Here is a 144,179-nt window from a genome sequence, read left to right as displayed (position 1 = left end):
TATGAATGTGGAGGTAATCATTGGGCCGCACAAGAGTGACTGTAGAAAAAATTTTGGGTTCTGTGATGGTTGTGCGATAGATCATCTACTTCCAGACTGTCCCAAAAAATATAACAAAAAGGGTAAAGCGACGATGAACATCATTGGGATTATGCCATGGTCGAGTGGATCGAAAATCAAGCCTAAGATTCCAATGAATGTGGTGACTAGAGCACAAGCTTAAGAAGCTGCAAAAAACACACCGATGATGAAGAAAGCAAACTACCAGTTTAAACGAAATCTGAGAGTTTGTCAGTAATGGAAGGCAAAAAGTGTTGGGGTAAAGGTGTATATGCCTTGCTCGACCGCTTAGGCTATGGGCGCCCGCCCACTACTCACCTTATTCTTGTACATATACCAAAAATAAGGAGTATCTTATTTGAGCCCTACTCCACCCACACATCAGTCTTCTCTCTCCCTCTCCCCCTTCATACACGCACACATCGCACCGCATCTGCACATACGCACTCTTCAACTGGTATCAGAGCGCCTCCATAGCAATCGATGCACACGAAGGCATCCCGGCAAGACACGGAAGCAACGGAGCTCGGTTTGAGCTTGGTGATAGTAGATCCGGCAAGGCAGAACTAGATTGGAGGAGCTACGATGGATCTTGGGACTCGGCTTTCCCACCATGTGTGCAACCCCTCTCACGGAGAGGGAATCTTTGAGAAAATGTAGGTCTAGGCAGATTCTGAAGAGATTGCAGAGCATGAGGAGGAGAATGGAGTCCAAGGAAAATTGAGCAACCCACTATGAGCATTGATTCAAGCAAGGCTTGGGAAGGCATTGAAGCCTTAGTGCATCGAGCAATAGAAGTGAGCTTGAGTGCAAGAGAATCGAGGACTTGTAGGGTAAAAATCAGGCAACCCTATAGTGAGTGCAACAGCAAGTGGGCATGTCGACTGTACAGAATCGAGCTTGGAATCTTGAAAAGCGAGAGCATCTGCAAGTCGTCGAGGGCAGTTTAGCGGGCAAAGACCATGAGGCTCTTCAAGGCAACAAGCAAAAGGGGGGAAACAAGCAGCATATCAAAACTCTGCAAATTTGACTATGGCAACATTGGACAATAAAATTATGAGCAAGAATTGCAACTAGTGTAGAGTCCAAAGCTTGGGGTGCAAAAACTAGCAAAGCAAGGCCAATCAGGAGCAATTGGGTAGCCAAATTTGAGCACTGAAGGGGCGCTCTGTAGTGCAATTACAAGGCTTGCCAAAAGGAGTAGACTAGAGCCAAATTGGGGAAGCATAGCAAAGTCGAGTGCGGATCTGTGGTGTGGGTCAATGCAATTGGGCAATTTGGTGGCATAGAGCAGCAAAGGGGGGATTAAATAGTAGTGCATCAGCAGCTTCTTACGGGCAGGAATCGACTGCAACTGCAAAGAATTGAGTCGAGGCACTGAGAGCTTAGGAGCATGTGTTGCACGCACATACACATCATATATATATATATATGTGTGTGTGTGTGTGTGTGTGTGTGTGTGTGTGTGTGTGTGTGTGTGTGTGTATTGTAGGCGACAATTTTCAAAGAATTGATAGAGAGCAATTTTTTTCTTAAAACTTTGTGTGTAAGGGTGCATTCACACACACCCTCACAAGAGAGAGGGAAAGTGAAAGAGAGAGTTTCAACTCTCTTAATCGCGGAGAGAGGCGAGAGAGCATGCAACTCTCGAACGGCTACACTCCCATCCAATGGAGGGAGGCAACATTGAGTTCTTCTCGATTTGATAGTTTTGGCTTGGCATCGACGAATCACGCAGCTCTCAGCATCAGAGAGCTAGGACATCCTCGGTTGAGAAAGCATCTCTCGCACAATTTCTTCTCGGCATCGGCGATTGGCATCGGTCAATGCACTGGTTTTGACATCAATTAGGAGGTTTTTTGACTTCTACGTTCTTCTCGGCATCGACGATTTGCATTGGCTCGACATTCACGATTTGCATTGGCGGCTGCGAGCAAGCGATTTTGTCCGATGGCGGAAGGCAGCATCGACCTTCTTTTTCTCGGCTTTGACATAGAGAGAGAGAGAGAGAGAGAGAGAGAGAGAGAGAGAGAGAGAGAGAGAGAGAGAGAGAGAGAGAGAGAGAGCGGCTACCCTCCCACGCACCCATTTCGGAGCGGATTTGCTCCAATGGACATCTCCAGCATCCTGACCTCTATCTAGTATTACGGCTTTCACGACTCCCAGTTTCCAACTTCGACGGCACATACCGATGCATAGCGGATCCGACGGTCCATTTCAGAGCCTTTTTTGTGAGCGTGCCTCTCGAATGACGATTTTGACCACACGCAGTTCGTTGATTATGCTTGGTGTCTTGATTGTGTGTCTTGATTGTGTGGGGCATTTTAGAGAGTAGTTTTTAGCACGGTTTTATGCACTCTTATGCTATGTATGCATTTGTAGATACAACTTGAGATAGGTATAGCTTGCAAATAGCAAGTTCATAGATTCATAACTTTTTTGGACATGTACAAGTCCATAGAGCTGCTCATTCTAGAGTTAGCCAGTTTGCCAGGGTTTTGGCAGTGCATGTATACCATTTGTGGATCTATTTATTGAAACACTAAGTGTCTGTCTATGCTTTATGCGGTATTGGTGAGATTTTTTGAGTTTTTACTCAGTTTCAAGGGAAACTCTGACAGATTTTTCCCAAATTCTTGCCATTTTTCATGTGTATCTTTAGTTATACTCTTTGATGGTTTAGTGGTCGAGTTTGATTCCCATTTTGACAGGTTTTGTCAGCTTGGACACAGTTTAGTGTTCGCATATCCACTCTTGCAAGAGTGAGGATTGCATATGCTCGTGTGGCTACAAACTTTGACATGACAGGTTTCACAGGTTTTTTGTAGACTTTTGCATGCAGTTTCTCTTGTGGGATGCATTTTGAGCTAGTTTGCTCACTACTTGCATATATGGTTATGCGCTTTACGCTCAGTTGAGTTATTTGTCCCAGGCGTTTATGCCTTGCCCGATCGCCCAGGCTATGGGTGCCCACCCACTACTCACCTTATTCGTGTACATATACCAAGAATAAGGAGTACCTTATTTGAGCCCTACTCCACCCACATAGCGGTCTTCTCTCTCCCTCTCCCCTTCTCGCATGCACATACCGCGTTGTACACGCACGCATCTCCACACATGTACTCTTCAAAAAGTGGCAAAATGAAAGCAAAGTGACTAAAAGAGAAAACTACCCTGGAAACAAAGCTACAACAAGAAAGGAAGTAGCTTAAACATGAACAAGAAAACAAGCAACGAGTGGAAGAAGCGGTGTCTTCCAAAGTATCATCGGGACATTGAGTCATAGTGGGCCAAGTTCTAAAACCCTTAGAGGCTCTATTATAGACTTACAAGGTGAAATTGAAAACCAAGCAAACGTTGGAACAAAGATGGTTGACATATCCACGTCCTAAAGTTGGAAAACAGAGATTAGAAATGTGCAAACGACTCAGCTCAAGCTCTAATGGAGCCAAAAAAACTAAACATCCCCAGACGAGAATGTTAATCCATAAAAGAGATGAGGAATTTGATCATAAAGGAAACAAAATGACAAGGAATTTGAGCACAAATGAAATAAAATGATTGATCAAAACGAAGCAACACCATTGGACGCAAGGGTAGTGGCTAATACCACGGATGGCGCCAAGTCACAAGTGATGATGCCCATTCTAGAAGTGGAAGAGCCACGATCACAAGCCTTATGGAAAACGATTAGGAACAGAAAAGATGGTAGTGCAACTTTTAAGTCTGCACCTATCACTAAGATTAATATGGATCATGAGTTCTACCATGAAGATATACAATCTCTATACGATGATGCAGGAACAAAAATATCTGCAAAGAGAAAACATGAAACATTGAAGACATTGTTGTCTTTCATAGGAGAGCATGAAACAAAATCGGAGGCCAAGGTAGTGCCTTCTCAATTGAAACCAATTCCAAGGATGATGGATACCAAGAGCCTTCATGAACTGATATCGACTCCTACACAATGCACGATAACTCTCTTAGAGCTAATACAGATTAGACCGCATCTATGGGGAGAAGTGTGTAAAAACTTGGAGAAGACGGGGCTGAAAATTCCTCATCAAGATATTCCCTTAGATGAACACATAGGTAGAACAACACAAGAGAAATCAAAAGCTAAGCCAGTTCCTATAAACAAGGTGGGTAATTATTGTGAAGGTGAAGAGGGAAATACCGCCTTGCCATTGGAACATAAAGGTGTGAAAACCATTGCTATACTTGATAATGGGTCCAGTGTGTCCATTGCCACAAAAGAAATATAAGAAAAATGGAAAAGGTCAGTTCTCCAAAAACCAAGAATGAAACTACAACTTGAAGATGGATACATAGAAAGACCAGGAGGTATGTTGGAACAAATCATAGTGTCCTCATGCAAAATAGAGTACCAGCATACCTTTGCCATAGTGGAATATGGCAAGAGGAAAAACTTTGATGTCATTTTGGGAAGACCATTCATGAATCAACTCAAAATAGTGCAAGATTGAGGCTATGACTATATCTGCTTGCGGCACAAGGAGATTACAACGAGGACTAGCCTGAAGGACCACACCTATAGAGATGTTACTCAAACTCTTATAGAGGAAGTTGACTCAACAAAAATCTACAAGAAGGAAATACCTACATGGTTACAAGCCAAAGCATATCTCTGTATGTGTGGAGCATCTGAGTATGAGAGCCTACTTAGAGAAGATTGCATTTTAGAGAGACCAATGGAAGAAAGGATTATATACCAGAGCCATTTCTAGAAGAGTTGTTTGAACCTTTTGACTGGGATCAGATACTTGCTACTCTAGATATATGCATGAACAAAACAACTCCAATGAAATTTTGTGACGAAGAGGGCTTTGACATAGCACCCTTCCAAATGGTGAGTGTTATCTTGGAATCGGGGTCAGAGATTGAGGATCGAGACGCTCAGGAAACAATTGAGTGCAAATGCATAAATGACAAGATTTCCATCAGAGATCTGAGTGACAAAAGGGACAAAGAATTCCAAGATTCACGAGATGATATTCTCGAGATAGATTTAGAGGATGAGCTATCGAGTAGCTCTGAAAATTAAAAACAAAGCCAAATACAAAAGAGGAGATCTTCTACGATTTCCCTAACCAAAAATCCAGAAGACAAGAAAGATATCGTGCAAAACAAGTGAGAAAACAAAAGCATATACAAGGAAAACTCATGCCTCTTTTAAAGAGCAAAATGCAGTATCTAATGCTTGTAGGAGCAACTAATTGTATCAAAAACAAAGTGACACGAGGGTACACTAAATTTGCTTCAACAACGATGACCAATCCCAAGAAGCGGGGTGAACCAAAAACAAAGGACACAATTGAAACGTCATCTAGGATGACAAAACTGAGCACAAACGGAAATATCAAAAGTTGAAATGAACTCTGAAGGAATTTGGACGATTGAAATGCAGAGTGAAGAGGGATTGTGGATGAACAAATTTGACGCACTCTCTCACTACAAAAAATTACACGATACAAGATCAAAAGATTGTGATTCAGTAACCAATGTGAGAACTTAAAGAACCAAGGACATCTTATGATGGACCTGAGAAGGCCAAGGGTATAAACTTAGGTGAACCTGGAGAAGAACCGAGACTGGCATACATTGTCACTGACCTCATGGAGGAGGAAGAGCATCTATTGTTAGTTACGCTCAAAGAGTATAGAGATGTGTGTGCATGGTCATATAAGACTTAAGCGTGTAGATCCGAGCATCTATCAACATATGTTACCCCTTAAGAGTGATGCAAAGACTCACAAACAACATCCCTATACCTATAATGAAACTTCTGCTAAAAAGATCAAAGAAGAGATATATAAGCTTTAAAAAGCAAGGTTTATCTACAAGATTGAGTACACATTCACCAATTGTAGTAGTGCCTAAGAGAAGCGGCAAATTGCAAGTTTGTGTAAATCTCAAACAGGTAAACGATACTACTATCAGAGACAACTATCCCTTACCAATTACTGACCATGTCATTGAGAGAGTTGCAAGCTAGGAAGCTTATAGCTTTCTTGATGGATTTTCAGGCTATAACCAACTTGCTATACATCCAAAGGATCAGTATAAGACATCCTTTGCCATGGAATGGGGTATATTCGTTTACAGAGTGATGCCTTTTTGCTTAACCGATGCACCTACCACATTCCAGAGGCTAATGAGTTATGCATTCAAAGGATATCAAAGATAATTCTTAGAGATTTATATGGACGTTTCATGCGTGCATTCTCTCTTGAGACATGAGCACATAGAGAACTTGAAGAAGATTTTTGAAAAATGCAGAACCTATCGCATCTGCTTGAATCCAGAGAAATGTGTCTTCATGGTAAGACAAGGAAAAATTCTAGGGCAAATTGTGTCCAAGAGCAGCACTACCATGTGTCTTCATGGTAAGACAAGGCAAAATTCTAGGGCAAATTATGTTCAAGAGCAGCACTACCATGTGTCTTCATGGTAAGACAAGGAAAAATTCTAGGGCAAATTGTGTCCAAGAACGGAATTTTCACTGATCTTGAAAAGATTTAAGTGATTGTTTCTCTACCAAGACCGACAAAAGTTAGGGAGGAACAAGCCTTTATAGTCCATTGTAGATAGAGATTCACCTAGATGTATGCAATCATTGCCAAACCTCTCACACAAAGATAGTGAGGGAATCAAGAGCAAACCAAATGGTGCACTCGGCTCTTTGGGCATATCGAGTTGCTTACAAAACAATGATTGGAATGACACCTTTTAATATGGTGTTTGGACTTAATGTCATCTTGCCCATGGAATTCATGATTCCTACACTTCAAGTAACCAAATACTTAGAATGGATAGGCCACGAGCTATTAAAAAGGATAGATATTATCGAGAAGCTAAACAAAATACGCTTACAAGTTGTTGCAGGTATCTATGCACAAAAACGACGCACAAAGGAGTTCCATGATCAATATGTAATCAAAAAGGGATTTTAAAAGGGTGACTATGTATTGATCCACAGTCCACGCCTTAAAACAACACTCAAAAAAATTAAAAAAGTGAGAAAATGGACCATTTGTGATTACCGACATATCATCGTGGTGCCATAGAACTTGCAACATTAGAGGGAGAAGAGATGTCCAACTAGATTAGTGGCTGCAGGTTGAACAAGTATCACCTACAACTAACCACGAAAATGTTGGACAAGATGCACCTCGTAGAAGAAAGAAAGAAACAAGCCCATGCTAATAAAGCATGGGCCTAGGAGGAAGCAAGCGTAAGGAAAGACAAATCAACATATAATTTAACAACCTACAACGACACCTCCTCATATTGAAGCAATTGAGATAGAGCCAAATTGGCTTGGAGGTATGGATGTACGCATTTAAATCCAACTTCCAAATGGATCGATGGAAGGGGCACTTGTAGTAGACATTGGAGCTAGATCCAATGTCATCAATTATTCCACATACATGAAGATGTTAGATGTACCATTGACACCAATCAAATCAAGCTCAGAGCTGCAACCCAAGGGACGATGGTCAATTTAGGTCAAGCAAATTTGTCAACAACATCGATGGCCATCAATGTCCACATCAATTTCATGTAATGGTAGACATAGATCTTAATGAAGCAATCATCCTAAGCGTACCATGGATGTGAACTTACAAAGCACTTCCAGATTGGCACGAGGATACCTTAAAGTTCACTCCTTTGGCACAAAGTGATCACATCTGGGAAGTACAACCCATTGATACAAAATCGCAGCCAGTGATCAAGCATCCACTTGCATGACAATTCATCAAAAAAGCCACAAGACAGATATGTGTGCAAAAATCCATCATGGCAACCAAACCTAAGAAAACATGAATACCCAAGCCACCCAATCACCCCGTGCCAACCAAAACAGAGAGATAAAATCTACTAGAAAAATCTTGACAACATCGCCACAATTATACTTGGAAATGGAAACCCAAACAACCACCAAAACCTCAAGCCAGTTGACCCAAGTATCAATGGATTCCAAAGCGCAATTAGTCCCACCAACCCCAACCTACAAAGACAACCTGACAATGGAGATCAAAGCAACCAACGCAACAACTAGCTCAATTGTCTTTACAAACAACCACCAAAACCTCAAGCCAGCCAACCCAAGTATCAAGCCCAATGATACTCAACAAAACAACAATTAAAGAAAGAGTGCGCCATCTTCAAATACTTTTGTTCAGACCACGTAGTATAGATGGAGCCTCACCATCAAAAACCACTAAACAATCCATTCAATACCCACATCTTGCACAACATATTGTTACCCCATGCATCTCTTTCATTGGCATAATAGGGTCACTTCGCACGGCCTTGCCTAGACACGATGTTCACGCCGATGCATATTTCACAAACCTTCGAGACGACTCAGAATGGGAAGGGGAGAGTAGCAGCCAATTGCAAGATCATGAGCTGCATGATGATGAGAACCCATGTGTATAGTATATCAAGTGTGTCTTTTTGCTTAAAAGATTTGACCTCTTATTATGCATAATAGTGAGCCATATTGATAGATTTCCAACAAACATGATGCCTAGAGTGAAAGTATGTATATATGAGTGCCGCAAAATAAATTTGGATAAATTTTTGCCAAATGATATTTTAGCTAAATTATGATTAAAAAATAATAAGAATAACTAGGAGAGCCGAAATTGAGTTCTAAAAGCAAACACCGAATCGACAAAGCAAGAACCTCAAGCACGTCAAGTTTGGAAAGATTTGATACAAGTCAAATTTCTTGCCAACTTTTTAAGATGGATTAAAATTGCAAAATTGAGGGCAATCCATGATTGAATGTCCAAATGACAAGCCATTTGAGCCGTAGGTGCTATGCCATGAGCAATCAATGCTCCAGGTAAGTCAAGCACTTATAGGCAAAATAGAGCAAATTAGGCCCGATTTGCACTTGCTCTGTGTGTGTGTGTGTGTGTGTGTGTGTGTGTGTGTGTGTGTGTGTGTGTGTGTGTGTGTGTGTGTGTGTGTGTGTGTGAGAGAGAGAGAGAGAGAGAGAGAGAGCTCTTGTTTTTGTGACCTAGAGTGTGTTGCCACACTTCTACTTGCTACAGACATTCATAGCCACCAGAGGGCACGAGTTCGACATGTATGTTCATCTAACATCCCTCCACCAATGCGTGTGAGCCACACTGCACAAAAAACATCAAATTAACCACATTGATCAAATCAAAGTTGGGATTTGAGTAAACTGTCAAAGGCTAGCAGAGGAGGCAAACCAAGTCAAAACTTAAAAAGTTTTTTCCAATGGACTCTCTAAGCGAAGAACTACCAAATCATGTAATGACAGTCAGATTTGGGGCCACCTTTGAATCAAGAAAGATTTCACCCGGTGAATGCCCTCAACAACGTCTCTACAATGGTGTAATCATAGTTCAGAAATCTTGCCAGACATGGATCACGATCAATGTCCTAATAAAAAATGACTTACTGCTAGATCAAGGTAGAGGAAACTCACCTCTCAAATTTAAGCAAAATTGGACTCTACTAGACCCAAAAACCCTAAATTCTTGAGATTTCAGTCTGCAAATGGTCATTTTGACCCATGCCAAGAAAAAGTGATATAAAACCCAAAAGTTGTTGACCAAGGTCTTAGGGGACCTGTCTAGATGCTTCCCCTCAAGTTTGATAGAATTTGGGCTCCAAACATTGATTGCGATCCATGTACCTCGAGAGCAAAGTTGGCAGATTTAGATGTGTGCAAATGTAATAGTAGTCAAGTAATGAAAGAAATAGTGTAAAATTGTCTAACTTTCAAGAGAGGGGCAACTTCAAACTGTCAAAATTGTAAAGGTTAGGATTTTGAGGGAGCAAAGCTTTAAGGTGGAAAGCAAACATATGGTATGCTTAAAATTTGCAAAGAGAAGCTAAGAAACACTTGCAAAAAATGGAATCTTGTCAGCAAGGCCAATCCGAGTCACATGGCAGTAAAAATTGGTGGACAAATAGACATGGGAGTGATAGCCAGTTTCCAATCATCAAATCAGCAAAAACCAACACCCAGTAATCAAAAGAATCAATCAAAGAGGGATACACGAAACAGATATGGTCAAAGTCGAGAAAATTGTGCCATAAACTAGGAATTTGGATAAACTTAGTAAATATAGATCCAAATTTGAAAAGTTTCCACTAGTGAGCTAGGATAGGCTATAGGAACATGCCCACCAAGTCTCATCCCAAAATGGGACCAAACATGGATCATGATCCATGTAGCTTTTTCAAATCTCAGGACCAGAACAAATCCATCATGTCCCACATGCCAATTAAAGCTTAATCCCAAAGTTTCAAGCCATTTGAACATCAAAACCCTTGTGAGAATCCCAAAATTCTCTAAGTCTGCATAAAATTTACAAAATTTGGCTCAAAATCCAAACCACTGATCCAAATCACAAAAGTTTTCACCCATATAATCCTTTGATCATGTTAAATCAGATGGTGAAGAGATCACTCCAAAATGTGTGTCAACATGGATCACGATCCATGTACCTTTAATGAGCCTCTGATCCATAATTGACATGAACTAGTTTGAGCTAGTGCTTGTATTTGTCCTAGACACACTGATGAAGTTTTGTCAAATTTGGAGTTGTTTTGCTCAAGTTATGCTCCTTTTTCAGTTTATGGTCAAGTTTGCATTATTTTGACAACTTTTGACCAACTTCCGGGCACTAAACAGCTCAAATTTTGGTAGCAAGATGCCTTGCAGACACCCTCAGAAAGAGTGGAAGGTAGCACCTTATGAGATAATCAACATCTCATCAAACGAGAAAGCTCATGTCATGGATGAGGAGCTAGAGAAAACCCTAGCCAATATCTTCATAGGCAAATTTCAAGTGACCGATGGTACGAAAGTCAAAGACACAATCTTTCCGAAAGAGCAATGGACACTTCATCAAAAACCAGAAGTCGTAGATAGTGCCACATGTCTCCAGCTTGATAGCTTCTTCAGATTACCTCCGTGGGGGACCAACTTCTAAAGAGCCCACGAGCTCATGAGCACTATTCAATCTACAAGGAGAAGCTACATCAGTTGACAAAGATGGAGCTGCAATAAGAGTAATTATCACAATGATTTGATATGCCAAGCTCTCCATTTACCAGTAGGAAATCACAACCTTTTGATGAAGACTAAGGCCATAGATAATGATAAAGAGTTCCTCGAGAATTAGGGGTGCAAGTTGATCTACAAGGACCTGATATATTCAAAAATAGAGATGACCTTACGATTGATCTCTTAGCGCTTAAAAGTACAAAAGCCACCATGCTACACAGAGCCCGTACTACATGTGGCAGTAGCCATGGCCATTCAGTTAGCAGAGAGAAGGGTGATCAGATGCGACCTGGGAGGATACATTCTCGACAATGTAGTTGAAGCTAATTTGAAAACCAATGACAGGAACAAAATGTACATGAATGCAGGGCCGATGCTGACCAAAATTGCCCAGCAAGCCCTAAGAATGATAGATGATTTACCTGAAGTTGAATCTCGGCTCAATCTACTCCACAAAGCCAAGCATGCAATGCAGACTATGGGTGACTCTTATATAGTTCTTGCAAAAAGAAGAACACACGGCCATAGCTCAAAAGCACCAGCAACAAGCAGTGAAGCCACTCAGTCTGACTTTGAGCTCCAAGGTGAAATCAGAGGAAAAAAAGATGTGCCATCAGAGTACCAATCAATTGAAGAATAAGAAGAAGAAGTGGAGGTCCCATTGATCTGAAAGAGACCGCAACCACCCAATCAGATTCCAAAATCTCAAGCTCAAAGATCAACGAAGGAAGCACAATGGCTTAGAGAAGAGCACCAAGTGAAGTTAGCCTAAGATACGTCAACTACAAAAGGCACGAGGAAGATGGAGCAGCATGTCTCACCAAAACCGCCATCTCCACCTCCTGCTGATATAGAGAAATAGAAGTTCAAGCAAAAAAGAAGATCAAGACCGCACTGTGGGTGGAGGAGCCAAGACACCTCGAGGATCAAAGCACAAGAACTCCTCTCAAGACTAATTAAGTGGCAAAACCTCTTAGAAAAAAAAGGATCTGGTAAAAAGAGATGTACCACTTCCAACTCAAGAAGATGCAGTGGCAGCTCAAAGATTCCTTAAGCAATTTGATCTTAAAGAGGACCTCAAGATGATTGAACTCCAATTTAGATGCTAGAGGTGATTACACGTCTGTGGATCCAAGATGCCAAAGCCAATATGCAAAAAGACAACCAAGATAGAAAGCATCTACTTAGATCTAGAGAACCAAATTGAGGCCAATACAGAGGTCCATGTGCATCAAAAAGCTTTAGAGGAGGCTCTGGAGGGAGAGAAGACAAAGTATGTCCAAGTTGTGCGAATCTTATGACGTTGTTAAGCACGCCCTCTCACACTCCAAAAGTACATGCACATGCCTCTACATCACACTCATCCATGACAAATGCTGAAGAGATGTGTCATAAAATATAATATCTAACTCTACCAAATGATTTTCTCATATTAAACTGATCATTTAATATGGGAAGATAAAAGGGGAACAAGAGTTAGGATATAGATACGTGCTTCTAGACCTATCTCAACAGGGGACCAAAAGAAGAAATGGTTGCATCTCAATAGGGATCCAAAAGGAGACGGTCTACCAAAGAGCAATGTGTAATAAGTGCGTCTAGATTTACCTCAGCATGGGACCAAGAGGAGAGATGGTTACATCTCAATAGGGGTCCAAAAGAAGGTATTCTATCAAAGAGAAACATGCATCTAATGGAGCTTAAAAGACCTTAGGGTTAGCTTTATTAAAAACCTCCAAAAGTTAGTGTTAAAAAGTCCTTTGACCTTAGGCAAACTAGGGCTGACCTTGAGGTGGGAATCCTAACCAAGCATGAGGTGCTTGTCGGCTTGCTAAGTGTTCGTGAGAACCTTGCCCAAAGCTTGAGGTGATTTTTATGCTTAAATGATGAAGGTTCTTGAAATGTTCAATTGAAAGATAAACTCTCAAGAGGCATAAACGGTTTCCATGCTTAATAGACTAAGTGCTTGAAGTGTTCAATTCAAACCAAATGATTTAAGAAGCATAAAAGACACAATTTAAAATCCTCCACATGTGGCCCTCATGATGTGCTTGAATCCTATTGGATAGGCTTTAAAGGGGTCCAATGAGAATTTAGATCCATAAAAATAAATAATTAAGTTTTTTCTCTCAAAGAGGAAAAAGAGGACACGTGTCCAAATGATATAATTAAATAATATGAGAGAGAGAGAGAGAGGTGGACCAAGCTTGAGAGGGGGTATACTCTCCCACACACACACACATTCTCTCATTGTGTGGAGTGCAAAGTGCAAGAGCTCTATCTCCTTCTCCAAGCTTGTTGAGAAGTTGAGATCCTACACCAACAATCTTGGCTATGGAATGCAAATCCAACCAAGAGCCATGCTTCAATGCTTAAGCTTGCCATCTTCTTCATTTTCATTACTATGCTATTATGCTATGCTAAGCAAGAAGAGTGATGATGAGTGAGAAACTATTTCTTTCTCCTATGAATGGTTCTTCTTCCTCTTCCCTACCCTCATTCCCCGCTATCTCTCTCCACCTTCAAAGGTGTTTGAGGCCTTGGGACTGAGGCTTGGGATAGTTAATGATTTTTGCAAAGTTTATGCTATGCTCGTGATGCATGAAGCTTTCCATCTTCATAGCATCACCAAGGTCACAAGGAACACAAAGATTGTATTGTACCAAGTCTCTCTTGATGGGAGAATCTATAATACAAACGCCTTTTGGAGAGGGGACCGGCTCCAAGTAAATCCAGTCCTCAACTATTGTCATGTTCTCTAATACTCTCTCTCTCTTGCAAAAGTATTGTTCATGCCAAGTTAATTAAGTACTATGTTTATATTGCTACCATCAATTAAGTTCACCCTCTATGTTCTCAAAGTAATCTCACAAAAATGCTCACTCTAATTCTCTTAATTCCGCTATTCTCAAAGTTCATAGGCCGTTTCCATTACATTGGTATCAGAGCATTTGGTTTCTCTTTTCTTGCTTAAGAAGAGAGGTCCTTAAGTAGCCTATTAATGGTTGAATTTTTTAATTATAGTACGATAAGTGGGATTGGGATCTATTATGGGTTTTTTGAGCCCACTATGTGGGATATGGTGCTAGGTTGCATCAAGCTATGGGCAACCCTACTTTGCAAGCTAAATTTACCCAACAACTTCGTGCTTATGGGATTTCCCTTCCTCTCCAAGAGGAGAGGGAGTTTAGGAGGCCTCTTAATGAGACTCCCAAAAGAAGACTCTCTCCCATAAGACAGGAGGAATCCAAAGAACGAGAAAGAAGTGAATCCCTAAGTTCCTCTAAAGATGTGGCTCCATGAAGACGGCGGTCTAAACTATCGCCAACTCCTCTCAAGAGGAAACGGTCAACCCATAGTCCTTCTCCTCGTCACTTCTAAAGGGAAGAGAGGAAACAAAGGAAGAAAAAGTCAAGAAAGAGGTCACTCTCTTCTCCTTCTTCTTCACCTTCCTCCTCTTCCGATGAAAGCTATGGCTATTCTCCTAGAGAATACAAGAGGGGAGGACATCGCAAATCATACCCTGCATGGCGAAGATCACAAAAGCTCAAGAAGTTCAAAGAGGGAGGAAAGAGTATCTCTTTCTCATCTATGATGTCACCTTTGGTGCCACTGACAAAGTATTGGCCTTCATCCAACAAATTGATGTGGCCTTTGAAGACGAGGACTTCAAGGAGTCCTCCAAGCTATGCCATGTAGCTATGCACTTCCAAAAATCTAATCGTCAATGGTGAGCTAGCTTTCGTGGCAACTGCGAGGCCCCAAAGACATGGAAAACTCTGTGAGTTTCCATCATGAAGCAATTCCTTGCAAGCGATGCAAAGGACAAAGTGCTTATCGAATGGTGGAGCTTGAAGCTGCTCTTCAACGAGTCTATCCACAAGTATGTAGACAAGTTTTGCGATTTACATCTCAAAGCTACAGTCTTTCAAAGGATGGAATTCGCCCAACAAAAGCATTAATTTTGTGCGGTATTATCTGAAGAAATGGTCGAGTATGTCAACTCACAATGGCCTAGCACTATCACTGAAGTCATCGACCACACTAGGGTTGCTTCAAGGATCAATTCCCAACAAGGGGTAAGAAGAAATTTCAAGCCCATGGAAAACAAGGATCGAAACGAAGCTAAAGGGAAGAGCAATGCTCAAAACTCTTCCCAAGGCAACGCCAACAACAACAATAACAAGGATAAAGGAGCTTACAAAGGTAAAAGCAAGCTCTCTCTCCCGAAGAATTAGAGGCCGTTCATAAGACCATAAATGTTTTAAGTGTGGGAAGCAAGGACATGGTTATCATTCTTGCCCCAAAAGAAATGTACTCAATGACACTCCTAGAGCTTCCATGGTTGAAGCTCCATGTAGACGGCTTAGACAGTTTCACTAAGTGGGAACGCTCTCTTATGAAACGGGCAGTGAATTAGTCACTAATTACTACGATAAACCCCAAGGCATATAAATAGGGCCCATTACATTGTAATCAGGTTGGCATTTGGGTTAGCATAATCTTAAGCATAGTCGGGATAGCATTTTGGCGGCATTTGTACTTGAGTTGTCAATCATTGGCAGTTGTTGTTGGTTGTACTCTATCTATAAATCACATCATACTCATTGTAATCTTTCATCTGTAATTCCAATCACAGCAGATATTCCAATTACACTTACTCTATATTCAGTACTCTGAATCTGAACTTGAATATTATTCTCAAAACATAGTCTGGTTCTTATTCCAGTAGATAAATTCCAGTTCAGTTTCTGATTCTCTGTCCAGTCTACTGTCTAAACTAATACATCACCAATAGCTAAAACCTTCTAACAGTGGAATTAACTATCTCAAGACATCAGCTCCAATTCCATTTTGGCGATCACGGTGGCTCGAGTTGAAGCTCGTTGACTAAAATACTCTTCTCCCAGTTGGAAGTTTTTAGCAATGGCACCCAAACCCAGTCGTGGCCGGAAATCCACCATCCGTGTTGATCCTATTCCTAAGGAGTCGGGAAGAGAGTCTGACCCTAAGCAAGAGAAGGTGACTGACATTGAGGCTCATGAGGAGCATAGTCAAGCTGATGAGACGCAGGACTCACAGCATTCCAGTCATTCTCGACGCAGACGGGCAGAAAAGAAAGCACGGAAAGCCAAGAGTTCTCGGTCCAGGCAGGGGGATGAGGGTACCAAGGGAAGTAAAGGCAGTCACCGCACTTCTAGCAGACAAGCCAAAGAAGACACTGACACAGAGACAGAAACAAATATTGATTGGGATGGCGATACTGACAATTGTAAGAAAACTCCCAAGCGCCGTTTTGAATCTAAGAAGAGAAGCGGCAGAATCAGTGGTAATCAGAATGATTACACATCTTCCCTGAAAATTTCTTTTCCAATATTAAAGGGAGGTAAAAAGGATGATCAAGACGTTCACATACAGGATTTTGAACAGTATGCTGAACTAAAAAATATTGATGAAGATGATTGGGGGAATACTTTCTGCAAACCTTGAAGGAGGCAGCGAGAAAGTGGTATTACCATTACCCCACCTGTCAGCTCAGATCCTACAACAAATTGCTTAAAGCCTTCAGATTGGAGTATTTCGACAACAGAGGTGATGAAGATATCCTCTTATGAATTGGATAAGATCAAGCAGCGGAATCTGTCAGTCCGAAGTTATGTGGAAAAAATCAAGGAGCTAACCAGGCAGTTACAGGAACCGCCATCCGAGAAGAGGTTGCGTGCATGGTTTCTAAATGGTTTTCAAAGCAAAAAGCTTAGGGAGCAGGAGGTACCAGCTGCAACCAAGAAATTCAATGATGTGGTACAATATGCACTGAAGCTGGAATAGCAGGCCAAGAAGGAAAAGAGCCATAAAAAGAGAAGATCCAGTAGCAGTAGCTCTGCTACTGAGAGTTTTGATTCCAGTGAGGTGTCCAACAGCTCTGAAAGCAGCTCTAATGAACGGTCCAAGGATAAGTCAAAGAAGGGATCTTGGACTAAGAAGATTGAAGAAATGGTTAGACAGATTGCCGAGATTAGCCACACCAGAAAACCAGTTCGGAAGATGGAGACTTGGTGCTCGAAATGCAAATCCAAGGACCATATCTCCAACGAGTGCCCACAATGTACTTATTGTAAGGCTTTTGGTCATTTATCGAACAATTGTGGTATCAGGATTCATCACTTTAAGAAGGGCAAAGACCTATCTGTGGTAGCCTATACTGAACCAGTGGAAGTAGAACCCGCCAAAGCATCTCAAGAGGAGAGACCAGGTACCAGTGGTCAAGGACGCAGCCAATTCCAAATGGGTATGGGCCGAGGCAGAGGACGTGGCAACTTCCAGAGTCGGAGTATGAATTGCTACACTTGTGGGAAGTACGGCCATTTCGCAGCTCAATGCCCAAACGCACCTGCACCTACTGCTACTGAGGCTAAGGCACCAGAGCCAGTCCCAGTACGGGTAGTCACAAGAAGCAAAGGCGTAGTAATTGAAGAAATTCCAGATACTTCAGAAAAACCAGTCACTATTGACAGCAACAAATGGGCTCAACAAAGAGAAATTTGGAAGGCCAAGGGTAAAGAGAAGGTGGTAGATGACTGGCAAGAGCAAAGAGAACTAGCGGCTAAAATCACGGAGGATTTAGCCAAGAAGCTGTCAGAGCAGCCAGAAAGTTCTGAAGCCCGAGTCATTCAGAAGATACCAGCCCAATCAACTGAGAAAGATCAGTCAATACCGGGCGTACCTGAGACCATGTTGGCTGCGGTACAAGGAATGGCTGGTGAACTGAGAGTTGATGGAAGGATTGGAGGCACTGCAAGGAAGGAATGGCAGTGTGAAGATACAACCAGTTCTTCGAGCTCTGACAACCAGTCTGACCAAGGGAAAGAAGAAATCCATATTAAAATTTGTGATAGAATTCAGAAGTTGATTGTGGAGCTGGAAGATATCAAAAAAACCTTGCCTGAAGTGGCAAACTTCATCAGACAGCGTAGGAAAGTTGAAGCGGAGGCCAGAATAGTGGACCTAATGGCCGTCTGAGATGATGAAGTCCCGCTCATTCAGGTGGACTACAAGGTTCGGAAGCAATGGGAACCTCTTTCAAGTGTTATTTTGGATGAAGGAGCAGGAGTCAATATAATGGGAGTCCATCTCCAGCAGAGAATGGGCATCATGAATCTATAGCCAACACCATTTAATGTACGAATGGCAGATCACAGGGTAGTACAAGCTACGGGCATGATTGAAAATATGCAGATAAGAGTAGGCAGGGAAAAATTTAAAGCCAGCTTCTTAGTTCTAGATGTGCAAGGGGCATATGGGATGCTGCTAGGATGCCCATGGTTGAGAACAACACATGTTGTTCATGACTATGCAAATCAAACCTTAACCATAGAAGGGGCCAACGGCAGAATTTAGATCTAGATGAACAATACTAGGAGCTGGAGAAAAGAGCTGAGGCCGAAGGAATTATGCCAGAAGTATAAGGCAAAGAAGATTGAATGGATGTTAGCAGCGCTGAACATATTTCCTTTAGCAGAGATTGACTTGAATGCAGTTTTATTGAATAAAGAGTAGGCCGACAAGCAGAAAAAACAATTCCCATATCAATTTACTGAAATCAACACAGGGGAAAGATCAGTTCAGTTAACTGGGAGGTTGGAGGAATCAGCTGACATTAGCATGGTAGAGGAGCCAGTACATTCTGAAGAACACACAGTGGATCAGAATGCTGATTCAGAACTGAATGGACCATCCTGGGATTATGCTAAGGAATCGACCAAGCGAAAAGGAGACGAGCCTAATTGGTTGCTTCCAGACGACCAAGAAGTGGAAGAATGGAACCTAGGCTTGGAGGATAGTCATAGGATGATCAAGGTCAACAAGCATCTCAACCCTATAATGAAGGAAAAGGCACACAAAATGTTTCAGAACTACAAAGACGTATTTTCCTGGGAACACACAGACCTGAAGGGGGTGGATCCTGAAATATGTCAGCACAGGATACCGTTGAAGCCAGATGCTAGGCCAATACGACTGCAAAGATACCGAATGAACCCCAACTATGCTAAGAAGGTCAAAGAGGAGATTGACAATCTTCTCAAGGCTGGGTTTATCACAGAGGTGGCTAGTAGCGATTGGTTATTTCCCATAGTCGTAGTTCCCAAGAAAAATGGGAAATTGAGAGTTTGTGTTGACTATAGGAAACTCAATGCCCAAACTATTAAAGATCCATTTCCATTGCCTTTTACTGACATGTTGCTTGATGAGATCGCAGGATATGAAATGTATAGCTTTATGGATGGTTACAGTGGCTATAACCAGTTACAAATCGCTCCTGAAGATAGAGCGAAGACCACTTTCATCACCAAGTGGGGAGCTTTCATGTATCTGGCGATGCCTTTCGGCCTGTGCAATGCACCAGCTACCTTTCAGCGGTGTATGATGGAAATGTTTAATGAGTTCCTTCATCGGTTCCTCGCTATCTTTATGGATGACTTTACTGTATATTCAGATGAGGAACAACACCTACTATTCCTAGAAATGGTTTTCAAACACTGTCAGGAAAAGCGGATTTGTTTGAATCCATTTAAATCCGTTTTCCTAGTATGGAAGGGACAGTTACTGGGACATGTGCTTTCCCAAAATGGAATAGAAATGGCCAACAATAAAATCCAGTGTGTTCAACAAGCTAAATCACCCAGAAATGCATCAGAGTTAAGCTCTTTCCTGGGATCTGTTAACTTCTATAGAAGGTTTGTGCATAAGTTTGCTTCTCAAGTAGTACCATTATACGAACTCACAAAGAAGACCAGTAAGTTCAATTAAACTGCTGAATGTGAGGAGATCTTCCAGAATCTAAAAAAGACCATTATCAGTAAACCAGTCCTTAGGCAACCAAACTGGGAAGTTATTTTCCATGTACATGTGGACGCTTCGGGATTGGCAATGGGGGCGATATTGGCTCAACCAGACGGAAGGACTGATTATCCTGTTTATTTTGCCAGTCACAGATTCACTCAGGTTGAACAAGGTTATACAACCACTGAGAGAGAAGCCCTTGGAATGGTTTTCAGTGCTACAAAGTTCATGCATTACTTGTTAGGGAAGTTGTTCCATTTTTATGTGGACCATCAGGCTCTTCTGTTCTTGATTAATAAAGTCATTATTCAAGGCAGGTTGATACGGTGGATGATGTTCCTAATGGAGTTTGAATTCAAAAATTTTCATAAGCCTGGCAAGAATCACTGTGGAGCTGATTTTCTGTCAAGAAGTATGGAAGGTTATTCAGAAGTACCCTTGAGGGATGAACCAGTGGACGCTGACTTATTTCAGCTGGAAGCAGGAGAATCAGTTGATCCTGAATGGTATGATGTTTATCAGTTTCTTTCTCAAGGTGCTTTTCCAGAGGACTGGAAGCAGAACCAGAAGAAAGCTTTGGTCATCAAAAGCTTGAAGTTTACTATCATCGGAGGGTCACTCTATCGATTAGGTGTTGATGGTATACTTTGGTGTTGTGTGCCTATGGAAGGGAGAATGCAAATTATTTCAGAAGCACATAATGGCGAATCTGGTGAACATTTTTCCAATGAAGTTACTTACAAAAAGATTCTCCAAGTTGGTTTGTGGTGGCAAACACTAATTGCTGATGTTAGAAGTTTTTGTAAAACTTGTGACATATGCCAAAGAATGGGTAGACCAACAGCTGCAGATATGACTCTTTTAACGCCAGTACAACCATTGGGTGTGTTCATGAAATGGGGATTAGATTTTATGGGACCTTTTAAGAAGGTTACCCCCAGGAAGAACGAGTACATAGTAATGGCTACTTGTTATGTCACTAAGTGGGTTGAAGCTAAGGCTCTTCCTAACAACACAGCTAAGTCAACTGCATGGTTTCTATTTGAGAATATTGTCTGTTGATATGGATGTCTGGTAGAGATTGTGTCAGACCAAGGAACACATTTTATCAATGACACCATGGAAATTCTATTGGATATGCTTTCAGTCAAGCATCAAAAATCTACTCCTTATTATCCCAGATGCAATGGACACGCTGAAAGTAGTAACAAGACAATCAAGACTATTCTCACTAAGGTTGTGCAGAAGAAGCCAGACCAGTGGGATTTGAAACTACAGACTGCTTTATGGGTGTATAGGACAGCTTACAAGGTAACTACTGGGTTGACACCATTCAGAATGGTGTATGGCACTTAGGCTGTGGTTCCTATGGATTTTGTTATCCCAAGTCTGAGAATGGCTGTGAAATATGGCTTAGACTTCAACCACAATCTGAAAAAGTGCCTAGATGAACTTATGCAGTTAGATGAACTCAAGCAACGGGCTATGCTGGAACAAGAAATTGTTCAGCAATGAAGGAAGCACTGGCATGATCGCCGAATTAAGGTTCGAGAATTTCACAAAGGAGATTTGGTGCTTCTCTATCAGTATAGACTGGGCCCGAAGAAGCCAAACCTGAAGATTGCCTGGGTAGGACCATTTGAGGGAGATTGGGTCTTCTCCAAAGGTATAGTAAGACTGAAAGATCTATCTGGATTATTGTTGCTAGGAGTATATAATGGTGGGAAGATCAAGCTCTACTATGCAGAAGCTAGAGAGTCTGGCCAAGAATAAGGTACTAGGGAATTAGGAACTGAAGATCAAGAGATATCAGAACTAGATATTTTTGGGCTTTTTCATGTGCAACCAGTTCCAGTTTCAGAAATAGTACCAGTAGAACCAAACCAGACTGATCTCAGGATCACTACCAGTGTGATCAAACCAGACTGGGAACCAGTCCAGGATCAGTGGTGGGAACACACTTTTCAATTTTTAAGCACCCAACGATCAGATGGCATGCCAGTAGTAATCATTTCAAGGATGGGTAGAAGACTTGTCCAATGCATGTCTGCGACGACAACAGCAACACACACAAGTCTAGGAGCGGCGAGTGGTGGAGCTTTATGGCACGAACGCGTATAACAGTCAAGAGAGTTGGCATTTTTCCTCACAAATCTCCTGCGCGATGATTTCCTCCCGTTGTTCATTCACCATCGCCAAGCTCTGAGGTATCTTCGCTACAGCCGCAGACTTCGTCTTCTGAGGAGACAATCGATTTTCGACTAGCGTTGCCAGCGACACCTGGGTACGGCTTTGAAGCATCAAGTAAGTCTTCCTCTTCCTCACCTGTTTCGTCGTCTTCACAGTGTATGGGTAGGAAGAAGCATTCAGACAAGATGCAGGAATCTCTTGAGGAAACCCAAGCCACCGTCACTGCTACAAAGGCAAGCCTTCCCATTATTCCTTACAGCAAGATTCAGCGCTATGTATTCACCGACCAAGCTATGGCTTTGTTGCAACTATGGGATCTACGAGTACTTCTGCAAGTTGCTTTCGATGCGGCCATCATAAAGCAGGTCCTTGATTCTTTTGATGCTGAAGATGGCAGTGCCATAGTGTATGGTCAAAAGGTGTTTGCTACACCAGAAGACATAGCTTTTGCATTCCGAATGCCTAATGAGCCCAAGCCATCTGTGGCAACCCCACAGCTGATCAGTATGGTCCTAAAGGAGGATGAAGCTGCTAAGCGCAAGCGAAAAGCAAGTGATCAAGGGATTTCAATGGCAGGACTGGAAGCTTCTACTGCTTAGAGGTTTGTGGCCGAAGCAGTGAGTCTTAAAAATAATCCAACATATGTGTCAGAGAAAGTTTTTGCTATACTGCTCGCCAAAACATTGGATTCAAAGGTCTCTATCAACCTTTGTCAGATTGTGTCACACGACGTGCTTCAACAAACTACCAAGTTGAAATCCCATAATGTTTTTAAAGCTTGGTATGTTTGGAAATTTTTATATTTGGGCTACTACTCCAGATGCCCATGGCCAGGTAAAAATGGCTTGGAGTGAGAAGCCAGTTCCAGAATCCAAGAATATTGATCTGTCTTCAAAAGAAGAAGCCACGGATAGTTAGACCACTCCAACTGGTTTGAAAAGGAAGGCCACTGAAGATCAGGCTGGCAGTTCGAAGAAACCGAAGACTATACTGACGAGGAGCAGTGCTTTTCTAAAGCAGATAGAGAGTCGGGTCAAAACTGTTGAAAAGGCTATAGTTAGCCAACCTGATAAACAACCTGCTCAGAATGCTGAGGTCAACCAGTCAGTAGGACATAGTACAGTCGCTACTGGTACTGGCAAAGATCATGCAAAAGCATCGACTTTTGAGAAGGTAGCAGAACAGTCGGCTGTGGACAAAGAACAACTAGACAAGGGTAAAGGTCAACTGGACAAAGGCAAAGGTCCAGCATTTCCAACTTTACTGGGTGGTGTCTCTATCTCAAATAATGAAGAAGCTTTGCACCTGGTAAAGAAGGACAGGTTGCAGCAGATGCAGATCCATCCACTGAAAGGGCGTCTCTTTCTACAGAAAGCTGATTATGCAACATTACCCTATATGGCTCCAGTTACAGTGTATGAGCCTACTGATTCTGACCCAGCTACAATTAAGGATGGATGTTCAGTCCTCATCCAGTCTTCCTGGAATACTATTGTCCAATGTATGGGACAAATTCTGGATGCTCAAGGGTCGGAAGATGAACTGAATAAGGCTAAAGCTGACTTAAAGGACGCTGAAGACCAGATTCAGAAGCTGAAGACAACACGAGATGAGCAGAATCTGCGCCATAGGCTACTTGAAGCTCATTCAGATAGGGCTATTGAGCTATTAAAAAGCAATTTAGTTAAGGCGGAGTCTGATATGCAGATAGTGAAGGAAGAAAGGAATGAAGCGCTAAGAGCTGCAGCTAGGGCTGAAACGATGCTGAAAATGAAGAGAGTTTACTTCAACTCCTTGCTACTTTGCCATACAGCTATGAAGGCTTCCCTCACTGACAGATATATTTATAATAGCTTGGCTGAAATTTTAAATCCCGCAGGTAACGCTGTCTTTGATCTGGAAAACTTGAAGTCTCTTATGGAGAGGAGACTATGCAGAGTGATTTGCAGGACAAAATGGCTGAATACAATAATGATTTGATGAATCAAGCAATCTTGGATTATATTCAGCAGTAGAATTCCCTGGATGAAGCATAAGAAGATAAGGAAGAAGAAGAGGATAAGGACGAAGGAGCTGATAAGGAGGAGGATGACCAAGAAGAAGGGAATACTAATGATGATGATGATGCCTCACCTCCACCTCCAGGACCTGGTACTGGTGGCATAGGGCCAACTGAAGGAGGTCAGCCACAGCCAAACCAGCCAGGCCAGAATGAAGGGCAGAAGTCGGGCAGTCAGCAATCCGAAGAACAGCAACCTAGTCACACTGGTACTGGTGGCATAGGGCCAACTGAAGGAGGTCAGCCACAACCCAGACAAGTCAAGCTAGAATGAAGGGCAGAAGTAGGGCAGTCAGCAGTCCGAAGAACAGCAACCTAGTCACATTGGGATCAGCCATCAAATCAGTCCCAGCTCAGTAGGGAGGCTAAAGAGAAAAGCAAAGTTCAGGATGAGGGACCAGCAGCAACTGGTGAGTAGCATTCCTTACAGCTTATCACCCTTAACAAGCAATTGAGACATCAGCAGGCTTCCATAACCAAACAATATCTGGAGGATGATGATCTCCTGTCTGATCTGGAACGTTTTCAGAGACTGTATGTTGGGGTCAGGGAAATAGTGGAGCATTGGAAATCAGTGGCTTTTCATGATCAAGAAACTTTTCGTTTACCTGTGCATCCCAGCACAGTCCAATTGCTGGAAAGGGTTCCTGAATGGATAATCACTGCTGAAGAGAGAGTGACCAACCCGCATTTGCAAAGACAGTCCACTGCAGATTGTTGCTCTCTTGCTCTTGATTTAGACTTCTGTTGGGAAATAAACCGACCTATAAATGTCTGAAGGATGTTAGGGAACACTTGAAAGAAGTTTTGATGCAGATGCAAATTGCCAGAGGAGTCTTGGATCAAAGAGTAAGGGCCATTCTTGAGGATCAGACAACCACTAGTAAAGGACCTCACACTAGAATGTCAGTCGGAGAACAGGAAACTGCTCTCTGCAAACTGTTTCAGCTAGTGAGAATCACTAGAAAAATGATACAGTAAGAGAACCAGGCTGTTCTCGATTACTTCAAGATTATTGATGAGCTCCAGGATTGGTATGAGCGATCGACTGTAGAATGGAAAACTTGGCAAACACTGTTCAATGATGCTCTCCAACTCAATGATATTCACGAGCTGAAAGAAGAGATGTAGAGGATCCTATGGGTCAGTGGAAGATTCAGATCAGGGGCCTGACCAAGATCACTAATCAGTTGCTGCAACTTACTGTTGAGTCCTCTAAATGGCCTGAAAAGGATATTGCAGCTAAGGCGGGCCTAGCACCACAGTATAGAGAGATGGCTGAGATTATTTTTGAAGCTCGGGTCAAAACCAATTAGCCTCTTCCAGAAGGATGGATCCATACTGCTTCGCATTGTCACAAGCTGGCCAGAACCAGGATCACCAAAGGCAGACGCACACTTTATGATCCTGACACTAAAACCTATCATTCCCTTATGCCTTATGAAGTAGAGATGACCACAGAAAGGCGGGATCAGCTTGAGTAGGAGGCTATTTACCGACTCATTCAAAAGGAGAATGTTGGCACTGGGACTTCTCAGACGCTATTCAGGCCAAAGGGTAAACGGAAGCTAGTTCAATGGAAGGATACTGGGTAGTTCCATCTTAGAATTCAGTGGCGGCTTTTCTTCCTCAGCTGGAAGGTTGATATCAGTTTGTGTGGACGATGAGAGCTCCACCTTGGCCTTTTCAACTGCCTCTCGCAATCTTTGTATGGCCATTCTGTCATTGGTCAAGTCCAATCCCCAAAATCAGAAGTAGACAGTGGATTTTTCAGCTTCAAATCAGAATCAGACAGGGGAATTTTTCAGAAATTTTGGAATCTTGCCAAAATTCAAGAAAGGAGGGAAGGATGTAGACGGCTAAGATAGTTTCACTAAGTGGGAATGCTCTCTTATGAGGCGGGCAGTGAATTAGTCAGTAATTACTACAGTAATTACCATGGTAAACCCAAGGCATATAAATAGGGCCCATTACATTGTAATCAGGTTGGGATTTGGGTTAGCATAATCTTGAGCATAGTCGAGATAGCATTTTTGCGGCATTTGTACTTGAGTTGTCAATCATTGGCAGTTGTTGTCGGCTGTACTCTATCTGTAAATCACATCATACTCACTGTAATCTTTCATCTGTAATTCCAATCACGACATTCCAGTTACACGACATTCCAGTTACACTTACTCTGTATTCAGTACTCTGAATCTGAACCTGAATATTATTCTCAGAACATAGTCTGGTTCTTATTCTAGTAGATAAATTCTACTTCAGTTTCTGATTCTCTGTCTAGTCTACTATCTGAACTAATACATCACCAGTAGCTGAAATCTTCTAACACTGGAATTAGCTATCTCAAGAGATCAGCTCCAATTCCACTCAAAAAGAGGATATTCATTGCAAATGCTCATCGCTCTCCTATGCTTGGGGAAAAGTAAGGGAGCATGATGCCAACATATTGTTTGACCCTGGCTCTACTCAAACCTTATATCAACGGAGTTGGCCACTAAGTTGGGAATTCAAGCTTTTGAGATGGGAGATATTGTAAGTGCCGATGCAGCTTTCAAGGGACAGCAATCCTCCATTACTCCCTTGATGGAAAGTTGAGGCTTCATGTTCAAAGCTACGTCGACAAAGAAGACTTTTTCATCCCTAGGATGTTATCCTAGGGGCACCATGGTTCGGCCGCATGGCTTCCAACATGAAGTTTTCTAAAAGGAGAATCTATTTCACCTACAGGAAAAAGAGCATGTACATAGATGCTAATGGTTCGGGGAACACCATATGTCTCGTAAATACGCTTGCTTTTGATAAGTCAATGAAAAGCTCTATTTTTGCGTAAATGATTTTTGTTAGAGAATCCATAAATGATTCTAATGTTTTCACAAGTATCAATAAAGGGAATCGAGAGGAATTAGAATTGTCTAATTTCCTAAATGGATTCCAAGACGTTTTCATTGATGATATCCTGCAATAGAGCTTCTACTAGGAAGCTCACCGCCTAATAAACCTCCTTATTGAGTTTCACAAGCTCAACAAGAGGAGATCATGAGGCAAGTGCATGAATTGGTGGAAAAAGGGATGGTGAGGCCTAGTTCTTCTCCATTCTGTTCACCAGTACTTTTAGTGCAAAAGAAAGATGACACATATTACATGTGTGTCGACTATAGAGCACTAAATAGGATCACTATAAAAATGCCCAAGATCTTTTTGGCCTGACAAATTCTCTTGAGGAGTACAAGTGACACCTCTAGGTAATCTTTCAAGTTGTGAGAGCTTTTCATTGATCAACAGAAAAGTGAATTTTTCCTTCAAGAGATTCAATATTTGGGTCACATTATCTCTCAAGATGGTATCTGTATGGATCCATCAAAGTTGGAGGTAATAAAAGCATGGCCTAATCCAAGGAATCTACATGAGCTAAGAAGCTTTATTGGTATGTGTGCATATACTATAGACACTTCATAGCAAAATTCTCTCAAATAGCAAGACCATTGCATGACTTAACAAAGAAGAACGTTAAGTACTCATGGACTGCTAAAGAACAAAATGCTTTTAACAAGCTCAAAGAGAAGCTTACCTCTCAACCAGTCCTTATGCTTCCGGATCTCTCAAAGTCATTTGAGGTCCAATGTGATGTTTGTGGTGATTACCTTGGAGCAATTTTTCTTCAAGAAGGGCATGCCATAGCATATGAGATTCGAAGGCTCAATGCCGATGAACGGGTCTTGGGCATATATGAAAAAGAGCTTTTAGTTGTTTTACATGCCCTAAACACATGGAAGCGCTATTTATTGGAAACTCCATTCATTTTACAAACAAACCACCAAAGTCTTAAGTACTTCATGACACAAACCAAACTTTTCGACAAACAAATGAGGTGGGCAAATTCTTTTTTGCAATTTAAATTTCATATTGCTCACATTGCTGGCAAGCACAATCAAGTGGTCGATGCACTTTCGCAACGGCCAAGGGTAAATGTGGTTTCTATAGCAACTCACAATGATCTATCTTTTATGATAGATGAGTATGCTACTAACCAAAACTTTAAGTAGATAATTACAGCCTTTGCATTAGGGAAGGAAAAAAGAATCATTCACCTTGAAGGATGGTTATCTTCCAAACGGCAATAGACTATGTGTTACTCACCCATACAATAAGAAATTCATGTATGAATCCCATGCTTCTCCTTATGCGGGGCAAAGAGGGATTTCATAATCTACTCTTTGAGGAGTAGAAATGTATTTCTGTTGGTCTACCATGAAAAGTAAACTTACAAGAGTATGTTTCAAAATGCGTGGTATGTCAAAAATTGAAATTTGGTTGAGGGAAGCAACTTGGATTGTTTCAGTTGACATGCTTAGCAAGAAAACACACTCTATGACTGTCAAAAAGAATATTAAGGCACATCAAACGACAACCCTATTTAGATCTCAAATTTCAAGTATCATGGCTTGCCAACATCCATAGTGTCGGACGAAGATCATAGCATGACTACTAATTTCTAGAAGGGTCTCTTTTCTACGAAGTAGATTAAATTTCTCTTTCAGCCTATCATCCAAAAACGGATGACCAAAGTGAAATAACTAGTCTAATGATTCTTGAATCTACTAAAAGCCTATGTCATGGAAGTAGATCAACGTTCTCAATGCGAAAAGTACCTACCTCTTATAGAGTATGTGTACAATGACATTGTACATACTTCTATGGGGAAAGCACCTTTCGAGGTTAAAGAGGGAAGATCCAAAAGTCCCTTACTACTTAAAGTATATGGGAAGATCTTCGTTGTTGATGAATATAGCCGAGGCTTACACGAATCTTTTCCAAAGATTAAAAAGGTTATATCTATCTCACAGAAAAGGCAAAAAGTGTTGCTGCTAATAAGCACAGAAGAGCCTTAGCCTTTAAGAAAAATGATTGGGTCTTGCTAAAGTTTCTCAAGGCTCGTCTAAGGCATACTACAGGCAAGAATCCTACGGGCCACTAAGAGTATTATGCTAAACTAGCAAAAAGATACTATGGTCCTTTTTAAATTCTTAAGCCAATCAATGAGATGGCTTATCAATTAAAGTTGCTCAAACATTGGCTCATGCAAAATGTTTGCTTACTTAAGCCTTACAAAGGAGCACCACCAAAAGCCTATGTCATGGAAGTAGATCAACGTTCTCAATGAGAGAAGTACCTACCTCTTATAGAGTATGTGTACAATGACAGTGTACATACTTCTATGGGGAAAGCATCTTTCGAGGTTAAAGAGGGAAGATCCAAAAGTCCCTTACTACTAAAAAGTATATGGGTAGATCTTCGTTGCTGATGAATATAGTCGAGACTTACACGAATCTTTTCCAAAGATTAAAAAGGTTATATCTTTCTCACAAAAAAGGCAAAAAGGGTTGCTGCTAATAAGCACAGAAGAGCCTTAGCCTTTAAGAAAAATGATTGGGTCCTACTAAAGTTTCTCAAGGCTTGTCTAAGGCATACTACAAGCAAGAATCCTACAAGCCACTAAGACTATTAAGCTAAACTAGCAAAAAGATACTATGGTCCTTTTTAAATTCTTAAGCCAATCAATGAGATGGCTTATCAATTAAAGTTGCCCAACCATTGGCTCATGCAAAATGTTTTTTCATGAGAGCTTACTTAAGCCTTACAAAGGAGCGCCACCACCAAAAGCCTATGTCATGGAAGTAGATCAACGTTCTCAATGAGAGAAGTACCTACCTCTTATAGAGTATGCGTATAATGACAGTGTATATACTTCTATGGGGAAAGCATCTTTCGAGGTTAAAGAGGGAAGATCCAAAAGTCCCTTACTACTTAAAGTATATGGGAAGATCTTTGTTGCTGATGAATGTGGCCGAGACTTACAATAATCTTTTTCAAATATTAAAAAGGTTATATCCATCTCACAAAAAAGGCAAAAAGGGTGCTGCTAATAAGCACAGAAGAGCCTTAGCCTTTAAGAAAAATGATTGGGTCTAGCTAAAGTTTCTCAAGGTTCGTTTAAGGCATACTACGGGCAAGAATCCTACGGCCACCAAGAGTATTATGCTAAACTAGCAAAAAGATACTATGGTCCTTTTTAAATTCTTAAGCCAATCAATGAGATGGATTATCAATTAAAGTTGCCCAACCATTGGCTCATGCAAAATGTTTTCCATGAGAGCTTACTTAAGCCTTATAAAGGAGCGCCACCAAAAGAAGCAATAGTTGCAAAACCGCCAGAGATCGAAGATCAATAAGAGGTGTTACGGCCCGAATCAATTCTTCGACACGAAGACAAGAATAATTATCCTTTTAAATATGCTAGATGGATGCACGGAACTAGTTTAAGGATAATATGAACCTTGTCAATGCTTACAATGCTACACTAGAGTAAGCAAATGAAAATGCATTTTAAATGAACAATGTTTTTGTCTTATAAGACTCATTCTCTTTGTTTTATTGTGCACAAAATTTAAGAAGTATGCATGCTTAGGATCATGTTTGTGGTGGCGAAGTCTCCCAAACACCAAGTAGAAATTGTCACTCTACTTTGGAAGTATGATATGGACTAAAGAGCAGACATGCTTACGGCAGCTAAGTCTCCTAGCACCAAATGGATTAGTCATCCATTATGGAATGATGTCGTAGGTTAAAAAGGATCCTCTACCCGCTAAGAACATGGAATAATGACTAAGCTTTATCTTCTTTACCTCATAGTCAAGGACGACTACGATTTCAAGAGAGAGGTAATGTCATAAAATATAATATTTAGCTTTACCAAATGATTTTCTCATATTTATAAATTGATCATTTAATATGGGAAGATAAAAGAGAAACAAGAGTTATGATATAGATATGTGCTTCTAGACCTGTCTCAACAAGGGACCAAAAGGAGAAATGGTTGCATCTCAATAGGGATCCAAAAGGAGACACTCTACCAAAGAGCAATGTGCAATAAGTGCTTCTAGATTTACCTAAGCATGGGACCAAGAGGAGAAATGGTTACATCTCAATAGTGGTCCAAAAGAAGGTAGTCTATCAAAGAGCAACGTGCATCTAGTGGAGCTTAAAAGACCTTAAGGTCAGCTTCAATAAAGACCTTCAAAAGTTAGTGTTGAAAAGTCATTTGACCTTAGGCAAGCTAGGGCTAACCTTGAGGTGGGAATCCTACCAAAGCACGAGGTGCTAGTCGGCTTGCTAAGTGTTCGTGGGAACCTTGCCGAAAGCGCTTGAGGTGATTTTTATGCTTAAATGACTAAGGTTCTTGAAGTGTTCAATTTAAAAATAAACTCTCAAGAGGCATAAACGGTTTCCATGCTTAATTGACTAAGTGCTTGAAGTGTTCAATTCAAACCAAATGATTTAAGAAGCATAAAAGGCACATGTTAAAATCCTCCACATGTGGCCCTCGTGATGTGCTTGAATCCTATTGGATGGGCTTTGAAGGGGTCCAATGGGAATTTACATGCATAAAAATAAATAATTAAGTTCTTTCTCTAAGAGAGGTAAAAGAGGACACGTGTCCAAATGATATATTTAAATAATAAGAGAGAGAGAGAGAGAGAGAGAGAGAGAGAGGGTGGACCAAGCTTGAGAGGGGGTACATACCCTCCCACACACACATTCTCTCATTGTGTGGAGTGCAAAGTGCAAGAGCTCCATCTCCTTCTCCAAGCTTGTTGAAAAGTTGAGAGCCTACACCAACAATCTTGGCTATGGAATGCAAATCCAACCAAGAGCCATGCTTCAATGCTTAAGCTTGCCATCTTCTTCATTTTCATTACTATGCTATTATGCTATGCTAAGCAAGAAGAGTGATGATGAGTGAGAAACTATTTCTTTCTCCTATGAATGATTCTTCTTCCTCTTCCCTACCCTCCCTGCTAGCTCTCTCCACCGTCGAAGGTATTTGAGGGCTTGGGATAGTTAATGATTTTTGCAAAGTTTATGTTATGCTCGTGATGCATGAAGCTTTCCATCTTCACATCATCACCAAGGTCACAAGGAACATAAAGATTGTATTGTACCAAGTCTCTCTTGATGGGAGAATCTATAATACAAACGCCTTTTGGAGGAGGGACCGGCTTCAAGTAAATCCGGTCCTCAACTATTGTCACGTTCTCTAATACTCTCTCTCTTGCAACAATATTGTTCATGCCAAGTTAATTAAGTACTATTTCTATGTTGCTACCATCAATTAAGTTCACCCTCTATGTTATCAAAGTAATCTCACAAAAATGCTCACTTTAATTCTCTTAATTCCGCTATTCTCAAAGTTCATAGGCCATTTCCATTACCAGATGCCTTGAATATTGAGCTCGAGCAAGAGAAATTGCAGCGGCAACTCCTATGGCCGGGATGCTCGTGAAAAACTCCCAAAGATTACAATAGATCAAAGAGCTTCAAGAGCAATTGGACAAGGCAAAATCAGACCTTACCGCTCAAGCAAAGATGCACACCAAGGAGTTACGTGCCAAAGCATTGGAATTAACTGCTCTCCAGAAAAAGGCCATTGTACCAACCATCCAGACATAGCAGTTGGTAGAGTTTGAAAGTACTGGCATGCCCCTAGTGGATATACCAACTGCTCTCCAAACAAAGACCATTGTACCAACCATCCAGACACAACAGCTGGTAGCCTTTGAAAGTATTGACATGCCCCTAGTGGATCTATTGAGTACATCATCTAAGGGATGAATGTAGGATATTGAAGAAGAGAAAGAGTCGATGGATGCCAAAAATGGATAGAAGATATACTAGAAGGCTGCTTAACTATCCATTTCTCACAAAGAGTGCTCACAATCATAAACCTACACAGGTATACATGGTACACACTCTGAAGGCTGTAATCACAATGATGAGGGATGTCCTAGACCTAACCTGCCAGATGACCTACAAAATTGCTAAGACCATCCTCACATGCATCGAAGCTTTCGAGGACATCGACAAGGCCGAACACTCTTGGGGGAGGTGTTTTTAGAAGGCTTCAATGACATCATCTAAGATAGAAGCCCTCTCAAAGAATATCATTATGGGGATGCATGCCAAGTTGATGTTCCTTCGTTCACACTATATGCAATCTTTTGAAGAAGCTTTCATAACGGGATTTTTTGAGATAGACTCCACCATCTTCAACCCGCTCACTACAAATCTGCAGGCAAGGCATATAGCATATCAGAGTACGCCACTAAACAACCCGTTCACAAATATCTCCATCAAAACAAAGATTATTGCCAGAGCCGCAAGATCACAAAGACATAGGAAAGATGGCAATTTGACTACCAAAAGCTTCCAAGACTTGCACAAGGATGTGCAAAGGCTAGGAAGGGGGGAGTGTTTGACCGATGCAGCTGACATGCACCCTCCTAGCCGATCACACCTTGTCCAACCCTATTTTGATGTAATTTATCCTTTTTTTTTATAGAATCCTTGTAACTAAATTTATGAAGTTTTGATCCGGAAGCTATACACTCTGAGTTGTATTATTTTATCCTAAGCCAAAAGCCATGTCAGCCGGTCATTTGGTCATTTGAAAAGCCCTAGGTATAAAGGTCAATACACCTTAGTTTGAACACAACATTGCAACATTATCTTTTGAGGTTGAAGAGCTCTGTATACGTACGACTGTGAGCGGCTAATCAACTACAACTTGTAATCCATTTTTCTCACGATCTGGTAATCCAAATTCAATTTTGAAAAGTGCATTGTGTTCCTTGTCTCTTGCTCTTTCAATTAAGTATAATCATTTCAAGTCTTGTTGTGGTTCACAACTACACGTCTGTGAGTCTTATCTGTAGATTTGAGTGCTGAAATCACTATTTTTTCATATTTCGACCATATGAGAGCGTTATTAGACCTTAGGGCGACCTGTTTATGCTGCTTTGTTGCAGTTTTTATGACGTGGTACATGATGGATCATGATTTTGGTACCTGACCACCAGACTTGGTAGATGTGTGTCCTTAGACCTAATATAGCTTCTCTGAAAGTTTCGTGACGATCTGAGTTCGTTCAGTCGACAAAATGGCATGAAGACCTAGAGCGGCGAGATAGGACACATGTAGATTTTCAAATGAGAGAGTGATGATTAGCTTGTTGGGTTGATATGTTTACTTGCTAGGTTCACTTTTTGAGGTTGACACCCTCAAAGAGTCTCCGTGTCCCATCCTAGTCACTTTCGTGAGTATTGACATATCATGTTAGTGCCAGATAGCTATGCTACAAACGTCTGTCGCGGTGACCAGCTAACATGCAACTTCTAACTCACACTAGGACTACTCTTATACTAAGAATTTGTTGAGGTGTGCATTTTTTCAGTAGAGTTGTATTTTTCTTGAAATCGCAAACACATGTTAATCATCCACAAGACAACGAAATCTTATTTACTTATATATTTATATAATCAAAGAATTAATCTTTGATGGACTTCTACTAGGCATACACTCCTTTGTGCAGAGTTGCTTTTCAAACACCTTTTCATGAGAGTTCAACTTGCCTATCATTGGGAGGAGCTACAATTTTTTTTTGCCAGGGTTGCAATTTTCAATTCTCTTATGCATTATCTATTGCCATCATGCTAAGCATTTCTCACATGCTTGACCAATCTTTCAAAAAAATTTCTCACATTGCCACATTGGTCAATATAGTTTGACAGTTTGAAATTGTAGCAATCTTGAGCATATCACAGATTTTAATTAATTATTTTGGAATGTCAATGGAACAATTGGGAAGGTGCTCCAAGGGTGGGAATCCATTTTGCTGTTCAAAACCCCGGGAGAGAGGAGTTCAGGTGGGACCGTGGGACCTCAGAGAAAATGCTATGTGAAGAGACTTAACGTTGGGGACAACGAGAGAGAGGGGGTGCGGGAAGCAGCTCGCTTTCCTGCAACACACGTCTCTCTCTCTCTGTCCAGCAAGATGAAGACGACGAAGAAGAAGAAGAAGGGCCCCATAGCTACGTAATGCGGAGCTTCTTGAAGTTCTCCTTCGTTTTTCGACTCGCAGTAAATTTTCTCCTCAATTGCAGGCAAGGCTTGTACAATGCTCTCAAATTTCTGTCGCTTTTGTACAATGCCATGGCTAAGAACTTAAGCTTTACTGAGATCTTTCAGCTGACGTAGCTCGCATCAGTCATGTAGCTTCTTTGTTTGGAACATTTTATCCTACACTCTGTGTCGTAGCGAGATTTACTGCATTTTTAAGAGTGCGTTAAGTGTCGAACTTTTTTTTATCATCAGGCTGCAAATTAGACGGACAATTTCGCTATTTGCAGCACGAGCTCTCTTTCTGCACGCCTCCCTTCAACTTCACGGACGAGTTCAATCTCCATTTTTCTTCTGTTTTGAAAATTATCTCATTTGGCAGCTCTTTGTCTGTGTAGTTTTTCAAAAGGATCCACCCACGTTCCTTTGAACTGGTTCAAGCATTCATAAAAGGCTTGTCTGCGGTGAAGTAGGATCACGGCAAAAATAACGACAAAGATGTCTGCTCCAGTAACTCCTTACGAGCGTACGAGGGGCCGAGGGATGAATCTGGTACTAGTTTCTCTTTATGCGAGTTGCATGGTTGTCATCCAAATTGCCAGTGTGTATAATGCAAACACATGACAGAAATTGTTAATTTATTGTATGCAACAAGTCCAGTAGTGCAAGTCGACATGACTTGGCTACTTTGATGGAAACTTTCAACATAGTTTCACCTCTTTCAAACAGTTTAGACACTTTGAGATAAATCATGGTTGGTCACAATACGCTCAATTCAATGTCTCGTTTTCTTCCAGGTATTCAAAAGTGGGCCTTTGTTTATCTCTTCAAAGGGTAAGCTCTAGCAAGCCTCACTTTATTTTATTTTTTCTCTCCCAACTTTTCCGGGGGCTTGTTTTGTGCTCATGGTTGTGTGCCGTACTCCCTGGGTGTGTTGCAAATGTAAAGGTGGTTTACATGCTAGTAGACATTTTGCAAACAGCAGAATGCAAAACATTGGAATGCCGCAACTTGGATTCTACGGTCATCTCAGTTAGGCAGGGAGAAAAAGGGGTAAACTTTTAGTGTCAATTAAGTTGACCAAGTAGGGCATACCTTTCTTTTGCATTGTTAACCAACGTGCTTACAACATTGTGCAAAAGAGTATAGTCTTGGCATTTTGCCCATCAAGAATCTATCATGACGTATTTAGAGAGTGCTTGCTTTCTCACTATCTAGCTGAGTTAGGCAGGGTGATAAAGGTGTATCTGTCTAAGTGTCATCTATTTGACCAAGTAGAGCATCAACTCAAGCAAAGGTTTTTCATATGATGCAAACACGGCAAAAAAATGGCCTTTTTGAGATAAAGCAACCATGCTCCAAGAGTGGCCCCTCTCAAAACAACAAAGATTTGGAAGTTGGCGCAATAGTAAGCCTGGGGGCACTATGAGCCAAATTCTTTTGAAGTGAACATACAAAAATCCGAGCCACAAGGGCTCAACACCGAAGGCAAAGCGAGCCTACATTGCTGCAAATTCAGCTTTAGGCTGTCCACGCATGAGCTGTAATCCAATCTAGTCCTGAAAGGAGGAAAGGGAGGGGGGGGGGGGGGGGGGGGGGCTTACAAGTGCAAATTTGCTATCCCTCCATATGAGATCCAAGAGGGACCTGAAAGGAAGCAAAGGAAGTACATACTGCTCAGGGTCTACTGCTGAGGGAAGTCTTTAAAGTAGCCAACTCCTCAGGATGCAAGCTAATACGAGGATCGAGTAATTTAGATTTGAGTAGCTGAGAGCTTACTTTCATAACCAACCGAGGCTTCTTCCTTCAAAGCCTCTTCTACATATTATTGCCAATTGTCAAGGCTCAATCATGGTACAGGGATTGCAATATGTTTTTGTTTTAGGGTAGATTCCCGCCTCCCTATTTCAAGCCTAATTTATCCCCACCGCCGGGGGGGGGGGGGGTGGGGTGTGCGTGTAGGCGATGCCGGGCGTTCACTCCCCCTCCTTTAGCATATGAGATCTTGGCTTATATGATTAGTGCCCGTCTACTTCTTTCAACTTTCTACCAAATCTCATTCAGGCTTCGCATACAGGTAGTGTTTAGATGCATTGTAGACAATATTTTCTCCTTGAGTGTGCTACACAGTCTAGACAGCCTACTGCTACTTCTGGACTTTGAGAAGGCCCATGATAGAGTGGACTGGGGTTTCAACTTTCTTGATAGATGGATTGCAAGTTTCTCTGCTTTGTACAGATCAGCTAGCAGTGCTACCACCTTTGGAGATTTTTTGGACAACATTTTGAGCTTTCAAGATTAGTGAGACATGATCACCTTTGGCTTCTTACTCCTATTTGGGTTGTCAGAGCCTGCAGATATGTGAGTTGCAGATGCATGTGTCAGAGGGTCCCAATATCAAAGAATTGGCAAAAACAGGACTAATAGTGTGACTTGCACTTGCAGCATGGCTTAAGAAAAAAGGAAAAATCACCCCTCATCTTAGCAAACATGGCATACCTAGTGATGTCTTGAAACTTGAACAATGTGTAACGTGGAAAAGTAAACTATACTCGCATTGATCTGGGAGCTTTGCCAAACCCTTGTGGTCACTGGTGGTATGAGCGACAACAGCCTCTTTATGATTGACCATATGAGCTTTTGTGATCTTGTGATGTTTTGGACCTAGCAATTGTATGAAGCATGCATGGTAAACAGTGTGGAGACAAGTATCCCATGTTGTGACTTTGTTAGCGTTTGGGCAACATACTGCAAACTCTACGTGGTCTTGGAACTCTATGCAAGGCCTTCAACAACCATAATGGACAGGTTACATTTTCCTTATGCATGAGTAGGGTGGATTAACGCTCTTGAATTCTCTCAGAATTGTTGGTCGGACCTTTTATCAGGTGTTTAATTGTGTGTGGGCTTATCTTGAATTCATCTAGGTGTGTGCGCGCCTCTCTCTCTCTCTATTTTGGATGATGATGTATGGGAGTTTTCCAAAGATGGCGACATTATTATCTTGGGGGATTTCAATGCCAGGATTGCCCATCACCAGACAATATTTTATGATACCTCAGAGGAGTTGATGCGAGAGCTTGATATTACAGAAATGGGCCTGTCTAGATTATCACAGGATGAGGAGCACACTGAGTATGGCAGATACTTGATCGATATGGGGACTGCACATGGATTGGCCATTTTGAATGGCCTATAGAGATTCCTTGCAGCAGGTGGTTTTACATGCTTTCCACATCGGCATGGCGCTAGTACAATGGATTATGTTATGGCTCCGCAAGGACTCATTCCTTCCTTTCAGGATGTCATGTTGGGAACTAGGCTAGTTGGGGTAGCAGTTGATCATGTTATCTTGTCTTTCACTCTATCGTTCCAATTCAACACAGCTCCATTGGGAGAGGCCTCCACACGTACTCGGTATACCTTCACGAGGGAGACGGATCCCGTGTACACCGATGAGATATATAGGAAGCTATGTACTCAGGAGCCAAGACGATCACTAGATGAGCTCTCCTAGATTCTGACAGAGATGCTCCACGATGCAGCATCAGAGTATCCCCACAGCCAGCCTACACGCAGACGATCTGGGAGCATGTCCCATAACAGTTGGTATGATGAGGAATGTAGAGAGACGAGGATCATATTACAGAGAGAGGTGCTCATGGGTACTACTACACATAGACAATCACAGATTATCTTTCGCCGCCCTGTGCGACGAAAGAAGAGGGCTTACCTATCTCAACTACAGCGTGATCTATATCAACTGTTTATGAGTCAGGACTCTAGTGAGGCATGGAGGCTTTTCAATGAGCACTCTCCACCGCAAGCCATCACTTCCACAATGACACGGGGGCAATATGCTACATCTATCTATACAGCATCGGGGCAGCCACCTTTGCCTGACCCTCCAGAGGCATGCCCAGAAACATGTACTTTCTTTACTTATGAGAGGGTAAGGAAAGCCATTGACAAGATGAAGGCAGGAAGAGCACAGGATCATGTTGGTCTGGTAGCAGAGCACTTTATCCATGCCTGAGATATGCTTGCAGAGCCTCTTGCTATGATGTTTAATAGAGCCATGTACGAGGGTTTCTCTTAGACTTGGAGTACGTCCACTATTGTGCCTATCTTCAACTCGAGAGATCCTATGCTTCCCGGGAATTACCGAACCATCATGGTTGGTCATAGGCTATATGCATCAATTCTTGAGCATGAGTTGAGTGGATGGGCAGAGAGAGAGGGCATACGTGCAGCAGGACAGGCAGGGTTCAGGAGAGGTTTCTCCACTCTTGACCAGATTTTGACGTTCAGAGCCATTATTAAGGAGGGTAGAATGGCAGGAGGATATATTGTAGCTTTGTGGATTTCTGCAAAGCCTTTGATACAGTGCCACGAGCCATACTCATACGCAGATTGCAAGACATGGGGGGGGGGTGCCCACAGAGCTAATCTGGGGGATCTTAGCTTTATACAAGACAGTGGTAGGATAGGTACGCACTACTCAGGGCATGTCCGACATGGTTCACTCCACCATTGGGGTGAAGCAAGGTTGCCCCTTATCTTCGACTCTCTATCCCATGTAGAGTTTTCAGATTATGTACAGGCAGAGGGTGATAGAGGTGCTTAGCTTGCAAGGACATGGATTCCGTTGCTATTATATGCTGATGATATTGTGCCGATCTCAGATTCTCCAGAGGGGATGCATCGTCATTTGGATGCATTGCATGTATTTGCACGGGATAGTGGATTGTCTGTGAACCTTGGTAAGACCAAGGTAATGGTGTTTAACACCACGACGCAGTGGGTAAGGAGGTCTGCCCCCACTTTTACATATGGTCGAGAGACTGCGGAGTATGCAGATACATACACTTATCTTCGGGTGGTTTTCAGCGGTCCAGTATTTTCCCTGAAGCATGCAGCAGATACGCGATTGACCAGAGCCTATGTAGCATTGGGGAGACTTGAGAGGATATGTTTGCAGGATCAGTTCCAGGAACCTCGGACAAAGCTTTGGCTCTTCGACACTTTGGTCGCTTCGGCCATGCTGTACGGAATGGAGATATGGGGCCCCTCAATTGATCATCATAGCAGAGCTGGCAGTACTGATGGATGGAAATGTATGGAGAAGCCCTTGGTGTCTATGATTTCTCGGATGATTAGGGCCAAGGCCTCAGTACCACATGACATTATTAGGGCGGAGCTCGCTGCTCCTCCATTGGTAGTGGAGGCACTCACTCGATCAGTTTCATTTATGCATAGCACCTGGGCTCTCCCTACAGATAGATATGCTCGATTAGCACTAGAGTCTTCGCAACAGCTGGCATTGCAGGGAGATTGATTATGTTGGTATGTAGAGATGGCATCTTGGTTTCAGTTACATGGCTTTAGTATGGATTGGCTACCCCCATTTCAGTACTCTCTCGATGCACCCTCCATCTCCCTCACCAGGGCAGAGATTACTAGGCTCATCAGACAGGACTTGATTCAGCTGGATACGAAGAGGACATGGATACAACCTACACATGAGCTAGGTACGAAGATGACTTTCTATAGAGAGCATCTTCTCCAACTCACGGAGGATGGTTTGTGATCAGACCAGGATACATGGACACTCATCTATCCCATGGGATACGATGTGCTATTGGTCAGATACGCACATCCTCACATCAGCTAGAGATCGAGACATGCAGATTTAGAGGGAGTACCTGTTGAGTCCAGGATTTGTCAGGTGTGCCAGATAGAGCCAGAGACAGAGCTACATTACATATGTCACTGCCCAGTATGCTATGAGATAGGAGGCCGCTTTCACTATCTATTCAGAGGGTTTTGGGCCACTTTCTAGAGTCATGAGATACAAGGATCAGAGATGCCTCGGATTATACTTACTGCAGATTCGCAAACACAGAGAGGACCTCGTGAAGAGGGGCACAATGAGAGAGATCTAGCAACAACGGAAGATTACAGATTTCTTTCAGTCTCACAGATAGAGGAGTCCGAGCAGCCCCAACAACATAACAACACCAGAGGCATACTGCTTGATCGTGCGATAGAGTTGGGGCGGTCCCATCGCCCACGAATGAGGGGGCCCTCTCTACATCAACGCAGACTGCGACAGAGGATTCATACCATACTCACGCGACATAGGAGCAGTCCTAACAGAGTGCCTACCTGGAGGACATTGAATCTATATAGCCTTTTGGATACTGATGTATATGTATATGCCTCGACTGTTAAGAGAGCTCCATTGTATCAGCTCACCCTTTGTATTTCCCTTGTATCAGCTTTCACCCCACCCCTACCCACTATTTTCTTTTAAGTTCTTTGTACTATGTACCCACACCTGGTATTAGATTTACCACATGTAACCTTTTGTTCTCATCAGTCATTTTGGCCTTTTGAAGATGTTAATATTACATTTTCATTCTCTCTCTCTCTCTCTCTCTCTCTCTCTCTCTCTCTCTCAGCATCGTCGAAACCTTACTCTAATACCTTGTGCGTCTCCCATGGGCGAGGGCGGCCCTGTGGGGGGCAGTGTTTTTTTTTTGGGCTAAAGATCGCCAATTTGGTGAATCTTGAAGATTTTGAGCCTTTCTCTGGCTCTCATTGGTGTAGACCTAAGATGTTTTTCGCCAGACTTTTCTATAAGGTTTTGTATTTTGGGGTAGCTAGTCACCAAAGATATGCCCACTAAAGAACTTGATGGTAGGGGAGATTGAGGGCCAAGTAGGTTGTTTGGCTAGATTTTATGTAGGGTCTGAGATCTTCACACTTCCTCATTTAGTTTTCATGTAGATTTCAAAGACCTTACCCTACTCAACAAGATGTTGTCTCCTAGCAAAACCCTAGTACATATAAGGTGTGTTGTGACATTGATACTTATTTAAAAAGTCTTGGTGGCACTACTTAATTCACTTCTTTCTATTATATAAAAAGTTGTAAGAGATGTTCCTTTTATCCTTTACATGTGATATTGAAAAAAATGACCAATTAAGGTCTAAATTAAATTTTTTGTTGAAATAATGATAAATTTATTTTAAAGTATTTTTCTCGCCAAATTCATAAATTTAGATTCATTTTCTCGCCAAAAACTTGAGTAATATTTCAAGGTCGGTGTTAAAAAAAAATACACGGGGGGGGGGGGGGAGGGGGGGGGGGGGGGCGTTAACAGACAAGCCCTGCCCATACCCAAGCCGCACACTACGCCCACCTGTTCTGTTGCGCGCCCACGTGCTTTGCCGCGGCCTGCTTTGCTGCTCGTCAGGCTCGAGGCCTATTGCAACGAGTACCCGACCCTGCTACAGCCGAGGCCTGCTACAACGAGCACCTGACCCTGCTACGGCCTGCCCGTCAGCATCACTCTCTCTCTCCCCTTCACTCAGCCCGTCGAAAACCAAGCTTTATCCCGCCTACACAGAGTTTAAAGCTTCCACTTCAAAGTTAAATTAGAATAAGCCCATGTCTCACGCATCATTGTGTGTTTCAACAGGAATCCCCTCTTGTAGCTTGATGTCGTCTTTTGGTACCCCTATTGCGCGCAAGAGCTTTCTTGCGGTGGCAGCAGCACCAAGGAAGGACCCCGCTGCCCGCCAAGAAGCACGAATCACAACCCTTGAGGCTCATATTCAAGAACTCGTCGAGGAGAATGAGAGACTCAAAGAACGTTTATGAAAGCTTCAAGATGCGAAGGAAGTAGAGAGCCAAGCTCTGCTTGAAAAAGCACACGCAGTCGAAGCCTCACTCACCGAAACTGTCATGGCATTGCAGAAAGAATCACATGAAGCAACACATAAGAAGATTGACACCAAGATACAGGCGGCCCTACAAGAATGCCAGCTACAAGAATCTCTTGGCCTCAAGGTCAGGATTGGGGGGCTACACTCAGCGTGGTGTACCACGGAGGACACCCTTGAGGAAGCAATCACCAAGCTCAATGACATTCTTCAACCTGTCTACATCAAGCCAGAACCTGTTGCTTGGATCAATGATACACATAGACATGTGTCACCCGAGCATTGCATACTCACCTTCAAGGACAAAGATGAGCGTATGAAGCTGCTATGTCTATCTCGACTTCTCAAGGGAAAAAAGCTTTGGATTGCTCAAGAGTTGACCATGAATCAACTCAAGAGTAAAGCGGGCGAGCTCAAGCAGATGCATGAAGCACGTAAGCAAGGCAAACGGGCAGTCTACTGAGGCGACAAAGCAATCATCCAGGAGTTTCGAAATCCCAAACCCGTTCTCCCCTCAACCGACCCTTCTTAGGTTTTTTTGTTCTCTCTTTTTCCCTACTCTACCCTCTTGATGGACCCTCAGTCCTTAACTGATATGTATCAGCCCGCACTACGAAGGAATTGTTGTAATGTTGTGTTTTTGGTCCAATAGGTCATATATGACCTCCGTGGACGATAATTCAATCTCTCTCTCTCTCTCTCTCTCTCTCTCTCTCTCTTATATATACCAACAATCATCCGAAGCCACACTTTAATCCCCATAAGAAAGCTTAAATTGTATATTCTATAGGATCTTCGAGGTAGGAAAGTGTGTTGTGGGAACTTTGTTTCTGTGCATCTACTTTTTCATATTGGTCTTGAAATTTATGAGCATCTTTTTTGGTTTTTTTTTTGCTTAGAATGATTTGATATGCTACCAATTTTGATATGCTACCTTTTGCTTCTATGGTGCAAGTTCATTGTAGTATGATCATCTTCGCTGACAGTTGTGCCTTGCAAACACTTGGCAGGTCTAGGATGGAAATCATGGAAAAGACGGTGGTTTATACTTACGCGCACTTCTTTGTTTTTTTACAAAAGTGATCCTGTAAGTATTTTATTTTGAAATGGTTGATATGATCTCGAAGTGCTAATGCAGTTTAAGTTTACTTTGTATCTTATTTCTTCCATGATGAGCAAAACTGTGTTAAAACTCTGTTTTTTTAATTAAAGTAAGTTTCTTTTATGAGCTAGCTCTATACAAACCTGCACCTATTCTTTGGGCACTCATAACTTGAGTAGGGATATCACAGTTGTTGTCCAAGCTATACATTATAAAGGTGATGATTTGGACAAGTTAAAGCTACATTTTGTCAAGTCTCATGATCGTTGTTAAGCATTGGTTGTGTATTGCTTTCTAGTTTTGTTAGTCATAGTATCTCATTTTAATAGTCTATAGCTTCTAAGAACAATTATGAATTTTGTCTTTTGTTTTATGCCCATGTTGCTATATGGAATTTGAAGTCTAGGAGCTATGTTTTTACAATGTCATGTCCAACTTTAAATTTTAGAAAGCTTCGTTTAAATAAACTTCTCTTATTTATCTCTTTTGTCTAAGCCATTTCTAAGCAGCTGTTGTTCTGTTTTGTTTAAAATCATTAAATACTAATACAATTATTATTTAGCTCGTCTTGCTTCATTATTGCATTTCTTTTCACGAAAATGTTTTGGCCCCTCTTATAGTCTGTAACTTAAGATTTTATGAGTCTCTCTCTCTCTCTCTCTCTGATATATATATATATATATATATATATATATATATATATATATATATATATATACACACACACACACACACACACACACACACACACACACACACACGTATGTACGTATGTATGTGTGTAGTTGTATGTGTAAACATCTTCAAGGCAGAAAAGTTTGAACTTGTGAATTAAAAAAAAAGACAGACATTCAAAAAAATACAAAAGCAATGGACACAAAATAAAACCAAGAAAGAAAAAACTAAATCGCTTTATTTATTTTTAAGCGAAAATAGATAAAAACAAACCAATAAAACTTGAAAATGCTCTTGAAAAAGGCATAGGAAAAGTAAGTTAAAGTAGCCTACTTGATTGAAACTTTGAAAACGTTAAACAAACAAGGATAAGACATCGCAAAGACTATCCTAGAATTTGGGCTCCACACAACAACTTCTAAAAGAGCAATTTCTTAAATCTAATGTAAGCTAAAGACTACAATGAAAACTACTAACTACCCAGAAGTGGGAAAAGATAAGCAAGCTAGTACAAAGTTGGTTACTTGACAATATGCAACGTTAACTTCGTTGTGTGCCCAAATTGGACGAATAAGATTATCACTTTTCTCATGCATAGCGTGGACAACAACTATGACATCCCTACTCATGTCACCAATGCCTATGAGTAGATACAAAATTGTATAGAGCCCATTGATGATTAGAACGTACTCTATAAAACCGAAGGATTTCATACTCCGGAGGTGATGGGCACTTCATTGCTTGGTTGATCCCCTCTTCAATCAACACTTGATAGACAAAGGTTTCTCTTGGTTTTAGCAACTGCATTATAGGGTTTGTTTATTCCAATAAGGAATTGAGAGAGAAATAGATTGAAATTTGTATTTACGTCTACAATGGGCTTGAATATCTATGAGACCAAATGATTACAGCTTTGCCATATGATCCAAATGCCTAATACAAAAGAAGAAGGTAAAAACTCTTAAAAAATGTAAACAAATAAATGAATAAATAGAGCCAGTTAGTAGTATATCTACCAAAAGTAGGATGCCATGGTAGGTACCATCACACCCCACAAACCATTTAGACCCTCGTTGGTTGGTATTGAGATAGAAAAATTATCTTGAATTTTGACTCTTGGAATTTGAGATTTTTAGGAGAAAATTGTTTCACTAAAATGGTCTTGACCTTTACATACAAACTCAGATTGCAAAACTTGTTTTTTCTAAATAGACAAGTGGATCTACTTATAGCACGTAGGGTTTTTCATGAATTCTTCATCTACATGGTTGTATTTTTGGCTAAAGTTTGGTGATCTGAGCTTATCCTAGATTCGTCTAGGTATATTTTTTAGTCATATAGCGGACATGCAGACTTTACATTGTGAAGTTTTCGTCCGAGTTACGACTAGTTGATATTGTGCTAATTCTTTCTATCTTTTGTGGTGCGTATGCCCTATCAACTACCTCATTTTTGTGCTAATTTTTCCGATTTAATGCTTCTTTTAGTGCTAGGCTTCATTATGGCTGAGTCTGCCCTTGATCTTCGGAGTCATGACAGAAACTTAGTTCGCTGAACTTTGTGTTGATGTATGCTCATGTGTGTGCGCGTGTGGTGTGTGTTGTGCTGGGGAGCATATGTTAGTACCTAGTTCTACACCCACTATTGGGCACTGATGACGTTAGTGGGGATGTCATGGTATTTAGTCAATACTATGCATGATGGAGCTGATGGTTATATTGTCTTGTGGGTGACTGCCATGGGTCTATACCTTGCACTTTCCTTCAAGGGTGAATCTGGGCTTATCCTGGATTTGTCTAGGTATATAAAGTTTGGTGATCTGAAGCTGTTTTGGGTGGTGTATAGGAAATTAAGATGGTTTTCGACATAGTTTTGACTTAGCCACATCTAAAACATCCAAGGCTTAGCAACTAGGTTGCAAGGAATTATTTCAAGTCTTACTCAAGAAAATCTACAATATTTGACTAGACCATTCCTACAGCTTAAACTAGAAAAAAGTTGCAACCCCGACAACTAGGGTGAGATGTCTAATCACTGATCACGTGAGTTTCAAGCTCAACCATGCCACAAAATGGTGACATGTGATTATCATAGTGGGCCGGGAAGGAGTAGAGCCCATTGGAGTTGAAAAGGATTGGAATCTTGACGTCCAAGTGTGAGTGCGACAACTGATGAATCACGACAGGGTTTGCGGTGTGTTTCAAGCTCAACCATGCCACAAAATGGTGACATGTGATTATCATAGTGGGTCGGGAAGGAGTAGAGCCCATTGGACTTGAAAAGGATTGGAATCTTGACGTCCAAGTGCGAATGCGACAGTTGATGAATCACGGCAGGGTTTGCGGTGTGATTCTTGGGATTGTATATAGACACAGACGTGGCCGCATACAGACATGTTGATGTGGCACTACGTATGAATGGTGCTTATGTGACACTTTTTATGCTGAATATGTGACACTCTTCTATTAGCAAATGATTTTTGTGTGCTTTTAGGCACTCTTGTAAAAAGAACTGAAACGCGCGTTCCTTTTGGGGCCAAGTGGCTAGAAATTAGAGGCCAAAGTGCCATTAGCACTCAAGATTGTTGTGAGTGGGTCCACACAACTCTTGGACCTTACGACACAAAATACAATTTGTTTTGGGATCATACAGCACAAGCATAGGCTTTTTTGGACGTTATAGCATTGGCGCTTTTGGCACTTATGGAGTAGGGATGCCTAGCTTTATGGAAGGGATGTATGGCACAATGCATGGCATGCAGGGCTATTGAAACCGGCCCGTGGGGCGGTAGGCATTGGCTTTCACCCGAAATTCTTTACTTTAGACACACACAGAGTACTTTGCAAAGGTAATCTGTAACGAGGATTAAAACCTAAGTACAGACACGGCTCGGAAGCTAGAATGCTCCGAGCAGATGCCGACAACCTATAGGCCCCAAAATTGGCGCCCCTTTCGGTATTTCTTTATTCTTTAATAGAGGGAATAAAACCTGTGATCTCCTACAAGCTGCCCCACACAATCTAGGCTAAGAAACAGTTGTTCTGGCCCGATTTTGGCAGCATAACTGAAGTAGGACGCTTCACAGTGAGTATCCCCACGCAATAGATGACTTTTCCCGATGCATACGGACACTTTGCAAAACCTGGCGAGAATCTGCAGCACGCTGAATTCTCTGTTTTCTGCCCCGAAAATGTGCCAGATCACCTGTACAGCGGTCCCCTCGCGTCCCCGAACCTCGTGGGGGTATTAGGGTCCGTTTAGGGCCGAAACCCTAAACCTGAAAAAATACACAGCAGGCTGTAATTCCCTGTTTTGAGCTCCGTTTCGCGTGCCGGTCGCATCTGTAGCAAGACCTTGAGCTCCCGCACTTGTAGGGCTACTTGCCCTTTGAATCGGACGAGATTTCTCGTGTGAAACCTCTCCGAATTCACCTGTACCTGCGGGGGATTAGCCGCTACCTAATCCAGTACCTGTGCAAGAGGCTCTTGCCTCGGTAATCGCGCATGAACCCACATAACTGTACATTGGTCAAATGAAAAGCCCACTAGTGGGGCATAACATACTGCTCGTAGGGGAGAGAGAGGGCAGTGCGTAGCGTGCAGGGCATCACTCCTGGCACTGTACTGTACATAAGGGGGAAAGGAAGCACTCCATAGCTCTTAACCTGTGACAAAATGCATAATGGACTTCCTCCCAGCTTAAATTTCAGCGCCCATTTTTTTGGAAGAGGCAAGTGCATGAGAATTTGCCACTTGGCGCATTTACAAGCCTTTTCCTGTTTCGGGTTCGCCGCTTAAAAATCTCCCGACTGGTCGCCCGGTTGACTTTGCGGCAGAGTTGTAAAATGTTCCCTTAGTCATACCGGAGGTAATGACGTGAACACATTTCACGGCCCAAAATAGTAGTTCCCTAAATTTTAGGAAATGATTCCGTTGGGCTCCCTGTGGTCATCTGACCATCTATTCTCATTGGGACCACATCCAGAAGTGCAATGTGGCCCAACTGTTGGATACTTTCTGTTGGTAGTCACACCTTGACTTTAGGCCTTTGTTGAGTTCACTTCCTAGTATCCACCAACTTGCTAAGCAGGAGCTTCCCGCTCAACAGGCAACTTCTCAGCAGTACCCCCCCTCAGCATCAGATCCATCGCCATACCTCCCTCATCACTGGTGTTTTCATCTTCAGTAGCTATCGCCATCATCCCCCAGTGCTTGGCGTTTTCCCCTTTACCAGCAGCAGCAGCAGGCTCTACTAACGCTAGCTACCCTTGCGAATCCTCAACGATTTCAGCCCCAAGGCCCAGCGTTTTTGGTTCTCTGACCCAGATCTGCCTGGCGTTTTTGGCAAGAGATAGATTCAGCCAGCGTTTTTGTTTTCAGCCCTAAACTGCATCGGACCATAGCATTTTCAGCCTTATGCATAGTAGCAGATTTCCCCCCAAGTTGGTTGCAGATGCTCCCCCATTTTCAGCCATAAAAACGCAGCCAAAACAGTCATTTTCAGCCACCGAAACAGTCGCGAAAAACAGCAGATAGAAGACTACAGATTTCAGCCGTCGAGTCGTTGTCGTCGTCATCACCGTCGTTGTCATCGACATAGTCCCATTGCATCAGTCCATTGCATACGCATTGTACACCTTTGTGCATATCAAAGTAGACCACTCTCGCCGACGAGAGTGGGGCCTTCGGAGGAGGGTTTTACAACCTCTCGGGTGTCGTATCTCTTCTCTCTCCTTCTCTCAGTCTCATTCGCTTGCACGCACAATATCTACTCACTTTGTTCGTGACCACAACACTCTACAAGACGGAAAGCTCTCTTTCCCTAAGAACTAAAAGGAACCTTGAGCAATAAAGATCACTAATCTTGAGAAAATACAACATTCATTCCGCTGCACCTAACATTGGTATCAGAGCTTTGGAAGTGTTCTGCATTACTCAAGGAAAGAACCACAATAATTTTTTTTGCTTGTTGCGGTCGCACGAACCCAAGTTTACTTGGGCGTGGCGATTCCTAATCGTGTTTTGTTGAAGAGTGACAGGAATCCCAAGAAAGAAGGGCTTGTCCAGCCTCCCCTTGTGTGTCTTTTCACTCATTGAGAGCGGACCGTGCACTTAGCGGCCGGCCAATCGACGTGAGGTGGGAAAAAGCAACCTTGGTGTGAGCGCAAGGCCGCCAAGGGGTGCGCCCGCAAAAAAGGGTAGAACTCGGGTGAAGAGAAGATCCTTCTCCAACGCGATTTGCAAGCGAAAGAAAACCTCAAGAACCCAAGAACCCAAGACCCCCAAGAACCCAAGTTCCTCGTGAACTTAAGAACCCAAGACCCGCAAGAAACCAAGTTCCTCGTGGACTTAAGAACCCAAGACCCCAAGAACCCACGATTGCAGAATGATCATCACTCGAAGCGGAATGAATACTACGCTTGGAGGTGATGAGCATGAGAGAGGCGAAGAAGAATTTTCCCCACCAGGAGGTTTTTTCGACCCTCCCCCTTTACCATCTACGACAAAGATTGCACTAACTCCTATGGAGGAGTTGGACCAAGAAAGAGAAGCAGAAAGAAAAGCCTATGAAGAAGACATGGCAGCCATCGAGCGTAAGTACCAAGAAAGAATGGCAGCAATAGCGCGTGAGAGCGAGCAAGCATGCTTGGAAGCCAAAGAAAGACAAGCAGAATTTGATTGTGAGAACAAAGCCCTCAAAGAACAGAGCGACCGACAAAACAAAGAGATGTTGCGACTTGTTTCTCAAGTACAAGCGTACTTTGCACAGAATCACAAAAAGGAGACTCTCTCAGTCTCTTCTTCTCCAAAGCATGACACACAGGATTTGCATGATTGTGTGAAGCATGATGATGATTTGATTGATAATGATTTGCATGATGATTTGAATGACAATGATAAGCATGATGATTTGGATGCCAATGACAAGCATGATGATTTGCATGATCAAGATGTGATTTCTCACAAGCATGATGATTTGCATGATCAAGATGTGATTTCTTACAAGCATGATGAATTGCATGAAGATGATGTGATTGTTCACAAGGATGATGTGTTAGTGGATGCTTTTCCTAGCGAAACTAACCGCGTTGTAGATTCGATCAATCACCAAGAATCGATCTTGGCTTTCGAGTCGAGGTCCACAGATCCCCCACAAAAAGATTCGATAGATTCCGAAGAAGCGATCTTAGCTCTCGAGCCTTGGTTCAAAGAACCCTCACAAGAAGTATTATGTGTTTGCATGATTGATACGCACGCATTGTTCGAGTGTTTCATTCGTGAAGGTTTCATGTATTTTAGTCAGCATCGTTATGTGATCCCTTTTCTTAGGCATGACATACTAAATGTTGAGCACGTTTCTCTCATGGACGAGCACGAATGTATGCAGATTGTTCATGCAAAGTTGAAAAGTTTGTATGTCAGGAAATCACATTCCATGTCTCTTCCTTGGCATGACACAGTTTCCGAAAGAGCACATGATAGTATGAGCACCAAGCATGGGCATTTCCATTGTGATTTGCCACAGTTGATTGATTTCGATCAAACAGAAAAGATTCGAGCGCATTGTTTGCATGTGTTTGATGAACGGGTTGTCACTCTGTCTCTATGTTCATCTACATTGCATACACAGTCTTTAGGGAAGACAAGATTTTTTTCCTTCACTTTACGTGGAATAGGTATGTTCATGGTTTTGTGTTGGAGATGGTTTCAGGAATTTTCATCCATGGAGATTCTTGAAGACGAAAGAAGCAGGACTCTAGACGAAGTTGAAGCAAGAAAGGAGATTCAGAAGACTTTGTCGCTTTCGGCGCGGCCCAAAGAAGTAAGCGTTGCAGACCTTTATGAAGTTCAAGTACCGCTTGACCCACACAGCAGAGTGGGCCGGCGAAGAGTCCCTTCCAGGATTCCGGATGCTGTTGGCGATCTCCCTCGACGCCATACAGTTCGGTACCAGTACCTCACTTTGAAAAGGAGGAGATGTCACGTGACACATCCCGACCCTATGTGTCCGTGGACAAGCTACACCACAACAGGGTTCAATCAGTCCAGTTAGTTTAGATTAGCAGTGATCTGGCACTTTTGTGAGTCTATTCGTATAGCGTGCATGCCCAGTCACTTAGCATAGATGCATATCCTCCGGTTGCACACAACATGATCATCGGAATTCCCATCAGAATCCATTAGCATCAATTAGGGGAATTTTCCAGTGCATTTAGCCTATTTTCCTATTTATTGGTATTTTCACTTATTATTTTTAAGTGACTTTCCAACAAAAGTAGGTAGGGCAATTTTGCTAAGTTAATATATAAGAAAACCCAAGTTAGTACTTTCTGGCAGAAGAGGCAGCAGGAGCTTCCCGCTCAACAGGCAACTTCTCAGCAGTATGCCCCCTCAGCATTAGATCCATCGCCATACCTCCCTCATCCCTGGCGTTTTCATCTTCAGTAGCTATCGCCATCATCCCCCAGTGCTTGGCGTTTTCTCCTTTACCAGCAACAGCAACAGCAGCAGGCTCTACTAACGCTAGCTACCCTTGCAAATCCTCAGTGATTTCAGCCCCAAGGCCCAGCGTTTTTGGTTTTCTGACCCAGATCTGCCTGGCGTTTTTGGCAAGAGATAGATTCAGCCAGCGTTTTTGTTTTCAGCCCTAAACTGCATCAGACCACAGCATTTTCAGCCTTATGCATAGTAGCAGATTTCCCCCCAAGTTGGTTGCAGATGCTCCCCCATTTTCAGCCATAAAAACGCAGCCAAAACAGTCATTTTCAGCCACCGAAACAGTCCCGAAAAACAGCAGATAGAAGACTACAGATTTCAGCCGTCGAGTCGTCATCGTCATCACCGTCGTCGTCATCGGCATAGTCCCATTGCATCAGTCCATTGCATACGCATTGTACACCTTTGTGCAATCAAAGTAGACCACTCTCGCCGACGAGAGTGGGGCCTTCGGAGGAGGGTTTTACAACCTCTCGGGTGTCGTATCTCTTCTCTCTCCTTCTCTCAGTCTCATTCACTTGCACGCACAATATCCACTCACTTTGTTCGTGACCACAACACTCTACAAGACCGAAAGCTCTCTCTTTCCCTAAGAACTAAAAGGAACCTTGAGCAATAAAGATCACTAATCTTGAGAAAATACAACATTCATTCCGCTGCACCTAACAGTAATAGGACCCCCTACCTTTCCTGCATCCACTGCATGTAGAAAGTACGTCCCAAGCCAAGACGACACAAGGATGTTAATAATGTGTCGTCTCTGAATGTCACTCTTGCTGTCACCCTGCCTTCATTGGCACCAACACTTTATCAATCACTGCGTTTTGCTCATCAAGAGGTGTAGTTCGCATCTGGTTATACTCCAATCCAAACCAAATGTGTCTGTCCAACCTGCGCTATTGCTCTGACAATCCTCTTTCACTGCTCGGTCCTCAAAACATGGAATGAGATGTTGCACTCAATCAAAGTGGGAGCGATCTCCATCTCACCCACCTTCTGGCGCTCCTTCACCTAGGATAAAGAGGCCACTCCCACTCAAGAAGCCAAGGTTGGCTGCCTAGGCACCTGTGTGCCGCCCAAATTATCCTCAACATAACTGACACGGGCCTTCTTCCTAGTAGAAGAGGGCTGCCCTCGAACCTATGTGGATGAACCACCCAAATCTCCCGCAAGAGCATGGTGAAGGGCATCCTGTGTTTATTGTGTAACAACACCTTATCGGAATCACCCATGGCCAGAAAGTGATCAACAATCAACTTGTCCTTGATGTCCTTTGGAATCTTCTTGCACCCCCACAATGATTGCTTGTGCCAGTACCTGTCAAGTGCTTTATGACTCGAGAAATTGTGCTAGTTAACATGAAGCCGCAACACTTTCACTGCCATTCTTCAGGATTATTACAATCTCTGTCAGTACAAGACAATCCTTGGGAGTCTTATCACCATGTATTTCATCACAGGAATTCCAAGGACACCACAAGGAATTGGCATGATTGGGTCATCATAGGTTCGAGGAGGACAACAAGTGGCAAAGACTTATCAACAAGTCTACAACAAAGTGACAATTGGTGGGACACTTGTCGCATTCCTCTCAGAAGTTGGACACTTGCCGTCTAGTGCTTCAACAAGAGGGACACGTGTAGAGGACACTTGTTACACTTGCATCGACCTCGACATGTGGCTTGACACTTGTCCTCATGTGTCACAGGACGGGCACCACATGCCAACGGAAAAGAACAGACTGAACCACTTTAAGCACTTCAAATATCAACTGAACTGAAAGAGATGCACGACACACGAGACGGGGAGTGGCGGAATTCCACCCCAAAAGAGCATTAGCCCCAAACGTTGGTGCCCCTTTCGGAATTTCTTTATATTACTTGAACTCAGTACAATGCCGGTACTCACGCTCTGCACCTTCACCCCGAAGAGTGCCAGAGGCTAAGCCCTTTGCACATATTTAAACGCCCCTGGCCTCAAAAGCAGTTACATGAAAAGTAGTAAACTCAAGAGCATTTGGTCCAAAAGCACGGCACCCAAAAAGCTGCCATCGCGTTTTACGAAAATCCATATAGGCTGCCACGTCAGCAGTCAGCGTAAAACGCGGAATTCTGCTGTCAGCGTAAATTGCAGGTGTCCGTACAGTTGCCACGTCATCATTAGAATTCGCAACGGGAGACTGTATGAAAATTCTTGTGTTGCTTCTGCTTCTTCCGTTGCTTCTTCTTGGGTTTAGGCTCCTTGGCCGGGATCTACAGATTGGCTCTGTTCTTCAGTGGCTTGACACGTTAGCAATTTGTGACATCATGCTTACCCTTTTTATTCATGAAACAACCCACCTTTAAATTCAGGCCTTTTACCCTCATTTCAGCATCATCTACTTACTTAATTTTCACTCTACCATTAGCATAAGAAGCCTTTAAGCTACCGCCATCATCTCCCACTACATCTACCCTCAAATCCTCTTCAAGTAGACATTTCTTTCTCTCTTTCTAGCTTGCTGATTTCAGGGCAGCAGACCTGCAAATCAGAGAATTCAGCCCTACTCTTGGAAACTCGAGCTTTTTCTCTTGCCATGTATACAACCAAGAAGATGGACTACTTTTCTACCCCAAGAAGCAGCTGAATTTCCTCTTGTGCAGAAATGTCCTTTATGTTGTTTGTTTACATGCTTGTGCACATATGCATCTAGCATGATCTATGATTGTGAGTCTTCTTTGACTTGCGTTCGGGCTGATTGTAACTGAGTCCAAATCCAAAGGGACTTGGATTGGGAAGAATCCTTTTTTTGTTTTTTTTGGGGGGGGGGGGGGATCCTTAACCCTCAATTCGTCTCTTGTCTCTTTTTTGTGTTGTGGGCATTTGTCTCTCTTGTTTTTTTGTGCAAGTTGTCAGAAGCGTCCAATCATAAAATAAGCACTCCTAAGGTGGGCGGGGATCTTGGATAACGTCTCATCCATGTGTATATAGAATAATGTTAAAACTCATCATACCTCAAGCCCTGACTACACGTAACCAAGTACATCTCTCAGTTAACTAACATTCTATTGCAACCATTTGTGAGTGTGTTTTCATCACTAACGTGTTTTATCAATATTTATTTATGTGCTACACCAACAAAGCTACCTACTATTGGTATTCACCTGCCTCTCAACAACTTTCATGCAAACCATGGAAAGTTTTCAACAGTGTCCCTAGACGGGCATTAGAGTTGGAAGGGGAGAATGTTACACTTTTCCAATGGTAAACGTAACGATAACACTTAACCTGTGACACGATGTAGATTAGAGCAAGGATGCATAGATGGTGTGAGAGTAATCAAAGTGTTCGGCCAAGGTGAACACAAAGGCGGACAATAGATTTCATGTTCATTTATAGAATACAATTGTATTTTTTGAAATGCAAGATTGTCTAGAACTACTCAGGCACTCCTTGAGTTCTGGCTTGTAATAGTTTTTTAGATGAAGAGCCTAGGTGATGTGGGTTGATGAAAGCTCTCAGTGATGGGCGTCCGGACCTAAGGTCTAAAGTATAAAAGTGAAAATGAAGGATAGGGGAATCTAGGGAGTTGAAGGAGCACGTGCTAGATTAGAAGAAAAAGCAAGAACCCACCTCCACCGTTGGGCTCTCATAGCTTTGGAAAATTGCACCCAAGTGGAGAACCAACCATCGTAAGTCATTGCCAATGCTATTAAGATTGTTTGAACACCAGTAAAATACTATTTTGCTACTTGGAAAGGCAAATTTCGGGACTTTCACGCTTGGTTGTTTCTTCTGTTTTTGAGTGTTTTGACTACTCAAAGTTCATAAAGGATGGCGAGTTAATCTAGGGAATCTACATCATTAGATTCAAGTATAAAGCTCGTCATTTTGGCCGATTTTTAAGAACCGTGATGTTTGGCAATCTCAAGAATTAGGTTCCGAGGGTGATTGATGGTTAGATAGGTTTTGCTTTATCTTTACACCAGGTTTCATCCAATTCGTATGAGATTGGAGGACTCAAACACTTTGTAGATGGCTGCAAGCAGGTAGGTAGTGTCGTGTTGTCTTTTGCATTTGGGATGTTGTGATGGTTTGTTTAGCTATTGTAACTGCTTGATTGTGTCCTCTTGAGACTCCACTGTGCCTGGCAAGCCTACATATCCCATCGTGCTGTTGCGGGCTCCACTCCCTATGTATTGACATGGTTATGTTATTGCACATATAGCGTTGCCGCATCTTCTGTCTCGGCAACGTGCTAACATTGTCTTAGCTTAGGGTTCAGGCTGAGCAATTACTAAAGTCTGACTGTAGTCTATGCTAGGAATAGGACTGCACAGTGCAATGGACTTAACATTATAAAAGATACACAAACTGATCATCATTGCACATGCACAAAATCCCTACTGTCCTCATGTGGTTTAATTCTGTTTTGTTGCAGAACTTGCCATCTTTGAAGGGAGTTGAAGCAAATTTGGCGCTGGGTGGTATAGATTTGAACAACTCAGGAAGGTTGGTATGTTCTTGTATTTCATATTATTGTGTTTTGTAGGACAAGTCTTTCTTGTATCTAATAGTCCTTGCCATGTGCCATGTAGTGTACTTGTACGGACAGATAAGAAGCTGTTGACTGTGCTGTTTCCTGATGGGCGAGCCTTTACTTTAAAGGTATTCCAATTTTGTATGAGAGCTCAGCTTTGCAGATATAGCCTCTTTGTGCGCACATATTTTCTGTTGGGCATTGTTGTTCTTACTTGTAGTAGAAAATAGTCAAGATCTCTGTAGTCAGATTATGTACATTGCTAAAAAAAAGCTCTGTGCAGGCAGAGACCATGGAAGACTTGGATGAGTGGAAAGCTGCACTGGAAAAAGCACTTGTTACAGCTCCAAGTGCACTGCTAGTAGGTGAGGGTGGAATTTTCCGGCACGATTCTATTGATGCTGGTGATGGACTCCTTGAACAAGGTAAAGAATTCTTCTAAGAATAAATGCCGCGTAACTGAAGATAGCTTTTCTTGTCTACACATTAGTGCATCACACACCAAATGGCTAATAGCAATTGCCACATCGTAAACATTGCTACTCATGTACTCTGTAAGGGAAGTACTTATGTGGAAAGCACCTAAAAAGCAAGGTGCAATTTATTGGAGAATAATTCTTTGTGTCGAAGAAAAGTAATCAGACGTTTGCATGAAATCTTTCAATTTACTATCAGCAAACAGTACCACTAAAGCAGCTTGAGCGTAATTTGGATAAGTGCAGGTGCATAAGATGTCAATTTCTGATGAAATGCTTAGATGATTCTCCTGTTCTCAGGGCCCTTGCAACCTTTGTCTTCTTGGTTACTTTCATCGGGGCTGGTTGAAAGACAGACCACAATTAGGCCGACTAAAATTGTGCAGTTTATGTGGTAAACAAGGTTCAGAGTAGGATATATGGTCTGAAATTGAGCAGATTATCTAGTAGAACAAGGTTCAGAGTAGGATAAAAGTTATAGTTTAGCTTTGAAGCCGCCAGCTCATGTGTGCAGGTATTGCAAACTTCCAGAGTTTTACGACAATCTACTTGTGTGCATTCTACCTCTCCTGCGCTACATGCAGAGAGAGAGGAGGCCAGCTAAATTGATAGATAAATCATGTAGTTTTTGTTTGCAAGCCGGGAGTACATGTTAGGGTAGTGCAGACTTCCATTCCACTTTCAGATTAACTGTACTTGTGTGCATTGTCTCTACAGGTAGAGAAAGGAGGCCAGTTAAATCGATGGTTGTTGGAAGGCCCATACTTCTTGCATTAGAGGACATAGATGGAAGCCCTTCCTTTCTGGAAAAAGCACTTTGCTTTATAGAACAATTTGGTAAGGCCACAGAACAGAGGTTGTGCTTTGTTTGCTGAATGACTTCATGAAGTACTTTGTGATGATTGAGGTGTTAATGGACATGTATAAGTATTTTAATACATGAGCTCCACAACTATGTGCACAGGCACTTCCCCCCCCACAAACCAAAGAGAAAAAAAAAGGAATGAAAAAGAACCCACCCACCCAAGATGGCCTTCTTACTGAGGGGCTTTCCTTTTATAATGTATCTGAACTGCTGTTCAATTCTAATGTCTAGGGGTTAAAGTAGAGGGGGTGCTCAGGCAATCGGCTGATGTTGATGATGTTGACCAACGAATCCGTGATTATGAGCAAGGTATGCTTCGACTTTACCAGGAGACTTGTGCTCATGAACTTTTTATGAATTTGAGTTTTATTGTTGTACATTTTCAAGCAGTCCGTATGTGCGGCAGGAACCTCGTAATTTTATGCTGCCCAAAATATGCTGGAAGGGAACAAAACTCTACCAATTGTTTGGCTGCATGGCAATCAATTTTGTAATGTCGAGTCTGATACTTTCTTATGACATGCTTAGGAAATGGGTCCAGCCTAACCACCCAAAGTCTGCATATTGTGTAAGAGATTGCACTAGCAATTCAACTTGTTCAGAGACTTATTACGATCACAGTCAACACCTTACCCCTAGTTATTTTCTAACAGAAGTTTGGCCAATGGCTCGTCCCTTATACTGATTATCATTACGCACCAGATGATGAGAATAGTGAAGAACATGTGATAAAAGCTTGAATGCATAGACAAAATGCCTATATAAGATGCAACATGTATCCAACAACATGCAATGGTCGATCATATTCCATCTATCAATGCATAGATCGTTAATCTCTCTCATCCTTGCAGTATCAATGCCTTGCATGTTTTCAATTTGCTCGACCATGCGAAACATATGAAGTTCCTGCTTGTCCAACTGCTTTCACCGTCCCCAAAAAGTAAGGGCTCTTTACTTTCCATTCAGAAATGTCTTCTGCATAAAAATACTTGCGCAAGGCTTGGTCTGCTTGCTTGTGTGCTTGGAAGCCAAGTGCACCTGCCAAACCCCTTTCTGCAACCTTCCTCTTCTTGCTTGAGGACCCCACATTCGACTTGGAAGAGCCACTTATGTCGGTCCTTCCCTCAACATGTGGGATCATTGAAGCATCTCCTTAAGCTTGAGAAGCATCTCCTTCCAGATTATTCACCAATGCATCTACAATAGCACCTTTGTGTGGTCCATCAGGCCTTACATGTGCATACAATCTTGTGACAATCTCCGCAACATCCTCTAGCGCGTCATCACATGGGCCTCCCACACCATGGCCAGAAATGCCCAATATTTGCGCGTGGATGCAAAGGGAGCTCCATCTCAAGAATGCCCACAAAAAAACACATTCGCAAGTCCATTGCTCTCTTGGGGGGGCCTTCACTCAATGCACATACTGCCACTTCAGGCGCTTGGCCACCTGCAAGGAATCATGCCGCACACGTCACAAATTTTTGGGTACACACCCTCGTACACACACAAAGGTGACAATTATTGAAGCTCGGAGGCTCATCTTAGTAGACCCTAAATTGCGATGGAAGAGAGCCTCGGATGAAGTCCCGAACTCAGGTCGATGTCTTTTTGGCAAAGGCTTTGTGGGGGGAAGTCTCCGAAGTTGCGGGTTGTTACCGGGAAGGTGGGTAAGAGGTGGCTAACTCCTACTTCTAGGGGTTAGGACAACCTTGGAAGTGTTCTCGCACCCTTGTGAGCGTGTATGCAAGACGTGCATGTCCAGGCACTTTAGCGTATAATAGGTTTTTAACTTATCAATAAGTGACATTTTAGCCTAATTATTAGAGATCGTGGGTTTTTTATTGGCATTGCCCGACCCAGCTTTAATTCCATATATATAAGTGATCACTTCGAGATCATCAGAACATCAGTACGAAGTACCCAATGGGCAGCAACACCCTCAACAATCCTTGCATTTTTGCCTAGCAACAGCCTTTCGACGTTTTTCATCGCTCTCAAGCATCAGAAACCCTAGTGTTTTGTAGATTCGCCGCCTCCGCCTCACATTAGCCTAGTGCTGCCATTCCCAGCCATCAAGCAATCAGTCCTTAGTGTTTTATCCGCATCAGATTTCAGCCCTCAGAGTAACCAGTGTTTTTAGATTTCAGCCATTGCCTCTTCGTCATCTTTGTAGATCCAAGTCAGATCAGCCCTAGCGTTTTCAATTCTCAGCCTTAGCCTTGCAGATCCAAGCATTTACCGCAAGATCCCATCAGCATCTCAACATACAGCATTTGTGCAATCCAAAGCAAATAACTCTCTAGCGATAGAGAGGGGGGCCCTTGGAAGTGACATCAAGAAATGGTTTGGAAGATGGGATGCATGTCACTTGGTCAAGGATGCGTCGATGGACTCCCAAGTTAATGAGGCCTTCTTACAACGCCAATGTATCACGGCTTGGGAGAAATCCGAAGGTTCTCGCTTCAACCATTACACCACACACATTGCCCCAAACTACAAATCTCTCTTCTTCTCCGAACGAGGTAATCGAACCCATCCTTACATCCTTGAGCCCATCCCGTTGAGTGCGATCCGTACCATTGCCTCCATTGGTCTTAGCTCCCATTCTCTACGCTGCGAGACAGGACGTTGGGGCACTGGCGAGGAGTCTCATCGACTTTGCACCCTATGCCCTCGTCAAGTGCGAGAGAGTGAGTACCACATACTACTTGAGTGCTCAGCTTTTGACCATATTAGGTCCTCTTTTCTCCATATATTCAGCCATGAGCTCTCCCTACATACCTTCCTCTCTCAACCACGATGTAGACTCTCTATTGAGACGCTCATTTCAGCCATTTTTGAGCATCGAGAGTCACTTATGACCTCCACTCACACAACGTGACATGTTCATTTGGTCCCATAGGGCATATTTGACCTCCGAGGACGATAATAGAACTCTCTCTCTCTCTCTCATACGTCAGGGATCTGATTCAGTTGGATCCCGGGAGCACATACAACCGACAAGAGTTGGGCACGAAGATTGCTTTCTATAGAGAGCATCTTCTCCAACTAACAAAGGATGGATATGTGATGACCTGCCTATATGGACACTCATTTATCCCATGGGATACGATGTGCGATTGGTCAGATGCGCATATCATCACATCAGTTAGAGATTGAGACTGGCGGATTTAAGAGAGTATCAGGAGAGGCTAGGTTTTGCCAGTTGTGTCATATAGAACCAAAGGCACTTACATCACATTTGTCATTGTCCAATATACTATGAGATACGAGGCCACTTTCATGAAGTGGTAGAGGGGCTGGCGATGGGTGTAGCAGACCACACGAGCAGAGAGAGAGTGCGAGCGCTGTTGCAGAGAGAGAGAGGGAGAGAGAGCGTACGATATCAATTGTGTTTCTTAGGCACACAACTAAAAGCCCTATGTTTTATTATTAAGGGTACAAACTTGTGACCATATAAATGGCCTTTGAGTGTGAACACACCCAAGTATAAAAGAATGAATAAATGAGTAAGAGAGGCTATAAGAGGGCCTTTAGACCCAACAACCTCCCACTTAAAGGCCCGATGTGGTACCTTTAAGTAAGTCCCACTAAGTGTAAGCAATGCTGATGTTGTGTCCTAGCAAGACACTTAGTGAGAACATCTGCAGGGTTATCATGTGTCTTGACCTTTGTCAGTGTGACAAGGCCGTCATCCAATACCTGTTGTATAAAATGGTACCGCATATCAATGTGTTTGGTACGAGCATGGAACATGGCATTCTTAGCCAGGCATATAGCACTCTGACTATCACAACCAAGCACTGGAGCATATGCAGGAAGACCAAAGTCTCTGACCAACCTGCCAAGCCAAATAGCTTCCTTAGAAGCCTCTGTGGTTGAAATATATTCAGCCTCTGTAGTGCTCAGTGCCACAATCTTCTGTAACCTTTAACACCATGAAATAGCACCTCCAGCAAGTGTGAATACATACCCACTGGTAGACTTTCTAGTGTCAAGATCACCTGCCATGTCCGAATCACAGAATCCCCGCAATGATAGTGTACCCTTGCCATAACATATACATGTGTCCAGCGTACCTTTTAAGTACCTGAATATGCTCTTCACTGCCTCCCAATGTGGTTTGCCAGGATTAGACATGAACCTGCTAACAACTCCCTGCATAAGCAATGTCTGGTCGTGTAGCAACCATGGCATACATCAATGAACCACAAGCTGAAGCATAAGGAATGCCTTTCATAGCATGAGCAACTATATCATCTTTTGGGCAATCAAGCTTGCTAAGCTTTGTGTGCGTAGGTAAGGGCACACCAAGAGGCTTAGCGTCAGCCATATTAAATCTCTCAAGTACTTTCTTGATGTACTTGTCTTGAGAAAGGAATAAAAGACGCTTCTTTCTATCCCTCCTAATACGCATACCCAAAATATGTTCAGCTACACCCAAATCTTTCATTGAGAAAGCTGAATTCAGCTCCTTTTTCAAAGCATTCAAAGTCTCCTTATGCTTGCCAGCAATCAACATGTCATCCACATATAGGACTAGCACAATAAGACTACCATGAGGAGCCTTTTTAGTGTAAAGACAATGATCTGCTTGACTGCGTTTGAAACCATGATTGAGCATAAAAGTATCAAACTTTTTGTACCACTGTCTAGGAGCTTGTTTCAGCCCATACAAGCTGCGTTTTAGTTTGCATACCAAATGCTCTTTCCTTGGAATGACAAAGCCCTCAGGCTGCAGCATATATAGCTCCTCATCCAAGTCACCATGTAAGAAAGCAGTGATCACATCCATTTGATCAAGCTCCAAATCCAAGATAGCACATAGAGCAAACAACACACGGAGAGTAGACATCTTCACTACAGGTGAGAAGATTTCCTGGAAGTCAATGCCTTCCTTCTGTGCATAACCCTTGGCAACTAAACGCGCTTTGTATTTGGGTTTGTCATCAACACATTTGATCTTATAAACCCACTTGTTAGGAATAGCTTTCCTACCTTTGGGCAAATGCACAAGCTCCCATGTATTATTTGCATACAGTGATTGCATCTCAAATTTCATAGCAAGCTCCCACTTACTTTTGTCGTCACAAGACTGGGCCTCTTTGTATGTAAGAGGCTCTCCCTCATCAGTCAACAAAACACAATCCAAAGATGGCTGAAATCTCTCTGGTTGACGTCTCTGACGTGTAGATCTCCTCACCCAATGATCTACATTTGCCGGTAAAGGGTCTATATCCTCAGGAATGATTCTGTTATCATTTAGCGGCTGATCTTCAGCATTTATACCTTGCTGTAAATCATTTTCAGCCTGTTGGTCATTGTGCTCTACCCCATTTTGTGCATCTATTTGCTATCCTTTTTCTTCTGGCTGTTGCACAAATGGTTGCTGCTCATTTTCAGCATCAATACGCACCATATTTTCAACCAAGGAAGGCTTTATGGCTAGCTGGTCATTATGAAATTTCACCCTCTTTTATCATGGTCTACATGTGTAGCATTTTGGAGCAATTTAGCCTCATTAAATACTACATCTCGGCTGCGTACAACCTTCCTGTAATCAGGTAGCCATACTCTGTAACCCATCTCACCCTCATCTCCATAACCCATGAAGATGCCTCTGATGGATTTCATGTCTAGCTTAGTCCTCTGATCTACAGGCACATGGACAAATGCCTCGCAGCCAAAAACACGCAAATGGTCATATGAAGCAGGTTTGCCAGACCAAACCTCTTCGGGGATGCCATTGTCCACAACACGATTTGGAGAACGGTTGCATACATGAACTGCAGTTTTCAAAGCCTCTCCCCAAAATTCTTGCGGAAGATTAGCTGTGGACAACATGCAACGTATCCTCTCACAAATTGTGCGGTTATATCTCTCAGCCACGCCATTAGATGATGGATTATAAGGGGCTGTTAACTCCCTTTTAATACCATGCATCTCACAAAAACCATTAAATTCACGTGATACATACTCTCCCCCATTATCTGTTCTTATGGCCTTTAACTTGAGACCCTTTTGTGTGGTCACAAAAGCATGGAATCTTCTTAAAGCGTCAAAGACATCACTCTTGTTTTTAAGTACATACACCCAAGTCTTTCTACTGAAATCATCAATGAAAGATACAAAATAGCGTGCACCACCATGCGAGTTCACAGGCATAGTGCAAACATCTGAATGTACTAAATCAAGAGCATGCAACTTTTTAGAGACACCAGACGAATAAGAGAACTTTACTTGTTTACCATAGATACAATCTTTACAAAATTCAAGGCAAGGACCTTTTACATCAAATCTCCCAAGAGAGGAGAGAACCTGTAGTCCTTTCTTACTCATATGGCCAAGTCTCTTATGCCAAAGTTCCATTGGACAATGAACTTCAGCCATAGCAACAAACTTGCCAGGTAAGGCCTTGCAATGCAAATAGTATAAAGTTCCCCTTTTGCTGCCCTTCACAATCAACATAGATCCCTTTTGTATTTTCCAAGAGCCACCACCAAAAGTAGTGAAGTAGCCCTTTACATCCAGCTGCCCAATTGATAGTAGACTCTTCTTAATGCCAGGCACATACCTAACATCATGCAAAACAAGTTCTTGGCCATTTTCCAAAGCCAAGTGAATGGTGCCAACACCCTCAATGTCACATGCATAGTTGTTACCCAAGTAAACTTTACCTAGGTTACCTGTAGCGTATGTGGCAAAAGACTCCAAAGAAGGAGTTACATGAAATGAGGCACCACTGTCTACTATCCAAGACTGGGACAACCCATCATGTGTTGAAAGCAAAGCGTCAATAAGATCTGGCTTCGTGATATACATATCACTTGCCATAGCTACAACATCATCAAAGACACTCGAAGCTATGACAAGTGCTTCGTCCACATCAACAATTTCCTCTATGACCACACTAGAGGCCACATTGGCCTTGCCAACATCCTTAGTAGAAGAGGAGGTGTCATCATCACCTTTAGCATCTTTTGCATCCTTTTTCTTCTTACCTTGCCTGCTGCTTCTTCCTCTCAAGCTCTTGCTTGTAAAATCTGCAGTCAGGCTTTTTATGCCCTTTGCGTCCACATTGATAGCAAGTTATATCTTGAGATTTTCCCTTGCTCTTACTTCTACTCTTGCCCCTGTTAGCTACATTGTTCCTTTTCTCTGACCTGCCCCTTACATGATAAGCTGTGCCACTGCCTTCACCAATGGCTTTCCTCCTAATCTCCTCATTGAGAATGGAGCCTCTTACACCATCATAGGTCAAAGCAGCATTGTTTTACAATGACACAACAAGCGCTTCCCAGCTGTCGGGCAAAGTCATCTAAAGAAAGATAGCTTTCAACTTGTCATCAAATGGTTGCAGCCTTGAATCCTGAAGTTGACTCAAAACACCTGTAAACGCATTCAAATGCTCAGATGCAGGCTTTGCCTCATCCAATTCCATGTTTACAAGTTTCCGCATGAGATGAACTTGATTCACAGGAGTTTTATTCTCATACGTACTAGTCAACTTCTGCCAAATAGCATGTGCAGTGTCAAGACGCTTAATATCAGTAAGCACATCATCTGACACAACCATTTTGATATAAGCAATAGCCTTTTTGTTCAGCTTTGCCCAATCTGCATCTGACAAGTTTTCAGGTTTTGCTGCGAGCAATGCATCTTCACAATCTTTAAGGAATAGAATGCCTTGCAGTCTTTCCTTCCACAAATCAAAGCCAGTGCCATCAAATCTTTTGATTTCCATCAAAGACTTTGACTCACTGCTACTTGTAGATGCATTGGAAGCCATTTCGATACAAAATAGACAAAAAATAACTACTGTAATTTTATAACAGCAGGCTGCAAGTTGCAATTTTAGCCTCTTACAAGCTCAGAGAACACTATAGAAGTGCAAGGAAACGTAACACTGGGTTACAAACACTTTATCCAAAGTGTACAGCAGTAAAAGAGATAAATTTCAGTAGTAAATACTGAAATTTCAGCACACACATGAAGCGTACATCCTGTGCATGAATGCTGCCACTTCAGCAGTAAAACCAAAGTGCATTTGCAACAACCTCAAACCTGCAACTGAGGTAAAAGCTGCTGCAAAATGTATTTTCAGCAATACATAGACTCAATGGGAAGCATCCACAAGTAAATACATGTGTTTACTGTCACATAAACCTCTGTATATGTGAGAGAGGTCTCAAACTCTGCTCAATTGTACCACAAATTGCAATACATGACACAAAACGTCCAGAATTGCATCACATTTGCAAAAGCCCCAAAAGTTAGAGCACAATTTGCTGAAATTTCTAAAAAATCAGCAAAAAGCCCTCAATTTCTCAACTCGAATCCCCGAGAATTTCTCCTGTAATTACACCTGTAGGCGTAGACTTGAATAATCTTGCACTAATGTGCAAAACCCCCAAGCTTAAAGTGACAATTTGCTTAAATTTACTGAAATTTCAGCAAATAGGGCAAAATCCCCAATTCTCCGGGTGGATTGGCGTTGCCCAAAGTGTCCCAAGTGTACCTGTAACACTTGTGCTTGCTGTAATTAACAGATAAAACCTGTTTTTGAAGAGAAACAGCCCGAAATGACCTGTTTTCAACCTGTTTTCAGCATATAAGCACTTGTGGGCTGAGGTATTGTCTTCCCTGAGTCCGGGGAGGAGAGAGAAAACATCTGTGCTTGCTGTTTTTAGAGAGAGAAAACTGCGCAGGAGAGAGAAAATGAAGATTTCTCGCGAGGGAATGCGCGCGGAAGTAGGGAACTTGGCTCTGATACCAGTTTGAAGTGGTAGAGGGGCTGGCGATGGGTGTAGCAGACCACTCGAGGAGAGAGAGAGAGTGCGAGCGCTGTTGCAGAGAGAGAGGGAGAGAGAGTGTACGATATCAATTATGTTTCTTAGGCACACAACTAAAAGCCCTATGTTTTATTATTAAGGGTACAAACTTGTGACCATTTAAATGGCCTTTGGGTGTGAACACACCCAAGTATAAAAGAACGAATAAATGAGTAAGAGAGGCTATAAGAGGGCCTTTAGACCCAACATTTCATTGTCTATAGAGAGGGCTTTGGACCGCTGGCTACAGTCATGAGATATCAGGCTTAGAGATGCCTCGGGTTGTTTTCATTAAAGTTGCGTAGATAGAGGGAGAGTCCCTTGACAAGATCAGGCAGTGGGAGACAATCATAGAGGGAGATCATTGACTTATTTAGAGTAGGACTTGGCGGTCAGATGAGCAAGCCTCATAGCAGACCTCATAGCCCACCTATACCAGAGGTATATTAGCTGATAGAGCCATTGAGCTCGAGAGAGCTAGACGTTCATGTCTACGAGGGCGACCACGACATTGACGGAGGCTCCAGCAGAGGATGAGGACTATTCTAGCACGACATGGGAGACGTCTAGTACGACTATTTTACGGACATTGATGATGCTCTTCAGCGATTGATGCAATATTTTCTTGGACAATCCCCGATGTCGGGCATCCTTGGACATTGTTGATGATGACGATTTTAGTTTTTTACTTTACTTCATTACTTCATTTTTATTTTGTACCTAGACATTGTATTGGATCCACCAAGATTGTATCAAATTGGTCTCATAGGTCATTTTGGCCTTTTGAAGATGTTTAATATAACATTTCATTTCTCTCTCTCTCTCTCTCTCTCTCTCTCTCTCTCTCTCTCTCTCTCTCCTGCACCTTATAGCAACCATTCCAATAGCACTATGGCAGCGTGGTACTTATGACAACTGAAGATTCCTCTCAATTTGTTTCAACAAATGAAAGCTCACTACAACATTCCTTAGGCATGGTAAACATGTCAAAGGGAAAAACTCTCTCTCTGCCAGTACAACTTTTTACAGAGGAGGACATTGACGATGCTCTTCAGAGACCAATGCAGTACATTCTCGGATAGTGCCGTGCCCGATGCCGGGCATCCTTGGAGACTGATGTTCGTTTTAGTTGTTATTTTACTTCATTTTATTCTGTACCCAGACATTGTGTTAGATCCACCAAGATTGTATAAGTTTAGTCTCATGAGTCTGACTGACAAAGCCATTGAGCTAGATGCCCAAGTTTAGGAGGGTCACACGACATTGACGGATGCTCCATTAGAGGATTGGGACTATTCTAGCACGACATGGGAGACGTCCGGTACGACTATTTACAGAGGAGGACATTGAAGATGCTCTTCAACGATTGATGCAGTACATCCTCGGACAACGCCCGATGCCAGACATCCTCAAACATTGATGTTTATTGAAACCGGCCCGTGGGGCGGTAGGCTTTGGCTTTCACCCGAAATTCTTTACTTTAGACACACACACAAAGCACTTTGCAAAGAGAACCTGCGACAGGAATTAACACTTGAATACACACACGGCTTGGAAGCTAGAATGCCCCGCGCAGACGCTGACAACCTGTAGGTCCCAAAATTGGCGCCCCTTTCGATATTTCTTTATTCTTTGAAAGGGTAAATTACAAAGCAGAGTCCTGGGAATCCTTTACGTGTATCCCTCTAGATACTACTTGATTTGGCCAAATTTCGGCAGCATAACAACCCAGCTAGAACTCACTTCCACTGGCGTATACCCTCTGATTCCAGCCCAAAAACAGTAAATTCAGCTCGCTGTATTTACTGGTTTTTGCCTTGTTTTCAGCCCCAAACAGTCCCTTAGCTGTCCTCTACCAGTGGGGCACGATTACCAAGGGTTCTGGTGTCTGCATGGCTGAAAAAACAGTATTTTCTGCGCTTACACAGCACTGAATTTGCACCTGTACAGTGAGGTTATGACCCTCACCAGTGCCTGCTTTGGAGTAGCAGCTAGCTACCACTGTTCCTGCTCAAGGAGGCTCTTGCCTCGGCACAAAAGCATGAACCCACTCAGCTGTACATCAGTCAAATGAAGAGCCCTCTTGTGGGGCATCACATAACTGCACGTAGGGGAGAGAGAGAGAGCAGTGTGTAGCGTGCAGGGCATCACTCCTAGCACCACACTGTACATGAGAGGGAAAGAAAGCACTCCATAGCTCTTAACTTGTGACAAAAACCGAAATGAGGCCTCCCCTAGTAAGAGGCAAGTCCATGAAAATCTGCCACTTGGCTCATTTACAAGCATTTTCCCGTTTCGGGTTTGCCGCTTAAAAATCTCCCAATTGGTTGCCTAGTTGACTTCGCGACAGAGTTGTAAAATGTTTCCTAGTCATACCGGAGGTAATGACGCGAACACATTTCACGGCCCAATAGCAGTTCCCTAAATTTTAGGAAATGATTTCGTTGGGCTCCCACTGGTCATCTTACCATATATCCTCATTGGGGCCGCATCCAAAAGTGCAACGTGGCCTAATTGTCGGATACTTTCTGTTGGTAGTCCCACCTTGACTTATGCCTTTATTGAGTTCACTTCCTAGTATCCACCAACTTGCTAACTGCGACGGGGGTCCTATATGATCTTGCTCTGAGCCTAAACATCCTCTTACTATACGAATTCCAGGGTCGACCACTTCCCATCTGCGGGTGAAACTACCGTTCACATTGGCCATACAATGTCCGACCGTTTGCTACTTCAAAAAGAGGGTCTCAAAATTAAAGCAAAAACAATTGGAAAGAAACCAACAACTAAGGTTAGGAGTTGCCACGTCCTCGTGACATAGTTAACAGTTGCCACGTCCCTGTGACATACCCCCCTCTTGAAATCGCAAACGTCCTCGATTGCATACTATAAATACATGCCACTGATGATCTTGTGTCATTAACACTCTTTTATCATCGCATGTATCCGCAAGAAAGGTCATAACACATAGATACAAATGACTTAATGAGGCCTTCATACTTTTGTCATTTCTATCTATTACACTGAATTCATATGTACATTTGATGTACTAGCTCTATCATTACCCCTCCTTTGCACACGTTGGGTTGGAGCATAGGTAGGTTGTAACCCAAAGGCTTCAAGGTAAAGCTGCAATACATTTGGTGACTCTGACTGTTCATGCTCTTCCATCCACTTTGCATCCATAGGCAGATAGTTCTTGAACTTCACCAAATAGCGTCTTGCAACTTGTCCTTTAACTTTTCTGTCCTTATGTGCCAAAACTTGCTCAGTACCAGGATCTCATCAAGTTCTTCAACTTCTGGCTGATCCTCATCTGGCATATCTTCTGGCACATCACCCACGAAGGGTCTTAAAAGACTCACGTGAAACGCATTATGAATCTTCCACGCATCAGGAAATTTCAGCCTAAGCCACATCGCTGATCTTGTCAAGCACTTGAAAAGGCCCATAGTAACGCTCGTTGAGCTTAGGAAATAGCCGTTCCTTGCCCTTCATCTTCTTTAACCTTGCCTTTTCGAACCTTAACAGAACCCAATCACCAGGTGATAATAGCAATTCACGACGGTGACGATCAACAGCCTTTTTCTGTTTTGCCCGAGTCTTCTCCAAGGCAACTTTAATTTTCTTATACATTTCATCCATGTTCTCAACATATCGATCCGCCTCAAAGATCTTGTCCTTTGTATGCAAAATGGGAGGAACTTTTCTGACGCCTTCAACAATCTCAAAAGGTGCTTTACCAGTAGACGAATGCACCGTATTATTGTACGCATACTCAAGCATAGGCAAATACTGTTCCTACTTGCCCTTATCATCTGAACATAGCATTTAAGCAGATCTAAGACAATAGAATTAGCCTCTTTTGACTGTCCATCAGTTTGTGGATGAAACAAAGACGAGAACTTGAGCGTAGTGCCCATGTTCTCAAACAATCCTCTCTAGAACAAATTGGTCATGCGAGGATCACGATCACTGATATTCGATTGTGGCATACCATGGTACTTAAAACACATTGTACATGAACAAGCGTGCCATCTGATCAGATTTTATCTTCTTTCTGACAGGGATAAAATGGGCCTGCTTGTTGAACCTGCAGATAATGGTCCATATACCATCATTCTCGGTTGGCGTTCTTGGAAGATCAAAGATAAAGTCCATAGCAATGCTTTCCCATGGCTTATCCGGAATTGGCAGTGGTTGTAACAGCCCTGGTGCCTTTTGCCTATCAAACTTGATCTTTTTGGCAAATTAAGCATGCTCGCACAAAGGCATCCACATCTCTCCTCAAGGTAGGCAATAGAAGAATGTCTCTACCGCTTTAACTGTCGCATCAATACCACGATGCCCTGCATACGATGGGACATGACTCTCTTCCATGACCTTATGTCGCAGTGGCCTAGTGACACAAAGTCTGCCATGCATCATCATCAAACCATCTCTGAGGAGGTAGTGCTCATGATGTTGGCCCTCTTGTAACTGTTCGAAGATCCTTGCAAAATCTTTATGAGCAGTATACTATTCCTTCATGTCATCTAGCTCATGATGATAAGGAATTGACACAACTGAAATTTGTGGCTTCCTTGATAACGCATCAGCCACAACATTCTTCTTGCCTTCCACATGCATAATCTGGCAGTGGAACATAGAAAGAATGTTTGCCCATCGCATATGCTTTTCGGATAACTTTGACTTTGTCGAGAAGTATCGCAAGGTCTGATGATCTGTTTGGACAACAAAATCAGCACCTAAGAGGTAGTGCTTCCAGCTAAAAAGCGCATGAATGACGGCCAAGAGCTCTTTCTCATAGACTTGCATAGTCCTCTCTGGCCCTTGTAAAATTCGGCTTTCATAAGCTACTACCCGTCCATCTTGCATTAGCACTGCTCCGATGCTACTGCCACACGCGTCACACTGGACCACAGATGACTTCCTGAGATCCGGCAAAACAATCACGGGATCTGAAGTCAACTTTTCGTTTAAGAGACTAAAAGCTGAAATCTCTTTTTGGGCCCATCTGAAAGTGACCTCTTTCTTTTGCAAAGCATGAAGAGGCGATGCTATCTCTGCAAAATTTTTGATAAACCTTCTATAGTAGAAACACAATCCCAAGAAGCTTCTGACATCGTGCACAGTCTTCAAGTCTGGCCATGTCTTAATAGCTTCGACCTTTGCGAGATCCATTCTGACACCATCCTTTGAGACTAGGAAGAATTCACTGTTCTTAGGATTGACAAGTAGCTTGACTACGCAGCTCTTCGGACACAATGATCAAGTGACGCCTATGCTCCTCTTCATTCTTCGAATAGACTATCATGTCATCAAAGAATATTCCAACAAACTGTTGATGCGAGTGGAAAATTCGGTCCATCATTACGTTGAATGTGGCAGGAGCATCTGTTAGACCAAACGGCATCACTAGAAACTCATAAAGACCAAATGTCGTTCTAAACGTAGTGTTGTGTACATCCTCTGGCCTTGTACGAATATGATGGTACCCACTCTTAAGGTCTATCTTGCTGAAAATTACAGCACCCTCTAAATGATCGAGAATATCATCAATTCGAGGAATAGAAAACCTATTCTTGATGGTATTCTTATTCAACGCACGGTAATCAATACACACGCGCCATGAGCCATCCTTCTGTTGCACTAGGAGCACTGGGGAGCAAAAGGGTGAAGAACTAGGTTGAATCAGCCCCTTCTCTAATAACTCCTCAACATGGCCCATAATCTCTTTCTGCTGTGCCGCGCTAACCCTGTAGGGAGGTCTATTTGGTGGGCTAGACCCTGGCACCAAATCTATCCGATGGTCCTCAGGTCTCTCTGGTGGCAATTGCGACGGTAATGAATCAGAAAAACAGTCACTAAACTTTTGCAAAAATGATGACCTTTCTTTATCTAACACAGATAAGTTTGACTGATCACTATCTGAAACATCACGTGCAAAAATCAAGTACACAGAAAGATGATTCTTTATTACAGAAGTGATAGCAGAAGCAGATACAATAGGGACTGACTCTCCTTTTAGCTTTACATCCAAGATGTGAGTTTTGCCCCTATGCTGTACAGTGATCTTTTTGTTGTAGGCATCCAAGACTCCATGCACTCGGAACATCCACGGAATCCCCAACAAGGCATCACATCCTTCCAGCGGCATGATGTAGAACTCTTCTGTGTCCACATACGATTGAATATGCAGATGCAGCTTTCTAATAATGAGAGTTACACATTGAGAGGCCAAGACATGCCAACCCTGCCTCTGTTGTGTACCCCATCTCTTCAGCTCTGATGCCCAGCTTCATAGCTAACTCTGGTGAGATAAAGTTGGCTTTGGCACTTGGATCAAAGAAGATGAGTGCCGTCTGATCCCTAACTTTACCCCATGTCCTGCATGACTCATTGGCATCTGTACTGGGCCTGTCACTTACCATGTCTGGCACCAAACCTGTCGTGGGTTTAGGCTTCTTTCCTTTCTGGTCTTCTTTATCATCCGAGTCGGCTGGTCTTTTCCTTTGTGGACAATTGGTAGCAAAGTGACCAGGCTGCTTGCATATAAAGCATTTATTTTTAGCCATTAGGACCTTCTTTTCCTTGAGCGACTTGCGCACAAAAGACCTCCTTTCTTGTTTCTTTGCCTGCGCCCCAAAAGTCCCGGCTGAATCCTTGTCTTTGGTGGCCTTTTCTGACCCCTGTGGCGCTTCAGGAGCCGTTTTCACAAAGGGCTTCTTCGCTGAATTTTTCTTTTGCTCCCCTCCTTTCTTGTTGCTCGGTAACCCACTGTCCTCTCCTTTCAACAAGGCAAGACCAGTGTTAGCAAGTTCCATAAGGTGAGTGAGGGTAGCCACTTTGTTCTTGGTAAAGTAATCGCAAAGCCCTTTAGGCAGCCCATAACAGTACTTCTCTATCTGCTCTGTCAATGGCACAAATCTGTAGGAGGTCATTGAGAGTAACGCTTTACAAAACCTCCGATTGTACTCCAGCAAGCTCTTGGATGTAGCCGAAGTAAGCTGGTGCCAATCTGTCATGACGTCGGCTTCAAATTCATTTGACAGCCAAGCAGATGCAAACATTTGCTTGAAGTAAACCCAAGTGGCGGGTGCCTGTCCTTGCATTAACAATGTCGTCCACCATGTAAGCGCATTGTCCTTTAAGAAAGTGGCAACTTTCTTGACTTTTGAGGCCTTTGTAAAATTCCCTCCTGCATAAGCTGTATCAAACTGCTCGAGGAAAGTGAGAGCCTTTGTCAAGTACCGAACTTTACAGTTGCACCACCTTCTTTGTAAGCTTTCGGCTTCTCCAGTGCCCCCAAGTTGTCATAAGGAATGGTCTGCAACATGGGCACTGTAGTAGGCATGATCGGCACATCTTGGCCATTCATATTTTGCATCAGAGGTGCGATATCTGACTGCTGTCCAGAAAAACCAGCCATGCCAAAATGATCCTGTGGCACCCCAAACTGGCCCTGGTTGCATTGAAAAGCTTGCTGCATGCCGATACTACCATACATGGGGTTTGGCATCATGCCTTGCATACCCCCAAACACTGTTCCTGGCATGTACGGCTGACTTCCAGGCGGATAACCAGCCATACTTTGGAACATTGATCCACCCCCGAAATACCCAGGATGTACCGTGGGTGGTGGAAGAACTGGGTGCATTGCCTGGTAACCAGTTCCTTGTCCATTCAAGACAGCATGCGGGCTCTGAAAGGTGGCGGGCTGAACTGGCATAACCTGTGGAACAGCCACTTGTTCAAGCACGGGAGGAATCTGTTTTGGAGCCCCTGACTGTGCAACATGCGAGTGTTCCCTATCCTACCGAGTCGCATTAAGTACTTGGGCTTGAGTCTCAACAAGCTCCGTACGCGGTGTAGGTTGCCTATTTTGCTGTTGCACTGGTGGCGCTTGCAAGGACTCCATAAACCTTGGATTCTGCACCAGTTGCGAAAAGACATTCACCCCGGCAACTAGCTGAGTCCTGAACGCATCATCCTCAAGTTGCCCAGTCATAAAGCCCTGTACTACTAGAGGGACATTCACATTAATAGGAGGTACAGTCTGACGTGGAGCTCTCGCCAATCTCAAAGACCATAGGAATCTCCTGCCTATCCTTCGAAGAGGAACCCTCTTCTATAATGCCCTTCCCTTTGTCGGCCATAGTGTAATCCCGCGTTTCTGTTCTCTGTGTCTTTACCCAAAACAACCGAGGCTAACTCTTTGAGGAAAAAGTGATTGATGTCCCGGCAACGGAACCTTGAAACCGGCCTATGGGGCGGTAGGCTTTGGCTTTCACTCGAAATTCTTTACTTTAGACACACACACATGATGAGTGCGCGGCAGTGTGTGCAAGTGATAGAGCACGCGAAGATGTGCACGCCTTGAGGCTTGAAGCGGAGGCACTGTGCTGCAGAAGGGAAGCGCTAGCAGAACGAAGAGGGAGAGAGAGAGAGAGCTCACGTTTTTGGGGAAAACTCAATAAGTGAGTTTTGGGTTTTCCCACTTTCAAGGGGTTATTTAGGCCTTTAACCCAACAACCTTCCACTTAAAGGCATAAATGACGTCTTTAAGTTAACCAACTCCCACCAGCTGTATGCAATGCTCATGCTGAGCCTTAGCAAGACTCTTGGTGAGAACATCTGCAGGGTTATCCTGTGTATGGAACTTAGTCAAGCTGACTAGACCATCCTCCAATACTTGTCGTATGAAGTGGTACCGCACATCTATGTGTTTGGTACGCGCATGAAACATGGCATTTTTAGCTAAATAGACAGCACTCTGGCTATCACAACCCAACACAAGTGTATGAGCAAGCATGCCAATTTCTTTTGCAAGTACTGCCCAACCAAATGGCCTCTTTTGAAGCCTCTGTGGCTGAAATATATTCAGCCTCAATAGTACTCAATGCCACAATTTTCTGTAACCTAGAACACCAAGAGACTGTACCACCAACAATGGCAAATACATATCCATTGGTAGATTTCCTGGTATCCATGTCACCTGCCATGTCTGCATCACAATATCCCTGCAACTTTAAGTCACTTTTGCCATAACAGATACACTTTGATTGTGTACCTTTCAAATATCTCAGAATGCATTTGACAGCTTCCCAATGCGCTTTGCCAGGATTCGACATGTATCGACTAACAACTCCCACTGCATAAGCAATGCCGGGACGAGTGGCAACCATAGCATACATAAGAGAACCACAAGCTGATGCATAAGGGATTCCTTTCATTTCTTTCAATGCCACCTCATCCTTTGGGCAATCTGCTTTGCTAAGCTTAGTGTATGGAGGTAAAGGTACTCCAAGAGGCTTAGCATCAGCCATATTAAACCTGTCAAGTACTTTTGCAATGTACCTTTCTTGAGATAAAAACAACAATTTCAGCTTTCTATCTCTTTTAATACGCATGCCCAAAATATGCTCCGCATCGCCCAAATCCTTCATAGCAAATGTTGAATTTAGCTTACGTTTCAGAGCATCAAGACTAGTCTTATGTTTTCCGGCAAGCAGCATGTCATCAACATAGAGAACAAGTATGATGGGACTACCATCTTCATCCCTTTTCGTATACAAACAATGATGTGCATGGCTGCGTTTAAAGCCTTGAGACAGCATAAAAGTGTCAAACTTCTTATACCACTGCCGTGATGATTGTCTCAAACCATACAGAGCCCTTTTCAGTTTGCATACAAGTTCCTCACGTCTAGGAACTACAAAACCTTCAGGTTGTTTCATGTATATGTCCTCTTCAATGTCACCGTGCAAAAACGTTGTCTTTACATCCATTTGATTCAATTCCAAATCAAGCACCGCAACGAGAGCAAAAAGGACACGTAAGGTTGTAAGCTTTACAACGGGTGAAAAGATTTCTTGAAAATCAATTCCTTCTTTCTGTGCATATCCTTTTGCAACCAATCTTGCCTTGTACTTGGGTTTTTCATACACAATCTTAATCTTGTATATCCATTTGTTAGGAAGAGCCTTTCTCCCTTTAGGCAATGGCACAAGATCCCAAGTATCATTTGCATACAAGGATTTCATTTCCTCTTGCATTGCAAGCTCCCACTTACTGCTTGACTCACATGTCTTTGCCTCTTTATACGTAAGAGGCTCTCCCTCATCTGTCAACATAATGTAATGCAAAGAGGGATCATATCTACTCACAGTCCGTCCGTCTTGGACGAGTAGACCGCCTCACCCAATGATCCACATTATCCGGTAATGGGTCTACATAAGGTGGCATAATAAAATCATCAACAATGGGCTGGTGTACATCATTTTCAGCACCATTTTCAGCATTGTTCGTGGCTGCAAATGCCCTTCAAGACCCTCAATTTGCTGTCCAACATCATTTGGCTCAAACACCACTGGATCATCTATATTTTCAGCCATATGTGGTGCATCCTGAGGGTCAAAAATAGGCCTAATAGGTGGTTGGTCATGCTGAAATTTGACCCTTTTATGGTCATGCTTTGAGGCACAATTGTTTTGAAGCAGCCTTGCCTCATTAAAAACAACATCCCGGCTGCGTACAACCCTTCTGAGCTGAGGTAACCAAATTCTGTAACCCATTTCGCCTTCTTCACCATATCCCATGAAGAGGCCTTTAATGGACTTGGCATCTAGTTTACTCCTCAACTCAGGTCTAACATGCACAAAAGCCTCGCAACCAAAAATGTGTAAGTGATCATATGAAGTAGGCTTGCCAGACCAAACCTCTTCAGGGATGTCACCTTTCAAAGACATTTGAGGGGATCGATTGCATATATGCACTGCAGTTTTCAAAGCTTCTCCCCAAAATCCATGAGAGAGATTAGCTATGGACAGCATGCATCTCACCCTCTCACAAAGTGTCCTATTGAATCTTTCAGCCACATCATTAGAAGAGGGGCTGTATGGCACAATAAGCTCCCTCTGAATGCCCAAATTTTCACAAAATTTGTTAAATTCAGCACTTGTGAACTCCCCCCCATTGTCCGTACGCAAGCATTTTAGCTTTCTATCTGTTTGGGTGGTCACAAATGCATGAAATCTCTTAAATGCAGCAAAGGCTTCATCCTTAGATTTAAGCAAATAAACCCAATTTTTTCTAGAATGATCATTAACAAACGAGACAAAATAGCATGCACCTCCCATAGACTTAGTAGGCATGCTACATACATCAGAATGTACAAGATCAAGCACACAAGATTTACGAGAGACACCAGAGTAATAAGAATGCTTTACTTGCTTGCCATATTGACATTCATTACAAAAGTCAAGCTTTGTGCCTTTAGCATCAAGCTTGTTCAAAGTAAAGTGTCCCTTTGTTTGTGACCTTTATAATCAGCCTTGAGCCTTTAGTCATTTTCCATGATCCTCTCTTAAACAAGATGCTGTAACCATGCATATCCATCTGACCAACAGAAAGCAGACTCTTCTTGATTCCCTGCACATATCTAACATCATGCAAGACAAGCTCATTTGTGCCATCTATGGAGAGATGCACAATGCCAATATCCTCAATGGAACATGCATTATTGTTTCCAAGGTATACATGGCCACGCTTGCCTGCATCAAAAGTAGAGAACCACTCCTTGATAGGAGTCACATGAAATGAAGCATCGGAATCAACAATCCAAGTCTGGGATAATGTATCATTGACAGTCAACAAAGCATCAATAAGATCACTCTTGGTGATCTGCATGTCCTGTGAATGAACATTTAGAGAGGCATCAATGTTATAAGCATCATCATCTGACAAAGTGACACACAAGATGTCCTCTACATCTGACAGCTTCTCAATCACAACACTAGAAGCCACATTGGCCTTCTCTTTGTCCTTTAAGCTATCTTGTGCATCTGTCTTGGCTTCCTTCTTTTCTTTCTTTTTGTCTCCGCCATTCTTTTTCCGTTCTAACTCAGCTTTATAGTACTTGCAATCGGGTTTCTTGTGACCTTTCCTGCTACATTGATAGCAAGTCACATCACCCTTGCCTTTGCTGGCATTTCCCCTTTCCTTACTCTTACTCTTACTCTTTTGTGCATAAGCATTCTTCTTTTCTGTCTTGCCTCTAACCATGTTGGGAGAGTTGCCTCCCTCTCCACTTGCTTTCCTCATTCAAGATAGAACCCCTAACACCATGAAAGGTCAAATTGGGGTTATTGGATAATGAAACCACCAATGTTTCCCATGACTCAGGTACGGTCATAAGCAAGAAGATAGCTTTCAGCTTATCATCAAAAGGAGGCAAGTCCGAGTCCTGTAACTGCGACAAAGTACCTGCGAACAACGACAAGTGCTCTGTAGCGCTCTTGGACTCATCTAGTTGCATGCCAACAAGTTTTCGCATCAAATGCACTTGGTGGACAGGCGTTGTATTCTCATACATTCACTCTAACTTCTCCCACACATCAAAAGCAATTGTGAGACCTTTCACATCAATGACTGTCTCATCGGTCATGGCCATTTTAATGTATGTAACAGCCTTCCTGTTCAGGCTAACCCATGCTTCATCTGTCATATTTTGTGGCTTTACCTGTTCAAGTGCCCCTTCACAATCCTTAAGAAATAGGATTCCCTGGATCCTGTCTTTCCAAAGGTCGAAACCTGTTCTATCGAACCTCCTAATATCGAAGAGATTATTTACATCCGAAGAAGATGAGGCCATAGTTGCACGAATAAGAGGGCTAATACGCTGAATTTTTGGGCAAAATGCACAAAAACCGGAGTATAGCGTCACAGAGGTGTGCACTGCAGCTCCAAATGGTCACAGGAGCAATTTGGGGCAAAATAGGTCGATTTGGGCACAAAAAAACAATTTCTGAAATTTATACGCAGGAAATTTAAGCGAGCGAATTTATGCTCACAACAAATTTAGTTGTTTTTAACCTCACTGAAAATAAATAAGGCTAATGCACAGCCTTTAGAAGCATGTAAGAGCAAAAGCCCCAATTTGTAGCATCAAATTGCATGAAATTGAGCCACAAATGGTCATACATAGCCAAAATTTGTCAAACGTGCGTAGATTGCATCAATTTGCACTTTCCCCAATGTAGTCGCATCATAAAAACACTTGCAAAAACCTGCATAAATTTGAAATTTGTTGAAAACACCTGTTTTTTGGCAATTTCAGTGTTTTCGGGTAGCGAGGACTTAGGAAAAGTGTTTCCACACTTTAATACATCATTTGCAAAACTTGTATTTTGCTGTCATAACCTGTAATTTGCTGATTTTGATCTAATTTCAGCCTGTTTTAGGTGAGTTTGACTTGCCGGGAGCTCTCTAGTGTTCGAGAACGAGTCTTTTGGCGATGAAATTGCAAAATCTCGCGTGAAAGTTGACCTTCTTGGCTGAAAATCAGCGTTTGCAGGATTGGGAGCAAACCCTAATTAGGCAGCAAACCCTAATTGGGCTCTGATACCAGTTGATGAGCGCGCGTCGGTGTGTGCAAGTGATAGAGCACGCGAAGATGTGCACGCCTCGAGGCTTGAAGAGGAGGCACTGTGCTGCAGAAGGGAAGCGCTAGCAGAACGAAGAGGGAGAGAGAGAGAGCTCACGTTTTTGGGGAAAACTCAATAAATGAGTTTTGGGTTTTCCCACTTTTATTATAAGCGACCTTTAAAAAATGTGTTCAGGTTCACATTGAACCTGGACAAAGTATAAAAATGTACAAAAAGGGGTTATTTAGGCCTTTAACCCAACAACACAGAGCACTTTGCAAAGAGAACCTGCGACGGGAATTAACACTTGAATACACACGGCTCCGAAGCTAGAATGCCCCGAGCAGACGCTGACAACCTGTAGGCCCAAAAATTGGCGTCCCTTTCGATATTTCTTTATTCTTTGAGAGGGTAAATTACAAAGTAGAGTCTGGGAATCCTTTACGTGTATCCCTCTAGATACTACCTGATTTGGCCAAATTTAGGCAGCATAACAACCCCAAAACTTGCGCGAAACCAATTCCCAAGCTAGAACTCACTTCCACTGGCGTATACCCTCTGATTCCAGCCCAAAAACAGTAAATTCAGCTCGCTGTATTTACTGGTGTTTGCTAGCTACCCCTGTTCTTGCTCAAGGAGGCTCTTGCCTCAGCACAAAAGCATGAACCCACACAGCTGTACATCAGTCAAATGAAGAGCTCTCTTGTGGGGCATCACATAACTGCACGTAGGGGAGAGAGAGAGAGAGAGCATTGTGTAGCGTGCAGGGCATCACTCCTAGCACCACACTGTACATGAGAGGGAAAGAAAGCACTCCATAGCTCTTAACCTGTGACAAAAACCGAAATGAGGCCTCCCCCAACATAAAATTCAGCCCCCATTTTTCTGTAAGAGGCAAGTCCATGAAAATCTGCCACTTGGCGCATTTACAAGCATTTTCCCGTTTCGTGTTTGCCGCTTAAAAATCTCCCGATTGGTTGTCCAGTTGACTTCGCGGCAGAGTTGTAAAATGTTTCCTAGTCATACCGGAGGTAATGACGCGAACACATTTCACGGCCCAAAATAGCAGTTTCCTAAATTTTAGGAAATGATTCCGTTGGGCTCTCACTGGTCATCTGACCATCTATCCTCATTGGGACCGCATCCAAAAGTGCAATGTGGCCCAACTGTCGATACTTTCTGTTGGTAGTCCCACCTTGACTTATGCCTTTATTGAGTTCACTTCCTAGTATCCACCAACTTGCTAAGTGCGACGGGGGGACCTATATGATCTTGCTCTGAGCCTAGACATCCTCTTACTATACGAATTCCAGTGCCGACCACTTCCCATTTGCGGGTGAAACTACCGTTCACATTGGCCATACAATGTCCAACCGTTTGCTACTTCAAAAAGAGGGTCTCAAAAATAAAACAAAAATCATTGGAAAGAAACCAACAACTAAGGTTAGCAGTTGCCACGTCCTCATGACATAGTTAACAGCTGCCACGTCCCTGTGACGTTCTTTTTAGCTTTTATTTTACTTCATTTTATTCTGTACCTAGGCATTGTATCAAATCCACCAGGATTGTATTAGTTTGGTCTCATAGGTCATTTTGGCCTTTTGAAGACGTTTAATATAACATTTCATTTTATTTCTTTTCTCTCTTTGTTATGCACGCGGCGAAAAAATGTTGAGCGTAAAAATTCAGGCCCAAATTTTTACCTACTGTGTGGACGTTAGGAAAGTCAAATCGGTCATCAGCCATACTCGGACGCGTACAGACGTATGCCTGCCCAATCGGAACGTGTAGGGAAAAGAATGTGTGCTAGACAACAATGTGGCAATGTGTGGGAAGTCCTTTATTTGTGAACTATATGCTTAACACAAAGTAAGAAATGGTATAATATGATATGTGGTTTTAAGCATCAAGCATTGGCTTATCTCTCTTATCTTTTCTAGATCAAGTTGAATACGAGTGGACGAAATGATAAATCCTTGGACCTGGTGGGACAGTTATCCTAGACACTTCTAGGATCATTATGATGATGTCCACGGAGTGGTTGGAGACATGTCCGAGGACCTGCTTTATAAGTACTTGTGACACTTCAAATTTCTTTGTTCAGTCATTGCTCTGTGGATTGCAAGCCATTTGCCTGCAGAAGCATGACCATGAGTATTTGGCTATGTTAGTGTACGTAGGTGTAATCAAGTACTTTTCTTTAAGAGGGGTATGTCACATAATGATGTCGTGGCATAACCATAGCCGTTTGGAGCAGAGGAGAACTTGGTAGAGTAGAGTAAACCCGGTTGCAGCACTTGGACATCGTGACGCAATTTTTGCCACAATTCGTGGTTTTGTGTGTGAGAATTTTGAAGTTGGAGCCTTTTAGGAGTTTCTTATTAAAAAAAAGATTCTTTTTAGTGCTTTGATACTCAGTTGTATATAGCAAATGATTCTCACTCTGCCCTTAAAAAGTTTTTAATCTTCAAAGCCTATAAATTAAAGGCAAGGGTGCAGTTGTAATCTTAGATTGAGTGAGTGGTCTCACCCATAGAGCAATTTTAACTTGACAGTTTATTAACATAGGAAGAAATACCACAAGAGGGGTCTATTTGGGGGCCAGCAGTTTCGGAAGGAGAGCTATGCCTCTTGTGTGCTGTTTCTAAAGTGGTAAAGTATTCCCATGTTATCCAGCTGTTTTAAGTTGGTTCCAGTGATTTTCCTGCTGGCACATGGTGCCTACAGGTACACTACGAATGCATCGTGTGATGGCCTCCATTCTCCCAAACCTGATGTAGCCGTGGGGGGCCGCAGGATGGTCAGTTTGCTCAGAGCCCACACTCTGCTATGAGACTAAGCAAGGCACTTTTGGGTTCCAGCTTGAGGCAGGATGGCCTTAGCATTGCCCAATGCTTGATTTTTTGGCAGAGTTGGGACTCAGGAGAGAGACTAGGCCCCCTGTGTCACTCGCTCCCCCTCTCATTTTATGATTTTTCTGTTGCACACATGTTGATCATCAAGGGAGTCTCCCTTTTACTTTGTGATGGAGGAGGTGTAGCCTGCTGGACAGATAAAGGACTAATTTCACGTTTAGAAAACAGAAAGAGCTTGCTTAGCAATGCACATTGTTTTTTTAATTAAAAAATTAGACAAGAAAAATCAGGGAGCTAATCTCACAGAAGCATCTTGTTTCAGCAGTGCATTTACTAATACTTCATGTACTAGATTGGATAAGCTGGACAACCTCAACTCTTTCGAATCGGTGTTCCTTGTTCTCTTGTCAAGTATATTGCCATAGGTTGTGCACACGTTAAAAGCTTTGGATCATCATCCACAGTGTGTATTGACAGTTAACCGCTACCTGAAAAGTCGTGGAGAGTGGAGGGTTTGCACGTATGAGTCAAAGCAGTGTGGTGGCCCTGTGCATGCTCTTGAGCATGACATTCTCCATATGATTTTTCAAGCACTTGCCCAAGCATATGAGCGAAAGGCAAAAGGAAGACTCATGCCGTTTGACGCACACTAATTAATCTCAATTATCATGGAGGGTAGTGGCTCAAGGCGTGTATCCAAAAACATGCCTAAGCATTGATAATTGAAATCGATTAGCGGTGCTTATTAGAGAGAGATAAGGGTTGTAGAGTTTCTGTTTTAGCTCTGGTAAATACTCTTTTACTTTCTGCAGACAGAAGTTGTATAAGCTGTGTGTTTGGCTCTCTTGGCATGGCTGGTACAATTTTGAAGATTTAAAAAGAGGATCAGTGATTTTGAGTTTTCTCCCTCACACTCTGCTTGTTTTGTTCTCCTTTCACATTACTCTGGGTTCTAATATTCACTAAGAAAATTGGTGTCTTGTTCTCTCTATTTTTGTTGCTAAGGCATGCATGGACCACTCTTTTACTTGACATCTGCCCATACTAGTGGGGCTCGTATCTTTCTTGTTCCAGAATGTTCACCTTTTTATCGTATTCCTACAGGCAAGAATGAGTTTGGGATGGAGGAAGATGCTCATGTTATTGGTGATTGTATCAAGGTACCTTCAATCATTTATGCTTCGAGGAAGTCAGCTGAAAGGACAATTAATACATGGTTTCATGTGAACTCACTGTACTTTTCTTAACAGCATGTGCTCAGAGAGTTGCCTTCATCACCTGTGCCGACCCCTTGCTGCACAGCCCTCCTAGAGGCCCATAGTAAGCACTAACTTTGTCCAGAAACATTGTGTTGATCATCTCAGTACGAACTGGAAAACTCAGGCGATCCAATGGCATATTTTGATATCAGGGGTTGAAGGCAAAGAGGCCCGGATTATGGCAATGTGCGTGGCTGTGACAGAAACATTTCCTGAACCCAACAGAAGGTTGCTGCAGAGGTACAAATGTACAGGCACACATTGCTTATTGGTTAAAAGTTCTTCATTCTAGGCTCAATGCTTTGAGCACTAGTTTCCTATCTTCAACGTGACAGTGGTTTACTTTTTATTTCTATGTTTGCTCATTTGCGCACCGACCCTTGGTAGTCTGTTGGCCTTGCTAGTATGGGCACTGCACACTTAGGGATGTTGTTGGCACTTGAGTGATCATGTCCCCTATTTTCACCGTTTTCTCTATTTATGGCTTGCCATGGATGTTTTTTGTGTGTCGTGGGGGGGATGTTTTATTGCTTAACCTTTTATACATGCCTTCAGAGATTACACTTGGTCATTCGTGCACTCAAGAGTCACATGCAAGCTTCTTAGTTGATGTAGAACGAGTAGACAGGAAGGTAGCACTCAAGCAACTCCAAAATTGTTAGAATGACACAAAAGGGTAGTGTACATGGGGGATACAGTTGGGGGATACAACATGGTGGAATCTAGTACAATGCCTGGGTACAAAAGATAAAAAGTGGGGTGCTGAAAAAAATATCAAAAATCCCTACCTACTAGATGGTAAATGGGGGCTCATACAATATCTGATACAAAGGCTGATACAGGGCTGAGACAGAAGTGAGACAAGGGCAGATACAAGAGTGAGCATGAAATACAATCCTCATCATGATCACAGGAAGTCCATCATCGGTCACTGGCAGATCTCATCAATCTTCTCCATGGTAGTAGTCTGATCGGGCGTCGTGCGTATCGGGCCAGGGTGACCCGAATCCGCTGATGTAGTTTCCACCGATGCTGTGTAGTCCTCCTTAGCCGTGGCTGCCTCGATCTCCCGAGCTCGGTCGCTCGGTCGATCAGCGTGCCTCTGGTGTAAGGAGAGTATGAGCTTTGCTGTGGTCGTTGCACCTCTGGCTGCACAATATCCGCTCTACAGAAGAAGTTTGTGATCCGTCTCTGAGATTGGCTAGCCTCTCCTCTCAACATGCTCTCTCTGTGTCTTCGTAGCTCCAGCAAGAACAATCCCAGACATCTCTGGTCCTCATACCCTGTGACTCTAGAAAGTGGTCCAAAACCCTCTTTGAACAAGCAATGGAAGCGACCTCATATCTCATAGTAAACTGGGCAATGGCATACATAGTGGCATGGCATACATAGTGCAACTCTGTCTCAGCCTTCGTATAACATAGGGGACATGTCCTGGCCCTTGCTGACACTCCAATGTATCTGTCAGTCTCCACCCGAAACTGTTGTGAAGATGTGTGTATCTGCCAATAGCACGCTGAATCCAGTGAGATAAGTGGGTGTCCATGTATCTAGGCCTCACCACAAAACCATTCTCAGTGAGCTGGAGAAGATGCTCCCTATAGAAAGCCATCTTCGTGCCCAACTCCTGTGTCCGCTGAATCCAAGTCCTCTTGGTATCCAGCTGAGTTATGGCTTGGTGAATGAGCCTGGTGATCTCGGACTGTGTAAGAGTCAGAGGGGGCATTCAATGAGTACTGGAAGGGGGGTAGTCTGTCCATGCTGAATCCATGTAGCTCAAACCATGATGTTATCTCTCCATACTAGCATGTCGTGTCTCCTTGCAAAGCTAACTGTCGAGAGGACTCAAGTGCCGAGCGGGCATATCTATCTCCGGGAAGGTCCCACAAACGGTGTATAAAGGAGACTGGTCTAGTAAGCGCCTCAACCGCTATTGGGGGGGGGGGGGGGGGACAGCTAGCTCTGCGCGAATAATGTCATGTGGTATTGAAACCTTGGCTCTAATAAGCCGTGCAATCATAGAGACCAGAGGCTTCTCCATACCTCCCCATCCATCAGTGTGACCTTTCCTCCAGTGGTGGTCCATGGAAGGCCCCATATCTGAACTCTGTATAACCATGCAGAAGCCACTTGAGTGTCAAAAAAGCTATAGCTTCGTCCGAGGCTCCTGAATTTGGATCTGTGTACACATCCTCTCCAATCCACCCAATGCTGCATAGGCTCTGGTCAATCTAGCCTCTGCTGCTCTTCTCAATGAAAATATAGGCCCAATAAAGATCACCCCCAGATAAGTGTAATGAAGTCACCCAAGATGATAATGTCACCATCTCTAGAAGACTTCCATATGTCATCATCCAAAATAGAAAAGGGGGACTGCTGTCCTTTAGGTGGTGCATAAACAGATGTACTAGGAGGAAAGTAGCATATAGCAATTATAGGTATCTACCTGTCTCAGCTCGCAATCTCACCCACATCTACCTAGCCTCCTCATCTCTATGGGTAATACGTATCAATGGCTTCAACTCCTCCTTGAATAAAATTGCCACTCCCCCTGAGCCTCGTCCTCTATGCTTTGATCGAGTCTCCTTTCTGCAAGCTGTCTCCCATCTGTATCCGGTAACACGTGGCATAGATTGTCCAGGGGCCTTGTGCATCTCTGAGTAGAAGATGATGTTCCTCTCTATGAAGCTGTTCTTGAAAGCACCCACATCAAGACGTAGAGACCCATTACAGTTCCAGGTAGCAAGTTTGAGTGTGGTGACTCTTGTAGGTCTTGTGCCGTCATGCGGAGCGCTTCTCCATAATGACCACTCTCCCATCTCTATAAAATGCCACCTTTTCTTTCTCTCTGGCATGACTTCTTTCATATGAGCAATCTATGGGAGTGTGAGGTCATCCCCAAGGAATGCCCCCGTTTTCTTTAGTGTAGGACTCCTCTTCCAGAAATCTTTCTTCGCTTCCATGGAGAGGAAACAAAGGATTGATGCTCTCCCCTTTGGAGTCTCCCCATTCCCTTCTTCCCTTTCTCTTTTCTTCCCCACTCTCCATGCCTTAGTGTGTGTGGCCTCACCACTCATCATATGTAGGAGATCTTTGACCTCGCCTTGCACATTATCACGGTCTTTTAGGCCGGTTACACGTACATGCAAAGTTCTAATCTTCCTTTGCTCTTCCTCTAGGGTCATGTTAATGATTTTGGGAGTGGGAATGGCTGTTGGTTCTTTCCCCTTCGCTTTCTTGGCGACTTCTATCCACTTTTCGGCTTCATCTACCTTCTTTTGTGTTTTTGTGATTGCATCCACCCATGATGACGTCGTTGCTTCGTGTTGCTTCTCTTCCTCAATTTTTCGCACTTGTTCTTTGATGTCATTGAGTTCGTTTATCACAGAGGGCCTGATTTCTCCCTCCTCTAGTTCCCTCCCCACTCTAGCTTCCGCAAGGCTCTCGTTTGAGGGTTGAGACCTCTTCCTGGAGCGCTTGGACTTCAGCTCGTAGGTCTTCCTTCTCTTTCTTCCATTGCGAGCCTTCATTGAAGACCATAAAAGAGGGCTGGATTTCTCCCTCCTCTAGTTCCCTCCCCACTCTAGCTTCCGCAAGCTCTCGTTTGAGGGTTGAGACCTCTTCCTGGAGCGCTTGGACTTCAGCCCATAGGTCTTCCTTCTCTTTCTTCCATTGCGAGCCTTCATTGAAGACCATTTGGATGAGGTTGGCCTTCTCTTTTTAGCACCCTTCCATTTCGGTCTTCCATCCCTTTATCTCTTTCTCCACATGTGTTATTCTTTTGTTGGTGACCATGAATGTTGCCTATGTCACAACCGTTGGGGATTTGCACCCAGGTAAGCCGACCTTGTTCTCCATTTCTGAATTTGCTGAACAATAGATTCGGCAGGTCATTCGTTCTTCCTCTCCTCCTAATGTGCACTTTAACCAAAGCCTGAGGTACGACCAGGAGCTTTAAGGTTCCTAGGTGCAACAGGTCGCGGTTAGGGTGGGCATCTTTAAGCGCCCAGGGAAGGATGGTCCACTCCAAAATGCAGCAGTCTTTGAAACTAAGCGTGTGGCGTTGCTATGCTGGGGCTAGCAGTACACGCAGGGTAGAAGGCTTGCTGGCTGCTGTACTGTGTTGCGAACTGTTGCATAGGGCTGATGTGCGAGCTCAAAGTTAGCGTAGGCACGCCAATTGGTGTAGGAACCAAAGGTGTCACAAGGCGTGTAGCATCAAGTCGCACAACTTGTAAGCCTCGTTGACAATAGGTAGTGCCCAACAGTTGCAGCACGTTCGAACATCGTTTTAGGGTTTCGCAACTGCAGACACAACGCGTTTCAGGGTTTTGCGAATTGATTAGCCTTGGTGGGAGCGTAGTACAACTGCATCTTTACATAGCTGGTCAGAGGCTTCGTTGCTAGATGTAGATTTCATTGGCAGTGACTAAGGGATCCGACGAGGGTTCCTACTTTCACGCTCGAGATTGACGATGCTATTCTTGCTGATTGGCAGCTGCGCTTAGTGGACATAATGACTTGCCATCTCACGAGGGATGATGGGCTTTGAGAGAGAGAGAGAGAGAGAGAGAGAGAGAGAGAGAGAGAGAGAGAGAGAGAGAGAGAGAGAGAGAGAGTTCTATTATCGTCCTCGCAGGGCAAATATGACCTATGGGACCAAATGAACATGTCACGTTGTGTGAGTGGAGGTCATAAGTGACTCTCGATGCTCAAAAATGGCTGAAATGAGCGTCGCAATAGAGAGTCCACATCGTGGTGTATGTAGGAAGAGCTCATGGCTGAATATATGGGGAAAAGAGTACCTAATGTGGTCAAAAGTTGAGCACTCAAGTAGTGTGTGGTACTCACTCTCTCGCACTTGACGAGGGCCTAAGGTGCAAAATCGATGAGACTCCTCGCCAGCGCCCCAATGTCCTGTCTCGCAGCGTAGAGAATGGGAGCTAAGACGAATGGAGGCAATGGTGCGGATCGCACTCAACGGGATGGGCTCAAGGATGTAGGGATGGGTTCGGTTACCTCGTTCGGAGAAGAAGAGAGATTTGTAGTATGGGGCAACTGTGTGGTGTAATGGCTGAAGCGAGAACCTCCGGATTTCTCCCAAGCCGTGATACATTGGCGTTGTAAGAATGTTTCATTAACTTGGGAGTCGATCGACGCATCCTTGACCAAGTGACATGCATCCCATCTTCCAAACCATTTTTTGATGTCAAGCATCCACCCCGAACTTAGTATTTTGCTCTTGCATGTCTTTTGGACCTTTTGACTTGCTTCATATGTGATTCTAGGAAGTCGATGCAAAGGGCTACGTTGTGTCTTAAGCATGTACTCCATAACCCTTTGCATGCCCAAGACCTCAATGGGAAGCGATCCGGACTCAAGAAGTAAGAGCCTGTAGGGTGTTTGTGTCTTGACTTGGAGAAAGCTGGTGAGAAAACGCTTTTGGACATTCTCAAACTCTTTCCAAGTAGACTTCCCGATGCTTTCACCCCACACCTCCACTCCATAAAGAAACACCCGTGTCACCAATGTGTCAAAGAGGTACTTTTTGAGAGCCCAACACTTGATCTCTCCAGCATTGCACATGTTCTCAAATGCATAATAAGCCCTCTTTCCGGCTTCCAAGCGACGCATTGCACAATCCTTCCATTTATGATTGGACGGAACCTCAAGGCCAAGGTACTTGAAGTGATCTACCACTTCAAGTTGCTCATTGTTGTATACAATGCATAGATTTTCGTCATTAAGGGTCTTTACAAGCATAACCTTGATTTTGGATCCATTCACGATCACTCGCTATGTAGGCAAAAGCGTTCCAAGACACTCATAAGCTTGAGAGAGAGAGAGAGAGAGAGAGAGAGAGAGAGAGAGAGAGAGAGAGAGAGAGAGAGAGAGAGAGAGAGAGAGAGAGAGAGAGAGAGATGAAATGTAATATTTACGTCTTCAAAAGGCTTAAATGACCTATGAGACCAAAAGGTTACATGTGGTGAATCTAATACCAGGTCTGGGTACAAAGGACTGAAAAGAAAATAAAATAGTGGGTAGGGGTGGGGTGAAAGCTCATACAAAGGGAATAGGAAATACAAAGGGTGATCTGATACAATGGAGCTCTCTGACAGTCGAGGCATCATATACGTATACATCAGTATCCGGGACGGCTCCTTTTTCGCGCCAGTATGGTATGGATCCTCTGTCGCAATCTGCGTCGATATCGAGAGGGCCCCCTTATCCGTGGGCGACGGGACCGCCCCAACTCTATCGCTCGATCAAGCAGTATGCCTCTGATGCCTTTGGTGTTGAGAGAGAGAGAGAGAGAGAGAGAGAGAGAGAGAGAGAGAGAGAGGATGGATGAAATGAAATGTTATATGAACGTCTTCAAAAGGCCAAAATGATCTATGAGACCAAACTGTTACAAAATTGTGAATCTGATACCATGTTTGGGTACAAAAAGACTGGAACAAAAATACTACTACTACTAATGAAATGAAATGAAATGTTATATTTACGTCTTCAAAAGGCCAAAATGATCTATGAGACCAAACTGTTACAAAATTGTGAATCTGATACCATGTATGGGTCCAAAAAGACTAGAACAAAAATACTACTACTACTAGAATCCATCCTCATCTGCACTCTGGATGTCGAGAGAGTATGGCTCGAATCCTCTGCTGTAGTCTCCGTCGATGCTGTGTAGCCCCTCTCCTCAATCGTGGCTGTCTGGATCTGCGTAGCTCCAATGCTTGGTCGTTGAGAGTGTCGCTAGTGGTCGAATGAGTGTGGGCCGAGCTCTGCAGTGATGGTTACTCTTCTGGCTGTCCCATATCTATTGAAAAGAAATCTGTAATCTGTCTCTGGGACTGTCTCTCTCTAGCTCTCCTCAGTAAAGTGTCTCTATATCTGTGCAACTCAAGTAGATATAGCCCAAGACATCTCTGATCCCCATAACGCATGACCCTAGAGAAATGACTGAAACCCTCTCTGAATAAGTAGTGGAAACGAACCTGAATCTCATAGTTCATTGTGCAATGACATATGTAATGTAGCTCTGTCTCTGGCTCTAGCTGGCATAAGCGGCATATCCTGTTGTCTGCTGGTATCCCTCTAAATCTACCAGTCTCAATCTCCAGCTGATGTGAGGATGTGCGTATCTGACCAATGGCACACCGCAAACCATGAGACATGTGTATCCATGTAGCTGGGTCGAATCACAAACCCATCTCTTGTGAGGTGATAAAGATGCTCTCTATAGAAAGCCATCTTGGTGCCCAACTCTTGTGGTGGCTCTATCCATGTCCTCCTGGTATCCAACTGGGTTAGGTCCTGACGAATGAGTCTAGTAATCTCCATCGTGTGTGTGTGAGAGAGAGAGAGAGAGAGAGAGAGAGATGAAAATGAAATGAAATGTTATATTAACGTCTTAAAAAGGCCAAAATGACCTATGAGACGAAAAAGTTACAATGCGGTGAATCTGATACAATGTCCGAGTACCAGAAAGTACGGAAAATAAAAGGTATTGAAAAAAATAAAAAAGGGGGTACTATAGAATCCTAAACTGCTAGATGCGGACTAAGCAGGATATGAGGAGGGGGGTGAGAGTAGTGAATGAGGGCTAATACAACACAATGTGGGTGTATCCTCAGAAAGAGCTAAATCACAGGAGATCCATCATGGGTCGTTGGCGGATCTTATCAATCTCCTCCATGGTAAGTAGTTTGGCCGAGCGTCGTGTATGTCAGGCCAAAGTGATCCGAATCCTCTGATGCAACCTCCGTCGATGCTGTGTAGTCCTCCTCCCTAGACGTGGGCGTTTGATCTCCCTAGCTTAGTCCCTTATCAATGTGCCTCTGGTGTGAGGAGTGAAACCGGCCCGTAGGGTGGTAGGCTATGGCTTTCACCCGAAACTTTACTTTAAGCTTTAACACACAGAGAAACCTTGCAGAACGAACCTGTAACGGGAATTAACACTTCAAAGCACACACAGCTCGGAAGCTAGAATGCTCCGAGCACGCGCCGACAACTTGTAGGTCCCAAAAACTGGCGCCCCTTTCGGTATTTCTTTATTCCTTTAGAGGGTAAAGTTACAAAACTAGAGTCCTGAGGATCTCCACTTGTATCCGACTAGATCACACATGTTCTGGCAAAATTTCAGCAACATAACGGCCCCAAAACTCGCCCTGATGAACAAATCCCCTTGTTGGAACTCACTTCCAAGGACTTAAACCCTCTGCTTTCAGTCCAAAAACAGCAATTACAGCTCGCTGTTCAGCCCTAAACAGTCCCGGAACTGTCCTCTAGTAGTGGGGCACAGTTCCCAATGCTTTTGGCATCCATATGGCTGCAAAACAGTCCAAAAACAGTGCGTAACCAGCGCTGAAAATGCACTTGTAAGGTGAGGGACGACGTCAAAAAATCCAATGAAGCCCAGTTCTCAGGTGGTTTTCTCTGGGTGACCCCACCTTGACAGTGTGCCTCATTTGAGTTAGTTTCCTAGTATTCACCAACTTATTAAGTGCGGCGAGGGGACCTAAATGACTTTGAACTGAGCCTAGACACCCTTTTACTACTCGCATTCCAGTGCCAACCAACTTCTTGTCTGCGCGTGAAACTACTATTTCACACTGGCCATACAATGTCTGGCCATTTGCAACTTCAAAAAAAGGGGTCTCAAAAATTAACAAAAATCATCAGAAAGAAACCAATAACTCGAGTTAGCAATTGCCACGTCCTTGTGACAGAGGAGAATGTAAGCTCTGCTGTGGTAGTTGCTCCTCCGTTTGCCCAGTGTCCGCTCTAAAGAACTCTGTGATCCGTCTTTGAGATTCACTAGCCTCTTCTCTCATAAGCCTCTCTCTGTGTCTGTGCAACTCGAGCAAAAATAGTCCCAGACATCTCAGGTTCTCATACCTCATGGCGCTAGAGATGATCCAAAACCCTCCCTAAACAAGCAGTGAAACCAGCCTCGTATCTCATAGTAAACTCCGTAGTGGCATGTGTAGTGCAGCTCTGTCTCAGACATAGGGGACTTGTCCTGGCCTTTGTTGGTACTCCATTATATCTACCAGTCTTGACGCGAAGCTGGTGTGAAGACGTGTGTGTGTATCCACTGTGGAGTGGTGTTAAACCTTGGTTATGGTTTTACCAAGGTTAACAAACAAACCACTGTCGTGGGCAAACCTATGCAAAGCATCCAAGTGGCGTCACATCCCCTCTGGAGAGTCGGAGGTCAACACAATATCATAAGCATATAACAATAGTGGAATCCATGTCCTTGCCAGCTGTGCACCTCTATCACCATCCCTCTCAATATAGTCAGAAACCTCATCCATCACATACATACCAAAAATAGTAGGAGAGAGCGGGCAGCCCTGCTTCACCCCGATAGTGGAGTGAACTAATATAGATAGCCCCTCTAGAGTGCGTATATGCCCCACTACTGTCGTGTATAATGCCATGACCCCCCATATAAGCTCTGTAGGTACTCCCATCTCCTGTAGTCTGCGCATTAGTCTAGCTCTAGGCACTGTGTCAAATGCTTCGTGGAAATCCACAAAGCTACAATATATCCGTATCCCCTATGATTTGCCCTCCTCAATAATGGCTCTGAGTGTTAGAATGTGGTCAAGAGTTGAAAAACCTCTCATGAACCTTGTCTGCCCGGTTGCGGGTATACCCTCCCTCTCTGCCCATCTGCTCAACTGCTGCTCAAGAATGGATGCATACAACCGTGCCAACGTGTGTCCAATCATGATAGTGTGATAGTTCCCAAGCTCCATAGGGTCTCGTGGCTTGAATATAGGTACATTGGTAGATAAACTCCAAGTATTAGGCGGCCCCTCACACATGACATGGTTGGACATCACTGCTAGAAGCTCTAAGAGCAATTCCTTGGCATGTATAAAATGCTCAGCTACTAAACCATGATGATCATATGCTCTCCTAGCCCTCATCCTATCAATGGCCTTCACCATCTCAACGGTGAAAAAAGCATGTGTATGGGCATGGCTCGAGGGAGTCCAGAAGGGCAATCGTCCAGGAACTGTGTATAGAGATGATCCATACTGGTCCTAGGCCTCTGTAGAAGTAATGGCAAGCGGGGGGGAGTGCTCATGGAAGAGTCGCCATACCTCACGTGAGTCTTGACTCAAGAATCGTTGATATAGATCCTGCTCTAGTCGAGCCAAAAATGCCCTCTTCTTCCACCGCACTAGGCGTCGAAAGGCAATCCGTGACTGTTTGTGAGTGATGTCCCCCAAAAGCACCTCCCTCTGAAGTCTGGCTCTCGTCTCGTGGCACTCCTCATCATACCAGCTATTTTATCTGGCTCTCGTCTCGCGGCACTCCTCATCTACTGCCACACCAACAGGTCTGGGTCCAACTGTGAGGTCCTGGATACTAGAGATGAAGCTCGGGTGTGCCCGTGACATAATCCACTGTGCTGGCTCCATGTCTGTGTGGAAAACATGTAAAACCTCCCACGGCGGGAAATCTCCGTAGGCCATTCGAAATGGCCAATCCATGTGTAGTCCCCATGTCTATCAAGTGCCGACCATACTCAATATGCTCCACATCCTGTGATAATCTAGATAGGCCTATCTTTGCAACATCCAGCTCCATCATCATCTCCTTTGAAGTTTCATAAAATACTGTTTGGTGATGGGCAATCCTAGCATTGAAGTCTCCTAGGATGATGATGTCACCATCCCTAGAGAACTCCCATATGTCATCATCCAAAATAGAAAAGGGGGATTGTCCTCTAGCTGGTGCATATACTGACATACTCGAAGGAAAGTAGCAAATATCAATGTAGCGATATTTGCCTGTCTCTGCCCTCAATCTCACCCACATGTACCTAGCGTGCTCATCCTTGCAGGCTATATGTATCAATGGATGCACCTCCTCCCTTAATAAAACTGCCACTCCCCTAGAGCCCGGTCCTCTGTGCTTTGATCGAGTCTCCTGTCTGCGAGCTGTCTCCCATCTGTATCCGTTGACATGTGGCATAGATTCCCCAGGGGCGCGGTGTGCCTCAGAGTAGAAGATGATATCTCTCCCAGTGAAACTATCCTCAAAAGCACCCACATCAAGGCGTAGAGATCCATACAATTCCAAGTGGCCACTCTGAGTGTGGTCCCATAGGTCTCGCGGCGTCATGCGGAGCTTTGCTCCGATATCACCACTCTTCCGTCCTGGTAAAGAGCAATCTTACCTTTTTCCTTTGCTGCTCTAATATCCGGCATTACCTCCTGCATATGAGCGATGTGCGAGAGAGTGAGGTCATCTCCAAGAAAGATGCCCGTCTTCTTAAGAGTTGATCTCTTCTTCAAAAAGTCCTCCTTGGCTTCCATGGAGGGGAAACGCAAGATAAGTGCCCTTTCTTTTGAGGTTTTTCGATTGCTTCCACTTTTCTTATTGCCCACTCTCCAAGCTCTCGTATGTGTCAGCTCATTGACCCCCATTGTGGTCATGAGTTCTTTTACCTCTTCATCAACATTATCTTGGTCTTTGAGGCCACAAATCCTCACATGTAAAGCCCGGACACACCTCCTTTGCTCCTGTTCTAGTGTCAAGTTAATGATGGTGGGTGTGGGGGTTGTCTCCTTACCTTTTCCTTTCTTTGCGATCTCGATCCATCTCTCGGCCTCATCCGCTTTGTGTTGGGTCTTTGTAATAACATCCGCCCACGAAGTCGTCATTGCTTTGTGTTGCTTCTCCCCATCTTTGATGGTCTGCATTTGTTCTTTAATTGTGTTGAGTTCGTCAACTATTGAGGGTTGAAGCTCGCCTTCTTCAAGTGTGTCGTGATCGCATCTCTTGTAAGGTGCGGCGGAAGTGAATGTTGAACTTTGCTCAAGACGAGTGCTCCGAACTGTGCTCAAGAGTTCTTTTTACTTAAGGAAGGGAGAGCCTTCCGTGCTTTAGTGAGAGAGTGCAAGTGATCACAAACAAAGTGAATAGACACTGTGCGTGAAGGTGCTGAGAGAGAGAGAGAGAGAGAGAGACAGAGAGAGAGAGAGAAGAGATACGACACCAGGAAGTTGTCAAACCCTCCTCCAAGGGCCCCACTCTCGATGGCGAGAGTGGTCTACTATTGATTGCACAATCTGGTACAAGATGCTGACGCAAATCTAAATGGTGCTATGTCGAGGCCGACGGTGGTGCCGACGATGACGAGACTATGGCTGGAAACTAAATGCTATGGATTGGTTCTTCTCGCAACCAGTCGGGGCTAATCTGTGTGCTTAGTGCCTTGCCGAAGACGCTTGCGACGCTATCTCTGCTGTCCTACAACGTTGAAGTGCTGTCCTTCCAAAAAACGCTGGCCTAGTGCTGGTAAAAACGTTGATCTGCTGGTCATTTAAACGCTGATTTGCAGACTGTATTGCTTAGGAAAAACACTGAAATTGATGCTGTTTTGTCGCTGAATTCCTGCTGCAAAACGCTGGCCTGATGGGGCTGAAAACGCTGATTTGCAGACTGTATTGCTTAGGAAAAACGCTGAAATTGATGCTGTTTTGTCGCTGAATTCCTGCTGCAAAACGCTGGCCTGATGGGGCTGAAAATGCTGCTGCAAATGGTATCTATGGCTGCTGCAAAAACGCTAAGTATAGGGCTGAATCTGCAAGCGATATTGAGTGGCTGATGGCGATGGAGTTTTACTGATTTGGAAAACGTTGAAGTGTTGAAGAAACGCTAGGCTTCCAATGTTGAAAACGCTAGTGTCCTTGGGATAGTCTTGCTTGAGAAGGTGCCTGTTGAGCAATGCTCCTGCTGCCTCTTCTCCAGAAAGTGCTAGCTCTAGTTTGCTTATATATTTCTTTAGCAAAATTGCCCTACCTAGTTCCTAACAAAAGTCACTTAATAAATAAGTGAAAAATGTCAAAAATAGGGAAAATAGGTTTTAATGCACTTGAAAATTCCCCTGATGGATTCTGATGGGAATGTTGATGATCATGCTGTGTGCAACCGGAGGATATGCATCTACTCTATGTGTCTTGTCATGCACGGTCTGCGAACAGACTCACAAAAGTGCTAGATCACCTCCTATTCTAGACTGACTTGACTGAACTGAACCGTGGTCATGTTGTAGCTTGTCCACGGACACATAGAGTTGGATGTGTCACGTGACATCCCCTCCTTTTCAAAGTGAGGTACTGGTACCGAACTGTATGGCGTCGAGGGAGATCGCCAACCTGGTCTGGAATCCTGGGAAGGACTCTTCGCCGGTCCACTCTGATGCGTGGGTCGTGCGATATTTGAACTTCGTAAAGATCTGCAACGCTTGCTTCTTAGGGCCGCGCCGAAAGCGACACAAAGGCTTTTGTAGCTCCTTCAATGCTTCAACTTTGTATATGGACGTAGATCCACCTTCTTCAAGAATCTCCAAGGCTGAAAATTCTTGAAACCACTTCCAACACAAAAACATCAACATACCTATTCCATGTAAAGTGAATGGAAAAACTCTTGTCTTTTCTAAAGATTGTGCATGCAATATAGATGAACAAAGAGACGGAGTGCCAAACCGTTCACCACACACACGTAAACAATGAGATCGAATCTTTCTCTTCTGATCTAAATCAATCAACTGTGGCAATTCACAACGGAAATGCCCATGCTTGGTGCTCATACGTTCTTGTGCTCTTGCTACAAATGTGTCATGCCAAGAAAGAGACATGGAATGTGACTTCCTTGAATGCAAAAAGTTCATCTTTTCATGAGAAATCCGCATACATCCGTGCTCATCCATGAGTAAAACGTGCTCAACGTACAATATGTCATGCCTAGAAAAAGGGATCACATAAACATGTTGACTAAAATACAGGAAACAATCACGAATGAAACCCTCATACAATGCGTGCCGACTAATCATTTGCACACATAGTACTTCCTGTGGGGGTTCTTTGGACCTAGGCTCGAGAGCCAAGATCGGTTCTTCGTGTTTGATCGAACCTGCCTGGGGGGGGGGGGGGGTGGGTTGTGTGCTGTGGACCTCGACTCGAAAGCCAAGATCGACTCTTTGTGATCGATAGAATCTGCAACGAGGTTAACTTCGCTAGAAAAAGCATGAACTAAACCATCATCCTTGTGAACAATCACATCATCTTTATCGTGCAAATCATCATGCTTGTGAGAAATCACATCTTGATCATGCAAATCATCATGCTTGCTCTTATCATCCAAATCATCATGCTCATCATTATCATGCAATTCATTATGCTTATCATCATGCAAATTTTGTGTGTCATGTTTTGGAGAAGAAGAGACTGAGAGAGTCTCCTTTTCCAGAATCCGTTCAATCTTTGCCTGCACATTAGAAGTGAGAGATGAAGAATGAACAACTTGCTCTCCACGAATGACAATGGGAGAGTCACTTTTGGCATTGAAAGTGAATGTATTTTCCGCCCAATCAATGAGAGGATTATGCTCACGAAACCATCGAATGCCCAAAATCATATCTCATCCTGAGAGAGGAGAGACTAAAAATTTTGTACGAAAAGTAGCTTGTTGAACTGTAAACAACACATCAAGGCACTCTTTCGTGATGAGAGAGTCCATAATGGGAGCGAAGCAAGAGACCTCAAGAGGAGATTGCTGGCTAACCTCTACGCGGGCTCTCTCAACAAGAGAGGGACTAATCACATGATGCATACTGCCTCGGTCAAACAATATGACAAAACGTTGCCCCGTCATATGACCATAACATTTAATGAGAGACTCAACAATGGGAGGGTCATGAGAAACTTGGGGCACACTCGTGTTCTCATTTATTGCATTGACAGAGGAGGTGGGTTCTGTGGATTCTTTAGATTCATTAGAGTCAAGCTTAGGACATGTTCTTTTTATGTGACCCTTAATGTGACAATGAAAACAACCACCTTCCTTAGAATAAGTGCTTTGCTCTTCCGACGTGATGTATCATTCTAAAATTCCCTGTGCTACCTTTTCATATGGAGTGAGCTTAGGTTTAGCAATTGTGTTAGCTTTACCCTTAGGTTCATTTTGAGAGTTCTTTTCTGAGAGACTATGGGAAGATTGGTTAGAAGAGTTACCGTTCTTACCGCTCTTACCATTCTGAGGGTTCTGAGAAGTCTGAGAGGTACTTGTGGAAGTCTTGTGTTCCTTAGGCTTTCCCTTGTTGTGTTGATATACTCGTCCAATCCATAAACGAATGCCCCTTGTGCTCCGCATCCGATTTGTATAATTGAGTGTCGAGCTGCAAAACACGATTAGAGAAAGACATAACTGGCATATACCATTTTGCTCGAGACCGCGCCAATTGTCCTTCAATCGTGCGAGATACTCAGGTGGCATAAACCGCGCTTTGAGCTTGTCTTGGAAATCGGCCCAATTGAAGGAAAAGGGCGTGAATTCGTCAGCTTCCTCTAGGTGCGAGGCTAACTGTGCCTCTTGCCATGCGTGGTACCAATTGATGGCATCACCGGAAAGGTACATAGTTGCCTTCAAAACTTTGCTATTTCTTGTCTTCTTAGTTGTTGCAAAATAAGTATTAAATTGATGCAACCAAGAATGAATAACCGTAGTATCCATCTTACCATCATACTTACTGAACTGGATCTTCTCTATGACTGGGTTGTTGGAGTTCGAATCTCGGCTTGCACCACTTGATGAACTACCAACATCTTTGGCTGGCTCGGACTTCGAGGCGAGAACCTGTCGAACCAATTCTTGTGTGCGTAGTTCTTTGTGTGCCTGACGATCGGCCTCCAAGGCCGCTCTTCTTTCTTCAGCCGCCAAGCGCGCATCATCGCGCTCACGTTCCAAAGATGTCTTTCTTTCTGCTTTTCTTTCTTTTTGTTCCTTGTCCGCCAAGCGCGCTTGTTCACACTCGCGAATCATCCGTTCCTCGAAGACTGCATGTCGTTCTTGGCGCTCACGCTTCAAGGTAATGCGTTGCGCTTCTTGTTGAGCCATGGCAACGCGATTCGCTTCTTATTGTTGTGCCATCATGTCCATCATCGTCTTGATCAAAGCCTCCATAGGATTTGGTGCAATACATGGCGTAGATGCGAAGGGGGAGGGTCAGGAAAACCTCCATGGTGAGGAAATTCTTCTTCACTACTTTCATGCTCATCACCTCCATGCGAAGTATCCATTCCGCTTCAGGTGATGATCATACACTGCGATCTTTGGTTCTTAAGTCCACGTGGAACTTGGATTCTTGTCGGTTTTGGGTTCTTGAGGTTCTTCTTTCGCTTGCAATCTGTGCTAGAGAAGGATCTTCTCTTCACCTGAGTTCTGCTCTTTTCCGTGGGCGCACCCCTCGGCGGCCTTGCGCTTACACCAAGGTTGCTTTTTCCCACCTCACGTCGATTGGCCGGCCGCTAAGTGCACGGTCCACTCTCAATGAGTGAAAAGAGGCACAAGGGGAGGGTGGACAAGCCCTTCTTTCTTGGGTTTCGTGTCACTCTTCAAAAACACGATTAGGAATCGACACACCAAAGAGGACTTGAGTTACGTGCGACCGCAACAAGCCCAAAAAAAATAATTCTTGTGGTTCTTGTGGTTCTTTCCTGGAGTGATACAGAACAGTGCCAAAGCTCTGATACCAATGTAAGGTACAACAGAAGTGAATGCTGAACTTTGCTCAAGATGAGTGCTCTGAACTGTGCTCAAGGTTCCTTTTACTTACGGAAGGGAGAGCCTTCCGTTCCTTTAGTGAGAGAGTGCAATGGACACAAAGAAAGTGAATGGACACTGTGAATGAAGGTGCATGAGACTGAGAGATAGAGAAAGAGGAGAATACGACAACAGGAAGTTGTCAAACCCTCCTCCAAGGGTCCCACTCTCGATGGCAAGAGTGGTCTACTATTGATTGCACAATCTGGTACAAGATGCTGACGCAAATCTAAATGGTGCTATGTCGAGGCCGACGGTGGTGCCGACGATGACGAGACTATGGCTGGAAACTGAATGCTGTGGATTCGTTCTTGTCGCAACCAATCGGGGCTGATCAGTGTGCTAAGTGCCTTGCGGAAGATGCTTGCGACACTATCTTTACTGTCCTACAACACTGAAGTGCTGTCTTTCCAAAAACGCTGGCCTAGTGCTTGTAAAAACGCTGATCTGCTGGTCATTTAAACGCTGATCTTGATGCTGTTTTGTCGCTGAATTCCTGCTGCAAAACGCTGGCCTGATGGGGCTGAAAACGCTGCTGCAAATGGTATCTATGGCTGCTGCAAAAACGCTAAGTGTAGGGGCTGAATCTGCAAGCGATACTGAGTGGCTGATGGCGATGGAGTTCTACTGATTTGGAAAACGCTCAAGTGCTGAAGAAACGCCAGGCTTCCACTATTGACAACCTAGTGTCCTTGGGATAGTCTTGCTTGAGAAGGTGCCTGTTGAGCAATGCTCCTGTTGCCTTTTCTCCAGAAAGTGCTAGCTCTGGTTTGCTTATATATTTCATTAGCAAAATTGCCCTACCTAGTTCTCAACAAAAGTCACTTAATAAATAAGTGAAAAATGTCAAAAATATGGAAAATAGGTTTTAATGCACTGGAAAATTACCCTGATGGATTCTGATGGGAATGTTGATGATCATGCTGTGTGCAACCGTAGGATATGCATCTACTCTACATGTCCGTTCATGCACGGTCTGCGAACAGACTCACAAAAGTGCCAGATCACCTCCTATTCTAGATTGACTTGATTGAACTGAACCCTGATCATGTTGTAGCTTGTCCACGGACACATAGAGTTGGAATTGTCACGTGACATCTCTGCAAGCTCCTTCTTGAGTAACACTATCTCCTCATCTTGGGCCGTCACCCGACTCTCATGTGTTTATCGTGCTTTCTTGGACCGACATGCGTTGTTCGAGTATCTTTATGGTGCCTAGGAGGTTGCGATTAATTTTATTAATGGTCTCGCTCATTTCTTCTTGAATGGCATCCTCCAAAGGGTCGTCTTTGTCATTTTGCTTCTTCATGTTTGAGAGGGAGAGGGAGAGGGAGAGAGTTTGTGAGAGAGGGAAATGCACACTACGTAGGTATGTGTTTCTACATTATGCATACATGGCATTTGTTTTCACTCTCCACATCATCCATACACGTGCACTCCGTAGCTATCCACAATCTCTACACTTTCTGAAATGAATTTTTGAAAACTCCAACCTGCAACGCGTACTTAGCTGCTGCCTCGAAACCCCCACACTTGCTGCTGTCGGGAACCTGCTGTTGGGAACCCTAAAGTGGCGACCCGCGACCTGCAGGCGAGCAGGCAGGGCAGCGTGCAGGCTACACAAAAGGAGAGAGTGACAACGTGCGCGTCACCTGCTCGGGGGGGGGGGAGAGAGAGAGAGAGAGAGAAATGAAATGAAATGTTGTATTAACGTCTTTGAAAGGCCAAAATGACCTATGAGACCAAAAAGTTACAATGGGTGAATCTGATACCATGTCTGAGTACGGAAAGTACAAAGAACTAAGATTAAAAAACACTAAGGAAATGAAGCCGAAGTTGATCCGGAGCTGAAATGAGATAGAGGGAGGGGGGGGGGGGGGGGGGGGGGGGTGGTGGGTTCAAATGAAATCTCTCATCGGTCGCTGTCGAATCTCATCGACATCCTCCATGGTCAGTGTTCTGGTTGGGCGTCTTGCATGTCGACCTAGAGTGATCTGGATCTTCTGCTGCAGCGTTCATTGATGGTGGGAGACCCCTCGAGGTCGTGGACGTCTGGATCTGCTTGGCTCAATGGCTCGATCATTCAACGTACCTCCAGTGGGGGTGGGCTTTGAGATCTGCTGTGATAACTGCTCTGCCTCTCCCCTGGCTGGTGTAAAGAAATCTATGATCCGCCTTTGAGACTGTCTCTCCCCTGATGTCCTCAGCAAGCTCTCCTTAAGTGTGTGCAGCTCTTGTAGGAACAATCCGAGACATCTCTGATCCTTGTATCTCATGACTCTAAAGAATGGTCCAAAACCCTCTCTGAACAGACAGTGAAAGCGTTCTCGTATCTCATAGTACGCCGGGCAATGACATGTGTAGTGCAGCTCTATCTCTGGCTCTAAGCGCCCCTTTTGGTACCCCTCGAAATCTGTCGGTCTCTATATGGAGCTGATGTGAGGATGTGCGTATCTACCCAATAGCGCATCGTATCCCATGAGATAAGTGCGTATCCATGTATGCAGGCCTAGTCACAAAACCGTTCTCCGTGAGTTGGAGAAGATGCTCTCTGTAGAAGGCCATCTTCGTGCCAAACTCTTGTGTCGGCTATATCCATGTGCTCCTGGTATCTAGCTGAATCAGATCTTGGCGTATGAGTATGGCGATGTCTGTCCGTGTGAAAAACAGGGAGGGTGCATCCAGGGAGTATTGAAACGGAGGCAATCTATCCAAGCTGAAACCATGTGACTGAAACCATGTTGTCAGCTGTCCATACCAACATGCTGCATCGCCTTGTAGCGTTAGTTGTGGAGATGACTCCAAGGCAAGCCGATCATATCTGTCTCTGGGAGGTCCCATAAACTGTGTAATGGATACTGATCTAGTCAATGCCGCAACACGAGGGGGGGCTAGCTCGGCTCGGATAATCTCATGCGGCATTGAGGCCTTAGCTCGAATCATCCGAGCGATCATAGAGATCAATTGCCTCTCCATATATCTCCATCCATCTGTGCTTCCAGATCTCCCATAATGGTCTACTGAGGGTCCCCATACATGAACTCCGTAGAGCTGAAGTCACTAGAGTGTCAAAAAGCCAGAGCTTTGATCGCGGTTCTTGCATCTAAACATGTGAACACATCCTCTCTACTCCTCCCAAGGTTGCATAGGCTCTTGTCAGTCTAGTCTTTGATGCTCTCCTCAGTGAAAACACTGGTCCACTGAAAACTACCTCAAGATAGGTATATGTACTCCACAGTCTCTTGGCCATATGGAAACGTGGGTGCTGACCTCGTGACCCACTGTGATGTGGTGTTGAACACCATAACCTTGGTTTTCCCAAGGTTGGCAGACAATCCATTGTCACGAACAAATGTGTGCAAAGCATCTAAATGACGTTGCATCCCCTTTGGAGAGTCAGAAATCAACACAATATCATCAACATATAGTAATAAAGGAATCCATGTCCCTACTAGTTGAGCCCCTCCGTCTCCCTGACACTCTACATAGTTTGAAAACTCATCCACATACACCCCAAAAAGAGTCGGAGGTAGGGGGCATACTTGCTTCACTCCAATAGTGGAGTGGACCATGTCAGAAATTCCCTCAGTAGTGCGTACCCACCCAATCATTGTCCTGTATAAAGCCAAAATACCCATATCAGCTCTATAGGCACACCCATGTCCTGAAGTTTGCGTATAAGTCTAGCTCTTGGTACTGTGTCAAAAGCTTTGCGAAAATCCACAAAGCTACAAAAGATCCTCTTGCCATGGTGTCTACCCCCTCAATAATAGCTCTGAGTGTCAGAATCTAGTCAAGAGTGGAGAAACCTCTCCTGAATCCTGCCTGCCCTAGTGCTCGTATGTCCTCTCGCTCTGCCCATCTATCAACTCCTGCTTAAGAACGGATGCATACAGCCTCGCCAATGTGTGACCAACCATGATGGTGCGATAATTCCCGGAATCATGGGATCTCTTGATTTGAAAATAGGCACAATCGTAGACATACTCCAAGTCTCAGGAAAGCCTTCATACATGGCAAGAAGCTCTGCAAGCATATCTCTGGCATGGATGAAGTGCTTTGTGCTACCAGACCTTCATGATCATGTGCTCTCCCTGTCTTCATCCTGTTAATGGCTTTCCTTACCCTCTCGAAAGTACATGTCTCAGGGCATGTCTCTAGTGGGTCCGGCAAAGGTGGTTGCTCTGATGCTGTGTAGAGAGATGTGGCATATTTCCCCCATGTCTCTGTGGAGGTGACGGCAGGTGGTGGTGAAAGCTCATGGAATAGCCTCCATGCTTCGCCTGAGTCTTGACTCATAAATAGCTGATACAGATCCCGCTCTAGCTAAGATAGATAAGCCCTTTCCTTTCGTCGCACTAGGCGGCGAAAGATAATCCGTGACTATCTATGTGTAGTCATACCCATGAGCACTTCCCTCTGTAATTTGATCCTCGTCTTTCTACACTCCTCTACATACTAGCTGTTTTGGGGCATGCTCCCAGCTCGTCTCTGTGTAGGTTGGTTATGGGGGTATGCCTCTGATGCTGCATCATGGAGCGTCTCTGTCAATATCTGAGTGAGTTCATCTAGTGGCCGTCCCGGCTCCTGAGTGCATATCTGCCTATATATCTCATCCATATACACAGAATCCGTCTCCCTCACGAAGGTATACCGAGTGTGTGTGGGGACCTCTCCTAATGGAGATGTGCTGAACTGAAACGTAAGAGTGAAAGACAAGATAGCATGATCAATTGCTACTCCAACTGGCCTAGTGTCCACCATGAAATCCTGAAAGAATGGAATGAGACGTGGCTGGGCCATAACATAATCCATTGTACTAGCACCATGTCGATGTGGAAAGCATGTAAAACCTCCAGATGTAGAAAATCTTTGTAGGCCATTCAAAATGGCCAATACTATCAAGTATCTGCCATACTCACTGTACTCCTCATCCTGTGACAGTTTCGATAGGCCCATCGCTGTAATGTCCAACTCCCTAAGCATCTCCTCGGAAGTATCATAAAATACTGTTTGGTGATGGGCAGTCCTAGCATTGAAGTCCCCTAATATGATAACGTTACCATCCCCTGGAAAACTCCCATATGTCATTATCCAAAATAGCAAAGGGGGACTGTCCTTTAGGTGATGCATATACTGACGTATTAGGAGGAAAGTAACAAATAGCAATGTAGAGGTATCTACCTGTCTCTGCCCTTAGCCTCACCCACATGTACCTAGCCTGCTCATCCCTACGCGCTATATATATCAATGGCTGCAACTCCTCCTTGAATAAAACTGCCACTCCCCCTGAGCCCCGTCCCCGATGCTCCGATCTGGTCTCCTGTTTGCAAGCTGTCTCCCATCTATATCCGCTCACCTGTGGCATGGATTGCCCGGGGGCTTGATGTGTCTCAGAATAGAAAATGATGTCTCTCCCAGTGAAACTATCCTCAAAGACACCTACATCAAGACGGAGTGACCCATTACAATTCAGGTTGCCATCTTTAGTGTGGTCCCATAGGCCTCGCACCTTCATGCGGAGAGTCACTCCAATATCACCACCCTTCCATCCCGGTAAAAAGCAATCTTCCCTTTTTCCCTTGCCGCTCTAATTTCCGGCATCACCTCTTGCATATGAGCAATGTGCGAGAGGGTGAGGTCATCTCCAAGAAAGATGCCTGTCTTCTTTAGAGTCGGTCTCTTCTTCAAGAAGTCCTTCTTCACTTCCATGGAGGGGAAACGGAGGATGAGTGCCCTTTCCTTCGAGGTTTCCCCCCTGCTCCCACTTTTCTTATTGCCCACTCTCCAAGCCCTTCTATGTGTCTGCTCATTAACCCCCACCATAGTCGTGAGTTCTTTCACCTCTTCATCCACGTTATCTTGGTCTCTAAGGCCACGTATCCTTATGTGTAAGGCCGGCACACGTCTCCTTTGCTCGAGAGGTCGTCATTTCTTTTTGTTGCTCCTCACCTTCTTTGATGGCCCGCACTTGTTCTTTAATCGTGTTAAGCTCTTCAACTACTAAGAGTTAAAGCTCTCCTTCTTCGAGGACATTTTGCATTCGCACCTCTGCAAGCTCTTTCTTGAGTAGTGCGATTTCCTCATCTTGGGCCTTCACACGATCCTCAAGTGTATGTATCGTGCTTTCCTATGCCGACACGCACTCGTCGAGTGCCTTTATAGTACCTAGAAGGTGGCGATTAATCTTGTTAATGGACTCACTCATTTCTTCCTTGCATTTTTGAATGGCATCCTCCATAGGATCATCCTTGCCATTTTGTTTCCTCATGATTGAAGGCTGCAAAAGGAGAGGGAGAGGGAGAGGAAGGGAATTTTGAGGATTTTTATTTCTCTCTACGCGTGCAGGTTTTCTCTCTCAACGTGCGCAGGTTTTCTCTCTCTACGCTTTTTATTTCTCTCTCTACGTTTTCTTTTTCTCCACTTTCTCTCTCTATGCACGGGGCAGAGTCACAAAACCATCCTCCGTAAGCTGGAGGAGATGCTCTCTGTAGAAAGCCATCTTCGTGCCCAGCTCCTGTGCTGGCTATATCCATGTCCTCTTGGTGTCTAGCTGACTCAAGTCCTGACGAATGAGCCTGGTGATCTCGGACTGTGTAAGAGTCAGAGAGGGCGAATCCAGTGAGTACTGGAAGGGAGGCAATCTGTCTATGTTGAACCCATGCGCGTGAAACCATGATGTCATCTCCCCATACCAGCATATTGTATCTCCCTGCATGGCTAACTGTCAAGAGGACTTAAGTGCAAGGCATGCATATCTATCTCTGGGAAGTTCCCACATGCGGTGTATGAAGGAGACAGATCTGATGAGCGCCTCAACCACTAGTGGGGGGGCAGCTAGCTCTACTCGTACAATAGCACGTGGTATTGAAGCCTTGGCTCTAATGAGCCGCGAGATCATAGAGACCAGAGGCTTCTCCATGTCCCCCCATCCATCACTGCGGCCTGTCCTCCCGTGATGATCCAGTGAAGGTCCCCAAATCTCAGCTCCATAAAGCAATGCAAAAGCCACCAAAGTGTCAAAGAGCCAGAGCTTCGTCCGAGGCTCCTGAAACTGAACCTGTGAACATATCCTTTCCAATCTACCCAATGTTGCATGGGCTCTGGTCAATCTAGTCTCTGCTGCCCTCAATGAAAATGTTGGCCCACTAAAAACCACTCCAAGGTAAGTGTAAGCATCTGTATACTCCATCGTCTCCTGGCCGTATGTGAATGCTGGCGCTGACCTCCTGATCCACTATGGGGTGGTATTAAATACCATGACCTTGGTTTTACCAAGGTTGACGGACAAACCACTTTCCTAGGCAAACCTATGCAGAGCATCCAAGCGATGCTGCATCCCCTCCGGAGAGTCGGAGATCTGTTAGGGAATAAAGGCCTAAGTGCCTTGTACTTATTAACTTATAAGTTAAAAGACTTATAAGTGAGGGGGCCCAAGTGTGAATGGCCCCCTAGTCACTTACTCATATACTCAAAGGTCAAGCCCAAAATAAAAAATATCGTGACTTCTCCCAGATTTTGACGAGCGTTCTCTCTCTCTCTCACGTCCTTCTCTGCGTGTGCTTCTTTAGCGCCTCTCTCCTCTTCTCCTTCACTCTCATTGCATAGGACAGCAAGTGGGCTCTCTCTCCTGCTCCCCCACACATGGTATCAGAGCTTTAGGGTTTCCAAGAGAGCCATCTTCACAACACATATCAGAATTCTGTTCTTGCTCGCTGCGGGAAGGATATTCAACCGTTTTCGATCAACTCTGTCGCGAAGGGATCCTCTCACCGTGTAGAATCGACCTCCGGTGACAGTTTCCCCAAAATTAGGGTTTCAAAAACTGGTGAACAGCAGCCTATTTCTGCTGAAATTGACCAATTTCGGGGTCAATTTGATGCAATTTCATTAGGGCAAGTCTCACAGGTCAATCTTACAGGTGTTTCCACCAAGGAGGTTCTGAAAATTCAGCAAAACAGGTGTTTACAGGTCTGATTTTTTCCCTAAAACAGGGAATTTCAGCAAGCAAATGATGTATACACCTTGTGGAAACCTTTGGTAAGGGTTTGGCAGTGAATGTACGCCGTTTTGGGGTGATTTTGCGTGAAATTTGCTCGCTGTTTTTCTGTAACAGCAAGCTGTTTTTTGCCCGATTGCGCACATTTGGGCGTGTTTAGGTCGGCAAAACAGGGTTTCAGTGTTTGCAATCACTCAGAATGGCTTCTAGCAGTGAAAGTGGCAATTTGTTGCACATTCGCAAGCTTGAAGGTGCCCATAACTTTGCTATATGGAAGAAGCAATGTTATAATGTGATGTTGGAGAAGAAACAGACGAAACCTATTAAGTTACAGGGTGTGAAACCGGTTGATATGGAGGTTGAAGAATGGGAAGAAGTGGACGAGTTGGCTCGCTCCACGATCATGCTTTCGGTGTCTGACAATTTACTCTTCAATGTAGAGAATGAGCAGACAGCATGGGGCATGTGGAAGCGTTTAGACGAGTTGTATGCACAGCAGAGTGCTGCCAGTAAAGTGTATTGGCTTAAGAAGCTTATGGATCTCCGCATGAAGGAAGGCACGCACATGTCAGTGCACCTCAATGAATTCAATTCTATTTTCAGCCAACTGACAGAGCTGAAATTCACGATTGATGAGGAGTTCAAAGCTACTTTTCTGCTATGCACATTGCCCGAGAGTTGGGATGTATTCTGGACAGCTCTTAGTAACTCAAGTGCGTCACTTAAGTATGCAGATGTAGAGAGTTCTCTCTTGATGGAAGAGATGAACAGGAAGAACACCACAGGTGGGTCTTCTAATGCATTGCACTTGAGAGGCAGGTCTCAACAGAGGGAGAAATCTGACAGTAAGGACAGGGCACGCAGCAAATCTCGTAGGAAAGATGTTGTGTGTCATCATTGTGGAAAGAAAGGGCATTATTAAACGGGAATGCTATGAGTGGAAGAAAGAGAAGAACAAGGGTGCTGAAACTGATGCAAAGGACAAGGGAAATGCCAAGAAGAGCACTGTGTTGATTGAGGAAATCAATGTTGCTAGTAGTTGTGACAGTGACAGCAGCACTGATGTACTCAATGCCTCTTCTGTGGATGCACATACCCTTGCTATGGGTTCTGATGTGGACATGCATACTCGGATTCTTGATTCAGGTGCCTCCTTTCATGTAACACCTCATAGGGATTGGTTTACACAGTACTCAGGTGAGGTGCAGGGCACTGTTTATTTGGGAGACAACTATGCATGTGACATTGCAGGTATTGGCAGTGTCCAGTTTTCCTTTGCTGATGGTATGACTTTTGTTTTGCACAAAGTGCGCCATGTGCCACAACTCAAGAAGAGTTTGATTAGTACAGGGCAGCTAGATGATGCAGGCTATCACACCACTTTTGGTGATAGCAAGTGGAAAATTTGTAAAGGGGCCCGGATTGTAGCCAAGGGTTGTAAATCGGACACTTTGTATCCTTTGCATGTATCTAGTGTGCGTGACCATGTTGTCGCCGTAACCGAGCAGCCAAGTGTTTCTTTGTGGCATGGCCGGTTGGGACACATGAGTAAAAGAGGAATGGAAACTCTGTCTCGTTGTGGTTATTTGCCGTGTTTGAGGTATGCTGATTTTTCTCATTGTGAGCACTGTATTTATGGTAAGCACAGTCAAACACCGCACAAAAGGTCTCTTTCTTTGAAGTCTGACAGGTTAGACTTAGTGCATTCCGATGTATGTGAAATGCCACAGTTGTCCTTAGGGGGAAAGAAATATTTTGTCTCGTTTATCGATGATACTACACGTAAGGTGTGGGTGTATCCAATACGTGCTAAAAGCGATGTTTTGGATACTTTCAAGAAGTTTCTTGCGTTTGTTGAGAATCAAACTGACAAGAAGCTTAGGTCTTTGCGCTCAGACAATGGGGGGGAGTATGTATCAAAAGCATTTATTGACTTTTGTGCTACTAAAGGTATTAAAAGAGAGCTCACGGCTCCTTTTAATCCCTCTCAGAATGGAGTTGCAGAGAGGTTGAACCGGACTATCCAAGAGAAAGTTCGGAGTATGCTGTCACATGCTGCATTACCTCATGGTTTTTGGGCAGAAGCTGTGCAAACAGCTATTCACTTGATTAATCGCTCACCTAGCAAGGCTTTGGGTGGAAAGGTGCCTGAGGAGGTGTGGTCTGGCAAGCCACCCTCATATGCACATTTAAGAGTGTTTGGTTGTGAGGCCTATGTTCACATCCGGAGTGAACTGCGCACCAAACTAGAACCAAAGTCTCATAAATGCATTTTCCTAGGATATGGTGAGGATGGTGAAATGGGGTATAGATTATGGGATCCCGCATTATGGAAAATCATACGCAGCAATGATGTCATCTTCAATGAGAATTGCATGCACAAACAGCCCACAAAGGTCGAGGAAGTGCGCCGGGTTGTTTTTCGTGAAGATGTTACATATGGACAGCCAAGAAGGCCCAATGTTCAGCAGCCTTTACATGCTGAAAATGGTGCTGAAAATCAGCCATTAGCTGCTGAAAATCAGCCCCAACAAGTTGCCATTGATGCACCACAGGTAGAGGAACAGGTTGATGCTCCTAGACCGCCCGTTGTTGCGATGCAACCGGCTGAACAGCCTGCTGTTTTTGATGGTTTACAGGCTGAAAATCCACCTGTTATGGATCATTGGGTGCGTAGGTCTACTCGGGTGACAAGGCCCCCCGATAGATATGAACCGTCTTTGGACTATGTCATGCTTACTGATTGTGGTGAGCCGTCTTGCTATAAAGAGGCTATGCAACGGGAAGACAGTAAGAAATGGTTCAAAGCAATGGTTTTGGAAATGCTGTCTTTGGAGAAAAACCATACGTGGGACTTGGTTGATTTGCCTAAAGGGCATAAGGCTCTGCCATGTAAATGGGTTTACAAGACCAAGGTCACATTTGATGCTTCTTCTAAGTACAAGGCACGTTTGGTTGCTAAAGGGTACAAGCAAAAGCATGGTGTGGATTTTGATGAGATTTTTTCTCCTGTTGTAAAGCTTGCCACATTACGTCTTGTTTTAGGCCTGGTTGCTTCTGAAGATATGGAGTTAAAGCAAATGGATGTCAAAACAACGTTTTTGCATGGCGATTTGCTTGAGATGATCTATATGATGCAGCCAGAAGGTTTTGTGTCAAAGGGGCAAGAGAAGAAAGTATGTAGACTCTTGAAGAGCTTGTATGGTTTGAAACAGTCTCCCCGTGCATGGTATCACAAGTTTGATACATTCATGAGGTCTCAAGGATACAAAAGAAGTAATTCTGATCACTGTTTGTATATCAAAACGGCAAGTGATGGATCTCGTCTATTGCTGATTTTGTATGTTGATGACATGCTTATTGCGGGTAAAAATGTCACGGAGTTGGATGCATTACAGCAAAGCTTAAAGAATCGCTTTGACATGAAGGATCTTGGTGATGCTAATCATATTTTGGGCATGCGTATCTCTCGAGATAGAACCAACAGGCGTCTGTATCTATCTCAACGAGATTATGTTAATAAGGTGCTACATCGTTTTCATATGGATGGGGGAAAGGCACTTGGTACTCCGCTGCCTCCATATGTAAAACTGATTGCACATGACTGCCCAAACACAGATGATATGCGGGCTGAAATGGCCAAGATTCCTTATGCATCAGCCGTTGGCAGTTTGATGTATGCTATGGTTGCTACACGTCCGGACATTGCATTTGCGGTGGGAGTGGTAAGCAGGTACACGAGCAATCCCGGCAAAAAGCATTGGGAAGCAGTGAAGTGTATCTTGAGATACTTGAAAGGCACTAAAGACTTGTGCATTTGTTTTGGGAAGAGTGAGACATCTGTGCATGGCTTTACAGATGCAGATTTTGCTGGACATCCAGATTGCAGGAAGTCTACCTTTGGATATGTGTTTACATTCACAGGAGGTGCAGTTTCTTGGATTTCTAGACTGCAAAAATGTGTTGCTTTGTCTACCACTGACGCTGAGTATGTGGTTGCCACTGAGGCATGCAAAGAAGCTTTGTGGCTCATGCGTTTGGTAGAAGAGCTTGGCATTAAGTCACCGGTTCCTGTGCTACACTGTGATAGTCAGAGTGCTATTATGCTTGCAAGGAATCCTGTTTTTCATGCCAAGACAAAGCACATAGAGGTGAAGTATCATTTTATCAGGAGTGTGCTTGATGACAAGAGCATTACACTTGTCAAGGTGCACACAGATGACAATCCTGCAGATCTTTTGACCAAGAGTCTTCCAGCAGAGCGGTTTGCATATTGTCGTCAGATGATGGGTGTTGGAGGAGTAAGTGCATGATCAGCTGATGTATTATAGTTAGTTGATTCTTTGATCTCCCAAGGTACATTGCCTTTAGGTGGGAGGTTGTTAGGGAATAAAGGCCTAAGTGCCTTGTACTTATTAACTTATAAGTTAAAAGACTTATAAGTGAGGGGGCCCAAGTGTGAATGGCCCCCTAGTCACTTACTCATATACTCAAAGGTCAAGCCCAAAATAAAAAATATCGTGACTTCTCCCAGATTTTGACGAGCGTTCTCTCTCTCTCTCACGTCCTTCTCTGCGTGTGCTTCTTTAGCGCCTCTCTCCTCTTCTCCTTCACTCTCATTGCATAGGACAGCAAGTGGGCTCTCTCTCCTGCTCCCCCACAAGATCAACACAATATCATCAGCATATAACAATAGTGGAATCCATGTCCCTGCCAGCTGTGCACCTCTATCACCATCTCTCTCAATGTAGTCAGAAACCTCATCCACGTACATACCAAAGAGAGTAGGAGAGAGCGGGCAGCCCTGCCTCACCCCAATAGTGGAGTAAACCGGTGTGGATAGACCCTATGGGGTGCGTACATGCCCTACTATTGACCTGTATAATGCCATGACCTCCCAAATGAGCTCTGTGGGTACTCCCATCTGCTGCAATCTGCGCATCAATCTAGCTCTGGGCACTGTGTCAAATGCTTTGCGGAAATCCACAAAGCTACAATAGATCCGTCTCCCACGCGATCTGTCCTCCTCAATGATGGCTCTGAGTGTCAAGATATGGTCGAGAGTAGAAAAACCCCTCCTGAAACCTGCCTGCCCGGCTGCGCGTATCCGTTCCCTCTCTGCCCATCTACTCAGCTGCTGCTCAAGGATAGATGCATACAACCGTGCCAATGTGTCCAATCATGAGAGAGAGAAATGAAATGAAATGAAATGAAATGTTATATTAACGTCTTCAAAAGGCCAAAATGACCTATGAGACCAATCAGTTACAAAATAGTGAATCTAATACCATGTCTGGGTACAAAAGAACTAGAAAAGAACTAGAAGTGGAACAAAATACTACTACTACTACTACAATCTAAAACTACGTGGGTGTAGCAGCTGATACAATAGGTACCCGGTAAACTGGATGTAACAGTGTGTGAAACAAAGATGGAAGAAATGGTGAGGATCCATCCTCATCTGCACTCTGGATGTCGAGAGAGTATGGCTCGAATCTTCTGTTGTAGTCTCCGTCGATGCTGTGTAGCTCCTCTCCTCAGTAGCGGTCGTCTGTATCTCTGTAGCTTCAATGCTCGGTCGATGAGAGTGCCAGTAGTGGTCGAATGAGTGTGGGACGAGCTCTGCAGTGGTGGCTGCTCCTCTGGCTGTCCCATATCTAGTGAAAAGAAATCTGTAATGTGTCTCTGGGACTGCCTCTCTCTAGCTCTCCCCAGTAAAGTGTCTCTATACCTGTGTAACTCAAGTAGATATAGTCCAAGACATCTCTGATCCTCATAACTCATGACCCTAGATAGAGGACCAAAACCCTCTCTGAATAAGCAGTGGAAACGCCCCCGTATCTCATAGAACACTGTGCAATGACATATGTAGTGCAACTCTGTCTCTGGCTCTCTCTGGCATAATCGGCATATCCTGCTGTCTGCTGGTACCCCTCTGAATCTACCAGTCTCAATCTCGAGCTGATGTGAGGATGTGCGTATCTGACCAATGGCACAACGCAAACCATGAGACATATGTGTGTCCATGTAGCTGGGTCGAATCACAAACCCATCTCCTGTGAGGTGGAGAAGATGCTCTCTATAGAAAGCCATCTTCGTGCTCAACTCCTGAGGCGGCTCTATCCATGTCCTCCTGGTGTCGAGCTGGATCAGGTCCTGACGAATGAGTCTAGTGATCTCCACCCGTGTAAGAGACAGCGAGGGTGCCTGAAGAGAATACTGGAAAGGGGGCAACCTGTCCATGGTGAAGCCATGCGTCTGAAACCATGAAGTCATCTGTGCATACCAGCATGAAGTGTCCCCCTGTAGAGCTAACTGTCTGGAAGACTCAAGGGCCAGTCTAGCATATCTGTCTCTAGTAGTATCCCATAGGCTGTGCACAAAGGACACTGATCTGGTAAGCGCCTCAATCTCCATGGGGGGGGCAGCTAGCTCTGCTCGAATGATTGCGTGAGGTACGGAGGCCTTGGCTCTAATCAATTGGGAGATCATAGATACCAAGGGCCTCTCCATACGTCTCCAACCATCCTGGCCTACAGAAGGTCCCCATACCTGTACCCCATACATCATAGCTGAGGCTACTAAAGTATCAAAGAGCCATAACTTTGTCCGAGGTTCCTGGAACTGAACCTGCGAACACATCCTCTCCAAGCCTCCCAAGGCCGCATAAGCTCTGGTCAGTCTAGTCTCTGCTGCTCTCCCCAAAGAAAACCTCGGCCCAGTGAAGACTATCCCAAGGTAAGTGTATGCATCTGTATACTCCACAATCTCTTGACCATACGTGAAGGTCGGTGCCGATCTCCTGATCCACTGCGGTTCCTCCACCGTTGTTGGAGCTGTTTGCATACGGGCAGTCCCACAGAGAGAGAGAGAGAGAGAGAGAGAGAGAGAGAGAGAGAGAGAGAGAGAGAGAGAGAGAGATACATAGTTCTATTATCGTCCTCGGAGGTCAAATATGACCTATGGGACCAAATGAACATGTCACGTGGTGTGAGTGGAGGTCATAAGTGACTCTCGATGCTCAAAAATGGCTGAAATGAGCGTCGCAATAGAGAGTCCACATCGTGGTTGGGAGAGGAAGGTATGTAGGGAGAGCTCATGGCTGAATATATGGGGAAAAGAGAACCTAATGTGGTCAAAAGCTGAGCATTCAAGTAGTGTGTGGTACTCGCACTTGACGAGGGCATAAGGTGCAAAGCAGATGACACTCCTCGCCAGTGCCCCAACGTCTTGTCTCGCAGCGTAGAGAATGGGAACTAAGACGAATGGAGGCAATGGTGCGGATCGCACTCAACGGGATGGGTTCGGTTACCTCGTTCGGAGAAGAAGAGAGATTTGTAGTTTGGGGCAACATGTGTGGTGTAATGGTTGAAGCGAGAACCTCCGGATTTCTCCCAATCCGTGATACATTGGCGTTGTAAGAAGGCCTCATTAACTTGGGAGTCGATCGACGCATCCTTGACCAAGTGACATGCATCCCATCTTCCAAACCATTTCTTGATGTCAAGCATCCACCCCGAACTTAGTATTTTGCTCTTGCATGTCTTTTGAACCTTTTGACTTGCTTCATATGCGATTCTAGGAAGTCGATGTAAAGGGCTACGTTGTGTCTTAAGCATGTACTCCACAACCCTTTGCATGTCCAAGACCTTCGAGGGTCTTTACAAGCATAACCTTGGTTTTAGATCCATTCACGATCAGCCCGCTATGTAGGCAAAAGCGTTCCAAGACACTCATAAGCTTTTGTGCATCTTCTAAGGTATGTGCCAAGAGCACTACATCATCGGCATAAAGCAAAAGCATGATCACCGCATTTCCGATCTTAACCTCTTCTATGCCTTCTTGCTGCATAATATCAAGAACCATGCATTCCAATTCATCAATGAGTAGCCCAAAGAGGGTTGGGGAAAGTGGGCATCCTTGTTTGACACCAATGGTGCTTGCAAAAAATTCTGAAATTCCATCTCCCATACGTAATCGACATATCACTTTTTGGTAGATGCGAAAGGCTGCATGCATAAATTCTCTCGGCACTTGAAGGCTTTGCATACGTCTCCAAAGATTTCCTCGCGGTACCATGTCAAAAGCTTTCTTGAAATCCACAAAGCAACAATACAACTTTTTTTCTTTCAATCGAGACACTTCCATAAGAACTCGAAGAGTGACAAGGTGATCAATAGTGCTATGATGCTTTCGAAAACCTGCTTGGCCAAGCGCACGTTTGCCATTCTTTTCAGCCCATTCACTTATCTTCATCTCCATGATACATCTAAATAACTTTGCCATCAAAGAACCAACCATTATAGTGCTATAGTTGTTCACATTGTTTACATCTTCTCCTTTGTGCAAGGGTTTGATCCAATTTGCACTCCAATCATGAGGCATGCCATACTGAAGTGCAAGGTTAAACATATTGCATATCCAATATCGTATTTTCTTGCTTGTCTATTTAATCATTTCAGCCTTGACACCTTGAAGGTCACCTGCCTTGCGAGTAGCAAGTTTCTCAAGCGCGCGGCATACATCTTCAATGGTTAAGAAGGGAGACATAAACGGAAAGGAGCTACAACACTCCATCTTATCAACATTTGGTTGCTCATAGAGGTTCTTGCAATGTATATACATATCCTCAAGAGTCAAGTCACCGAAGCTCTCAACACGCTTGCCTTTTAGATTTTGCCAAAACTTGCCACATGCATGTGCTTTCTCTTGCGCTAAAAGAAGTTGTTTTATGACTTCCCACCTTCTCCTCTTCTTTTGAACAAGTGCTTTGTATGTGTGAACATTCCAAGTAAACTTCCTTGTCTTTGATTGCATCCAATTTTAGCAAGCGTTTTCGAGCTTGACTACATTCCATGTCAAACCATTTCTTCTTGGTGCTACCCTTCTTAGACCTTTTGCAAGACGTGTTTCACCGAAAAGCATTCCTTCGCACAAGAGCAAATTACTTCTTTAAAAACTTTCCGCTTGCATTCTAATGTTAGGCTCTCTTGATGCTCTATCGTGCTTAACATTTGGTCCACCATATCAGCATATATAAGTGCTCGTTTGAAGTTTAGACGTAGGTACAAATGATTCACATCATGATTGGAGGCTACATGCTCGGGCCGTCTACCACACTTGAGGTCAATACATAACATCCTATGATCCGATTCCGGATTTTATTCACCAAGTGTAAAGCTTTGTATGCATTCTAGAGTGGCTTCCGAGAACAACATATAGTCAATCACGCTATCACCATTGTGCTTTCTACATGTAAAGTCATTGGTGCCTTGCCATAGAGATACACCATTTGCAATGAGCATTCCGGTACTATTGCACATATGTAGAAGTGACTTTCCATAGTGATCCAGTTCTTTTGCATCATTAGAACTTCGATTATACATGTATGAGTCATCCATTCTTCTTGAGACATGCGGCATGTCGACTTGTTGTGTGTCGTGTTGTAACATATTTGTGCGAGCATTCATGTCTCCAAAAACAATGACTTCACCTTGATCCTTGTAATGAGCAATGTCTTCAGTTCAACAAAGGGTTGCTCTCTATCCATATTCAAGCGAGCATAAAAGTTGGAGTCATAGTGAGGAATGTAGCAACCAACCACAAACATGACTTTATCATTTGGTGGGCTGATTTTCAGCCATAAGTAGTGTTTATACTTATCTTCTTTGACAATGGAAACATCTTTCAAACCCTTTTTGGTCGTACATGCTACGCCTCCTTGGCCTCTTCGTTGCTTTGCATTTTTGGCCCACATCAAAGAATGCACATCGTATTTGTCAAATCCAAGAATTTGTTGCGCATCATACTCCCATGTTTCGACAAGAAGTATCACATCGGAGTCATTGGTAAGCTCATCAGTGCCAATTCCCGCATTCCATGGATACCCGTTACAATTCCAAAAGCTTATTCGCAAGCGTGAGTTGGTCTCATAGATCATGTGTCCCTATTTGTTGGGTGGACTTGCATCCTCCTTAAGTGGCTTTTCTTCTTGAGATGATACCTTAACCTTCTTGCTTCTTTCCTCATATGCTTTGCGACGTACATTTTGTTGCATAAGAGTGCGATCCTTATATACATTACAACCCGTTCCTTTGAGGTAGATCCAACCATTGTCAAGGATGATCTTTCTCTTTACCTCATCAGCCATGGTACATACAATAGGTCTTTCTCCCAAGCGAGGGACTCCTTGTTTTCCAACTCGATGTGCACCATAAGCCATGATTCTTGACATACCAAAGTGTGTAGCAAAAAACTCTTCAATAGCAACCGCAAGAGATTGGGGTGTTTCCATGCTTTCCTCCTTGATTCCACGAATGATGATGTTCTTGAGCGTTTTTGTCGTTCTTGCAATTCTTGAGTGTCCACATTCTCTACATTCTTTGCTTGGACAACGGCTTGCGTGATAGGAGATGTAGAAACCACATTATCCTTTACATATATCAGCCCATGATTTGGATGCATTTCTCATCTCACATATATCATGTCGTATTGTATCTATTGTTTCCTCTTTCAATACATGATCACTCTCAACTTTGCTCAAGCTCTCTTTCAATGCATTCATGTCAACAAGAGAGCGTTTACATTCTTGAACTTCATTCTGAAGATGCATCAAGCGTGTTGTTTGCATTTCAAGAACCTTCTTGAGGTGCTCATTCGCCACAACGAGAACTCTTAAAGTGCCATTCTCCATTGCAAGTGCGGGCAACTCTTTACCTTGCTTGTTGATGGTTTCTTGTAACGAGATCAAGTAAGCCATGATCATTGCTTCCGTTGTTGTAGACGATGTGGTTGGATTAGCATCCAAATTCCTTGGAGATTTTGCATCATTCTCCATGGCGAGCGTGGCTTTTCCACCCTTGCGAGTTTTGTCTGACATTGCCTTCAAGTCGGCAACAAAAACGAAAAGTTTTGACAGTTTTTTCAGTTCTGAGATGCTGTTACAGCAAAGCCTTCCATTACACAGAAAAATTCTGGAGAGAGAGAGAGAGAGAGAGAGAGAGAGAGAGAGAGAGAGAGAGATGCTGCTCAAGGATAGATGCGTACAACCGTGCCAATGTGTGTCCAGTAGAGAGAGAGAGAGAGAGAGAGAGAGAGAGCTGATATCTCATTGTAAAACTAAAAGTACTGTTGTAACTAAATCCCTCGCTAGAATAGGACAGAACCAGCTCCTCACCACTCTAGGCTGCAGGCTGGTGTAGGACATATAGCATCTTGTAGGAGTCATCCCCACTTAGCCCATTGTCTCCATTTGAGAGTGCCTCGAGATAGAGACAGCTCAATAGTTGTCATGCATTGTTCCCTTGATGGCGGGGGATGATGGCTTGAATCTGCTTGTGGTGATGAAGCTGTTGATGTGGCCCTTGTGGTCGTGGACATCTGAATCTGTGATTGGCAATGACCCTGTCCAATGTTATCCTCTGGTGCCGCATCTACGTCGTGCTAGACCGGTGGGTGGAAGAAGAGGCCTCTGGATTGGGGTGATACTAAAAAAGTCTGTGAGGGTCTGTGTTGGCGGTCTGGGGCCTGCTTCTCACCTCTCTCTCAAGAGAGTTTCTCTATTGCTTTTAAGCTCCAGTGGGAAGAGCCCAAGACGCTTCTATTCCTCAAAGCTCATGGTCTGAAAAGACAGTGGAAATGGGAACAGAAAAATCTGGGAATGCCCATTCCTTCTTACTATTGTGTATATGAAACATGTAGGGGGCGCCACCATTCTGGTTGAAGTTGCTGGGTGGATGACATTATCATCCTTGTTTACTACCCTAGCAGGCTACTACTTTCAATTTTCTCACGAAGTCTCCACCTTCATTAGCTTGTAAACAGCTTAGCCGTCACTGGAAACTTGTTGGCCGTGAGAATGCGAAAGATATGTTAATAGTAAAAGGCCAGGTTTTAACTCAACAAGCTGATGTCCCCAAAGAGTTGGTCTAATGGTAAAAGGCTTTGGCCTCTCAACCTACGGGTTGTGGGTTCAAATCTCCCGTTGGGTCCCCTCTAGACGAGGAGGAGGTTCCTAGCTGGTTTCTACGAGTTCTCTCCACCGTTCCCAGCACTTGGCCATGGTGATGCCTACGCGTGGCTCTTGTCCGATGGTACCCGGCCGACCATGTTTTATGGCTAGTATTTGGAAGGGATAAGCACCTCCCCCTGTGGGCCCTCTGGTGTGTTGTGAAAAAAAACTCAACAAGCTGATTGGCACAGTCCAGTACTATGACAGTTTGCTTTACTTCCATTGTTTTCATTGATATGAAGCATGACTGGATGCGAGTTTTTCAATTTGAGATCTGATCCAACAAAGTATTTAAATTAGATGCAAGTATAATTGATCAGTTAAGCATAATGATTCTTAGAATCGTTTATCTAGAGGAGGGAGACAAAACAGGTAATGAAAGCAATTGCCTATCTTTGAAAAGGTAACAAGGGAGAGTGTATTCAATGTGGCCAACCGTTACGCATTTGGAAGCAGATGGAGATAAAGGCTAGATATTTGGTTACATAAATATGTGGATAAAAAGCTTGGACAGCTATCTAACATGCAAGCTTAAGTGCGCAGTGCCTGTAGAACTGTCTATCTTGTCATCTGTCTGCTAACGTCCTTATCAACACCACCAAGCTTACAGGAAGGGCTAACGTTAGAAGCCACATCAATGTCACAAAAAGAGAGAGCTTGAAGGCATATGATTTTTACCAAAGAATGTGCCGGAGCTGATGTAAAATTAGGCTTTTTACATTTGCGAAAGACGCAAATCACATCAAAGCCTTGTTTTTTCCGAATTTTCTCAATTACTGTACAATAAAAGCATGCAGCTTGTATTGAAAGGCCCTTAGCTTGGTGCATGATCTACTGAACTCTTGGGAGCAGTTTTGATAATGTTGCTAAAGCAATACTTTATGTGGTTTAAAATTTTAACAATATTTTCTGTATTCGCTTCAGAGTTTTGAAAATGATGGGGACTGTTGTAAGTCATAGCTCTGAGAACCGCATGACAGCATCAGCCGTGGCAGCTTGCATGGCTCCTTTACTTCTTCGGCCCCTTTTGGCTGGTGAGTGTGGCCTTGAAGATGATTCAGACGTAAGTGGGGACAATGCTTCTCAGCTTCTTGCAGCAGCAGCAGCAGCCAACAGTGCTCAAGCGATTATTACAATTTTGCTCGAAGAACATGACAGAATTTTTGAGGTACGTTTTACTGATTTCTCTCTTTTTGAACACCTTCCTGTGCCCATTCTACATGTTCAGAAAGATATAAACAAAGCCTTTAGAAATCTTTTGTATATGAGCTGGTTTTCCTGGTTGTTTTGTATTGCCAATTGGTGTGATGAGGTTATCAATTTTTGCCGACAAAAGGTGATCTTGTTCTTCTCTCTGTAAAAGCTGGTTTTCTTGGCTTCCCTGCATTAATGCCAATACCAATCACAACACCATGGTGATTAGGTTTCACTGTTTTGATGTGAAAGTGGCTATTCATGGACTAAACGATTTAAAACAGAAGTGTGTAGGATGCATCGGTCAATGTATGTTTATATTTTTTGACAAGCTTGATTATATAAATAGTGCTTCCTTCTATGGGAGCCCTATATAATTTGATGTTCTTTTTTTTTTTTAATAACTAACTCTGCCACTCAAGGACGTGAAAAGGAATGGAATGGAGATATGAGTGCAATTAGGACTACATCCACTGTTTGGCCTCTAGTCAATACTATTATGTCAGAGTTATTGTCTGTAGATTACTACCAGGAGTTGCACTTGCTTTACTCGGATTTGTCCATGTTTATTTGAGAGTTGTCTCTTGTGTGAAAAGGCTGTAAGGGGTAGGAAGTAGGTCCTTTTTAAAGTGTAGAAAAAAATGCAATGTATTGTTACTATCGCTTGCTCTAGAGATTTCAATCTGGAGTTTGTAGAAACTAGATGAAGATATTGTCACACAGAGCAGTATTGATACACTAAGTAACAGCAAATCATGAATAAATCAATTCTAGATATGTAATTGATGATTTTATGGAAGTAGTACAAAACAAAGAAAAAATACTTAACAACTCAAAAATATACAAGGGTTTCTTACACGTGTCCATACATTTGAAGCGGTACGATGAACAGAACAGTTATGACAGCCATAGACTATCGTTGTCTTTCAGGTCAATATGGAATCAAAGCAGCCATGTTTTGATATGTATCCACAAGTAGATGATAGCGGTAGCGAGGGACTGTCTGAGGATGAGGCTCCCCAGGTGCATGATGAAGGTTATCAGGATGCCCCCAATGAGCTTGATATAGATGTTGATGAGGATGCTGATCGCCTTGTCAGTGGGCAATTTAGTGAAAGCAGTGGCAATGAGGAAAGCGATGTTTATGATCTAAAGGTGTGGTTCTAATCCCAAGCTTCTGTAAAGTGATGAATTAAAGAACTAGCGTGTCACGGCTGCAATCATCTGTGCTCTTCGTTTTTCCTGCTGTATTATTGATACAGGTCTTTGAAGGGGCCGATTCAGAAGTAGATTCACCCAGTGTACCAGTCAGCTCTTTAGCAACTCCCACTGTGAAAGGTTGGTCACAGACAGTACCGTTGGGAAGTGAGGAGCGATCTAGAGGATCAGAGAGTGATGAATTTAGTGCACTTCCTTTACCTCCAACTACACCTTGGGGGGATGCAGAGTCCCCTGTAGCAAGTCCTAGATCAAAAATTCCGAAAGGGAATGCAGGAGCCGCTGACAGTACTCCCGCGAAGGCTCCAAGATCTGCTCCCAGTAGCAAGCGCTCATCTGTATGGGGTCTTTCTTCGGTATAGACTCACAAAGCTTTCAGATTTTGACATGTTTGTAAATTTGATTGCCTTTTGACTGTGTTGTGCATGCATGCACAACACAACATAAATGCTCCTTCAAAGTTAAGAGTTCGTGGGTCAGTACAGTGTCTTTCAATAGTGCAAGGCAAAAAATTATAGTGGAATTTTGTGCGAATGGTGCATAACTTTTTCTTTTGCAGATTGGAAAACGAAATTTGTCAGCATCGGCAGAAGCCACAGACTCATCCGGGGATGAAGAGTAAGCCATTTCTTGTGTTCATTGAAACTATCATCTGTAGAGAGGACTTGTTTGTCTAATCTGTAACTGATCAACTCTATATGGATGATCGTTTGTGAAAAGAGTACATATTCAATTTGTTTTTGGCTTGAGGATGTGTGGATGAGAGCATGGAGAAACTTCTTCTTTATGCATCTTGTTAGTATATTGAAGGAGAGCTAAACATGAGAGCTCAACAAATTCAATGTACTGGTTATTTGTATATTGAAGGAGAGCTAATTATGAGAGCTCAACAAATTCAATGTACTGGTTATTTGCTTGATTGTAAAGGTTTTTTAAAATTCCACTAGAGACGTAGCTCACTGTAGAGGGCTCAAACATAGCCATCAGTATTAGGTACTGTGTGAGGATTCAAATGTAGCTATTAGTTTAGGTGTTCATATGTGACCACTGTGTGAACTTAGCTGAGTTCTTGAACAACTTTATTGTGAATTCTTGCATGTTTGTGTTGTATGGCAACTAATGTGCCAAGATTCTTGTTAGCTGGGTCTCAAGTCTCGTATGGTTCCTTGTTTCTTCTTTTTCGTTTTAATTGAATATTAGTGGTGGCCACCTAAAAAACAACAGCACTTGCAGAATGGCGATACAGAGACTGGAGGCAACAAGACAAGAACTTTGCAACAAAATTGCCAAGGAGGTTTAAGATGTTTTTGCAAAATGTTTCAAGCACTTTACCAAGGGCTTGTATATGCGTTCCATGTTAAAGTTGTTTCATAACTTTTTCAACAGGCAAAGGGGAACGCAGAACTTCAAGCAAGCCTTGAGAGGAGGAAACAAGCACTTCATGAACGGCGTCTTGCACTTGAGCAGGATGTGAGTTTGACAATTCTTTAGTTTTTGTTACACCCTGTTTTTTGCAAAAGATGTTCACTGAAAGAGGGTTGGTTACAGATAATTAGACATGTTGTCACATTGAAGATCAGGTTGTAGTTATCTGTACCTTAACATGAATCATGATTCGAAACAATGGATTCTTTCCAGAGTGGTGTGCCTAAGCTGCCCAAGCGTAGTCCCTGCAAATTTTTCAATTATTTACTGCATTGCCAACAACACTGACACTGACCTGGAGCATGAAAAAAGTGAATCAAAAGATTTCTTTTCACTTTGATCAGACCCTTCATACTCCAAAGGCCTGTTCAAAATTTCTGAACTGAACTGTCAATCTTTATACAGCATAAATAGGGCTATAACTTTTTGGATGTGTCTAGGCCTTTCTTAAACCTTGCTGAAGGAAGGTAAATAAGATGAGTCAGGAGATATAAAAGTCGGGGAAGGAGAGGATCGAGTTTTTGAAACTCCTGTCTTTTTCTTCTTAGGCATTGCTAAGCTACCCAGCTGCTTGGGTGAGGGGTATGAAAGGGCTTGATGAGCAGTGGCCAGTATTTCTCGTGGTGAATGTGTTATGCATGAAATGGACTCATATATTTAACTTACTCTTATGGTCGTGTGTAGGTTGGCTAATATTTCATGTGGTGAATTGTGTCATGTCATGAAAAGTGACTCCCATATCTAACCTACCCTTGTGATTGTGTGAAGGTTATGAGGTTGCAGGAACAGCTACAAACAGAGAGAGATTTGCGGGCTGCTTTGGAGCTTGGCCTTGGAATGCACTCTGCACAATTGCCAATGCCTGGTAGCTTTGATAGCAAGGTTTGCTTCAGCTCTTCAACATTGAAAGACCGGTTCTGCCCTTAAATATACTAACTTAACCTTGGACCTTGGTTTCTGTCATGGATGCATTGCAAGCTTGATTAATCTTGCCACAAATTGAATTTTGGCCTACTTCAGATATTAGGTTCATCGAATTAACAATATTTTTTCTTGATAGATTAGACAAGGGCTGAACTGGAGGAAATAGCAGTTGTAGAGGCTGATGTGGCAAGGTTAAAACAAAAGGTGACAGAGCTTCATTCACAGTTAAGCCAGCAGCGCCAGCAGCAAGGTGGTTCCCTTGCGGAGACCAATGACAGATACCAGCGAGTGAAAAAACTTCAAGCTCAACAGTAGGGCCAAGGGTTTTTTAACTATGCTTGTGTGTGATCCTTTCTGGCAATTATGTGTTGTTTGATGTTTAGCTTGGCCAAAGCAAGTTATTAGGGAAACTAAAGCAAATCTTGATTGAACCAGCAGGGGTGGTTTATCAACAAAACCTCATTGCATTTTCTGATAATGCTCATGAATGGTCTTAGTTTTATCAGCTCTTCCTCCTTGAACTTACAGCAAGTTTGGTGTCAATTGTGCAGAAAGGTTCTACAACAAGAATTAGAACGAACTTTGGCACTTTGTCAGAACGAAAAGCAGAAGAACAATGAGGTTTGAATCTGGGCAACTTTTATATCTGTATTTTTGGGCTTAATGTTCTTTTTCTTCTGTTTTTCATTGAACAACATAATGGTTAGGGCTCTGGCCAACCTCAAAGCTTCATGAACTGGCTTGCAGATAGAGGGCGGCCGCAGTGGAGCAGGGCAGGGATCAACGTTAGAGCAAGTTATACTTCACCATCGCAATGCTTTGGCAGAGGCGAAGGTTACACACCTCCAAAAAGCTAGTATTTAGTTACAAATTTCTATAATTTTGAATGAGGAAGCAGTTCTCTTTTTAAATATAGTATCTGAAATGGTACAACACCCTGCTAATCCTCTTCTCAAGAGTAGTAGCAGTTGGTCTGCAATCTCATTTGGCTATAAAAGCCTCTAAAACTAATTTAAAAAGTCTTTTAGTAACAAATTTTGTTAGCCCTGACAGAAATGCTAATCTTGGGTGGTCTAGGAAACTTTGAAAGTGGAAAGAGCACGTGGGATGGAGCTTCGGCGGCGTGCTCTGCAGCAGGATTCGGTATCTATAAATGATTGGAGGCAGCTACAGCCACCTGCTGGGCCATCTTCTAGTGGCAGGCAGTTTGCTTGGAGGCATGGAATGGATGGAAGTTCTGCAGATCCAAGGCAGTTTGAATCTCTTGCAAGTGAGGGCCCTCCGGCTGATTTGGTAAGAGCATGTGGGTGTGTTTTTTTTTTTGGATGTGCGGGGGGGGGGGGGGGGGGGGGGGGGGGGGGGGGGGGGGGAATGTACGAGTACACTCCTTAGCCACAACTAGGCTCTGATACCATGTGAAGAAATAGACTAGAGAGCTTGATGCGCACAGACACTAAGTGCGGGTGTGTGCACGCGTGGGTGCAGGTGTAGGTGTGCGCGCATACGTGGTGCTTGGGGGTGTGCGTGCACGCTTTTTGTGTGTGTGTGTGTGTGTGTGTGTGTGTGTGTGCGCACGCGCTTTTTTTTTTTTGGGGGGGGGGGGGGGGATGCGGGTTGGGGGTGTGTCTAAACCTGAAGACCTATCAGTTGAGATTTTTCTTTGTATCAGGTTGGAAATGGCTCAATGTTTCAGCGTCCCCAAGTGCCATCATATGCTCTTGTAGAATTGAGCTCAAGACTCGATTTTTTCAAAGAGAGACGCTCTCAGTTAATGGAGCAGCTCCACAACCTTGACCTGAAATTTACTTCCTCCCCTTCTTCAGTTAACAGCCAGGATGGCACCTATTCCTCACCACAATGGACGAGGCAACACTAATTTTACAATTTTGTCTTGATATCCTTGCTGTGACCTGGTGTTAGCTTGGCAAAGATGTGTCTTGTCGCCATTCTTCAATGGTACACTTGTAAAGCTGTATATTAGAAATCAGAATGTACCCCCTTAGGGTCACTATAAGAGTCCCTCTTCTTTCTTATAACTTAAATTGACAAAAATGCATTGATTGATTGTTATTTTTTTTTCTCTCCCCAATAAAGCTGGTCTTTCCAGTATCCTTTCAGGATGACTAATGAAATGGGGCCTATGATTATGTAGTTTATGACATAGTCACCTTAGCTCTTTTTAGCACAGCTATGGAGCCTTTATATTCTCCATGCCATTTTTGGTAGAATTGGGAGGCCTCCGAGTTCAATCAACTGTGCATGCCAATTATGTTGCGTGCGAATTTTAAGAAGTTGATGGTTGGCAAGGTGAACGTCAAGTGCCTAAAGCAAATTTGGTCTTTACAGAAGCAACGAGGATTTTATAAGCTATTGATAACCATTGCCCCTCCAAAGTTTTCATCAGAGGTTTGAACTCGTTCTTTGAGTGCCTCTTAACATCATCTTCTACAATTTATGAAGCCTGGATACTAAAGGTTAGGTTTGAGCTCCAAGCTAGGAGCAAAGAACAGAGATAAAATAATGTTGGTTTGTCAAGAAATAGAAGCCTAAGGTGGTTAAAGGCATACCAACTAGGATGATCAAACCATATGATGTTGGAGATCCAAGATGCAACAGTTCTCAAGGAACCTACATGAACATTTGAGATATTACTTGTAAACATCCCAAAGGGAATCAAAATCAACATTGTATTATGCAATAGCTTTTTTGTACACAACAAGGCTTGTTAAGCCTTTTATGCATAAATTTAGTTTAATTTACTTTTAAGTGATGCAAGGTCCAAAAATCTCATGTTAAAAGGGTGCTTTCGTAAGTTCTCCTTTTTCCAAGAATTGGACACCTTTCAATACTTTAAATATGCAATCCTTCAGGGTGTTTGGTGGGGGAATTATCAAGTTTCCATTAGAATTGGACCAAGAATCCCTTAGTGACATATTTATGTTCATTTTATCTAGTTTGTGAAAAGGAAAGGAAAAAGTCTTTTAAACTTTGACACTGAGTGATCTCACTTATAGATCAAAGGCTATGATGCAATTCCTTGACCGCTTTCAAGATGGCTGGCGTTTTATTTAAAAATAATGTTTCTTCGCTCGAGCTAGAATTGTTGAATGGTGGAAAAAAGAAAGGTTAAGTTTAAACACTGATTTAGAAAATTAGTAATTGAGGAGAAAATTGTCCATTCTTCATTATGACTGATAATAGACAATTCATCTTATAAAGAAACTATAGACTTGTCTCACTTGGTAGAACTTCTGCTAACATTTGTATCCTAATAAGAACGATAAATATGAACTTCTAATTGAAAACTTTAGGTTGCTTGATACACCTAGAACTGGTAGACTAAGTTTTGAGAAAGTTCAATGGGGATGTCCTTGGAGAGATTTGAAAATATAAATGTTAGTCTTAAGTACAAGACAAAACCACCCGAGGTCGTATGTAGATGAAGTCTAGCTTCAATAGAATCCCAAGAGTACATTGTATATGCAAGATTCTAGTTTCGTGCTTCTATAATCATATCTTTTTTTTGAGCTTTTTTGTCATCATTTTGGTTGGTGCAAATGTCTTGCAATGTTCCTGTCTCACGTTTATCACGTTGCAACTCTTATTGAGGCTCTAGACTAATCTTTGGCTCATTACAAAATCTATCGAGCACCAAATCACATAGTCAACATAGCACACAACTCAACTATGCAACACTACAATGAATTTGAATGCAATCGTGGACAACATCGCAAGAGAATTCCACATAACACAAAAAACATTACAAACTATTCAAATTCTTTCACACAATTGGTATAGCTACCCTACACAAATGTTCTATAATATATACTTTTTGGTTTAAGTTACACAAATCAAGGTGGACAATGTGAAGTTGGCCAAGTATGAAGGCAACATCCATGAGAGTTAGTGTAGGCTCGTGAATCACCATATGCTCCTTAGGCTACAGTCCCAAAATGTGTGCACACACATAATGCATGTGTTTACAAGCAATAAAAGACTCACGTGCCATTTCTCTTTTTTGAAAGTCGAGATGTGTAACTTGGCTCTCCTTTGATGTGAACATCATATTTGTGAGTGAGTATACAAAAAGTGACATGTTGCTTAGGAGACTTAGTAACCTCCTCAGCGAAGGTTGCAACCATGTCATCGTTCGCTTCCCACGTTCTTTGTCTATCTTTTGAAATGCAATTCTTCCACTCCTATTGCTTGCTACTAGAACTACCTTTTAATGACTGCTGAGGTGCTAATGGGTATTGCTGGAGATGCTTGATATTGCAACAATGACGACAATGACAAGTTTGTGGGCTGATTTGCTATTGTCGGAGACGTGACGACTGAAAGCTAAAAATGTTGATTTGATCCAAATTTGAAAACGTTGACCTGATTTGAAATGTTGAATCAGAAACGTTGGTCAATCAATGCTGGGTTGAAAACGGTAGATGGCTACTGGGTAGTGTTGAGCAGAGGTGCTTCAAATACTACTTCTACCTCTTTTGCCTTCTCTAGTGTCCAAGGGGTTCCTTTTATAGATCTTGTAGCCATTTGCCCTGCCTACTTTAAGATGTCATGTTAAAATCACTTACTAATAAGTGACTTAAGTGATTGCTTATATGCCTATATGCTTAAGTGACTTAACTGTCCGAGTGAGGATACACAACTATGATCGGCATGGACATGCACATCTTGCTAGAGGCTCACAAGGGTGCCAAGCTAGGTCTTAAGCTAAGACTGATGCTAGAGATTGTAGCAGAAGCGTGTCCATGTGGTGCAAGTGTAGTGCACACGTGACATCTCCCCTGGTAAAGGTGAGACACAAATGCCGAACTTCTACCTTTGGATGCTTTTTGGACTTTTGATGCTTCAGGATGCATAAGCCAATGAAAACTCCTCCAAACTTGTGAATACTGTCGATGTAGGTATTGTTGCAATGTAAACACCGATCTTACAAGTTGCTAAGTAGCCTTATTACTGTCGCATAATACCAGCCACTCTACCTTGCGAGAAAGTACGACCACTCGAATAGTCTTGTCGTGAAAACATTGCGGGTGAAGATAAAAGGTAGGGGAGCTATGAGGTATTTCCAATAGATTCTTGTCGACGAAAGTGGATGCACGCTACATGCGAATGCGAATACAGAAGAGGGTTGGGGATCCTTGCATCAACTCCTTCACTATCCACATACGAAGCAAGTAGATCTTGTTACACAAGATCCGGATCCTCGTGTATTCGATGTCGATCTTTCTTCAAAAACATAGCCATAAATACGGGAGCGCGCCCAATGCGCAATGGACTAAGGGTGGGAGTGGCTATTAAGTCAACGATTGGGACACAAATTCTTTGAGGGAAAAAAATTGGGAGAGGTTCTTTAGGTTCTTGGTGGTTCTTTCGAAGCATGCACAAAGCTCTGATACTAATGTCAGGTGCGGTGCACACAGAGCTCTAATACCATTGTCAGGTGCAACAGAAGTGTTGAAGGGTGCTCAAATCTAGTACTTCGCAGAAACACAAGGCTACTTTACTTCACTTGAAAGAGCAACTAAACTTGAAGACAACGAGAGAGAGAGAGAGAGAGAGAGAGAGAGAGAGACGACACCGCAAGTCAAGTCCGAACCACCCTTAAGGGTCCGCTTGCTCTATTGTCAGAGCAAGTATTTGCTTTATTACTTGCACAATCCTGATACAAGGATACTAAATGTTGAGATGCTAATGGTTACTTGATGCAACTGATACTAGGTACAAACAAGGTATTGTGGTATTGTGAGACTAAGGACAGGTTACTACAAGTACTTGGTGCTTGATACTACGGATACTGTAGCGTATTGGGGGTGCTTGATACTGTAGGTACTTGGGTGCTAAGGACATGGAGGTCATGATGATCCCTATGCTAAGCTACGCAAGAGCCAAGCCCAAACACCAAGAGTGAGGATATTGGGTTACTGTGGACGACGACAATGACAATGAAGGATACATGTACTACAATACTGTTGAGGTGCTAATGGATACTGTTGGAGATGCTTGGTACTACAACAATGATGACAACAACGAGGTTGTGGACTAAAAGCTGAAAATGTTGATTTGATCTTAATCAAAAAATCTGAGCTAAATCTGAAAAAGTTGAGATTTGATCTGAAATGCTAGCGATCCTGGGCTAAAAACGCTAGATAGCTATTGGGTACTATTGAGAAGAGGTGTTACAAATACTTCTACTACTTCCTCTTTTGCTTTCTCTAGTATTCAAGGGGTTCCTTTTATAGGTCTTTAAGCCATTTTCTCTACCTACTTTAATAAATGTCGTGTCAAAGTCACTTATTTAATAAATAACTTAAGTGACTGTTCATATGCCTATATGCTTAAGTGACTTAACTGTGCATTTGAGGGTACACAACAATGACCGGCCTGGACATGCATGTCTTGCTAAAGACTCACAAGTGTGCCACGCTAAGTCTTAAGCTAAGACTGACATTAGACTGTAGCATAAGCTTTATGCACGTGGCGCAAATGTAGTGTGCACGTGACATTTGCTTAGGGAGGTACTTATGACCCCCAAGAGTAGTATACAAGCTCCCTCAATCCCTATTGTATTATCATCAATTCATTACCAAGGTTGGTTGGTTCAAAACTCTCTCTCTCTCTCTCTCTCTCCTTGGTTCATCACTTCCACATCGTCAACTTTGACATGGTATTAGAGCCTTGGATAAAGGCAAGCACGTTGTGACGATAAGAAGCTTGTCGATGCTTTGCTCCTTGCTTGCCACATTTTTGGGCGACGCGTATTGTTGTAGCATCTTAAAATGCTCTTTGCAACGACCCCCTTCCCACAATGCGTTTTGATGTGTTGCCTCACTCTCAAGCTCTTCCTCATTATCGAGGGCGTTTTAAAACACTCTCCCCCTTCTTCTCTTGCAACTTATTAGTACTTACTACCATCATTTTAAAACACTGTTGTGGCTATGCCGTGGGAGGTGAAGCAAAGAGGCACCAAAGAAAGTTTCATTTATGATCAGCTTTGGGAAGTGCGAAAGGAACTTGCAAGGGTAACAAATTTTTTTATTGGAGACATTTTTTTGGCAGCTTGTGAATTTTGTGGCTTTTTTTGAAGTATGAAAGAAGACAAATTATCCCCAAATCTTGTACCTACAACAAGGAACCCCTCTTGCTCAAGTACCAACGACCAACACTGACTATCAACATCAACTATGAAAAGTGGATCGACCAATATCCAATCAAAGCCCTATGGACATACAAAATTCTCAAGGAAGCCATCAAATTTTTTTGGCTCGAAATTATGAAACCAAAAGCAAATGCATGAGGTCGCTATAGGAAAAAGGCAAAGGGAAGTTTGACTAGGACAACACCAATGCTCAGCTAGCTACTTCGATCAGTTGTTTGTTTGACTCACGAATGCAAAGCCCAAAGAGAAAAGCACAAACTCACAGAAGAACAAAATCAAAAGCAAGTTGGATAGAGATAACAATGATAAAGATTTGACAAAGATCGGCATGACACAAATGGTGGCGATGTTACATTTGTAGTCAAAAGATAACGATGATAAGATTTGACATAGGCATGACACAAATGGTGGTGATGCCACTAACTTCAACCAAGGAGAGATTTGTGAGTGACAAAGAGAGACAAATACCGCTCCCTACAAATAATTTGGGACAATGTGTTGCAATTGAATTATAATGTTTAAACCCATGGGTCAAAGTTCAATACACATGAGTCTAGCAAGGAACCAATGCAATGAATCTAGAACACTAGAGATGTGTATACCAATCCATTGTTGTTGGTTGAAATATGGACAAGATATGTTTCTAAGTTCATTAGCTAGACAGATTTAGACATGCTATGTTCGCAGTTCAATTTACAATGAGAATTGCTACTCAAGATGACATTCTTCTACAGTGACACATTGATAATAGTAAATTTGACATGTATCCAACATGACAACTATTGTTGGAGTATTCATGGTAGCTTCTTCATCAAATTAGTCTCACTATTTATATATGTTGTAAACTAGAGAGAGGCTAGTGAAGATTATAACATCTCAAGTAAACAACCCAATGTGATCACAATATATGTTTCACGAAACTTAAGTCTTTATTTTACTAATTTGTCAAAGTTTTGGATAGGGCAATTTGCTTAGGTAGGTTACTTATGGCTCCCACCAAAGCTAGTATATAAGCTCCCTAAGCGTCCCATTGTATTATTATCAATTCATTGCCAAGATTGGTTGGTTCAATAGTCCCTTTTTCTCTCTCATGCTTCTCTCCATGGTTCATTTCTTCTACATCATCAACTTTGTTGCTTATCTATGCATGATAGCAACAACTCCATGGTGGGACTATTATAGGTTTGCCATCTCAAGTGGATTGCCCAATGTGATCCCATTATTTGAATTAGGTTTTAGGTATTTATTTACCTTTTTTTTGAACAAGACAATTTATTTAAGTTGGTATATAAGCAACCCTCGATCCCCATTTTATAGTTCATCAATTATTCATTGCCAAGGTTGATTAGGTTCAAGAGACTCTCGTGAATTCTCCTCTTGGTCTGAACGCTTCCACATTGTTGGCTTTGGCATGGTATCAAAGCTTTGTGCTTCATGACTTCGGTGGAGGCGTGACTCAATAAACAAAAGCCCATGACATTGTTGAGAAGAGCACTCGTTAGAGGAGCCAACAACACCAACCCTATTGCATTTTCAAACACTATTGCGTTTTTGTTTGTCCATTGTTACCTACCCATGACCCTTTCCCACTCCTGAAGTCTATGTTTTAAATGCTAGCACAAGCAACATAGCAAATAGCCTCTTGGCAATGCATTTTGAAACACAATAGACAATAACAATGATCCCACGACAATTTGGAATGCAAAAGGTAGAAGGAAAGTCTCCTGATAGCACGTTTTGAAACACTTGCAATGTTAGGGAGTGACATGGACAGAACTACATGGCCACGATAACAATATGGAGCTCAAATCTTGTGTTTTGATATGCTACTTTCAACAATCCTCGATGGCGATCAAAATTTAACAATAGGTATGGAAATCGACATGGCACACATGGTGGCAACCACAATGGCCACAAGACCAAATTTTTAGTTAGAGGACAATTACTAGAGAGAGGCTTGTGTGGTAGAGGGACAAAGAAGGCTTGATATAATTAATTTGGATCCTTGAGTTAGAATTCAAGTTATCATCGATGTATAGCCCATAGGTTGGAGTTCAAGGCACATATATCTAGTAGGAAACCAATCAACCATATCAAAAACACTATGGATGAATACATAATACCACCGATCCATTGTTGTTGGTCACTATGGACAAGTGTTTCATTCATTGTCAAAAAAGTTCTAAACGTGCTGTGCACACAATTCACAAATGTGGATACTTGGAAGTAGCTTGGTCTACAACTCAAAATTCCACAAGGAAAACGATACTTTCTTCCAAGGAACAAAGTTAAAAGTGGCAAGTCCAAGGTGTGTTCAATGGAAAAGATCCTCTACAAGAATGTCCAATGACAATTTTTTCATTTACTTAGTCTCACTATTTATATCCACTATGAGCTGAAGAGAGGGTGTTAGATTTTTAACATGTCAAGTGAACTGCTCAATATGATCCCAGCAACTTGAGTTCTAAATTTGTGCCCTCGTGGAGATTTATTGACCTAGTCAATTTTGGACAATTGTAAGAACAAGTAAATCCTCCTTCACCCATTACCTGTACAAAACGTAAATTTGTAAAAAACCACATCTATGGTAGATTGTATGTTAGGAGTTGCCCACTACTAAGATACGTAAAGATTATTATAACATATAAGTGCCCTATTGTGTACCACAATTCAACCCCAATCCAACTTTGCCAACAAGAAAGTCAGGCTTTTGCAATTGTTTTCACATGTTTTACAAAAGATTTACATTCGACAAAAGTCCCATGGCAATTATCAGAGATGAAACCCTGGCTCTTTCAATGTGTTAAAGATAAAAAGCCTTTATGATGTCCTCTATAGTCTATTTTGAAATATAAGCGCTCTGACCTCAAGGAGTTGTGCCTACCACCTTTGTAACCTTCATAAGGCACTAATTCAAACAAAAGGTATGCAGCATTGTATGGTTTCTAGAGTGGACTTGTGAAGTCTGCTTTCTCGAGCTAAAAAAAAAAGGATCCCCAATTGGCAAACTTGCCACCGTGATTTGTATACGATATCTAGCCTCAAGTATAGACTATGCCATCCTCGAAGACTGGCAACTGAGGTTGGGCGGGGCATATTATTAGGACCCAAAAACCTTGTATCCTGCAGTCTCTCTTACCTATTTTCTGATTAGAAGGAACGTTCTTCTAAGTAAGGATAGCGACCTTCGAGGTCAACCCTCAAACAAATAGCTTCATGTCCTCGACAGCAGATTCTACAACAGAGCAGCAGAACCGGATGCGCCTGGTAGGGATCGAACCTACGACCGCTGGCTTAGAAGGCCATCACTCTATCCATTGAGCTACAAGCGCGGGTGATTGTAACAAAGATGACAGCCAATTTAATATTAGATCGTACTCACAATGACCAATGGTCAACAGCAACACCAACACCAACACCAAGAACAGGAAACAGAGCCTCAGTGAAAGCTTACATTTTCACAGAAAGCGAGTGGCTTCCTCAAAAATACAACTATTCACCATCATAGGCTCCAAAGAAGAGCAAAACGCCGACACGCAGAGAGAGCGAGAGAGAGAGAAGCAACCAACCAATGGGTGTGCCTCAGAGGTAGTGACAATGTGAGCTTCATTTCATCAGCTTGCGATTCTCTGTTATTACGTGCATTCCTCAATCTCATCACTGGCACAGCTCCTCTCTACTTCTCCTCTCCTCTCCGCTCCTCTTCCTAGGGCTTGTAACTTCTTAAAGTAACTCCCCTCCTTCGCATGCTTTCACACTCTGCTTTGAGAGGCCGCCCTTTGCAAACCCTGCCCACGGCTCTCTTCAACGTCCACAATCGTGCCCATTTAATATCAAGGCTAGATAGCACAGACCTTGATAGTGGGTAGACCGAAGTGTTAGCATATGCCCCCCAACCTGGTCGCGAGTCCAATCTATATGAGGGTGCACTTTACACGTGTCGAGAATTGCGAAATGAAGGCTACAATCTAAAAATCCTCTGCGCACGATACAGAGGGAGAGAGAAAGACAGAGACAGAGGCCACCGAAGGCGGCCGGCCGTACTAGTATTACAAATGCCAAATGGCAAGTGGAAAAAATCTCTATGGATTTTACAGTTGGCCTACCTTCTACCATGCATAGAAATTTATTTATTTTTGCCATAAAGAGCGAGAGAGAATTTGTATCAAAAAGCGGACAAAATTACATTTTTCTGCTGTATACTAAGATAGCATCACCAACTTGCCAGTGGCTCTGTACAAAAAAGTGGATGCATACAAGAACTTACATAGATTCTTATATAAATCAGGATTACACTTTTCTTAAAGCTTCAGGGACTGCCACCCAAACTACTACCCCCTCGGGAAAGCCTAATGACTTCCTGCAAGTGGGTAATAAGTCTTATCCCATTTTCGAACTGTCTCTACAGCTTTGTATTCATCAAACATTCTCTGCAGATGCGAATAAGAGCCATCCATTAGAACCTCCTCTTGTTTGTTTATATTGGCGCTATTGTAGTAGCTCATGCAGTCCATTAGCACTTTGTAATTTGCTTGGTAGATTTTGCATTGTTCCAATTTGAGTTGATTAGCCTACTGAGAAGACAGTGATCGAGACTCCAATTAGCAACTGTTTCCAGCTGGGGGTGAACCTTAAACCACTAATAAGAGGGGCCAAAATATCTTTGTTAGCAGGACAATTAATGAAAAGGTGAGGTATGTCTTCTTCACTTTGGTTACATTGCTTACAATTCCATGCCCCCCTGTCTGCAACCCCCATTCTATGTCCTGTGCAAACACCTTTATGCATGATCAACCATAACAGAACAGAGTGTTTGGTAGGGGTATTCAAGCGCCACAGATTTTGAAACTTAAAGTTCCACTGCCTTCTATCCATAGATACGCGCCACTTTCTTGTAGAGCTGGGGGGCGATTTGGGGGATTAGAAAGAGCACCACCTCCTGACCAGTATAGTGCCTTAGGTGACGGGGTCTGGCTGTTTGGAGAGTGTCCACTCCATCTCTTCTGGGAACATGGCTATTCTTGAGTTGATAAGGGTCAGCTCCCAAGGTTGAAGGTGGAATCTGGAGAGTAGTTCCATGTTGGTCATCCACCTATGTTCTGTTCTATGCCAAACGTCCCTCCAGGTGATGATGCCCTTCCTGTGTAACCTTTTAGTTGTCCTTATTTGTCTCTGATTGAGAGGGGGAACTGGGGGGGAAGACCACCACATAGACTCAACTACTCTGAGCTGCAAGCTATGTTTTGACTCCCAATTTATTCTTAGTAGGTTTCTGTATCTATTCCAGGCATTCCAAAGTGATTTAAGTAGGTCTAAGCCATTTGCTACCACTTCAAAGGGCCCAAAGAAAATAGTGATCCAAGGTAGGTTTTTGACTCCCTGCATTCCTCGGATTTGAAACCTGTTTAGGTCTCGAAATAGAAGTGAGTCCCATTCTTCCTCAGGTTGTTCATGGGCTATGAGAACGAGCTTTACTGCCAGCTTGTTAGCCCATAGATTTATGTTGGTGAGACCCAGGCCCCCTTGCTCTTTAGGAAGACAACAAACTTTCCATTTAACTTTAGCCAATCCTTTCTTGAGAGGGTCTCCTGACCATAGAAAGTTCCTGCAGATTCTAGTTATGTCTTTTAGCTGGGAGTCCGGGGGCCTCCAGCAGGAGAGGAAGAAAAGGACATAGCATGAAATGTAGTGTTTGATGACTATAGGTCTACCTGCCAAGTTAGCTTGAAACCCAAGCCATTTGTTCAGTTTAGAGTAGAATTTGTCCATAACCCATTGCCACCTTTGTGCCATAGATACCCTGAAGCCAAATGGTATTCCTAATAGTCTGAAGATAGTGCCATCTTGGATAATGGAGCACCCCTGCTCATCCACCCAACTTGGTAGAGGGGAACGAGATGCTCTGATGCCTGTTTTGGAATGATTGATCCGAGAGACAAATATTGTACAGAACACATTGAGGCACTCCCAATAGGCTTTTAGGGACTTGTCATCATTCTGTAGAAGCCCATTTGTGTCATCAACGAATTGGGAGAGACACTGCTGCCTCCCATCTGGTAGCTGATACCTCGGAGGCTCCCTTGTTGTATCTTATCTTTCACCAGCCAGTTCAAAGAATCAGTTGAAGTGGCAAAGAGAAGAGGTGCTAGAGGGCATCCCTGTCTAAGAGATCTGCTGAGTGAGAATGAATCCGACAAACCATTGTTTAGTGCTACTCTGGCTTGGGCATTTCCCAAGAGAGTTTGAGCATACCTTACTATCCTAGGGCCAAACCCCATCATGACCAGACACTCTAGAATGAAAGACCATTCTCGCCTGTCATAGGCTTTGTCAAAGTCGACCTTAACGAAGACGAAGTCTTGATTGGATTCCTTTGCATGCTCTATCCCTTCTCACATGGCTATGACTGCTTCCATTATCCTCCGACCTTTGATGAAGCCCTTTTGTTTAGTGCACAACCACTCGGAGAGGACTGGGGCAATCCTGAGAGCTATGGCCTTGGCAAAGATTTTGTAGGCAGGGTTAACATTGTTATGGGTCTATAGGTTGGAGAGTATCTCCTTTGGGCCTTTTTGTATAGCAATTTGATGATGCCTATGTTAAGTTGTATTGGGAGGGCCCCATGTTTAAAAGATTCTTCCCAAACTATGCGTAGAGATTGGTGCAATAACATCTCTGAAAGTTTGAAGAAACTTAGCTAGGAGGCCATCTATGGCCGGGGTCTTCTTTGGTTTAAGAGAATCTATGGTCCTTTTTATTTCCTCTATCGAGAGCTCCAAATCGATTTGTGCACTCAAGTGGGGTGGGACCACTCTCTTCCTGCAATTCCTTATGATTCCCCTTGCGAGAGTAACAGACTCATCTTGTCTTTTGGGTGGACTGAACAGCTGGGCGAAGTGCTCCTTAGCTAGCTCTAGTTTAGCCTCTTCAGAAGTGGCTTTTCCTTTAGTACCTACCAGCAGCGGGACCAACCCTCTCTGATGTTTCTTCCTAAGGCTCCTGAACATTACCTTAGTATGTTTGTCCACCTTTCCTACCCACCATTCACGAAATAACATTGTTGTATGGTGAAGAGTAATGTCTTCCTCTATTTTAAGTTGATGCCTAAGAGTGGATATTCTAGTCTGAGTGTCTACCTCCTCTGTGTTGGATGACTCTAGTTCTATTAGCTCGTTGTAGATAACGTCCTTCCTTTTCCTTCGTATCTCAGTTACCCTTTTCCTAAAGGTGACTAGAGAATGTTGTGTGTTGGCAATAGCCAGGTTCCAAGCTTTGGCTGGCATGATGGCCTTAGAGAAAGCTTGTGCCCATATTGCTTTGATGCTATCCTATACTTTCCCTAGTTGAAAGAGTGAGGAGTCAGTGTGAAACCAATGATTGCGGATTTTGTTACATTTATCATCCAAAGTGATGATCAAAGGGTAGTGATCTGAAGCACAGGAGGTGAGTCTTGGAGTTGCTTTTACTCTATTGAACTGCCTAGCCAGTGGCATGCTTAAGTAGCACCTATCCAGTTGAGCCAAGAGCTCCTTTTGAGTAATTCTGCTAGCTGAATTCTCCAGACGTGCCTACATCCCATAAATATATTTGCTCCTTAAGTTTCCCCCATTCTTGTTGTTCTATACCTGCCACTGTTGCCCTTTCATTTGGTATCGATCCTCCATCGACTCAACCATGTTGAAGTCCCCAAAAAAGATGATCTGGCCCTTGAGACGGGCAAGCTGACTCCACAGCTTGGTTCGGTCTTTGACAGAGCCACCTACATATATGGAATGTTGGGATTAAAGCCCAAGTGGCCTCTTCTACGGATATGGCCGGCCGCCTGCCTAACTCACTTATCACTAACTCTTTGTACATACTCACTTATACTTTTATAAGATTTGGGAGATAACCCTTCAAGCGATTCTTTGCGTACTGTGTAAGCTCTCTGTGTATCTCTGTATGTGTGTGTGAGTCGATCTACGCTCCGCTCCGCGACCTCAATTGGTATCAGAGCTTGGTTCAGTGCGGTTTTGCGTAATCGCGCGCGCGCACTTTTCAGGCATATTTTGGATCTGGAGCTTGGAAATTGACACTCGGCGTTCCGGGAGTATTTCTATCAGGTGACTTGGGGTTTTACCCCCCTTTCAAAGTTGTTTATGCCCTCAGAATTTTGTTATGAGCACTACATCAGAAGATAGGTTTCAGTCGCAAAGAAACCCGTCTTGTGTAGATTGGCAAGCAGGAGGTGGTCGGCATCAATATCGGCATCGACATACATCACTCATTAGTCTTCAAAGCATCATCTATAGACCAGGTACACATATATATCATCATATATATATATTGCAATCTGCATTGCTACTTCTTGTGCTTGTCAGGTTCCAGGGGAGGTGTGGCCATACGACAGCTTAACACCATTGGCATGTATTGCAGATTGATGTACAATGATTGTGGGTCTGCTAGTTGTGAGTCACGCTAGCAGACAGACCGTTGCAGTTGTCATAGGACAGTGACTGGTCTATTGTAGGATGTATGCTAGTTCTGGGCAGTTTGTTGAGCCATCTGAGAGGGTCGTGTGTGAGGTTTTTTGAAGCCGAGCACTGGGGGCTGGGTTACCCAGTGTGAGGTGGATTAGGTTGTTGGAGTTCCCCTCTACACGCATCCTCTTCGGCGACTTTTTCCCATAGGATGTATGACTTTGTGTAGACACTGGATTGCATCTTATGCGTCAAGCCGTTGAGGCATTGTTCAGGGTTCAGTCTTGAGACAGATACAAGTTGTGTGATCGCCCAGACAGGAGACAGTGAATGCTTACAGGACAACATATTACATAGATTTTTAGATTTGTCACTGGTCAGCTATTTATGATTGTTTTTGAGCTATCTTTTGGTTCCCAGAGCTTAGTTTACAGGGGAGACTCTGTCAAATTTTTTCAAAATACTAATAGTTCTTGAGGAGAGGTGTTCAGCTTGTTGTTTACAGCCTGTTTATTGTGTATAGAGGCCATTTTATAGGGGAAACTCTGCCGGATTTTTCCCAGAAGTAAATAGTTTGGCAGATATGGCATCTTCTCAAAGTGAGACTCTTTACAACATAAAGAAGCTGGATGGCACAAACTTTTCATTTTGGAAGAAGCAGATTTGGCAGGTTTTGGTGCAGAAAAAACAAGTGAAGCCACTGAAGCTCAAAGGGGAGAGACCAGAAGGTATGGTTGAAGATGAGTGGAAAGAGCTTGACGAGTTAGCTTGTTCCACAATCATGTTGACACTGGCAGAAAATGTTTACTTCAACGTAGCAGAAGAGACTACAACGTATAGCGTATGGCAAAAGCTATGTGGTATGTACGAAAAACAAAGTGCTGCTTCTCAGATTTACTGGCTCAAGAAATTGGTGGATTTGAAGATGAAGGAAGGGACAGCCATGTCAAATCATCTCAATGAATTTCACACAATTTTCAACCAGTTAATAGCACAGGAGATAATCTTTCCAAATTCAGTGAAGGCTATGTTTCTCTTAATCACTTTGCCAGACAGTTGGGATACTTTTCGTACAACGTTAAGTAATTCTGTCACGCCAGAAGGTCTTACAAGTGCTAATGTAGAAGGCATCTTGCTCACAGAGGAAGTGAACATGAAGAACATTGACAAAGGCAAAGGCAATAGTACTTTGGTCGTTCGAGGGAGACAACAGTCTAAAGAGAAGAAGGGTAAGAAGGCACAAAACCGAAGTAAGTCTCGTGACTCGAAGTCAAACGATGACATAGAATGCTACTATTGTGGTAAGAAGGGTCACATGAAGCGAGACTGTACGAAGTGGAAACAAGAAAAAGGCAAAACAAAGAGTTTTGAGCAAGATGAAAAGAAGAGTTCAGTGAAGATTGAAGAGGTGAATGTCACAGGATCTGGTTCAGACAGTGATTCTGGTATAGCATATGGTGACATCTTCCTCACAAGCAATCTTGATGTTGTTTTCTTGACTGCAGAGGATGGACATGCTATGAGTGATTGGATTATCGACTCAGGGGCATCTTTACATGTTTCTCCGCACAAAGAGTGGTTTACATCATATGTGGCTACTAAAGATTATGTCAGACTTGGCAATGAGCAGGTTTGTGACATACTTGGAGTGGGGGATGTGCAATTGAAGTTTCATAATGGCTCTTCTTTATGGCTCAAGAATGTCAGACATGTTCCAGCAATCCGAAAGAGCTTGATCAGTACAGGGAAGTTGGATGATGTGGGTTATGTGACAGTTTTTGGGAACGGCGCTTGGAAGATCTCCAAAGGTTCGATGACTGTAGCACATGGCAGCAAGTCAGGAACTCTGTACACTTTACATGTTTCAGAGGTTAAAAACGGTGTAATTAATGTGATTGAGCAGCCAAGTGTGTCATTGTGGCATCGTAGACTGGGACATATGTCAAAAAGAGAAATGGAAATACTTTCTCATTATGGTTATTTGCCTGGCTTTTCATTTCAAGATTTTGAGTTTTGTGAGCATTGCGTTTATGGTAAGCAAACACGGGAACCGCACAGATCAAAGAGGAATCGTAGGGACGAACGGTTAGCTCTTGTGCACAGTGATCTATGCGGACCAATGCCTAGTTTGTCACTAGGGGGAGCAGCGTACTTTTGTACATTCATAGATGACTATTCTCGCAAAGTATGGGTTTACTTCTTGAAGCACAAGGATGAGGTGTTCAAGGTCTTTAAGACTTTCTTGCAGCTTGTGGAGAATCAGAGTGGTCAAACGCTGAAGTGCTTGAGAACTGACAATGGTGGAGAGTACGTTTCCAAAGCTTTTCAAGACTTTTGTGAAGCAAAAGGGATTAAGCGGGAACTTACTGCACCATATAATCCTTCACAGAATGGGGTTGCAGAACGTATGAATAGGACCATACAAGAGAAGGTCAGAAGCATGTTGTCAAATGTTGAGTTGCCTGATGGATTTTGGGCGGAAGCAATGGCTACAGTAGTCCATTTGATCAACAAGTCTCCTAGTAGGGTTCTGGATAAGATTGAAGTGGCCAAGATGCTATGGACAGGCAAGGCACCTTCGTATAAGCATCTCAGAGTCTTTGGTTGTGAAGCTTATAGCCATATTCCTAAGGAGTTCAGGAATAAGTTAGAACCAAAGAGCAAGAAGTGTATATTTCTTGGCTACAGAGGATCGGGCGAGATGGGTTACCGGCT

General features: G+C 43.3%; 2 protein-coding genes and 1 non-coding gene across 4 annotated transcripts; 2 read left to right on the top strand and 1 right to left on the bottom strand.

Moving 5' to 3' along the window:
- The first annotated feature begins 35,014 nt into the window (after positions 1-35,014).
- Positions 35,015-127,943, top strand: LOC147443267 (rho GTPase-activating protein 7-like). 2 transcript variants are annotated; one of them, XM_086529175.1, is made up of 25 exons: positions 35,016-35,236; positions 35,591-35,744; positions 35,990-36,026; positions 43,933-44,009; positions 56,163-56,222; positions 56,615-56,685; positions 56,772-56,841; positions 56,997-57,138; positions 57,907-58,026; positions 58,286-58,363; positions 84,275-84,330; positions 84,421-84,490; positions 84,582-84,669; positions 121,998-122,241; positions 123,198-123,422; positions 123,530-123,841; positions 124,045-124,103; positions 124,719-124,779; positions 124,872-124,955; positions 125,679-125,792; positions 125,976-126,145; positions 126,386-126,455; positions 126,582-126,668; positions 126,912-127,127; positions 127,504-127,943. In XM_086529175.1, the coding sequence occupies exons 2-25, from the start codon at positions 35,691-35,693 to the stop codon at positions 127,708-127,710; spliced, it is 2,772 nt and encodes a 923-aa protein (XP_086385301.1). In that variant the 5' UTR covers positions 35,016-35,236; positions 35,591-35,690; the 3' UTR covers positions 127,711-127,943. The 2 variants fall into 2 exon arrangements, with proteins under 2 accessions (XP_086385302.1, XP_086385301.1); XM_086529176.1 differs by lacking the exon at positions 56,163-56,222 and having other exon boundaries at positions 35,015-35,236.
- LOC147443268 (uncharacterized) lies at positions 44,813-56,150 on the top strand. The gene has a single exon (XM_086529178.1). The coding sequence runs from the start codon at positions 50,085-50,087 to the stop codon at positions 51,750-51,752; it is 1,668 nt and encodes a 555-aa protein (XP_086385304.1). The 5' UTR covers positions 44,813-50,084; the 3' UTR covers positions 51,753-56,150.
- An 8,321-nt stretch (positions 127,944-136,264) lies between the features above and the next one.
- TRNAR-UCU (transfer RNA arginine (anticodon UCU)) lies at positions 136,265-136,337 on the bottom strand. Its single transcript has one exon. It is a non-coding gene; the product is annotated as a tRNA-Arg (tRNA).
- Between the last annotated feature and the right edge of the window lie 7,842 nt (positions 136,338-144,179).

This window comes from Adiantum capillus-veneris, chromosome 14, assembly GCF_014529385.1.
Source record: "Adiantum capillus-veneris isolate H3 chromosome 14, ASM1452938v2, whole genome shotgun sequence".
NCBI lineage: Eukaryota > Viridiplantae > Streptophyta > Polypodiopsida > Polypodiales > Pteridaceae > Adiantum > Adiantum capillus-veneris.
This window is presented reverse-complemented; position numbering and strand designations above follow the sequence as displayed.

Excerpts from the sequence above, each read along its gene's own strand:
- LOC147443267 (XM_086529175.1), top strand. The coding sequence starts at position 35,691 with ATGTCTGCTCCAGTAACTCCTTACGAGCGTACGAGGGGCCGAGGGATG. Across the intron at positions 56,686-56,771 it reads GATTTGAACAACTCAGGAAG|TGTACTTGTACGGACAGATA; the intron begins GTTGGTATGTTC and ends TGTGCCATGTAG. Across the intron at positions 84,670-121,997 it reads AACAGAAGGTTGCTGCAGAG|AGTTTTGAAAATGATGGGGA; the intron begins GTACAAATGTAC and ends TATTCGCTTCAG.
- LOC147443268 (XM_086529178.1), top strand. The coding sequence starts at position 50,085 with ATGATCATCACTCGAAGCGGAATGAATACTACGCTTGGAGGTGATGAG.